This window comes from Perognathus longimembris, chromosome 13 (assembly GCF_023159225.1).
Source record: "Perognathus longimembris pacificus isolate PPM17 chromosome 13, ASM2315922v1, whole genome shotgun sequence".
Taxonomy (NCBI): domain Eukaryota; kingdom Metazoa; phylum Chordata; class Mammalia; order Rodentia; family Heteromyidae; genus Perognathus; species Perognathus longimembris.
The window spans coordinates 42,649,242-42,793,420 of NC_063173.1; the positions used below are offsets into that span (position 1 = coordinate 42,649,242).

At 36.5% G+C, this 144,179-nt stretch overlaps 1 protein-coding gene across 1 annotated transcript; it reads left to right on the forward strand.

The window, feature by feature from the left end:
- The first annotated feature begins 117,983 nt into the window (after window positions 1-117,983).
- On the forward strand, window positions 117,984-118,890 carry LOC125361993 (centromere protein K-like). Its single transcript, XM_048360641.1, is given in 2 exon segments — window positions 117,984-118,549; window positions 118,551-118,890. Coding segments are annotated over 2 exon segments (795 nt in total). The 5' UTR covers window positions 117,984-118,094.
- Window positions 118,891-144,179: the final 25,289 nt, after the last annotated feature.

The window sequence follows — 144,179 nt, forward strand, 5'->3', positions numbered from 1 at the left end:
TTTTGCTTGCACAAGCAAAGAAACTCACAATAAAGCTAAACGAAAGCAACATGGGGCCTTATTGAAACTAGAGAAATATTAAATAGAAATATGTAGAGGGCTGGGGATATAGCCTAGTGGCAAGAGCGCTTGCCTCTTATACATGAAGCCCTGGGTTCGATTCCCCAGCACCACATATACAGAAAATGGCCAGAAGTGGCGCTCTGGCTCAAGTGGCAGAGTGCTAGCCTTGAGCAAAAAGAAGCCAGGGACAGTGCTCAGGCCCTGAGTCCAAGGCCCAGGACTGGCAAAAAAAAAAAAAAAGAAAGAAAAGAAATATGTAGAAAATAACTGGTATTAGGTCTGTCAGAGCTATACCTCAATCAGAGTGACTACCTAGCTTCCTTCCCCAGCTGGACTCATATTTACAAAAGCCCTCCTTGGTCAACAAAATGCTACAAAGCATATTCTCAACAAGATCATTAGTGCAAAAGCAAGTGTTGCTGAGACGGTTGTTTCTCCCATTTATTTTTCCTATTCCTAAAAAGGGCTGGTTCTCTGAATATGGTGTTATACTAAAAACAACAGGAGAGTTCAATAAAATGATGAGAATAGCAGGATGTACCAAAACAGAGTAGTTAATATCAGTGCAACATAATCTTTGAAAAAAGAAAACCCATTAAAGTACACTCTATTTTTTGTGCTTAGTTTTTTGTTCAATTTTGTTTTCCAAATTTCCTGATGCTGAATGACATTGTTTAGATTTGTATTGACTGGTTTTAGCATTCAGAACAGGTTGAACTAACTTGCTGTCATGTTCCATGTTCATTATAGCTCATTTGAACACATGTACAGGAGGTAAAACATCAATTTGCACAGTGGAAATGAAAGGGTAAACATGAAATGCACCTTACCAATGACTGAACTGCCTGAGAAGCTTCATTTAGAGAGAAGCAGTTTCATATCACAGAATTCATGAAACCCAAAGGCATTTAACCACGGACTTTGTCAAAAATACTACTTTGGAAAAATCTGCTCATATGAGCAAGCTATTAAGATTACTTTAAAAAAATGTACATTTAACTTTTTACTTAGAGTAATTAGATGCAGTTCTTATAAAGCCCCTAAAATCCAGTGTGACATGTCCACAACTATCAGTCAGTCTAATCTAATTTGTCTTAATGTTTGTTAGAGCTCCTTTACTTTAGCTTCACCTGGGAACATTAACAAAATATGGATTACAGGTATAAATCTTAACTTCGGTCCTAGATTCCAGCTTTCCAGTGCAATCAGTACTACAGTACACTAGATTCAAATCTGGGCCCAACTCTGAAAACTTCCATCCCGTCAGCCATGTGTTTCTTCTTCCCTATTCATTCAGCTGCTCACCTTGGTTTCTGGTTTACATTATAGCCTTCCATTCACATGATTGCTTTCCAAGGTTTCCCATACTGCAACATTTCTAATTATGCCCCCTGACTGCTTTCTTTAATTTTTGAAGGTTTCTTGCTCTCTCTAACTGGAAAACAGTGTAGTCTTTCTTGAAAAGGTGATGAGCAGAGGTGTTTCAGTTACATAAGTAAGGTAATTGATTACATTTATTTTAGGCAATGTTACCCCATCCTTCATTTTCTCCCACTTACTCCTCCCTGTTCCCCTCCCCTCCCACTTGTGAGTTTTATATCCAACCTATTGTTGAGTAACATTGTTGTATTAGTTTTTCATTTCACCTGCTGTTTCTGTGATTCCATTTCCATTCCCCTGGTCAAACAATCTTATATACAAGACACAAGATTCAGAAAATTAAGAGAGACAAAAAAGAAAAAAAAAAGAAGACTAAAAGTAAAAAACAAAACAAAACTGCATACTGTACATGATAAGAAACCTTGTTTCCACATCTTAGAGTTCATGTTGTTATACTTCATTACCTATGGTCTTATGTATTAAGCAATTGGGTTGTTGCAATCCCCTGCTAAGAATATCATAGACGTGTTCTAGTTCTTACATATAAGGAAACTATGCAACCTACTTTTCTTTGGGTTTGGCTTACTTCTCTTAATATATTTTTTTCCAGGCCTTTCCATTTCCGTATGAAAGAGCATTCTTTCAGATGGAAGCATAGAACTCCATTGTGTGTGTGTATATATATGTGTGTATGTGTGCATATACATACATGTGCATATATATATATATATATATATACACATACATATGTATCACATCTTCTTGATGCATTCATCTTCTGAGGGGCACATCTGGGTTGTTTCTGTATCTTCCCTAACCTTCTTATTTGGACTGATTTTATTCAATGATGAGACACCAGCAGCTACAGTAGTTATGGTTATCATGCTCAAAAAATACATGTTCCATTCAAAGAAGCCACATAAAAAATATGACTTCAAAGACTGATCATGAGGAGTAGAAGTAGGAAAATCAGTGACCATCATGAAAGGACAATGGTCACACTTATTATTATTATTATTTATTATTATTATTAATTTCCAAATGATACCTGGTGTGTGAGGCCTGGGATATACTTTCTTGGCTTCTGTTTTGCTAATGAATGCAATACTGCAGTGGTTCCATCCAGGGTTAGAAATAGCCATACTCTACTCATAGTTCCAAGTAAATGCTACCTCATGCAATTCACACACCAGCCAAATTTAGGAGGTGTTATTTTAAATCATTATAAAGAAACTTAAAGGATGAGTATTCTTGTCCAGAAAACTGTTAAGATCTCTTTCTTCTAGAGGAATTAATGGTTACTCTCCCCCTCCTCTCTCTCTCTCTCTCTATCTCTATCTCTCACGCACACACACACAGACACAGACACACAAGACACACACACAGATATAAACACACATATATAATATCACGATTTGTAAGGAACTTATAGGTTGTGCATTTAAGAGAGTGAGGCCAAGTTCCAACACAGAAAGCTTACTTAAAGAGGCTTTTTCACAACAATTGTACAAGCTCAATAAATGATTTAGGCCCTTCCATAGGGAATGTGCAAGCTCAATAAATGAGTTAGGACAACATTTCTATGTGAATAGGACATGGCCACTAACTCTACACAACTTTCACACCCCCAAAATATTTCTGATTTTATTAAAATGGACCATGATGGGACCTATTCTGCTCCTAATACTAAATCCTGTGTTTTGTAGACTAGTTATTTTACAAAAAACATTATTATAACCATGTTTTCTTAAATAGTTTTAAAGGTAAGTGAAAGGAAAGTATTTTAGTACTTGGGTGGATGTAAAAGCCTCTTCTGACTCAGGAGCATCAAAATCACTACCTAGAGATGCGTGGGGAAACTCTCTCCTGCCAAGATCTACATGCATATTTATAACATCAATCACAGGTCATGCCAAATTATCAGTGGAACTTGTAAGTTGGAAGACGGTGGAGGAGAAGCAGAGCCCATGCTAAGCTCCCTCCGACACCCCAGTTTTACCACTCCAGGGAAATTTTTACTCCTAGAAAGACAGCCCAAGTAAGTGATAACAGTACAGGGATTCGGGCCAGTAGGAAAAATCCACTTTGCTGGCCAGAAAACACAGATTTGTTTTCCTGGCAGCTTCCTGCCACCATGCCAGTGCCGGCACCGGCACAGCATCCTGCACTCTGAGCACTTAAAGCACACAGCGGCTACCAGGAAGAAATCCTCCAGATGGCGACAGTCAGACTTGGATTGCAGGCCAAGCATGGACTGGATGAAATCACAGAGAAAGTGTGAGTACCCCACAAAAGACATTCTCACTTGCGCCCACAGAGCAGCTTCTGGAAGCTAGCCCTCCCCCACTGCCAGAGCAAAGTGCCATCTTTGACACTGGCATAGGGTCAAACCAGACTGTAACTTAAGCGGGCCTGGGGAAAGCGAGGACAAAGGGGCCATCATTGAAAATGGCAAGAGGGACCAACCAGTGAGAGCCACCTCTGCCCAGGAGAACAACCCCTGCCCAGGTGGGAGGCATGTCCCAGGCATGGCTCACACACTCAGGTGAACTCAGCTAGAGGTGCCCACCCTGCCCACCAGAATTTCTAAATTAAAATGGAAAGCAGTAAGCAGCTACCAGAGGCATGGAACAACCAGACAGTAGAATAAACATTTCCTGGGACAGATAAGTGATCCTATCACAAGGAAGCCCAATTCCCAGCCCAAAAGGGAGCTGAATCATATAGCCAGCTCTGCCCAGTAGGCTGCCCCACTCAGGAGGGAGGAACCTCCCCCATACAAGCGACTCTCAGCCCAGTAAACTAGGTCTGAGGTATCCCGCCCTGCTGAGTCCCTACAACAAATGGGAGGTGCCACAGTTCCCAAGACTGTTCATATCCCCCATCTACAGAGGATACCCAAGTCCTACCTGCAAGCTGTGCGAACCACAGAGCCCCAGAATTTCACTAACAGGAGAGGGGCATCAAAGCAGATCCACCCCCTGCAAACTGAAAGCAACTCAAACCAGCTAACAAGCAAAATAGACGGTAGACCGTCACAAGGAAACCAGAGACTGAAGAAAGCCCACCCAAACAAGGAAGACTCCATTTTTTAAAACATTTAAATTTTTTTTTTTAATTTCTGAGACATCATTGGGTTTTTGTTTTCCATTTTTATTTGTTTGTTTTATCAGTTATTTTTGTGGTTTGTTTTTCTGTTTGTTTGTTTTTTTCTTTTATAATTCTTCTCTGTTTTGTGCATTTTTCTTCCAGTGTTTTTTCTTTCTCTTTACATTCTCTTTCTTTAAAATTATTTTCCTATGAATAACACTTTCACTCTTTTCTGCTAACTCTCCATTGTCTATCATTTTAACCTTGTTTTGTCTACTGATTCTACTCTTCTCCACATTTCCATGTAACTGAAACTAAACCAAAATCATTACCCTGCCCCCCATACATTTTACTCTATTCTTTTCACTACCTCTAACTTATGCTCCTGATTTACTTCCAGGACCTCCAGATTCCACTGACCCCTGGTTATTGGATAGAGAATACCCCTGTTCAATCTGAGTGAATCAAAGGGGTTCATAGATAAAGCCAGCCAGTCCAAAAAGCACTTAATACAAAGAACAAAAATTGCTCATAGGGTTGTAACAGTAAATAAGTAACTACTGATTACAGGACTCAGAATTGGTTCTTATATTGAAATTGTATTCTTTAGGAACACCAAATCTAATTTTATATGCAGCTATACAAGGTATCTGTATATAATTGTGAACTTCTAAGATTCACACAACAGTGCTTGCTAAGGTCTGCTCTGGGTCTTAAACAGTGCTCACAGGTGCTTATAGGTTGGCATTCCAAATCCAAAAGGGCAGAAGAAACACAAGAAAGATGGAAAAAATGGAGTCTTATCTCCCACTCAAAACAAGCAGGAAGCAGAGCCGTCAATCAAAGACATAGAAGAGAACCCTCAAAATGCTCTACAACGTCTACTGACAGACATGTTGAATGAAATTTTTGAATCAATACATCAATCCTTCCAAAAATTAAAAGACAATTTCATGGCCTTGACAAAGAGAAAGATAAATGAACTTCAAGAGTCAAATGAAAAGATAGAGATAGCTACCCAGCTAAAAGATTTGAGCGACAGTACTCAAAACCAAATTAATGAAGTAAAGAAGTCCATGCAGGACCTAAGAGATAATAAGAGCAAGGACATGGAAATCATCAGGAAAGACCAATCAGAAGGAAAAAAGATTCGAAATCAAGTAGCTAGCTTACACTCCAGACTAGATGAAGTAGAGGATTGAATCTCAGGAACTGAAGATTGGTAGACTCTATGGAGAAAGATCACAATACAGACAGAGAAATGAACCCTAAATAGAAAACCAAAATATTAGATCAAGAATTGGGAAGACACAGCTTTTAACAAGATAGCTATAGTGAAAGGAACATATGATCATCTCTAAATCCTAATTCTCAACATTAATGGACTTAATTCTCCAATCAAATGACATAGGCTCATAAGTTGGATCAAAAAATCAAGATCCATCTTTCAGCTGCCTCCAGGGGACACACCTACCCAGCAAAAGCTAACATCTTCTAAAAGTGAAAGGCTGGGGGCTGGGAATATGGCCTAGTGGCAAGAGTGCTTGCCTCATATACATGAGGCCCTGGGTTTGATTCCTCAGCACAACATATAAAGAAAATGGCCAGAAGTGGCGCTGTGGCTCAAGTGGCAGAGTGCTAGCCTTGAGCAAAAAAAGAAGCCAGGGACAGTGCTCAGGCCCTGAGTTCACGACCTAGGACTGGCAAAAAAAAAAAAAAAAAAAAAGGAAAGGCTGGGATAAAGACTACCAAGCAAACAGCCCTGATAAGCAAGCGGGAGTTGCAATCCTAGTATCAGATAAAATTGACTTCAAATTAAAAATGATAAGAAGAGACAAAGAAGGTTACTACATACTAATAAAGGGATCTCTCCTACAAGAAGATATAACCATCCTAAATATCTACACACCAAATACAGGAACACCCAAATTCATCAAACAAACACTACTGACTCTAAAAACAATCATAGACCCAAACACATTGATCATTGGGGACTTTAACTCTCCACTGTTGCCTCTGGAGATATCAACATGCCAAAAACTGAACAAGGAAACCACAGAATTAAAGAACTGCTTAGACCAACTAGACTTAATCGACATCTACAGAATATTGCATCCAGCAACACCAGAATATACATTCTTTTCAGCAGCACATGGAACATTCTCCACAATAGATCACATCTTAGGACACAAAGAAAATCTGTACAAATTCAAAAGTATCAAACATATTCACTGCATTCTCTCAGACCACAATTGAATAAACTTAGAGCTCAATTCAAAAAGCCACCACAGAAAATATAATTCATGGAGACTAAACAACATACTGCTGAACCATCAGTGGGTCATTGAAGAAACTAGAACAGAAATTCAAATGTTTATGGAATTAAACCAAGATGACTACACAAAGTACCAGCTCCTTAGGGACACAGCAAAGGCAGTACTCAGAGGAAAATTTATATCTCTGAGTGCCTACACAAACAAACTGGAGAAACAGCAACTCAACAACTTAAGGAAGCACCTTAATCTCTTCGAAATAGAACCACAAGCAAAACCCCAAGTCAACAGATGGAAGAAAATAATTAAAATCAAACTAGAATTAAATGAATTAGAGACAAAAAAATTCAAAAGAATCAACAAAACAAAGAGCTGATTCTTTGAAAAAATTAACAAGATAAACAGACCCCTAGCAAACTTGACCAAAAAACGAAGGCAGCACACCCAAATAAACAAGATTAGAGATGAAACAGGTAACATCACCACAGAAACTACCAAAATTCAGAACACAATAAGGGACTACTTTGCAAACCTTTATGCCAACAAATTTGAGAACCTGGAAGGAATGGATGATTTCCTAGAAAAAATTTGATATCCCCAAACTCAACCATGAAGATTTAAACCTTCTAAACAGACTAAGATCCAGCATTGAAATAGAAACGTTACTAAGGGATCTCTCATTCAATAAAAGCCCAGGTCCAGATGAATTCACAGCAGAATTCTACATGGCCTTCAAAAAAGAACTCACACTAATATTTCTCAAACTCTTCAATGAAATTGAAAGAGAAAGTTCACTACCAGACACATTCTATGAAGCCAGTATAACCCTCATCCCAAAATCAGGCAGGGACTCAACACGGAAAGAGACCTATAGATCGATTTCCCTGATGAACTAGATGCAAAAATTTTCAACAAAATTCTTGCCAATCAACTTCCACAGGTCATTAAAAAAAATCGTACACCATGATCAAATTGAATTCATTCCAAGGATGCAAAGTTGGTTCCATATACGCAAGTCAATTAATGTAGTCAACCACATCAACCAGAGCAAGGTAAAGAACCACATGGTTATGTCACTAGATGCGGAAAACGCGTTCAATAAAATCCAGCACCCAATTATTATAAAAGCCCTGGAAAAACTGGGATTCCAGGGAACACTCCTGAATATAATAAAGGCAGTTTATGACAAACCAACAGCAAGCATAATTCTAAATGGTGAAAAGCTAAAGTCATTCCCTTTAAAATCAGGAGCAAGACCACGATGTCCGCTCTCTCCCCTTCTCTTCAACATAGTACTAGAATTCCTAGCCAGAGCAATTAGGCAAGAAGAAAATATAAAGGGGATCCAAATGGGAAAAGGTGAAGTTAAACTTTCTCTCTTCGCAGATGACATGATCCTATACCTAAAGAACCCCATAGACTCTACTCCCAAGCTACTACAGCTGATCCAAAATTTTGGCAAAGATGCAGGATATAAAATAAACCCTCAAAAATCAATATCCTTTCTTTATGCTAATGACCCAAAGTCTGAGGCTGAAATCAGGAAAGCAACTCATTTTGCAATAGACTCAGAAAACATAATATACTTAGCAATAACCTTTACCAAAGAAGTGAAAGACATCTATGATGAGAACTTTAAAAACATGTAAAACAAAATTAAGGCAGAACTAAGGAAATGGAAAAACCTCCCATGCTCCTGTATTGGGAGGATTAATATAATCAAAATGGCAATATTGCCAAAGGCTATCTACAAATTCAATGCAATACCCATTAATATCCCAACATCATTTTTTAATGAAGTAGAGGAAGCAATCCAGAAATTCATATGGAACAATAAAGGACCACGAATAGCAAAAACAATCCTAAGCAGAAAGAAGAGTGCTGGAGAAATTACAATACCCAACTTTAAGCTGTATTATAACGCTATAGTAATAAAAACAGCTTGGTATTGGCACTGGAACAGGCCTGAAGACCAATAGAACATAATTGAAGACCCAGAAATGAACCCACAGAACGATGCCTACATAATCTTTGATAAAGGAGCTAAAAAAATAAGATGGAAGAAAGATAGCCTCTTTAACAAATGGTGCTGGCAAAACTGGTTCAACACATGCAACAAACTAAAACTAGATCCTTATATATCACTCTGCACCCAAATCAATTCCAAATGGATCAAAGACCTCAAAATTAAAATAGATACCCTGAAAACACTAAAGGAAGGAGTAGGAGAAACACTTGAGCTCCTTGGCACAGGATGAAACTTACTTAAAAAAGGCCTAGAAATGCAACAAATCAAAGACAGGTTGGACAAATGGGACTGCATCAAACTGCAGAGCTTCGGCAGGGCAAAGGACATAGCTTGCAAGGTAATCAGAAAGCCCACGATTGGAAAAAGATCTTTACTGGCCATACAACCTTATATCTAAAATATATGGAGAACTAAAAATTATATTCCTCCAAAACAAAACCACAAACAACTAATAGCCCCCTCAACAAATGGCTTAAAGACTTAAAAAGGGGCTTCTCTGATGGGGAAATAATGGCCAAGAGCCATATGAAAAAGTGCTCTACATCACTGGCTATAAAATAAATGCAAATAAAAAAATATAAAACATTGAGATTCCACCTCACCCCAGTAAGAATGTCTCTTATCGAGAAAACTAACAATAATAAATGTTGGAGGGGATGTGTCCAAAAGGGAACCCTACTTCATTGTTGGTGGGAATGTAAACTGGTTCAGCCACTCCGGAAAGTGTTATGGAGATTCCTCAGAAGGCTAAATATAGAGCTCCCCTATAACCCAGCAGCCCCACTTTTAGGCATCTACCCAAAAGACCACAAACAAAATCACACTAAATCTACTAGCACAACAATGTTCATTGCAGCACAATTTTCATAGCTAAAATATGGAACCAACCAGATGCCCCTCAGCAGATGAATGGATCAGGAAAATGTGGTACATTTACACAATGGAATTTTATGCCTCTATCAGAAAGAATGACATTGCCCCATTGCTAAGGAAATGAAAGGACTTGGAAAAAATTACTAAGTGAAGTGAGCCAGACCCAAAGAAACATGGACCCTATGGTCTCCCTCATAGGGAATAATTAGCACAGATTTAGGCTAGTCATAGGAGAGGATCACAAGAGCCCAATCGCTATGCCCTTATGAATACATAAGATGATGCTAAGTGAAATGAACTCCATGTTACGGAAACAACTGTTATATCATTGTGTAATTTCTTTCAACATGTCATGTGAAACCGTAGCTTCTATTGTTGATGATCCTCTTGCAACCCCTTCCTGTCGTTGTATCTGCTCTGTCACTGTATCTTATCGGAGTACATTGTAAACTGTGTATACGGGTATTAGAATTAAGCAAGTGAAAGGGAATACCAAAATCGTGAGACACAGCATAAAAAGACAAAGGATTACAAAAGCAATACTTGCAAATCTTTTTGGTGTAAACCAACTGAACAACTCATGGGAGAAGGATAGGTAGAGGCGGGAGTGGGAATGAGGGAGGAGGTAACAAAGAGTACACGAAATGTATCCAATGCCTAATGTATGGAACTGTAACCTCTCTACACATCAGTTTGTCAATTAAAACAAAACTGCAACCCCCCCAAAAAAAACAAAAAACAAAACAAAACAAAAAAACAACAAATTATCAGGGAATCAGAGGGGCTATGAACAGCCAAAGAGAAACCTACATGTCAGTGTCCTGATGCATAAAATAAATTAATTCATGATCTTTATAGAGTCTTAGAGGAGTGAGAATGGTGAAGCCTATTTGAAAAGTACAACTAGAACCGTAGATATACTGAATGGAATCTGCATTTAAACAAGATTACCAGGTGATTTGTATTTTGTTAGAACTCAAGCTGTGCTAAACCATCCCACTCATTCTCAGACTTGATTATACACTGGATTCATGAAAAAAATCCCCCTCCCCCCACAAAAAAACAACAAAACTCAATCTGAACCCACTTCTCAGATTGAATTGGCTTGAGGTACAGGTGGGAAAGTTCTTAATGCTCTCATGATTAAATTGCACCATGCAATTTAATTTGGAAAATAGCATTATCATCACTTTATCTTAAAGCTGCAAACATTCATTATCCTGATCTGATCCTTTATTCCCTCCACAAATAGTGAAGTCCTTCGCCCCAAAGAAGAACAAGGTCTTTCATTTTAAATTTGAATATAGTTACTCATTTTCAAGTGTCATGATAAGGAATATGACGCTGCTAATATGAGACACACTAACCAGAGCATCCAGCAGTGAGTCATTCATTAGGATATACATAGGCATCTATACATTGAGGTCTATTGCAAGTTGAGATTCAAACCAAAGCAAATTATTCCTCACCAGCTTCACCATCTTATTGTCTTGTTTGGCTAGTACTCCTGGGACATTGAAAGTTATGTCTTCACTATTTGGTATTGCAAATTGATCTCTTGTCATAGACTCACTCATCACATTATATATTTTGCTTACTTTTTGTTTTACTGTTAGAATCCTAAAGTTCATGGATTGTTTTATTCATCTAGGTATCATCAGAGCATAGGGTAGCCTCTGTTCAATAAATGTTGATAAAAATGAAACCTATAGCAGGGCACTGGTGGCTTATGCCTATAAACCTAGCTACTCAGGAAACCGAGATCTGAGGATGTGGTTCAGATTTAGCTGGGGCAAGAAAGTCTATGTGATTCTTATCTCCAGTTAACCATGGAAAGACTGGAAGTGGAGCTGTGGCACATGTAGTAGAGGTCTACTATTCAACACAAAAGCACAGAAATAGTTCTCAAGCCTTAAGTTCAAGTCCAAAATCCAGCCCCCCCCACCAAAAAAAAAGAATCCATCAATTCCTCATCCATACACAAGGTGAGAATGGAGAATGATTTTTAAAGTCCAATTCTTTAAATATTTATTGAGTAGATTATTGACTTCCTACTAAGCATGAAATTGTCCATTTCTGCAGAATATCAAGGAAGATAAAATGTACTCTTATTGGCTTACAATATAGCAGAAAACAGACAGAAATTAAAGATTGATGAGGATGAAGATTGATGATATGCAAACAAATCCAACACTAGGTGACTATCATGGAAAAAGACTAATGCAAGATAGAAAAGCTTTCTAATTTTTATTCCTGAAAGCTGAGTTCATGTGCATATAATGTATTCTTTAAACTGTGTATGAAATAGCTGGCTATCAGTGGCTCATGCCACTTATCAGGAGGATAAGACCCAAAGATTGTGGTTAAAACCAGCCCAGACAGAAAAGAACAGTGAGACTGTTATTTCAAACTAACGAGCAAAAACCCAATATGGGAGGGGGCATGCTTTGAACAAAACAGTAAACGGAGAGTGTCAGATCCTTATTTACCCCCGCAACATATAAAACACTGTGATACCATTATGATCTAGCAGTAACTTGGTAAGGTTGGCTTATTTATTTTTCTGATGCAAGACTAAGCTCAAACCAGATTATCTCTGATCACTTTCCTGTGAGAATGCACCTCCAAACTCTTGAAGTTGTGAAAAAAAAGTTTTACTACCTGACTCTGCCTCCTCATCAAGACTCATTGAGATTTTGCAACACTGTAGATATAAAGGAAAAATACTTTTCGACACCAAAGTCCACTATTCATTGCTTTGAAAAATACAACAAATAGAAAGGACAAGAATTGAAAGTCTTTCTTTTCTCTCTTACCTTTTTCTAAGTGCTGAACTGAATAGGTGTCAACTTTGTGTTGTAGCCCTGGCAGTCCTTACTTTCAAAAGAACAATCAGATAGCAACCCTTTCAGAAAATTGATCTGCCAAAGTTTGAAATGCTTAAAAATAAACTGTCAGGTCTGTCTATTTCCTCCCTGTATAACCTGTCAACCTCACCTCTGGCTTATTTTCCCACACCTAACAACCATGTATTCTACTTCAAAAGCTTTCTACGAAGCACCTCTTTTGTCAAAAGTATTGTAGACCCTGACCAAATATTTCAAAAAAAATGTAGGAGGATCTGAATAGGGATAAAAGCTGACCAGTGGCCCCTGCTGACCTGACACCTCTACCCACAGAGTTCTGAACAGTGGGTTAGGAAATGATATTCCTTCTGTATTCTCTTTGATAATTTCAATTCTTACCTCTCAGGGAAAATGAAATTGCTTGAATATAGATGTTACATAACAATAACAAATGTTGGAGGGGATGTGGACAAAGGGAACCCTACTTCATTGTTGGTGGGAATGTAAACTTGTTCAACTACTCTGGAAAGTGGTATGGAGATTCCTTAGATGGATAAACACAGAGCTCCCCTGTGACCCAGCAGCCCCACTTTTGGGCATCTACCTAAAAGAGTACAAACAAGAACACACTAAAACCACCAGCACAACAATGTTCATCACAGCAAAATTTGTCATTGCCAAAATATGGAACCAGCCTAGATGCCCCTCAGTAGAAGAATGGATCAGGAAAATGTGGTATATATACACAATGGAATTTTATGGCTCTATAAGAAAGAATGACATTGCCCCATTTTAAGGAAATGGAAGGACTTGCAAAAAATTATACTAAGTGAAGTGAGCCAGACCCAAAGAAACATGGACTCTATGGTGTCCCTCATAGTGAATAATTGGCGCAGGTTTAGACTAGCCACAGCAGAAGATCTCAAGAGCCCAATAGCTATGCCCCTATGAACACATAAGATGATGCTAAGTGAAATGGACTCCATGTTTTGGAAACGGGTGTTATATCATTGTTGTAATTACTTTCAACATGCCATGTGAAAAGGTAGCTTTTTGTTGTTGTAGTATCCCTTTCCTGTGGTTGTTCCCATGCTATCACTGTAGCTCATTTGAGTACCCTGGATACTGTATATACTGGTATTAGAACTAGGGAAGGGAAAGAGAATATAAAAACCAAGACATTAAGGATAAAAGAAAAATAACTCCAGTAGCAGTACTTACAAAACCATTTGGTATAAAACAACTAAACAACTCATGGGGGGAGAGGACAAAAGGGGAGGGGGGAAGGGGGAAATGAGGGAGGAGGTAACAAATTGTACAAGAAATGTACCCACTGCCCTAGTACGATACTGTAACCCCTCTGTACATCAGTTGAGAATAAGTAATTATTAAAAAAAGAAATATACTCAATACCTGACTTATGTAACTATAACCTTTCTGTACATAACCTTTAAAATGAGAAAAAAAAAGATCGAGGTCAACAACTTCAACTTTATTACAGGTTTTAGCTAAGAAACACCACTCTCTTAAAAATAAAATATAGAGAAACTTTCAAAGTGACTGTAATTACTAGTTTTACAGAATGCCAATCATTTATAACCTAAGGTTAGCTAGTGGGTTTGATATTTCATGTTTGTTTTGAATACAGGGAACTTTTGATTTAAAAAAAAGAAGGTAGTAAAAGCTACATTTTCTATCATTTCAGACTGTGAAGGGCAAGCAATTCTCATTTAAGAAATTCGTATCTGTACCCCTGATCTCACTGTTAACTTATTTCAGTACCCTGGGTAATATGGGAGATATACATATATATGTATACATATACATATATGTACATATACACATGTATATATGTACATATATGTACATATATGTATGCATATGTACATATATACAGATATATGTATATATGTATATATCTCCTGCGAGTTGTTAAAATCAAACTTAGTGTTAAGTGTTATTGAATTTTAAAAATGATGTAATTATGAGCAAAAACTTTTACCTTCTTTTTTTTTTTTTTAAAAAAAAAGCAAACTAGTTTATTTAATATAAGTAATTGGAACTGAAGTCTAGACTTCGATTATTTTTCAATTACTTTTACAGTAAATAATATTTACAAATAAAGTAATTATTAAAACTGTATTGGAGAAATTTCCCATTCGATTTTCAGTTCCTTTGCATATAAACAATCATCACAGTACTTGAGAATCTTTTTTTTTTTCTTACTTATTGTCAATATGATGTACAGCGAGGTTACAGTTTCATATGTTAGGCTTTGGGTACATTTCTTGTACTGTTTGTTACCTCCTCCCTTATTCCTCCTCTCCCCCTTTCCCTCTCCTCCCCCCCCCCCCCCATGAGTTGTTCAGTTGGTTTACACCAAATGGTTTTGCAAGTATTGCTTTTGGAGTTGTTTGTCTTTTTGTCATTTGTTTCTCGATTTTGATATTCCTTTTCATGGACTCTATGGTCTCCCCCATAGGGAATAATTAGCACAGGTTTAGGCTAGTCACAGCAGAGGATCACAAGAGCTTAATAGCTATGCCCTTATGAACACATAAGAGGATGCTAAGTGAAATGAACTCCATGTTATGGAAATGACTGTTATATCACTGTTGTAATTACTTTCAACATGCCATGTGAAACCGTAGCTTCTGTTGTTGATTATCCTCTTGTATCCCCTTCCTTTGGTTGTACCCGCACTATCACTGTATCTTATCTGAGTACATTAGAAACTGTATATACTGGTATTAGAACTTTTACCTTCTATACCACCTCCAATCACATAGACAAAAAATAAATATAATCACTGTAATTTGGTCTGTGATTTTTGTGATTTTAGATTTAGGTAATTCTGCTAAACATTGTGTTTTGATAAACTTCAATTATGTGACAACATTCTCCAAGTTCTGGTTTCATTTCCTCATGAGGGTGAAGACATCTCTTTTACTGTGATCAATATTTTAGATTGTATCTTGCAATATAGAGTGTTCTTTTCTGTTTCCCACAGAGGTAATAATAACTGGGACTACTATTTATAAAGACTTAGTGTGAAATTTTCCCAAGAGCAGGTGTTATTTTCGCCGGAATATCTTTTCAAAAGAGTATCTCCTCTCTCTCTCTGTCTCTCTCTCTCTCTCTCTCTCTCTCTCTCTCTCTCTCTGTCTCTCTCTCTCTCTCTCTCTCTCTCTCTCCCTCTCCCTCTCCCTCTCTCTCTGCTTCTGAGAATAGTTTTGACCAGTAAGTAGGTTTGTTTTCATTCATTTCTTGGAGGTGTCAAGTTTTACATAGATATTTTAAATCTACATATAAATTGTGAGAGGCAACGGTTACTCCCTGAAAGAGACTATACTATTCTCACTTTTTCTTTCTCTTTCTCTAGTGAAATATAAGTTCCACCTTGTGTTTTCTACTCCCATACATTTTGTTCATTGCTTGTTAAGAAATTTTATACATACTTTGTAGCTTAGACATACATTTAAATTCATAATTTATTTTATGTACTTATTATTTTCCATTTTTATTTATTTTTCCTTTTAGCATACAAATATCCAATTGATGAATATCTTTCAGGAGCTTTTTATGGTTATCTTAGCCAAAAGGCTTAGAAGCTATCCAAGTAGTTTTTGAAACAGTTGCCACCTTTTTTCTTTCATTACAGGGTTTCTGGCATACCATGCTAAACATAGTGTTGTGAAAATATCATCAAAACCATCTCTGTGATTTCCAAGATTTAAAGAAAATGGAGTGTGTCTATACTTAAGCAATGTTGACCTATTCTTCTGAGTCAACCTTATCTTCTCCATTCTCTGCACAGACAGTGCCTTCTCTTTTTAGAAACCTTTTATGTACTCTTAGGCACATCTAAATTCACCTGTAGGTGACCCTCCAAGAAACCACATCCTATTCATCTTCTGGGATCCTGTCAAGCTTTGTGGTTTGTTAGGGAGCTTTTCTTATTACTTAGCCACTCATGGGCCTCACCCTGTCTTTGTGAATTCATTGTCCACTCTAAAGCACATAGTTTACTGAAGCACCTACACCTGCCTCTACTAGGTATTTTTAATTAGTTTTGTGCTACAATAACAGAATATCCCAGATGGGTTAATTTATAACAAGTAGAAAGTATACGACTCAAAGCAAAAATTTTGTAGAGTGACATTGCCAATACTACATGAGATAGCTTTACAGACCCTTCACTCAGTGTACCTAGTGCTCTTTTTTTTGTTCAGGAAAAATACATTTGTCAAAACTACACACATTTTGGTTTTTATTTTTTGCCAGTCCTGGGGCTTGAACTCAGGGCCTGAGCACTGTCCCTGGCTTCTTTTTGCTCAAGGCTAGCCCTCTGCCACTTGAGCCATGGTGCCACTTCTGGCCATTTTCTATATATGTGGTGCTGGGGAATCAAACCCAGGGCTTCATGTATGTGAGGCAAGCACTCTTTCCACTAGGCCATATTCCCAGCCCCAAGCTACCCACATTTTGGAGACCATTGTCTTAACAATACTCATGTTTGCCAACTCAACAGAGATAGCCTGTACACATAGCTTCACAATCTACTTACCAAAGTGAAATAAAAATAAATCCCACTTGTATGGAACATTCACTGAGCCCAAGTAAAAAGGGTAGCTTAGAGGTTTGATCAAAGGTGATTTGAGGCTAAACAAGTATAAAATCACAACCTTCACTTACAAAGGAAAATAATGCAGTGCTTGAGGTTAAACCCTGCTTGTCGTAGCCTAACTGATGATAGCTTTAGCCAAAGGAGAAAAGAAGAAGAGGTCAGAATTTAGGATGGCTTTGAGATTTCTTTATGGACAAAGATATGACTATTTCATCAATATCCTTTCATAAAGGATCATTCTAAAGTGCACTCTTTTTTTATTCCTAATATAAGGGGATGTGTGCACTATAGGAGGTGAGAAGATAAGACCAAGGGGGAAGGATTTCTAGCTCTACTGGCCTTGAAGTTAGGCCATTCTTGAGTAGACTTTGTCAGGTTTCTTGTTGGTAGAATAGGAGGTTTTTTATATTGCCTTCAATTTTACCCAAGACTAGACCAGATGACACAGTATTTATAGGCTTTTCTAAAGTACTTCCTGTCACGTATTCTGCTAACCAAGAGATCCTCACAGTTATTCACAAGGAAAAGGAATGGGGCTTGAGATATTTGAACTTGAAGCCATCAGTGTTTATTTTGCATACACACAGATGACAGTACATCCAGACACATTGAGTTTATGCTGACTGAGATCAAAGAATAGATGTTCAGCTTTCAGAAGTGGAACTTCACAGTGGTTGAATTATGAAGACTCCTTTTTTTTTTTTTTTTGTAAATTTTGATCTATTTTTCTTCTCTTTCCATGTTTGCAAATTACTGACCACACACAGATTCTTCACAAATTCTCATGATTGCTTCACTGATTACAAGTTCTACCCATATTGAAAACACCATATATATTAATTAAAGTTTTGTATATGCAAGGGAAGAGTCCAATGGTACAACTCCTTTGAACAAGTTACAATTTAACAAAATGAATACAAAACATTGTTGGAAAGGAGGTGAAGCCAAGGATAGAGGGAACAGATAAATGGAGAGAGAAAAGGTAAACAGGTATAGTCATTATATTAAATGCCTGTATATGAAAATGAAAACACATAAATTGGGGCGAAGTGAGGGATTATTACAGATGTGGGAGAATGACAAAAGAATGTCATTGATCAAGATTTCTTGTACATGCAAACTGACATTTTCAATAGAAACCCTTTTTTTCAACTACTTATACACTTATACCCTAAATACACTTAACGTTGTATACTTTTGGGAAACTAAATTCCTCCATCATCATATTAAGGGTACATATTCGTTTAAGGGTCTGCAGAGTCACCAAATAATATGACCAGGATTGAATCTACCATCAGTTACTGCAATCCATACTTCTTGAAAGGTAAGTATATTAAAATAGCAATATGTAATCATGTGTCTGTACATGTATCATAAGCCTATACTTAAACTCATTGGAAGGACACTCTTCATTTTCCTTTATTCAGTCTTTCTTTCCCTTTCTATGAAGGGTTAATACACGATAGAATTTACAGTCTATCAGGCATTCATCAATTTATCCTCACAAAACTCACCCATTGACCTTTTCCATCTATGCCAGCATACCTTCTTTATTCCCTCTGTGCCATTCCCTGGATGCCATTGTTCAATTGTAATTCATGCCATTAAGAATGGTTAGGAAACTTCCTTCTTTTTAACATTTTCCTCGCTTCAATTTTCCAAATACTCTGGTCAAATGTCATTTCATCTTTGAGAAAAGAAATTCATTTCCTATATTTCTACAGCCTGGCATATCAATTACAACAACGATCACACCAACTTTTAATTATGTACTTCCGCATCTGCTCTCCCTCCATCTAACTAGACCACCAGCTATTTAAACATATATTCTCGCATGTTTGGAATAGTATGCCTTCAATGAGAGGCTGTGAAGAAATGGTTCAGATGAGTAATGGAATGAATGAAATTTTTCAAAAGCAAAGAGTAACTCCAGTATTTTCAAGTACTTTTGTTTCATCCTCTACAAAGTTATCTTTTTAATTGAATAGTTCTGCACTGAAAAAATCCAATACATTTTCTATATTTGAAATCAGAAAGTGGTGGTATAAAGAATAAATGACACACAGAGATTCAGGGAAGACAAAATTAAAGGAGCACAAATTTTCCATTCCAAGCAAAACCTAAATATATTTTCTCTTATTATTTCAGGATGTCCACAGTTATATGACCTCTGTTACCCTTTTACAACAGTCAGAGTTACATGTAAAATGCAGATATGATCACACAGGGAATAAACAAGATGCCATTCACTGCACTTTAATTTCTAAAGCATTTTCATTGCCTCCTAATATAGTAAAGCATGTATTTCCTGTAAATGGCAATTTAGAATTTTCATGTAGAAAGCCTTGGTCAGCATAATTACATCAACCTATTTCGGGGATCATCCAGGTGCTGGCTGGGAACTCTGGCAATCATTAAAAATGGAGCAACTCGTCTTGTCATTACATTCATCTGTAAAGACATATTGGAAAATGGCACACCACCAACAGAAGGCAAGAATGTTAATAGGCCTGACACATTCACATTAATAGCTTCCATGAAAAAAAAAATAGCTTCCGTGAAATTGTCAACAGGTCAGAAATGTGATGGCAGATGCAAGAGAGATCAATATAGACATGATGTATTTATGCACCATGAACTGCCTGCCTGCCTTCCTTCCTCCCTCCCTCCCTTCCTTCCTCCCTCCCTCCCTCCCTCCCTCCCTCCTTTTCTTCCTTCCTTCCTCTCTCTATATGTGGTAATTGAGCATCTGTAAAGCATTTAGGTTACTAACAATAAACAGTATACTGTAACACACTTCCTGATGTCACATTGGTCAAGAAAAACATGGAGGCCAAGAGAACTAAGGTTGTCTTACTCTTGATACGTGAGTTTCACATGATGTGATTATACTTTACACAGCCCCTTCATTATAAGGTGAGAAAATGGAGAAGCCACATTTTGAGAAGTCAAATCTTGGAGTTTGTTAAAAGGCCAGTCAGTGACTGCATTGTTGACTACTGCCTCAAAGACTAGCAGCCAGCAAATACATATAACACAACTAGGAAACTAAGCCATGAAGGCTGGAAAGAAAAGAAAGAACAAAACAATACCAACAAACCAGGCCAACTCCAATGGAGAGGTGAAGTGGGACTACATGGTGACCAGAGAACAGCCAGGAATCAGGAGACAGAAAAGGAAGACAGAGATAGTGAACATTTATGGTACCCGAGCTTGTCCAGGTTTAAAAAGGGTCAGGGCAGGGGCAGGGTCACAGGAAACTCCCAGTCCCAGGCACTGGACTGACAGGTTTAGTAGCCTATCAGCCAAGTACTTGTGCCTGTCTCCAGGGAATCAGGCACACCCATCACCTGGGAGGCAGGGGTTTCACCTTTTCCCACCATGAAGAATAGGTGCTAGACCCTACCATCCACTGTGTGGCCAAAATGGAGCTGGCCAAACCCAAACTCCTCATTTCACCTTATACATATCATTCCACCTCCACAATTGTTAGACTTAATCATTTTTACTATCATGTAATTCATTTTTAATTTTTAAGATAAGTAAATTATTTGTATAGAAACTAAACAATATATTCAGTTACCTAACTTATAGAAACAAATAATTATAATGTACATGAGCTGAAATGGCAAAATGAGATAAGGTGATTGAGCTAAGAAAGGTACAGAATTACAGCCTTAGTAATCAGGTTAATAGATATAGTACCAACTATGTATGCTCCCTAAGTAATGCAAATTTAATATTTTGTATTGGGAGAATATTATTAGCTTCATTTTAAAGATGGAAAAACAGATCTGGAAAATCAATGACTTGACCAACATCGCTCAGCTAGTAAGTAGCTAAATAGTGAGATTTCCAAATCCAAGCTCTTTCCAGCACACCATGAAGCCTACATTAGAAAATGGCAATAATATGAATTCACACCTTAGCCTTAGCAGTACTTGAGTCTGCTACAGACAAGATGGCATTGAAATAATGGATTGTGCTCAGCCTTCTTTGTAAATTAGCTTCTTCCTTATGCAGTGTTCCTAAAAGGTTTTTTTTTTTCTCTTCTCCTCTCTCTTTTTTTCCCCTAAATGTTACTTTATTACAGTAATGCTATGTGTGGATTTAGTCCTTTCTGAAATGTCTGTTCCCTAGAGGTATATCAGCCAACAAACACAGCAGTTCTATTTAGCAAAGAGTACCAGATAACTGGTTTATTTTGTCACTGGCATGTTTATTAGCTTCATTTGCTAGGGGAGACTGGGGGAAAAATGAAAAACCCACTTTTCATTTCTTCCTAAAATCATGGCACTGAAAGGCTAAAGTACTGAAAGTGATCTTAAAGTGAAATTCTGGGTGGAGAAGCATAATTATTTTAACAAGCACTATTCCTAAATGAATACAGCACCATGTTTCAAGGTTTACACATCTGTAAGCTAAGAGCCTAATTCCTCCAGTGAATGCACTGGAGCTGGGAAATTCTCCGTCTCTTCTCACATGCAGTCTGGCTCCTGAAATTGTATCATTCTTGTCTTTAAACTGTCCTTTCCAATATTGAAATCCCTTTGGGAACTGGGAATCAATCTCAGTGCTGAATTGTTTTACTATCCTGTGCATGGCCCTGGTTTTATTTCATGGTAGCACATATACAGAAAGTTTCATGGTATCTTAAGAACATTTTGTGGTGATAACTTTTTTATTTTATGGCCAGTCCTGGGCCTTGGACTCAGGGGCCTGAGCCACTGTCCCTGGCTTCTTCCTGCTCAAGGCTAGCACTCTGCCACCTGAGCCACAGCGCCCCTTCTGGCTGTTTTCCATATATGTGGTGCTGGGGAATCGAGCGGAGAGCTTCATGTGTAGGAGGCAAGCACTGTTGCCACTAGGTCATATTCCCAGCCCCTGTGGTGATAACTTTTAAGAAAGGATAAAACATACAGTGATGGAAGTCTTGTGTCTGCATTCCCAACTTAGAACTTTTCACTTCAACACAGGGGGGCATAGAATATCATTCAGTAGCAGGCTGTTCAGACCTTGAGAGGGAAGAGGTTGTGAATCAAAATGGGAGTTTTCAGAGGCCAGGTACCTACTATATTTGAACAACTCCCAGGGAGATACTAAAGGATGCAGATCATAGGCAGAATTTAGCAAACATTTAATGAATATCTAATACGTGTCACAATAGCACTGACCAGATGTCAAACACTGAGCAAAACAGACAAGTGCCTGACCCCTTTGGCTTCTAATCTCAAAGAATGAGTCAGAAAATAGCAAGGTAAATAGGTGAAATAAATAGAAAAATATGGAAGTAAGTAGTATGCATTGAATTAGAGGAGGAAAGAGGGAGAGGGAACAGGTAAGTATTGGGGAATCAGGACAGAATTTTATTTTATTTTACTTTTGTTTTTGCCAGTCCTGGAACTTGAACTCTGGTCCTGGGTGCTGTCCCTGAGCTCATTTTTGCTCAAGTATAGCATTCTACCACTTGAGCCACAGTATCACTTCTTCCATTTTCTGACAAGTTTATTAGAAATAAATTTTTACCCTTTGTCTTGTAAGTTTACCTGATTTAGGGAAGGGAAGAGGAATCAAAGGAACACTGTGTTTATAATTCTGATAATTTCATGAAGAGTTTGTTAACTAATAAGTACTAGAATTAAGTGAAGTAAATGTCATGAAAGATAAAGGTGTAACTTCCTCTGGAGGAAGAAGAATGTAATTCTGTAGAATCTGAAGCTCTGGTTTTGTTACATTTACTCCAATACTGATCCTATTACAGCAAATCTTTTCAGAGAATAAACTCATTATCATTGAAATATGTATTATATGAAAATGCTAAATGACAAAATTAAACAGACTCACTGCCAGTTTGATAAGGACAAGGGACCAATCATGTTTTAAGCCTAATTATCTTCTTCCCTCCATGTCTCCCCATGACACCTAGAACTGTAATTGAATAATAATAATGACATGCCTACAAGACTAATAGGTTACAGCTATCAAGAGACCTGATGTAGAAATTGTACTGAAGGAGGTCAATAGGCTTATTCACTCTAAATTAGTTGCTAATATGCATTCTTAAACAGTATTAATCAGATAATTTAAAAATGACACTGAGACAAATTTTAGTGCTTAGCCACTAATTCCTTGCTTGCTTTTTGCCTAAAAGCTCTCTTTGCTGTTCTTTCATTTAGATGTTTGCCCATATTTCAACCCAAACATGTCCCATCAAAGAATAATTCATCTTTGCTTAAGGATGAAGAAACCAACTTTGATGTAACAGAAAATCATTTATATTTACTTATCTTTGAGTCAGTTTTGTAACGATGTTTCCTAAGAAAACCAAAAAGTCTGTAGATGGCACATATATCCCAACAAAGAACTCTTTAATGTCCTGCCAGCCTCAGACGAATTGACAGTCTTATTTGCGTAAGTGGTAAAGCAGGAAGTGCAGAGAGACAGATGGGTGAATATTAATTGATGTTCATAAACAGGAACAATGCCTTTTGCATTTCTCCATCCAGCTTCTCCAACAGTGAGCATTATGTTTATGACATTACAGTGTGGTGCTGATACACAGAATGCTATTTGAATCAAGGAACACTGGTTTGGCCCTTAATGTATTTGTTCAATAAAGAAAATTATGAGGTTATTTGTATAACACAACTTGAAAAAAATATCTAAATTTTGGGTAGAAACACAAAAGATCTAAGAGAAGTTTAACATGTCCCTAGTGGAAGTTGTGCAAAGTTTGTGTTAATGAATTTGCATAGCAGTGATCTCTCATCCTTGGGACTACAATCAGAAATTCTCAGTATATGCTTGAAACCACATACAATATTGAACCCTATAAATTATTGTCATTTTCACTATGCTCTTACTACACACTGTGGCTATAACAAACAGTTGGAGGTTAATGCAAAGAAAAACAAATGTGAATTCCTTTTTCTTTTCTTCACAATTTTGTGAATAGGAAATTCATGTTTCCCATATAAAGCTGAGCAATATTAGAATACAGTATATTCTATGTCCTTATTGACTTGAGCATTTTGTACTTCTTCACTTAAATGAAGCAATTTGTGACATATCTTTGGAATTTTCAAAAGGTGTCACAACATTTTTATTATTATTTTCTTTAAGTAGTTGCAGAAAGGAATTGCCATTTAACAAAACACTTCATGAATATAATATATTTTGATCAATTTGACCCCTTTCAACATGCTCATTTAGCCGTCCCCTACCCAGCCTTTTCCTCACTCTTTTTATTTTTATTTTATAATGAAAATGATGTACAGAGAGGTTACAGTTTCATACGTTAGGCCTTGGGTACATTTCTTGTACTTTTGTATGATATACACTAGATTCTTGTCTCCATCTTCTCCCTCTTCTCTTCGTTCAGCCCCTTATGAAGTAAACCAAGGGGTACTTGAATACAAGCCCTACATTCTTGAGATAGTCTACCTGCTAGCCAAGAGTTGGAAACTAAGTGACAAGCGGGGAGAGTAGGGTGTAAAGCAAAGATATGTTGGATGAAAGACTGATTCAGGTCCTGGGCAGGACAGAGCACAGAATCACACAAGATCTTATTATAACCGTAAGAGTGATATATAATTTTAGACTTATGAGTAATTTTTGTTTAAAATATTCCACTTTCTTTTTTCAGAACCAAATTGATCACAGGTAACTGACCTGTTTGTTTATACACAGGTATTTCTCTCATGCAGTAGACTATTCACAGATATTAATTACAGTTTACTCAAGAAAACAAATGACAGCCAGGCAAGGTAATTATTCCTACAATACCAGCTATGCAGAAGGTGGAGCAGGTTCAATCCTCAGTACTAAAATACAGGGGAAAGATAACTATTAGTGGTAAGATCTGAAGTTAGGACAATGTAGAATAAATAGTGGATTCCCAGTCACTATGAACTACATACCAAGTTTCTACATTAATAAAAGAATAAAGTGTGAAATAAACATTTACCTCAGTCTTAGCATGGTCAGTTAACTGTCATATTCAAAAACCAGAGAAATGCCAGTATTCTTTTCTGACCAGGCTTTTATTGTTTACTGTCCAATTTAGAATTTTTATTCCTACCCTGATATCTCCCCGTGGGTAATGTTGAAGCACCCATTTTAAAATGCATATTTATTCAATGTGTTACCTGGTTCTAGAAATTTCATTACAAATCTGTGCTTATGTAGCCAAAACAAAAATTCCAAAGTTCATAGGTATGTCTGTTATGAACATTTGGGAACTGGAGTGAGATATATTTCTTCCTTGTACTTCATTTGTTCATACATAAAATAAAATAGTGGAATGGGATAATTTTCAAAGGCATTTTCCTTTTCAAATTTCCATGACTCTAAGCACTATGAAGTTCATATTAAAACTTTAAGAGACTACAAAAAAAGTCTCATTTAATGACCACTGGTTGTATGCCAGGCATTGGATAGAGGAATTTTAAATGAGTTACCTCATTTGTGTTAGTCCTTGCCTGAGGCATTCTTTCCCTAGACACCAACAAAACTAACTTCCACTCCACTTTTCCAACTTTTCTCACATGTCAATCACCCCGCCCCCCCATGTTCTCTCTTCATTAAGTGCCACATCCCTGTTTATTTTATTAAGGATTTTCATACTGTAAGCTATTTATTATTTTCATCATTAATTATGGTTATATACTTAATTGAAAATAAATGTAAAAACTGTCAAGTGTAATTTGCTAACTGATAAATCCCAACTGCTAGATACAACTCAATTTAAAGAAGTAGCTTGGTTAATTGTATATGTCAACTTGATTAGACAATCATACCAAACACACTTAGTCAAAGATGGGTCTGGATTTTTGTGTTTATTTTGTTGGGTTTTTGTTGTTGTTTTGTTTTGTATTGCTTTTTTTTTTTTTTTTTTTTGTAGGTCACAGGTCAGACTCTACAGACTGGGCATTGTCCCTGAGCTCTTTTGCTCAAGGCTAGAAGCCTACCACTTTGAATCACTGTTCTACTTCCTGTTTTCTGGTAGTTAACTGGAGATAGGAGTCTCATGGACTTTCCTGCCAGGGCAGTCTTTCAACTATAATCCTCATATCTCATCCTCTTGAATAGCTAGGATTATAGATGTGAGCCACCAGCACCCAGATGGATATTATTTTTAATGTATATTGGTAAGTAAAATTAAGATGCGAATCAGTACACTTTGAGAAAAGCATGTTTTCCTCCAAAAGTATTCCTCAACAAATCATTTGATAGCCTTAAGAAAAAATAAGTAAAATAAAACTGTTATTAACTATTCTGATATAGACTTCTATCAACATGTGGCCTTCCACTTTGAGCTGAAAACTCAAATTTTCCCCTTGTCTCTAGCCTGCAGGACTGGAATGGCTGTCCTCATATACATGTAAGCCCATGTTTTCTATAGAACTTAGAACTCATAGTACAGTTTTTGATAGTCAGATGATTCCTTAATCAATGAGGATATGTATATGGGATGTAATCTCATGCAGCCAGCCAGTTGGAATTTATAACTAGCTGCTTTGAAGGATAAATCCAGGTAAAGATAAATGTATTTCAACTTTCTATGATCAAGGAAATACAAGAATGCCTATTTTGCCACTTCAGTCAATATAATACTAGAAGGCTTAGCTGGAGCAATTAGTCAAGAATAAGAAATAAGTGGCATAAAAATAAATGAAATGGTTCCTGTTTATGGATGGCAGTATTTCATACTTCATCCAAAAAAGTTGCTAAAACTGATAAATTCAATAAAGTGTTCTGAACAAAAAAAAATGAGTGTACCCAAGTAAGTAATATATATATATATATAGCAAAATTGCTAAAAAATAAAATTTAAAAGTAATTGTATTTACACTAGCCTCTAAAAGAGAGCTGTGAATAAATTTTGCCAAGCATGAATGAGTTCTACAATAAAACATTTTAAAACATCAATGAAAGAAACTAAAGAATGGATCAACAGGCATAAAATTCTGGCTAGACAGGAGAAAGACATTTTGGTGTAGCATTGCACTATAGGAACACTGGATATAACTGTCATATCCTGGGTAAAAACAGTTTCAAGAAAAATATTTTGGAAATTTTCCCAAGAAGGAAATGATAAATAGGAGAGAGCTGTATCTAAACTGATTTAAACATTACCTAATGTATACATGTATTAAAATATCATATAGTACTCTATAAACATGCAAAACTTCTGTCTTTATATGTCAGTTTGATGAGATTAAGTCTAACATAAGTTATGAGAGAGTTATTAAACACAATGTCAGGCAATCATGTTTGGAAAGCTGAAAATACTTATGAGTCATAAAAAATTCATTCAGCACAATTCTTTATTGTGGTAACTCCCTCCCCCAACCCCACACATACACACTTCTCACATTCATCAGTGTGGCATGTGTTACATGAAGCAGTCCATGAAGACAACAGTCCATTTGCACAATTACAACTAGTAACCTCCATATTAGAAAGTTGGACCTTATGGTTGATCACAGTAAAAACTACTGTTTCTGTATGATATAACGTCAGGTGTAAGTAATCTGACAGAAATCTTCAGGCACTCTCGATATCCAATTCAAAAGGTCTGAGAAAGGGCCAGAGAGAGCACCATCTTATTTCAAGGGACAGAGACAAGGATTTTTCATTTACTTCTGAGAGATAATAGTTAAAATTTCAGGAAACTTGTTTGTTTGTTGACTTATTTTGTTTATTTGTTTATTTGATGCAGTGATTGAATTGTGGCCTTACACACCCTGAGTCCATGCTTTACCACCAGTTATTGCTGATAATTCTTTTTAATTCTTTAATAAAAACTACATTACATGAAATTTCAACTCGGTGATTTGAATTAGGATGCCTTAAGTTGTCACTCACTGTATTTTATTGTGTTTTACTTTCCTCCATTCTCTCTCTGTGTCTCTCTCTGTCTCTATTTCTCTGTCTCTGTCTCTCTCTGTCTCTCTCTCTCTATATATATATATGCACACACATACACACACACACACACATATAGTGGGAGTGGCTTGAACTCAGGGTCTGGGTGCTGTTCCCAAGCCTCTTTGAGCTCAATGCTAGAGCTCTACTACCTGAGCCACAGTATAACTTCCAGTTTTTGAGTTGTTAAATGGAGATAAGAGTCTCTTGGAGACTTTTTTCTTCCCAGGCTGGCTCTGAACTCTGATCATCAGATCTTAGCCTCCTTGGTATATTAGAATTATAGACGTGAACAACTGGTACCAGGCTTTCTTAATATTGTTCATTGTGATTATACTTGGTTGGAAATGGGTGCTCTTAGCGCTTCCTTCACAACTCTCCTTTCAGTGCCATCACTATGGGACTCTGAAATTACTCACAATGGAGTGTTTCAACCACAGAAACAACAAAGTGTTACATGCATGGATTGATTTCTTGTTTTGTTGATTCTCAAAATTTGTAGTTAATTATGTCACCTGCCTCAAAGAGTAACTTTATACAACATTTTCCCTAAATAGCTTTCCAAATGATATATTTGTATTATATACATATATATATTTATATCTTATACATATATTAGATTATTGTGCTTTGTACATCAAATAAAATATTTCACCTCACATTAATGATCAGATTTTACTTTTGTGGGAAGATATATCATCTTTCTTTAGAAGGAACAGTCTCCAAACATACCAAAATAAAAAGGTAATGTTAATAATGTCAGTTAAACTAAAATATGCCATGTTATTCCATAGTTACATTATAGATAGAACATCAAATTAAAAAAAATCTCACCATTTGAACACTAGTAACCAATTCATTAAGGAAGCAATTTAAGTTGTGGAACTGATTAAAGTTTTGGCACGTTGGAATTTTGTTGTCACTGATTTTTGTCATATGTATTAATGATATGAAAAATAATCTGTATTCATAATATACTTACTATTGTTCCTCAGCTTCTAGTACAGATTGTAGTTTGGAACAAAAACATTTGTGTATGCCTGTTTGGAATTTATAACAAAGCACATTTGGCATAGTATTATTATTTTTAAATTGTGCTACTGGTCCTTTATGTCAGTATATTTATATATATAGGCATATATTTTGTGGCCTGAGAGACAGCTTTTAAACATTTACCAGGGCAGTAATCTCAGTCACTTGCACTGAACATCAAAACAAGGTAGATAGCTATATCAAATTGGAGAAAATTCATCTATACAGTCAAGGCTCAATCAAATTTTCCAAGGACTAATGGAAGAGGTGAGAATTTTAGCAGAGTACATTTTGAGGATATATGACCATATCACTATGAAATATATTTTTATAATAATATATACTACCAAAGAAATAAATATTCACCAATGTTGCAGCCAAACTTATCTTTGAATAGGAAAATGAGAAGACATTTTTAAATGTCTGTTTTAGTTTTATTTCCTGCAATTTTCTAAGATCTTTTTTATTTATACACATACACACAATCAATTTTCTGATCTTTTTCCCGATCACACACAAATTTTTACTGTGTTATTTCAACAGGATGACTATATGCCTAGAAAACTTTGTAGAAGTAGAATGTCCAGTTTTGGTCAGAGGAAGGGAAACAGTTTAGAGATTAAATAAAATGATAGAAGAAGAGGATGTATCTTGAAAAAAACAAGGGAAAGGAGTATATACATGGCAAGAATTTCTATAAGAATTTATTGCAATTCTTATTTTGGACCCAAGACAAGCAATAGGAAGATTACCCATTTATTCAGTTCATATAAACACACACTTTATGAAAATTTTTACTATCCCTCAGAGACTAATATATCCAGAAAAGAATCAGAAAACTATTTTTGTTTGTTTGTTTGTTTTTTTTTGCCAGTCCTGGGCCTTGGACTCAGGTCATGAGCAGTGTCCCTGACTTCTTTTTGCTCAAGGCTAGCACTCTGCCACTTCTGCCACAACACCACTTCTGGCCGTGCTTTATATAAATGGTGCTGGGAAATTGAACCCAGGGCTTCGGGTATATGAGGCAAACCCTTTTGCCACTAGGCCATATCCCCAGTCCCCAAATCAGAAAACTTTTAAGAGAATTCTTAGCAACTTTTAAGAAAGAAAGCTTCAGGTAATATTTCCTTGGGGGTCTACAATTAAGTGTAAATCTGCATACCAAACAATAATTGGCAATTGCTTTTTTTTTTAATCCTTGATCTTGAAATGTCATTTGTTTCAAATGTTACTTCTTTTTTATTGTTGTAGAAAAAACAGTGTAAAGTCTGCATCTTGACTTAGAATAAAGAGATCATAAATTATTCTTTCTCTTTAGTTACACCCAACTCCCTAGTTGTCATCTAGAAAGTTCAAGTACCTCATTTATTATCTACATAATAAGTCTAATAGTTCTAAGTCAAATAATAGAAGAAAGAACTACTGGTTAAATGCAAGTTCCCAGTATATATATGAGATTGCAAGAAATAATGTTCTTTTACATAAAAGTAATATATTGTGTCTTTCTGACATATATATCCTACAGGGGTTCTAATTAAAACATTTAATTTATGGAAAACATATGTCTCTAGCTTTTCACCAAGTTCTGTTTGTTATGATAAATCTGGACTTTGAGATATTTCCCTTTGTGATTCTATAAAACAAGAAAAAAGAATGTAGGGAGAAAAAGGCTACAGGAATAAACTCCAAGACACTATCAGTCACTGGCCTGAAAAGTCTGATCTATAACCTCAGGAAAATTATCAGTTGTTTGCTCCAAATGATATAAATCATCTGTGAAAGTAGGTTTTGTACATTTCTCAATACGTTTCATAGTACAAATGGTTCTTCTGTTTTAATGTCTGCTTCAGACTCTAAATCATTGGCTCCCCATGTAGTTGGGCTTTGTGGATAACTACCAGACAGTTCTGGCTCTCTCTGTGGTTGTAACATTTGCCATACCATGCGAACAGAGCCAAAGAAAAATCAGGATAGGATAATTTGCACAAAGGAGGTGAAAGTCACTTTATTTGCTTAAATCAATGGCCAATTACAAAAGGCAAGGGGTCAAAACTGTTTTTTTTTTTTAACTCTACAATATTGACACTTGAAAGAGATATTCTCAGTTTAAGAAATGCTTTCAAAGCTAACACAGTGACTAAAAATGTTCAAAGGGAAGCCAGTCAGGGCCAAAAATCTGTCCTTTATATCTCATTGGCTGTAAGTCTCACCTGGGTCATAATGCATTAGTGAATTCTCAATGACTCAGTTTTCTCATCTGCAGAAACAAGGGAAAGCCAAGCAAAATACAAAATAGCAGAGCCATATGACATTTGCAGAGATAGTTGTTATGATGATTTATATATCACCATTAGCACAATATTAAGGATGACATAAGGGAGAGGATAGTATTAATACTAACTCCATTACTGTAAAAATAGTGCATTATTCTTATGTCACTATCTACTTGAAATGTATTTCATGCATGAGTCTCATACCAAGGAAAAAGAAGAATTCAGGAAAGTAGGATGGGAATAACAATAATATTAAAGGAAAACATACTTTTCTGTTTGGCTTCTAACAGTTATTTAGTTGGGAACAGATCACTTGGTTTTTTCAAGTTCCTCATGTGATGACTTGCCATAACAATGACCACTTCGATAGATAGTCTCCCCATAGACTGTAATATAAAGTGTGCTTAGCAAATACAAACAAATAAACACAATTTTTGGCATATTATGCTATATAAAGAGCACCATTATTATAAAAGAAAAAGGCCTGGAACTATCATTTTTGGAATTAGGAAATAAATCAGTTGTTACTAATAAGAATTATACTAGTTTATAATTTTAAAGGTTATATTTCAAGTATTACCAATCAAACTATCTTAATGCAGGCACAGCGGACAATATGTTTATTCAGAAATTAAGAAAAAAATGTGAATGCTGATGGCTCACATCTGTAACGCTAGCTAATTGTGGGAGGATGATATCTGAGGACTGTGGTTCTAAGCTTTTTCTCCCACTAACCATCAGAAAAACAGAAGTGGAGGTGTCACACACATGTTACAATTCCACCTTTAACTGAAGAAGTCCAGTGAGTGCTTCAGGCCCTGTGTTCAAGCCTCATTACACACCAGAACATACCAGCACACATGCACACACACACACACACACACACACACACACACACACACACACACACACACACACGGACATAAGAAACAAAAGAAAGCCCGGCTGGTGGCTCCTGCTTATAATCCTAGCTACTCAGGAGGCTGAGATCTGAGGGTTACAGTTCAAAACCCGCCCCAGCAAGAAAGCCTGTGAGACTCATCTCCAAGTAACCATCAACAAATGGGAAGTAGCACTGTGGCTAAAGTGGTAGAGCACTAGCCTTGAGCTGAAGAACTCAGGGATGATGCCAGACCCAGAGTTCAAGCCACACCACTGACAAGAAGGAAAGGAAAGAAGAGAGGGAGGTAGGGAGGGAGGGAGGGACAAAGAAAGGAAAGAAAGAAAGAAAGAAAGGAAGGAAGAAGAAAGAAAGAAAGAAAGAAAGAAAGAAAGAAAGAAAGAAAGAAAGAAAGAAAGAAAGAAAGAGAAAAGTACATTTCTGTGAGATTTTTATACTTTGCAGATGGGCATGTGTAAATATGTATAAGTGAATATACATAAGAAAGAATGGTGTGGCATCATTTACAATGAACTTGAAAGACCTTAAAATTATGTTAAGTGAAGTCAGATCCAGAAAGAGAGAAGTTACTTGTTTCCTCTAATAGGTAGAGTATAGAATTGGTTCACAAATATATGAGTAAATACCTTAGGTGGTACGCCAGTGCACATAAATGTATTATTTAAAATTTGGAAGATTTAGGGGAGAACTCAAACTGTAATTCCTTAGGAAGGCAAAGTCATAATTCAACAAAATTATCAACATACTTGAAAAGGGTGGAATGAAGTTAAAGTACAAAGGATGTGGATGGGGGTAGATGAATGAAGAAGAAATTGGGGGGAAATGCAGTCAAGCATTTAATACAGATCTTAAAAAATTTAATGAATGTAAGGGAAGAGGTAGGTTGGGATGGATATGTTAGAATATTGAAAGGGATGACATTGATTAAGACACATTGTGTTCAAAAACTGCTTTGTTGAATGGTATCTCCTTTGTACAATATCTTGAAGATAATAAAAATTACAAAGATACTCAAATATTTAAGACCATAAAATATTTTAGAAATAAAAAGAAAAGTCTTATTAGTGGACAATTATATCTTAAAGAAAGAAGAATAATCTCCAACAATGAATGATACTATTAAAAGTGAATATTGCTAAGAAGGAAAAGGTGGTTTGAGTCCTGTGAGTCTCCCATGTTACTGTTATTCTTCTTCCTCAAATTTATGATTAAATTGCTATTGTTTGATGAGCGTTTGATCCTAAGTGGCACTATTGAAGAGATTAATGAGCCAAGAGACCTGGTGAGTTAAATTAATGTTTTTAAAGTTAAAATTTATCCAGATTAATAATAATTAAATCCACAGAATAAGCTAGGATAACACCATGAAGATTAATCTTAGCCTATTGTAAAATAATTTGCTTTGTGTAAGTGAATTACTCATGAATAGATCTGTCTTGGAACACCAGCTATCATAATTTTTCAGCACTGCAATTATTGCTCAGAAATACAAGTTTAAAGATTCAAGCAGAATTAGATGCTAAATGAAAAACATACAATTCATTAGGTGTCAGAATTAAAATGAATGCATTGAAAGAATAAAAATCATACTGAAGAAAATAACAAATTCAAGCCACTTACAGTACTATTTGAAGGCTACATCATTGGATAGATCTTATTTATCTCCTGTCTGATCTGTGCAAGGGTGAGTTTCTGTCTGCATGGTAATTCTTAAAATTGTGTTTGCTTCATTTAGGTTTTCTTTTATTAGGTGCTCTTAAAATATCAAACCCAGTACTTTCATGGTCCTGCTCTTTTTCGTGGAAGAAATATATTTCAATGTGGAGAAGAATCAACAATCTTTCTACTTGAATCTCTCATCTCGATTAATTTTGTCATCACTGATCACCCCTGTGGTGGAAGTGACTCCCATGGTGGCCATATCTTTGCGAGTATGTCTATTCCCAAACACTTTTGTTTCCTCTTGGCTTAAACAGACATATATTTTAAAAGGAGGACTAAATGTATCAAAACCATCAAAACATCTTGTGCTTATGTCTAGATTCTTTCCTCCAGAAATGATGGTGGCTTCAACAGAGAAATTGTTCCTGGGTATCTTGCTTCTTCTTACAGCAAAAGCAAAAATGGAACTAAATCTCCAATGAAGAGTATATTTTAAGGGCTTTCTTCCAAATCCTGTGGCTTGTTTTGTAGAGCTAAGTGCTGGGGATTGTTTCGATGTCATGTACTGAGAATGTACTCATCATTCAGGTGACTAATTTTACTTACTACTAGGAGACATTCTTATCCTCAAAGCAATTCTACACTAAATGGTAGTGTTGAGCAAATAGATACATGGGAAAACAATAGACTCCATCAACCTGTCAGCTCCTAAAGCAAGATTTATATGCAAAAGCAGGCATTCTTACCATTGATCCTGTTGTATTAGAAGTATTAGAGTTTCAGGGCTTTGAAATCACATATAAGCTATGTTTAATAAAGTATATGCTCCTGTACACATAATCCTCAAAGCTTGATTTACCTTATCAACTAAGTGAGGGATATAAGAATTGGTTTGAGGGTAAGATTAGATTAGATTAATTCTGAGGAATAAGCAGTCAAAAATAGGCCTGGAGTTTCTTCTTTTTGCTGTATTAGGTTGTTTTTATGGTTTGTCTTTATTAAGACCTCTTACCACATAATCTAGTGCTCACCCATTTGGGAAACAAATACAAAGATCAATGTTTCTTCTGTGTCCCCAAATAACTTGGCAGATTGCTATCCATAAAGGAAAACACCTGTGAACTGAAGGTTCTCAAGACCTGTCTTTGGGTCTAGAACTTGTTAACATCTGGCCAAGACACCTTTGGGAAGTACTTGCCTGAATGTGTGTGGAATGAGGGAAATGGACTGCTTCTTCCCTAAGCTGTGTTCTACTATGTTATCTCACAACCCTCTGTCCATCGCTTACTGGTTGTCTTCATTCTTTGTTTTGAGGATTAATGTGTTTGCTGGATTTTAGTCATAACCTCTGAGGAAGGTGATTTGAATCCAAAACAAAAGCAGCTACATAGAAAGGGTTTAACAAAGGATGGATTGAAGTCAAGTAGTAGTGGCTCAATGGCTATTATGTAGAATATTCTTCATATAATCTTCAATGAATCTGGAATTGTATTTGCAACCTGTTATTTCATAATTGAGTATGTAAAGCAATTCTTCATTGTCCTGAAAAAGAAGATGGATTTATAAAAGACGTAGCTCTTACTTGTGATATTGATATTCTACAACCAAATGAGAGGAAATACATGCAACTAGGCAGTCTAGAAGAAGTCCACACAGGATTTATGTGACTACCTCTAGCAACAGAGATAGAATGATTCCCAAACAATAAAGATTTTAAATCTGAAAATATAAAACAAACGTCAACAACTAAACATTTATGGAAACATGTACCTGGCTTCATAATGATTATTAAAACCACTAGATGAATAAAGAGAAGGGGGAAGAATGCTGTAAAGAATATCCTACAAAATTTCAGAAAAGTAAGGGAAGGAGTGGGTAGGGGAGGGCCGGATGAGAATATTGACAGGTAAAATTAACAAAGATTCATACATTGCTTTGTTAAATGACAACTCCTTTGTACAACTACTTGCAGATAATAAAATAAAAAATAAAAACACCAGTTGCTAATGTATGCAATAGTTTATTTATAATCATTTATCTGATAGTTTATTTATCAAACAGAAGCAATTAAGTGCTCCAAATAAAAAACAAAATGGCTTATAGAATTTTTCTTGGATTGCAATTTGGAGGACGTTAATTTCATTTGAACTGTGTACTGAGAATCTCCAGATAAGTCATTTATTTACTTGGTCTGAAGCTCCAGCGATTTGAGCTTGAACATAAATGTTCCACCCATCTGTCTCCATAAAGATTTACCTTACACACAGCACAGCTTTTCAGTAGCTTTTCTTACATTATCTCCCACTTTGTATGCCACTAACAAGGTTTGCAGATCAGTGGAAAGTTGTCTGGGAATGTTCTAGGCTTGATAACTAAGAGAAGAAATTGCACTCCAAAACAGTCAGTAAATAGCTAGTACGTACCAACAGCAAAATAAAACTTCTGGGATAGGATTTCAAGGTGGATTGATTGAGGCCAGACAATGTGAATGGATTTCTTGACATGAGCATGCATCTTTGTCATATGTGACTTAATATCTTGACAAAGACTTGAAAGAATGGGCAAATTCACATGTAGAGGGGTCCTTAAAAATCTGGGAAATATGTGAATACCTAATTTGCCTTACAAAACAGAAAAGGAAGGAGAGTAAAGGCTCAGGGAGGTAGAGTTGCTGGATTTCTGGAATCATCATATTAGGAAGTTTGATTCCTCGGGGAATCCTCTTCGTCTGTGGAGAGTCAGTCCCAGGAGTTATAATTCACCCAGGCCATTGTGTGAATATACTCATGAGTAGGGCCATCAAATTCCTAAGACGTTTTATGATGGCTTTCCTCTGCAGGCCAGCATTGAAGCTTCAAAAAGGCTGGTCTGGTTGATAGCCAGAAGAGTGATGGAGATTGCAGCAACTATCCAGCCTGTCAATCCCAATCATATACTATGTGCTCAGACTGGGGAAACAGCATGGGAGGATTCGGTGGCCTGTTTCCATGGAGACTACAAAGAGACTCTGTACTTCCTATTCACTTACTGTTCGATGCATCAGGATTTGAAAAAAATATTGTTATTATGGTATATAAAGAGAACAGGGACCAAAGTAAGGTCTTGTTTAATTATCAGCTTCCACCAAGGCACACAGATACTTGTATGAAGAAGAAGAGTCACCATTTTGGCAGAAGTAATTGGTTTTGGCTTACAATTGGCTTTGGTTTAGGAATGTACGCATGATGGAGTATATGTAAAAGTGAAGTGATCCACTCAGTGCCTTAAGTCATCTTTTCCCCAATTCTTTTTTTTTTTATGTGCTGCTACAGGAGCTTGAACTCAGGGTTTGGTGTTCACTGAGCATTTCCACTCATGGCTGGCTCTACCATTTCAGCCATACCTCCAGTCCTTTTTTTTTTTTTTCCTGTTCTGTTTCATTGGAGAGATAACCACTTAGATTTCCCTTCATGGTCTGGCTTTGAACTGTGATCCTCAGATTTCATTCTCCTAAGTAGCTAAGGTTATAGGCTTGAGTCATTCACACTATGCTTCCTGTTTAATTTTAAATATGAGTGGACACAGTATAACACATAAAGCCTGAGACATGTATGAATTCTAGGAGCTTACATCTTTCAAGAATGAAGGCATACCACCAAATCTTGTACTCAGTGAAGGGTTTTGGAGAGTAAAGGGCAGAGTTGGCAATAGGGTCAGCTGCCCTGAGATTACAACTATACCTGTGAGAATGACATAGTTGCCTTTTTTCAGTTCTTCATTTTCCCTTTAGGAAAAGAGGCCCATGGAAACCATGGACATGCTGCTTCCCTAATTTATCTGTTGAAATAGATCTGTGCAATACCAGAAATAAACAAACTGTGGGCATGGGCCACAGAGGTCTGTTTTTATAAAATGCTTGCAGTTTTATTTGAAGGAAATTGACATTCTCCACGGTTGCAATTTTAGGATTTCATGCCCAAGTCACACAGTCTCAAAGATGATCTCATCGAATTCCTGAACTTGAAGAAGGAAGTAGAGCTGGATCGTTCTTTCTTAACAAGGTTTCATCAATGTTCTCTAATGTGGTGAATGCTCCATAGACAGTCTGAGAGTTCTCCCAGCAGCACCGTCATTGATTCTCCTCCTCCAAAAATCTCTATCTAGTATTAATTGCAAAGATGTTATATACACTTTGCCATCTAATGAATTTCCCTACCTGTGCATGCTTCCCTTCTCCATGCCCCTTCAGAGGCTTTTCTCTCTGGTTAGTTTTCTCTTGGTGTCCATGTCTTCTGTTTCCTAAGTAGATATAGTATATAAGAGGCAAAAATAGATTTTGAAGTCTCATATGGTATATGGGTCTGGTAGCACATGTCTGTAATTTCAACATGTGAAAAGCTTTGAAAAGAGGATTATGAATTTGAAGCCAGGCTAGACTATAGAATATGATCTATTCTTATCTCAAAAAAAAAGCAACTTGTAAAGTTTGTCAAAAAATCTCTTACTTGGTAAATCATGGGAGAAAAAGGAAATACAAGCTCCCTAAATCAAGAACTGAAAAATCTAGTTATTTTAAAACACCTATTTTTAAACCTGCTCAATGAAATGTCAAATATGCTATAATTCAAGTTATAAAATCCCTTGGGGGAAATTCTGGGTTAATTATAGTTCTATTAAAATGCTGTAAAATAGTTTTAATGAGGAACAGTGACTCAAGCTAGTAGTCCTGGCTATATGGAGGCAGAGATTGAGAGACTAACAACTCAAGACCAACCCAAGTAAAAAAAAGTGAAAGACAACCCCATCTCAAAAACTAAATGGTTCAAAATATGTGTTTGTATTACCAGCTATATTAGAGGCAGAGGTAAGAGGATCATGCTCCAAGAGTAGTCTAGAATGAAACATAAGCCCTTATCTGAAAAATCAGCTAAACAGCAAGGAAATCCCAGGTTGCTGACATTTCTTAATGGCTGAGCATCTGCCTTGTAAGGTCCTGAGTTCAAATTCTAGTGATGGTCCCCCCACCTAAAAAAAAAGTGATTCGCATTTCTTTTATGGCCAGTGATGTAGAGCACTTGTTCATGTGTCTGTTGGCCATTCTCATTTCCTCTCCAGAGAAGTCTCTTTTTAGGTCTTTAGCCCACTTGTTGAGGGGGATGTTGGTACTTTGAAGTTATGTTTTGGAGGAATTTTTTTTTCTTTAGTTCGGCATATATTTTAGATATGAGGTTTTTGTCTGTTGTATGCCAGTAAAGATCGCTTCCAAATCTGTTGGCTTTCTGTTTATCTTGTGAGCTACGTCCTTTGCCCTGAAGAAGCTCTGCAGTTTGATGCAGTCATATTTGTTCAACCTTTCTTTGATTTGTTGCATTTCTGGGCATTTGTTAAAGAAGTTTCGTCCTGTGCCAAGGAGCCCAAGTGTTTCTGCTACAACATTGGGATTCCACCTCACCCCAGTAAGAATGTCCATTATCAGGAAAACTAACAATAACAAATGCTGCAGGGGATGTAGCCAAAGGGGAATCCTACTACATTGTTGGTGGGAATGTAAACTTGTTCAGCCACTCTGGAAAGCATATGGAGATTCCTCATAAGGCTAAATACAGAGCTCCCCTATGACCCAGCAGCCCCACTTTTGGGCATCTACCCAAAAGATTACAAACAAGAACACACTAAAGCCACCAGCACAACAATGTTCATTGCAGCACAATTTGTCATTGCTAAAATACGGAACCATCCCAGATGCTCCTCAGCAGAAGAATGGATCAGGAAAATGTGGTACATATGCTCAATGGAATTTTATTCCTCTATCAGAAAGAATGGCATTGCCCCATTCATAAGGAAATGGAAGAACTTGGAAAAAAATCATACAAAGTGAAGTGAGCCAGACCCAAAGAACATGGACTCTATGGTTTCCCTCACAGGGAATAATTAGTATAGGTTTAGGCTAGTCACAACAGAAGATCACAGGAGCCTAATATCTAGGTCCTTATGAACACAAGAGATGATGCTAAGTGAAATTAACTCCATGTTATGGAAGCAAGTGATTATATATATATATATATATATATATATATATATATATCCGTAATTATTTTCAACATGCCATATGAAACCTTAGCTTTTTGTTGTTGTTGTTCATCCTCTTGCATTCCCTTCCTGTGGTTGAATACACACTATCATTGTATCTCATCTGAGTACCCTGGACATTGTATATACTTGTATTAGAACTAGGGAAGGAAAAGGGAATATCAAAATTGAGAGACAAAGGATAAAAAGAAAAACTACTCCAAAAGCAATACTTATAATGCCGTTTGGTGTAAACCAACTGAACAACTCATGGGTGCAGAGGGAAATGTGAAGGGGGGAAAGGGGAGAATGAGGGAGGAGGTAACAAATAGTACAAGAAATGTACCCACTCCCTTATGTATGAAACTGTAACCCCTCTGTACATCACTTTGACAATAAATAATTATTCAGAAAAAAGTGAGATTTTTTTCAATGTTATATATGTCCTCATAAACTAAGTACCTTTTCCGTCTCAGCAAGCATTCTTTTTCCTCCCATTAATTTCACTTTTCCCTCACCAAATATATATTTTTACCACTTCCTAGGAACAAATGTGTGGAGCCAATATTAAGCACAATTGTGACACTAGATGTGCAACTGAATTGTCTCTTTTTCTAACTCTTGTAAATTTGTATTTACCAAATTTGTATTTATTCTACAGCAGAACTGAAGGGTTTTAAAGTTGTAGCCCTAAACGAAAACCTTTGATACTAGGACTTTAAAAACCCAGTTCCTGTTGTATGTATCAGACTGAGGTAAGAAGGAAATGTAACGTGCAATGACTAAGTAGATGATATCTCTTAATCTTTAATGATAGAGGGAGGAATAACCTCTACCAAATTACAGAAAATTCATTGCTAGAAATGGTTAATCCAAGATTATGAAAGCTTTCATAGTTAACTTGCCATTAAGCACTCAGATGTATAGAGCAAAGGTGTGCAATCTGCACTTTAGCAGTGTGAGCCAAGGAAAATGTCAGTTGGTTACACTTCTTAGTATGTCTTGTTTTCGCATTCATTGCTAATGTACTGAAGTAGCAATTTCAGGATTTATTTTGCATGAAGAAGGCACATACTAAAGCAAGCATTTTGTCAGTGAAAGAAGTTTTAAATGCTATCTTGAAATAGTAGAAGCTGTTAGCTGTAGTTTGTGTAACAGTCTCAGATACATAGACTACCTTACGCAAAGGAACCTAATTTCTTTAAATAAAGAAGAAACCAGAATAGAAACATAAATTGCTATGTGTCAGGCAGTGCTATATCTATAATTAGTGCAGGTATTAAATGTCTTTTTTAAGATAAAAACACACAGATTCTTAAATCATTTGTACAAACCATCTGTTTGCTTGGTGCTTATTCTGGCTCTCTGGAATAACCCACCCCTTAAGAATTAATGGTGTTAGTTTTGCTTTTTAGAGAATTTATATAACCTTTGACAAAAGGTGAAAATCACTCAATTAAGATGCATCCATTGAGTGAGTAGTATGTGCAATATGTTAGCCAAATTCAATACAGTTAAAATGGGGTAAATTTCATCCCAATTTTATGTTCTTTCTGCCTAAAGGATAAGAAAATATGTCAGAGACTTGGCATGATGTAAGAACAGCTAACTTTCCTTGCAGGCTTAAAATAATAGTTTGTAATTAAATTTTTTTGGTAATAATTTAAAAGAGAATTTCTAAATGAAGACAGGGGGAAAAATAAGTGCAAAGAAGTACAAGACATACAGAAAGTGTAAGACAAAGCAGGGCAGAAATATTGAATGTCTGTTCTACCCCAGGCAGGGAGCCACCAAATTTTTGTAAATGTTATCTTCTTTACTCCTTCCAGCAGCAGTTTGATGTAATTGTAATTGCTTACTTTTATAGCTATGGACACTTAGATTGAGCAAGGTTAAATGACTTAGGCTAAAGACTGATAAGTGACCCAAATGGGATCCAGGTGCTTTAGATATGAAACCCTTCTGTTTCAAGGAAGCAAGATAAGCTACATGAGGCTTCCTAATGCTCTTCGATCTCATGACTCTAATGAAGTTTGATATAGTTGCTGGTCTATGAAAATGATGTAACATTGTTTAACAGCAATGAAAACATTGGGTTAATGGTCTTTCTGTTGAGAGTCGGATAAGGCACAAGATTTGTCCAGTACTCTGGCCCGACCAGATTATTAAACTGCCTGTGATGAAACTGAAAGGAGTGCATGCAGGACTTTGAATCTTCTATGCCTTCATTCACCCTGGAGCCTTTTCTTCCTGCAAATTTCCCAATGAAACCCTTCATCTTCAAAACCATATTCCTGACAGTCTGGCTCAGATACTATTTCCTCAGAGAAGGGATTTGAAAGGCTCTCATCAGAACAATAATAGAATATCTAAATGGAGACAGAAAAACAAGGACTCAACACTCAAACTTTTATGATGGTACTAGAGTTTTGTCACTCATACACCTTCTCTTGTGCATCAGTTTTCTTTATCATTATTATTATTTTATTTATATTTTGTCATTATTATTTTGACTTTCTTGGGATTTGAAATCACAACTTCCTGCTTACTAACCAAGTACTCTGCTGCCTCTGGTCTCTTTGGGATTGTTTTTTTTTTTTTTTTTTTTAGGTAGAGTCAAGCTTTATTCCAAAGACTTATAGACTACAATATTCATACCTTTGCTTCCCTTCTTCGCTGGGATGGCAGGTATGTGCCACCACACTCAGCCACTCGCCGAAATGGAGTCTTTAGAGATTTGTGGCCCTAACTAGCTTTGAACCACAATTACTCAATTCCTTGATCTCTACCTCCCAACTAGGTAGGATAACAGGTTCAAGCCCCATTATCTGACATTGGTTTTTGTAGTTTTTTTTTTTTTTTAAACAGAGTCTCAGTGGGTAGTCCAGGGTGGCCTTGAACTTGTTTTCTTCCTTCCTCAGACTCCTAACTTTTGAAATTGTAGCCATGAACTACCACACTTGGCTTCAAGGCTACTTCTAAAATACAAAATTCCAATTTACTGTTTTTGCTCTTGTGTATTCCCCTACCCTGACAGGAGGCTGAACTTAGTATCTTCCTTCTAATGAAACAACTATTCCAAAATGTGATTTTAGTTCTTAGATTACAATGCAAAGGCATTTCCATTTTGCTAGCCAGTGTTGACAAATATTTTGAGAATCTTTATTTGAAGGAAGGAAATCATAGTGCCTAGGCATAATTTACATTATGAATAATCAGCTCTCCAGACCTCATCCAGGGAAGACAATAAAGAACAAAATACAGTGAAGAACAAGCATGGAGGCTAATAAAGTATTACTTACTCTCTCCTCTCTACCCAGGTAAGCCCTGATCTGACTATCATAACTACCATCTTAACAGATGCTTAGATTTCTACAAACACATAGTTCTACTTTAACAGTTGTGGCTCACACCTTTATTCCAGCTATTCAGGATGCTAAGATCTGATGATAATGTTTAGAAGGGAGCCTGGGCAGAAAAACTAATGAGACTCTTATCTTCTATTAACTAGTAAAAAGCTAGAAGTGGAAGTTTGTCTCAAATGGTAGAATACTAGCCTTGAGGGAAACAAACAACAAACAAAAAAAGCAAGTGAGAGAGAGCATGAGGTACTGAATTCAGGCCCTAGTACCTGTACAAAAGAACCCCTAGGTTAGTGAAGCCATCTAAACTCTGCCTGGATTTCTGTCTCTCAGAAATTTTGAGGTAACAAAAATACCTAGTAAGCCACCAGGGTTGTGGGTTGTTTTTTTTTAATGTGATATAACAACCTTATACTTTCTGTCAGTGCTTCCAAATTCTCATTCACTATTGTGGTCATACTCAGGGTGTAGAGGAATTGAATCATATTGGCAGAAAACTGGCTAGAGTCTTATTCCCAGAATGAAAAATCTGTAGCAGTGTTGGTTGTAGAGATTCAGTAACTTATGTGGTGACCAAATTATAGGGAATTGTTACTATGATGAGTGAAGAAGAATTTGGAGGTAATCAAATGAACTTTCTAGAGATTATATACTTTGATAAAGATGGTGTATAAAGAACATCTCTGGGGCTGGGGATATGGCCTAGTGGCAAGAGTGCCTGCCTCGGATACACGAGGCCCTAGGTTCGATTCCCCAGCACCACATATACAGAAAACGGCCAGAAGCGGCGCTGTGGCTCAAGTGGCAGAGTGCTAGCCTTGAGCGGGAAGAAGCCAGGGACAGTGCTCAGGCCCTGAGTCCAAGGCCCAGGACTGGCCAAAAAAAAAAAAAAAAAAAAAAAAAAAAAAAAAAAGAACATCTCTGTCTCAGGGATAAGTGTTAACGAGAATAAATAGTATCTTTGCAAGTTTATGTGGGAAAATACAAATTTCTTAATCTACAGCTAACTTAGTTATGAGTGTTAGTTATGAGGAATTTGATTCCCACTTCTACCAGACTTTCTTTAGCACTCTTGAGGAAGATAATACTCTTGAATAAATCAGCAATGTATGTCACATACTGCCTAGACTGTTTCAGATGGAAGCATTATATAAATGTGATTATCTGAGGCCAAGATTCTAGCCTGTGAATTAAACAATGATTAGGTTCACAGAAATTGAGTTTCCGAACAGTTCAGAAAGACTGTGATAATGTTTTTATCTTCCACAGACATATAGAACTGTGGTTACTAGAGTGTGAAATCCTATCTTGAGCTCTTTATTAATATTCCATGTTCAAACTTCTCATTCAGTAAATATATATGTTTGATATGTGTTTCTATGTAAACATGTGCAGATAGATAGATAGATAGATAGATTTTTAAGTTAGCCTGTTATTGCTACTGATTTTTATGAGCTTACATTATTCTTACATGGGAGGATGTCACTTTTACATCTTCATAAATGTTCACATAGGATTCCAATCAATCTCATCCCTGATATCATACTTTCTGCCCTTCCATACAAAAAAGCATCCACAATAAGTTTCCTTGTTTCATTTTCATAGCTGCAAGTGATCTGTTTTGATAACATTGGTGGGTGTGGACTAGTTAGAAGAGATTAGAGAAATATAAGAAGTTGAATACTACCCTTTTCTTGACCAAACAATTACCAACCTTTTTTCTTAACTATAAATTTTCTTAACTATAAAATTTCTTACCTATAAAATTGGTGTTTGAAGATTAAATAACATAAGTCATATAAATCTTCTAGCACAATGAAAATGGGCTCCCTTGCTCTATGTACACTAGTGAAATGAACCTAATCTATGTGGAACTCCCTAAGAATCAAACATTCATAATGTTTACAGAGTTATAAAAATGGAAATATTAAATTAATGATGATAAATACATCCACATAGCGAAGTGCTAAATAGCATTAAATATCACTCCAAAAAGGGATATTCTGTGATAAGAAATGTTTGTGGGTAAAATTACTAGCTAGAACAGAGTTTATATAGTGTACTATTATATAAAATATAGTCATATAAATAATAGCATGTATGTAGTATATGATCATATTGATATATATGTATAACTATACAAACGCTATATTCACATATATCTATATTTATTATTAAATACTAGAAAAATGTAACCACAAATAGTATATTATTTTTAGCATAACTATATAAATTATTGCTTTATGAATTGTAGTTTCAAATTTTGTATTGAATATTCACTAGTTTTTGTTTTTAATTATACAAATTACAATGCTTGCAAGTTAAAATTCGATGAGACAAACTCTTGAGTGGGAAAATAGCTAAAGCTCTGAATGAATAAAGGAAGGAAGGAATGAATCATGCCAACCAGAAATTGTAAGAAGCTTGAACTCTGATGAATGGTCAGCATTTGCTAGATAAATAAATACTACCTGTGGTGAGAATGATGTTGTCGCATTGTTAGATAATGTAAAATAATGCATTGTTTCCCTTCACCTTGAAGGACTTTCACTGGTGTTCCTATAAATGAAACTACTCATCATGCATATATGTTTTTTTTGTTTTGTTTTGTTTTGTTTTGTTGTTTTTTGGCCAGTCCCAGGGCTTAAACTCAGGGCCTGTGCACTGTCCCTGGCTTCCTTTTGCTCAAGGCTAGCATTCTACCACTTGAGCCACAGCACCATTTTCGGCTTTTTCTTTGTATACGGTGCTGAGAAACCAAACCCAGGGCTTCATGCATGTTAGGCAAGCACTGTACCACTAAGCCCCATTCCCAGCCCATCATGCATATCTGTTATAAGAGGAAGTTACACATTTATCCAGAATACAAAGGTGGCTTAATGACATGATCTATAACCATTTCCATTGCCCACCTGATTTCTTTAGGATCAGTTCCATTTTTTATAGCATCTACTCTCTTATCTTGTACGACTTCAAAGATGTCAATATATTTTTATATGAATTATTTATGAATAGCAAATGTACCAGAAAACAGTAGTATACAATTAGATGTCTAATTTACCAAAAACAGGAATAGGTAAGAAATAAGTAGAAGGATATCCTACTCACAAAGACAGAAAATAACTTCAAATATGATAAAATATGATTCTGTGTAACATTTTCTCTTCTTTAACACATTTTTCACTGATGTAAAACTATATGTTTTAAATTGTCGATAAATTCCCATCCACCATATATGTAAATAATGTTTCTAACATCTTTTTTTGTATCTGAAAGAAAATTTCATGAATATATAAAAAGTTACATTAGGAGGAGAAATACAGATTATTTAATTGTATGTAATTATGGCTCCTGTCAGCTGGATTATTTCTCGATTATAAAGATAAAATTGCCTTTCATGGGCATATTTATTCATTTGATGATTATTCTGCCAATGGACACTGTATGTTTGTAAGGAATTTCTGTGCAACTTCACAGAACAGAATTATCAAGATAAATTAGATGAAATAACATGCATAAAATGAAAATATTTATTTTCCCCTCCATACATAGCTAGACAAGCTGAGTTTACATAACCCAAATGATTCAAAGTCACCTTCTAGAACGATTTCAAGGGGAGATAAGACTGGAGCAGACAGGACTCCTGATTCTTCCTAATGCTGTCTCCATATATGAATCTGTCTTATCTATAATTAGAACTAGCTCAGAGGCTCTTTCTAAATAAAACAATAACAGGTCTTAACCTTTCAATTATATTGTGCTTCCATCTGTTCTTCTTGACAATAATGGATCTTTAAACATTTCCTGTGGCTTAGAACATTTTCCCAGAATGAGGTCTTAAGACTTCTTTGGCAAAGTTTTTTTTATAAACAATGTGTGCCCGATAGATTCAGAAGCTCAACTTGAACAATAATAGGGTAAGTATAGCAGGCTTTCCAAATTACTTGGCAAGTCAAATCTTTTTCCGTAGCATGTCACACTGGACTCTTTGGACAGGAAAATATTCCCTGAATACAACTGACAACCATAAAAAAAAGTGAGGTCCCCTTAATCTCTACTCCTTGTACTCTAGTTCTTTTATAAATAAATCTTGCTACACATTTTCCTTGTTCATTTTCATGAGTGTTGTATATCTGTTTGTTTTAGACCAGATCTTGCTATGCAGCCCAGGCTGGCCTTAAACTTACTATGTGTCCCAAGCTAGACTGGAGCTCCTCATACCCCTGTCCCATCCTCTTGAATGATGGGATTTCAGCTGTGTGTTACCATCCCCAGTTCCCTTGTTCATTCATTCTTAAGACTCTACCCACATTTTCCTTTTTAACATAGCAGAGTCACCCATTTGTTCTTTGTAATCCTGACTCACAGTTATTACTCATATGACTGAAATGTGTGCTGTAAGATGGGTTTCTCACTTTGGGCCTAGACACTGGGCCTGTGATTTTGCACTTTCACATCCAGTCTGTATCCCTCAATGACTTCACAAATCTTGAAAATTGCTTAGGGGCAGTAATGTATTGATCCTTGAAAGCAATATCATTTATCACATCTACATCCTCAGAGGCACACCAGGGAGATAGCAGGATACCTCAACCCTCACAAAAGAAAAGAAAAAGCCCAGCAAAGTATGACTATATTTGTCTATTAACCACAATCATACCACCACTGTCCAATTTTATAACTAGACTATTCTTTCTCTGTGTTGGGCAAGTTCTTGTATTCTTCAGAGTTTTGCTTCTGTTCTTGTCACAGAGTCCTATGATGGACATAATCTCATTGATCATTGACATAACTGTTAGGATTGTTGCCTTACTTGTTAATCTCATGCTTTGGAGGGTAACATAAATATGTATCACAGATGTCATATCTTTTTTATCTTTGTGAGTTTAGCACCTAAGTCGGTGTAATGGATAGTAGGTGTTCCCAACACATTTCTGACTGTAATGAGTGAAAAAATGTACAACTGTAACTGGGTGTGGTTATCATAATGTAAATGGGCTTAATTTTTATGTGTTTGAGGGTTGAAAAACAGGTGACTTTTAGTGCTACTTCTTTCAATAATACATTATTAGCACCTACTAATTAGATACAGCAATTAATTTTTTTTGTTTTGCTTTTGTATTTTTAACGTGCCATTAAATGCTCCTTTGATTGGCTACTATGCCAAATCCGTATTATATCTCTGGCTTTTAAATCTAGTTGGCGAAGCTTTAGGACTTAGCAATCAACTCTTTGCATAGAGAAATAATAAAACCTGGACATAGGTGCCAGTGGCTCATACCCGTAATCCTAGTTACTCAGGAGTCTGAGATGTGAAAATCCCAATTTAAAGCAATCCAAGGCAGGAAAGACTGAGAGAGTCTTATCTCCAAGTCACCAGCAAAAAAAAAAAAGCTGGAAGGGAGCTGTAGCTCAAGTTGTAGAGCACTAACCTTAAGCAAAAAACTTCAGGAACAAGAGCAGGGCCTGAGTTCAAGCCCCAGCACAGTCTCCCCCTAGAAAAAAGAATAACTACTAGAAATGTTTCCATAACCCTATTTGATCATATGTCCCTATTGAAGGCATATAATAATTCATTTTTGTTGATCTCATGCTCATTCTATTATAATGCATCCTTAACTAATAGTCATATAGAAATACTTCATTTCCAGGTGTCTGTGTTCCACATTTTATAATTTCTAAGACTGTTAACCACTCAGTGTAGTTGGAGTTTTGTTTTTGTTTTGTCTTGGGGCTTGAACTTGGGGCCTGGGTGCTCTCCCTGAGCTATTTTTCTCAATGCTAGTCCTCTACCACTTGAGCCACAAATATACTTTCCAGGTATTGGTGGCTAATTGGAGATAGGTCTCTAGTATTTATACTTGATTGGCTTTGCACCTTGAGTCTCAGTTCTTAACCTGTTGAGTAGCTGGAATTATAAGTGTGAGCCACAGGCACACGGCTCATACTTCAGTAGTTTCAAAAATTTGATGTTAAGTAAGTATTGTACTGCTAGTGTCTTTAAAATATGCAAATTCAACCTCTAAAATGTACTGCAAATTTTCTTATCTACATTCTCTCCAATTACTGTTTTTTATGCCTAACATACTTCCTATATTTGATTTCTGCTCATTTTTACTGCTAAGTGTTTCATTTTTAAAAATTTATTTTTCAAGAGTCAGTCTAATTGCTAGTTCCTTAAAAAGGTCTACACTGTTGTCATCAAAACCTGGCAAGGTATTCTTCCTATAGTTGATTGTATTTGTTTTTGTGTATTCAACCTCATTTGCATACTGACAAGCAACTGACCTTCAGCACTTGAAAGAGCAAAGCTAAGAGCAATTCAGTTAAACTCTATTTTCATAGTTGCAGAACTGTGAGCAGAACTGTGATTCCTTAGACTTTAAATCATTAACTTATATGGCTCACATGTTAGGTGTTCAGGGTTATATAAAGAGATTCCTTGTCCTGGTTGCTGTATGAAGACCATAGAAATGTCGATGCAAATTTCATATCTCCCCAATGTACAGACTGCTTGGGGCAGAAAGACTTAGAACAAGAATATCTCATAAATTGCTGGTATATTTAATTTTAAAGATAACATATAATTATTTCTAGTCAGAAGAGGAAGGTTAATATTCCATGTCTCAATCAAAGTCTGTGTCACTGTTATTATCCTAGCTGTAAGATAGCACAATCTAAACGAAATTCTATTTAATTATGAAGACGACAGAGTGAATCAAAGGAAGCACTAAGACAGAAATCATATCAAATGTAGAACTCTTTGTACAATCCACTGAGGTTGCTCATGTCATCTACTCAGTTAATTGTGTCCCTGGAGAGATAGAGTCTCCTTGGGAACAGGTTTGTTCCAAGCATGGAAACCCTATCCTGAAAACATCAGGGAGGACTTGCTCAAGGCCAACTCCTCTGAGTAGAAAAATATACTACATTTCTGCCTTGTGATTTTTCAGTAAAGAAGAATACAGGAACTTGTGTTTAATTTAATATGGTTATCAAGGTCACCTTTTTTTCATAAGGAGAAAATGAAATAATTATCTAATTGTTCATGTGGTTCATACTGTCTTTTGGATTCATGTTCAAAGACAAGAACATTTATTCAGAGCCAAGGTAGAAATTTAGCAACAGACCCTAAATTCTTTGTTCTTGCTTAAAATTCCTTAAGAAAGTCTATTTTTTTATGCAAGAAATTAATTTAATAATATCACTGTACTTCATTGTGTGTGTGCGTGTGTGTGTGTGTGTGTGTGTGTGTGTGTGTGTGTGTGCCTGTATTAGGGCTTGAACTCAGGGTCTATCCTTTATTTAGCCTTTGTGCTCAAGGCTGCACTCCACCACTTGAGCCACATTTCTACTTCCAGATTTTGGGTGTTAGTTAGCAGTAAGAGTCTTATGGACTTTGCTGCCTTGAGGGGTTTCAAACTGGAGTCCTCAGATCTCAGCCTCTTGATTAGCTAGGATTACCAATGTGAGTCTAAAGAACCTAACTATATATTATTTTTTCCAGCAGTACTGATACGTGAACTAACTTGCACTCACTCGGTTTATATACTACCACCTCCAACCATTTTTTTTTATTGTCTATCTTAGAGATGGATTCTCACACAAGTTTCTACTAGGTTGGCCTAGGCTGGCTTCAAAATATGCTCCTCTAGATAGAAGGCTCCTGACTAGCTCGGATGACAAGCATGAGCCACCAGCACCTGCCAAGTAGCACCACTCTATTTACAAGGTTAGAAACAAGATCAAGAAAAATTGACACCTTTCTAGCCCTCCTAATTTTATCAGATAGCTTCTGACATGCATGCCTTTTGTAAATTCATGCCTGAAATTTCTCCTTGCTAAAATAAGTCAGCAATCTTTTTTTCTTCATTTTGTAAGCATCTATTACAAAGAATAAGTCAATAAATATGCCAGCCTTCCTCACAGTGTAAATTAATGATGGGCTTCATCTTTACAATGGAATACAGATGTAGCTTCTCCATTAAAAGGTAAATCATCCATTTTCAAATCTTGAATAGCTCAGTATTTCAAAAAGAATTGCGCTGATGAAATATATTGCATTGATAAAAGTCTAATTCAGAAATCTTAACTGACATAAACAGGATTTTTGCTTGATGAAGAACTGGATAAATGGACCTTTAAACCTTTGCCTCTCAATATTTTGTTCTGAAGTAGTTAAACAAGTTTTTATAGCTAATTGGGACTCAGTACCACTGCTTCTCTTTGTTAAATGAGCTATTTCAGATGTATTATTACCACTTAAATCTGACCTTGTCCTCCCAGATACTGTTCCTGTGAATAATTGTGTAAGCACACAATATTGGTATTTTTCTAAACTGCTCATTTACTTCATGTGATGGCTTAGTCTTTCCCTTTGTTTTAATTCCTTTGAAATTTGTTCCCCCTTTTCCTCTCAGAGACTATTATCATTGGGGCTTGAAAAATGTGCTTTGGTATGTTAAAACTGGCTAATTGCACTTACAGAAAATTGTCCCACTGAATGTCAATGTGTTCAATTCTCAAAGCTCCAGTGAAAACTGTAACTCAGTGCAATTCTGTGGAAATTTGTGTTCTTTTTTTGTGTCATTGATGATTATAACATTATCAAGGCAGTGGAGCGTACTGTTTCATTACACATGTTTCTAACAATATTGATGATTTTCAGTAATGCAATTGTGTACCAAGACGAAACTTCAGCTGGGTTGACTATGTATCTTAATCCTCCCCACCACGGGAATAGGTTTATTTTATTTTTAAATTTGTATTTTTGATATCTTTAAATAGTTGTACAAAAGGGTTACCATTACAAATCAGTTTGTACACAGAGCATCTTGATCAATATTGCCCTTTGCATCATTCTGTTTCATCCTTTCCAACCCAATCAGGAATAGGATTATGTATCCTCTCTTTGGTCTAGACTCTGTGATTGCTTTACCAATGTTATCTACTCACCAGGATGAGTGGTTTTCAGCCAACAAAGCCCATGGAGGCAGACCTCCTCCACTTCCACAGATGTGCATCATCAGCTCTTACCTGGCTCTGTGGTCTGGCTCCATTCCCACTGCCTCATGTTTTTTTTTTTTTTTTAATTAAACTTTTTTCTTTATTGTCAAAGTGTGGTACAGAGGGGTTACAGATTCCCATGTAAGGCAGTGAGTACATTTATTGTTCAACTTGTTACCGCCTCCCTCCCTCCTCCTCCCCCCACATCCCCCTCCCCCTTTTCCTCTCCTACCAAGAGTTGTGTAGTTGGTTTACAACAAATGGTTTTGTAAGTATTGATTTTGGAATAGTTTGTCTTTTTGTCCTTTGTCTCTCTATTGTGATATTCCCTTTCCCTTCCCTAGTTGTAATACCCGTATAGACAGTTCCCAGAGTACTCAGATGAGATACAGTGGTAGCCGGGGTACAACCACAGGAAGGGAATACAAGAGAAACAAAACTAAACAAAAAAATCAAACAGTGGAGGAAAAAGAAAGGCACAGTTTCACATGGCATGTTGAAAATAATTACAAGAGTGGTATAACTCTTGTTTCCATGATGTGGAGTTCTTTTCACTAGGCATCATCTTATGCGATCATATGGATATAGCTATTGGGGTATTTTGATCTTCTACCATGACTACCCTAATCATGTACTGGCTATTCCCTATGAGGGACACCATAGTGTTTGTGTTTCTTTGGGTCTGGGTCACTTCATTTAGCTCTGAATCTTAAACCTGGCATTTTATTCTTAGGGACTCTCTGTGTTGTGTTAAGGCTTTTTTGTGTCAATATTAATTTTTACTAGTTCAGCATTGCTTTCATTTTAAAAGAAAGTATATTGCCTTATCACCCACTAAAACCACTTGTGAGAGGTGATTTAAATAAAAGAAAATAAAACTATTTATGAAAGGCTGGATTTAAAAAATGTGCACATACCCAGGATACTGAGACTATATCTCAAATTTTCAGTAATCAAGATGAAGAAAAATTATATCCCATTGAATGCCTGGCATATTTTACTGATATAAAATGAAGGTGAAGACTAAAGGGCAATGCAGGATACTTATAGATAATGTTGAGAGTTTAAAAAAAAGAGGGAATGGTATACATACTACTATTTGAACAATGTGTAAATATCATTAGTAATAGAAAATAGAGCCATATAACTTTAGTTGATGAGTGGGGTTGAAAGAGTTATTGGAGAATGATGGAAGGGGTGCCATTAATCGAGAAACATTCTTATAAAGTAACCTATTAAATTGAAACCCCTTTTAAATTGAAACCCCTTTTGACAAATACTTAAAGATAGTATGAATACTAGTTATAAGGGAATGCATTCCCTTACATTTAATATTCTTATTATCTTTAATGAATATATATATATATATATATATATATATATATATATATATATATGAGAGAGAGAGAGATTCACTATGTTCCACTCTTTTTTTTTTTTTTTTTTTTTTTTGCCAGTCCTGGGCCTTGGACTCAGGGCCTGAGCCCTGTCCCTGGCTTCTTTTTGCTCAAGGCTAGCACTCTGCCACTTGAGCCACAGTGCCACTTCTGGCAGTTTTCTGCATATGTGGTGCTGGGGAATTGAACCCAGGTTTTCATGTATTAGAGGCAAGCACTCTTGCCACTAGGCCATATCCCCAGCTCAACTATGTTCCACTCTTAAACTATGAATTTTACTTCATTCATTTACAATCTACTTCTATTTGTCCATTACATTTTTATACATGTGTTACAATAAATAGATAGCACTAGGATGGATTTTAGTGACTCACACCTGTAATCCTAGCTACACCAGAGGCAGATATCATAAAGATCTTGGTTCTAGCCCAGTCCAGGTAAAATTTTATGAGAGTTCACCTGAGCAAGGAAGCAGAGTATGCTGTTGAGCACTCACCAACCCCAGCTATGATGAAAAGCATAACTAGGTAGATCAGGGTATTAATTTATCTCAAAACAACCAGTGCAAAGAAAGTGTTGAAGGCATGGCTTGAGAGGCAGGACATATGCCTAGAAAGGGTGAAGTCCTAAGTTTTATCTTTGCTATTGCTAATGAAAGGAAAAAAAGAAGAGTTGCCATGAACTATCTTACTGGTACTGTCAAATGAAAATAAATCAACAGTGCTTCAGCCACAGATAGGCTAAACACAATTCACACCTTTCTTTTCTATATGTTGAGTTGGACAACTGACTTTGCTCTCCTCCTACTAGCCTCAACCCATTTTAATTTAATGCTTTCTCCTCTAGGCTTTCCCTATCTCCTTTATTATAAATTTCTTCAGAGATGTTTATCTAGAGCCATCTTCACTCATCAACAGATGTGAAAAAAAGACAACAATATTTAATAGTTCTTGCGTTATCTTTGAACAAGGTGACTTCACACTGAGCTTCAGAAATTGCATGGCTAATTTTTCATTTTTTTTTCATTAGACTAAGATAGCTTTCATTTTTTATTATAGTTTATTTATTTATTTTTGTTGTACAGGTGATGTACAGAGGGTTTGCAGTTACATAAGTCAGGTAATTAGCACATTTCTTTTTGAATAGTGTTACATCTTCCTTCATTTTCTCCCAGTTTTTCTTCTCCCCTGACTCCCCTCCTCCACAAGTTGTACAGGTAATTTTCAACATAGTGTCCAGTGAGTATCACTGCTGAATTAGTTTAGCCTGGTTCCCACCATTTCTGTGCTCCTGCTGCCCTCACCAAAACACATAAAATGTTCAGGAATAGCACTAAGTTCTCAGCTCTCAACAATCTCTCCAACTATCTTTGTAGGGAAGGTAAGGGTAAGTTTTCCCAAGAAGGAATAAACTTGAGTTTTCAGGGTGATGGTTCTTAAATGATTTATCAACTTCATTTGGAGCATAAGGCCTTATTCCTAGAGTTAGGGTGGGAACTACGAATTGGCTTGAACACAAATTTCATGTTGTTGAAAATATGGAAAACATGGTGGGTATAGGCACTGTCAGAAAGTGAGTCAAGGACATTCTGTACGCCTGTCATTTCAAATCAGAATGCACCCCCATGTCTATGCAACCTACATGTGAAAGTCCAGTGATTTGCCTGGGTCACTTCTAATAAATAGCAGCCTGAGACTAACATCTGAATCTCTTGACTTCAAGGTGAGCAATCTCTTAATTTCAAGATAAGTCACTTCAAGGTAACCCTCCCATATAATCACACCATTTTGCCATCTCAGAAATATAGATTTCTTTTTCCTTGGTTGTAATTCAGGGAAAGGCACTCAGAAAAAAAAGGGAGCCAGGTTTGCCTAGTGTATTTTGAATTTGGTTGAGAGAATACTGTCTATTTTAAGCAGTGCTTCAGGACATTCTTCCTCCTCTTTGAGATGGAGGACTTAATCTTGCTGAAAACACATTCCTTCTCTCAAGAGTGCTCTTGAATGAATATAGCAGAAACTCTGACTCTAGAGAGGCTTTCTGATATGCCTTTGAAGAGCATGAATTTGCTAATCAATACAAATTACAATTCTTTTTTCAACTGGCAACTTGGCTATGTAGTGTAATTTCTCCAGGTTTGTTTATTATTCAGAGCCTGAACTGTCAGGACTGGATGAACAGAAACTGCAGATAGACATGTTATGTAAATATACCAAACAAAAGAGGAAAGTATTTGGGGGGACTTGACATGGGAATATTTGCATGAGCAGGAATGGTATGAACATTCTTTTAAGTCCAGCTACATTTAAACATCTTTACAAAGACTTGTAAATTTTGTACTGTAGGGTTTTTTGTTTTGCTTTTTTTTTTTTTTTTTTGCCACTCCTGGGGCTTGAACTCAGGCCTTGAGCACAGTCCCTGGCTTCTTTTTGCTCAAGGCTAGCACGCTGCCACTTGAGCAACAATGCCACTTCCTGCTTTTTCTATATATGTGGTGCTGAGGAATCGAACCCAGGGCCTCATGTATACGAGACGAGCACTTTACCAGTAGGCCATATTCCCAGCCCAACTTTGTAGTTTAGGGTATGTGCTAATACCCTCTCTTGGTGGAGAATGCATTTATCTCTTAGTCCTTATGTACTCACTACACACACAGCAGAACACAATAAGTGTGCATAGAAATACACAAGGTTGTCACACAAGTAGGAGCAGGAGTGGGGAAGCAGGGAGGAGAGGAGAAAGAGGAAGAGAATGATAATGAAGGGAAGGATGAAGACAATGGGGAGGATGGTTAGGAGGAAGAGGAAGTAATAGAGGAGAGGCAAGAGGAAATGTAGTGGGAAAAGAAGGAAGTGGAAGTGTAAGAGGAAGAGAAGAAAAATTGGGAGGAATGAAAGGGAAGGAGAAGGTGGAAGAAGGCGTCCATTTTGATGACCAGAGATGTTGATTCTTTTGAAGGAAACTGATCTGATTTGGAATAGCAATTTATGTCTGATTCAATTCTATCTATCTATCTATCTATCTATCTATACATGAGAATTCCAGAATAAATCTACATGTATCATCATAATATGGGTAATTGAATGAAAGTTCAAAGAGGTAGCCAGATGAAACTTACTTAGGGTCTGATAAAAAAATGTAGGTTCTCTCTGACTTAGAGAGAACTATTAACTATATGCCTATTCTATCAACAGCTATTTCCTAGTACAATTGTTCAACTTTTAGAAGTAAATTCCTGCTTCCATAATGTTTAACTTATGGTAGAACATGAAACAGTATCCAATATCACAATCCCTACCTTCTGTGTAGTTTCAATGTGGCTCCTGTTCTAGATATTACTTAATGCACAAGTTTTATCTTTTGCATCTGACCAAATGTTCATGCTTGTTCACCTAATGTCTTTACTGTTCCTTGTCCACCTTCTTACATTGGCTTTTTAACATTTTTGATGCCAGAATTCTCAAATTACCACTAACCCTAACTACATATTTATGTAGTGTTAACACTACTAGCACTAACCAACCTATTTCCATCTTTATGACCATGTAGACTTGACACCTCTTTTTCTCTTTTCTAAAGGATCCTATAACCCCAGTCAGTAATCTTCTTACCTAGTTGATTATAAGACTTGGATATGACATTTATTAAAGAACAATTCCTGTGACGCTAACACTAATACTAATCTAAATTGTCTGAAATAAGGTCCATAAATCTGCATTAGTAGGAAAAAAGTAATGGCCAGGTGATACTGATGATTAAGTAGGGTTATAAATTGTTCACTTGGCACGTATAATTATTTTTCCTTAATGGCTCCATTTTCATCTTATCATCATTATCATTGCCATCATTTTGTCATTTCATATATCTTCAAAATTTCCTTGATGGGAGGATTCATATTTAATCCATCAAGATCTTCATAAACTGAAGGTATTTAAATATTTAAATGCTTAAGACATGAGTTTGTTGTAACTTACTTGACAGACTTCGATGAGAAAAGTCACACTGATGTTTTTATCATCAAAGAAAACATATCAGAATACACCATTATAATAATAAAAAAATTGATTTTACTACCCTGTGGCCAATTCTCAATTAAAATACATAGTACACATGACTCTCTCCAACATTAGGAAGTTAAGCCTTGATACTTAGTGAATTAACTCCAGGAAACTTTCAACAGAGCTTTATTCTTGTATCCTACTGGTCTTATGAAATATTTTAACATGTACAAATAATGTGGGTTACTCCTTGATAAACTCATTTGAAATCCCAGTTGGTGATGTGTATTCTGTATAGCTTTTTTTTTTTTCAAATTTTTATTATCAAACTGATGTACAGAGAGGTTACCGTTTCATACGTTAGGCATTGGATACATTTATTGTACTGTTTGTTACCTTGTCCCTCATACCCGCCTCCCTCCTCCCCCTTTCTCTTTCCCCCCTGTATAGCTTTGATCCAGGTGAGAATCCATGTGGGCAAATTGTTTTCATGAGGAAAGATACAAAGTGAAAATGAGTGTGAGTCTCCTGGAGGTTGGATATTCTTAGTCAAATAAGGAATGCATTGATTGTAACCATAGGAGTATTTTCTTAGAAAAAAAAAAGCTTTAAATCAAAACAGGATTTTTTTAAAAAAAGAGAGAAACATATAAGAGTATAAAAAAACCACAGAGAACATAAAGTTGAAAAAATGAGAAAGGACTAGAGAAAGAGTGAGTTGAGAGGGCAGGAATAAAAAGAAAGTTAAGTTAGTTGGGCACTGATGGCTAAATGCCTGTAATCCTAGCTACACAGGATGCTAGGATCTGAGGATCACAGTTTGAAGCTAGCCAAGGTAGAAAAATTTTTGAGACTCGTATCTCTGAGGGGCAAAAAGCTGAAAGCGAAGGTGTGGGTTACAGCATCAGCCTTGAGCAAATGGGTAAGGACATAGTAACCTAGAACTGAGTTCAAGTACTAGTACCAAAGCAGAGGAGAGAGAGAGAGAGAGAGAGAGAGAGAGAGAGAGAGAGAGAGAGAGAGAGAGAGAGAGAGAGAGAGAGATTGCTGGGCTGTGGTGGCTCACACCTGTAGTCCTAACTACTTCAATTCCAGAGGCTGAGATCTGAGGATCAAATTTCAAAATTAGCCTAGGGAGGAAATTCAATGAGATTCAATTCCAGTTAATCATCAAAACTAAAAACCAGAAGTGGAGCTGTGTCTCCAGTGGTAGAGCACTAAATGAGCAAAAGAAGTTCAGGTACAATGCCATGCCTTGAGTTCAAGTACCACAGTAGTCGCTAAAGAAACAAAAATCAATCATATATATATATATATATATATATAGTATAATTATATGATACAAAATTATGTATTATATAAATATGTATATAATCACTGCAATTATACACAATTATATATTTAACAAATGCAAAAAAATAAATATACGACATTGGTTTTTGAAAGACACCCTGAAATAGTGGGTCTGAAGCTCGTTTTCTTTAGTTTTACCATATGATTGTCACTGCTGTTGTTGTTTAGGACCTTGACTCCACACTTTTGAATATGCCTTTACCACACCAACCCTGCATATGATGACTTCCTAGGAAGAGATAGTCATACAAATAACCAAAGACAAAGGACCATGACAAAAGGGAATCAAAGTAACTCTTTATTAACTAAAAATCTTGTACCTGAAACATGCAAGTCTCTCTGAGTAAAGTAGATAGCACATGGGTGCAATGCAAATTTGTAGAAGGCAGACAGAATGAGTCTGAGGACAATTATTAGCAATGAAGTTGCAGACAGTTGGACATGAAATGCACCATTATAGAAACATCGAGACACTGAGGTACAATTCCTCCTTCACAAATTACACCAGGAATGACTTTCCATAATTACCAAAGGAATTATTTCTGAAAGATTGATGTGTTAGTTGAAGCTAGTTACTGAGCACCTGCCAAAGCAGGCAAGAAAAGAACTCCATTCTGCCAACACTCGCTTCCTGTGCTTCAGTCACATTTTATAACTGCTTTGGCTCCTGTCCTAATATTCAAGTGAGTTTAATTCCCAGCAACACTACATGTAAGGTGTGCAGACACAAACTTGGAATACTAATACAGAGAAATCCAATACTGAGTCTAGCAGAGTTTATGGAAAGAAGCAAATCTCACGTACAGAGCAGACGTGTCTCTAAATGTCAACATGTTCTTGTAAGCAGATGTGGGTTGTGTATAGACATTCAAGATATCCCCAAATTCTGTACAATATGGTGCAAAACTTAGAAGAAGGCAAAGAACGTTTACAACAGAAGAGAGCCTTCAAGTTCCCAGTGTCAATTTATTCAGTTTTGACGTATTTTTCAGTGAAATCATAAGCTTGGAGGAAACTACATGCTGGTTCACAAAAAAGCTATTATAAGAAGATGCAAAAATAATAGGGAACAACAACATCATTTGAATACTCCAAAGTAGCTGAAACTGAACAAGCCTTTATCTAAGGTAATTTCTATACATTTCATAAAATTCGTAGTTAAGAGATAGTCACATCCTTGGTGCACTGACCCTGGGTCATCACAAAGTAAAATTTATGTATGTTTGTCCACAACAGATTAGTCACATTACCATCCACACTCATTAAAAATAACAGTAAATGGAGAAACACATCTATCTAATCATAAATATACAAAATGAAATTAATATCACTCTAGTAAAAAGTGAATGATCCTCAATACTTACAAAAAAAGGTTATCTTAAAGATAAACATGCCTTAAACTTTGTTGTACAAGGAAGTTTTCACTATGATACCTCTTTAAAAACTGTCATGAATTACGCCTCCCACTCTTTCTTCTTCAGGATACATAGAGTCCTCACTATTCTCTCCTTAATTTGTGTCTCATAAAAAGGACTAGGACTCTGAAGTAGGAATCATTAAAGCTCACACTTTATAGACGAGGAAATTCACTGTGAATCCACTGGAAATAACAGGTGATTCAGAGTAAAATTTGGCTTGAGTTTATTACGCCAACCTGGGCTTAGGAAATTGGAGTTAAATTTGCAATAACCCATACACTACTTACTAAAAGAAACTGTGATTATGTGGTCAAATGAGTAATAAAAGTGTCATTTTTCAATTAATTAATATTCAATTTCAGAAAGTATAAGATGGGAGAAGAGATGAAGATCAGAAGAAAGAAAGATGAATGGACAGAAGCAAGAAAGTAAAGGTAAAAGGACAAAGGTAGAATGGCAGATGGAAGAAGCTAATGGACAAGGAAAAAGAAGGAAAATATAACTGCCCCACTTGCATTTTGTCCATAACCCACATTCCCTAATCTGGGATGATATTTACATTTTGGGGGAAATCTGAGGTGGATTTAAGCACAGATTGTCTCTATAGCTCCTGTTAGAACAGCTTTGCAAATAGAAGTGTGAGCACATGTACCCTTAAGAAGAAATGGGCTTAAAGTCAGATCCTTTTAATGGGCTCTGAGAAAAACAGGCAGATATTAGCAATTTCTCTCATGAGGTAATATGTTTGGATTTAATGCCACAATCTGGTTGAGAATGTGCATATACAGAAGATGAACATTGACAAGATAAGAGTAGAAATTCTGAATTACCTTGCCCCAGTGTTTCCTCCTGTAATGAAATTAATTCAACAGCAATGCATGGACCAGATACTTTGGTGAGAAATCCAGAAAACAGGAAACATGTGGGAAACCTAAAGGAACAAAAAACCAGACACAATAGACTTGACAGGAAAACCTATGGTCATTTTTCATCATGGTCTTGCCCTTCAATAGTGTGTACAACACAAAGAGAGTACCCAGCTCTTGGATTCAAGGAAATGAAAATTCATACATAATCCCATCTTCACATGAGAAGGGCTGGCGTTTTCAATTGCCTAAAAGATAATACTGCTCTAGCTTACCCTTGGCCCAATAGTCAGAGACCAGTACACCCTGGTGAGGTCTCTTTCATAAAGGAGGAGGCAGAGTAAAGTGTTTGTCCAATGTCCTGTACTTTGTGGAAAAGGGAGTGCATCTCTGAACTAGGAGCACTGATGAGGCCTAGAAGATTCTATAAGAAGCCAAGAAACACACCACAGAGTTAGTTTGTGGCATTTCCAAAGACCCATGGTTAGCAATAAGAAGGAGCAAGTGATCACCAGCTACTGAAAGAAGAAACCAGGAAATCTCTCAACCAGAGAGTTTACACACCTAAATTCAGAGAAAGACCATGTATAGAAAAAGATTTAGTGATAAGGGAGAGTTTTTCCTGGGATGTAGGAATATTCAAATCAACAAAGGTATTCACATTAAATATATGGAGGATAAACATCACATGATAATCTCAGTAGATTTGGTAACTACTTTTAAGGCACTGAACACACGCATACTACTAATAATAGAGACTTAGTCTTTCTAAATAACTATAGAGTCTTCATAGAGTCTACTATACTTCACTTAATCCATTTATAACCACTTGCTTATCATCCAGTGTGTTATTTACAGATTTGTAGGCAAACTGTAGCTACTAAAATGAGGGAATAACCTCTGCTTTTCTATGTCTGGCTTATTTCACTTCATATATATTTTTTTCTGAGACTTTCTATTTTCTTATGAATGGCACAATATCATTATTTCTAATGGATAAGTAGAATTCTATTGCAAATATATGCCACATTTTCTTGATCCATTCATCCCCATAGGGACATCTGAGTTGATTCCATATCTTGACTGTGGTAAACAATGCTGCCATGAACACGGTTATGCTAGTAACTTAAGTGTAGCTTTGTCTCTCCTCAGATGAGACAAATCTAGTTCTACAGTCTAAGGGAACTGGAAGAGTTTCTCTGTGTGACTCAGTGTCAAAAATACATCTGAAGCTTTTCACTATAAAATGTGGGAGTATGTTAGCAATAATATTTATTCTCAATTTGCAACTTTCTTTTTTGATTTTTAATTTTTTTTACCTTTTTAATACATATAAAATTGTCAGTTATATATAGAATAACAAACTACTCAACAATCTACTTCTAATATACAATCATATATATATATATATATATGAATGACAATAACATCATTTTCGTCAAGAAGAAAATCCTCAAGTATACAACAACTAGTAGCTGGATAAATGAAACATCATACAATGGAGGAAGGTGACAGTTCCTACATTTAAAAGATATTGGGTTATCTGATTACAGAGCATTTTATCACAGTCTGACATATATACATACATACACATATATACATATATATACATATATATGTATACATACATATATATGTGTATATATATACATATATATATATGGTAGAGTAGAAAGTATGGTTGGCAGGAATTAGTGAATTTTTCTAGAAAAATATCACTCCTGTAACTGGTTATATAAAATCAAGTAGATAATAAGCTCTATAAACCTTCATGACTTATATGCTGCAAAACAAGGGAGAATAATGGTAGTTCTCAAGTCACTATTTGGCTCTTTTTTTTTTTTTTTTTTTTTTTTTGGCCAGTCCTGGGCCTTGGACTCAGGGCCTGAGCACTGTCCCTGGCTTCTTCCCGCTCAAGGCTAGCACTCTGCCACTTGAGCCACAGCGCCGCTTCTGGCCATTTTCTGCATATGTGGTGCTGGGGAATCGAACCTAGGGCCTCGTGTATCCGAGGCAGGCACTCTTGCCACTAGGCTATATCCCCAGCCCTATTTGGCTCTTTTTTATGGTTAGTTCTGGTTGATTTTTTTTTCATTTTTTTCTTTTAAAAAGTCTGTATCTAGAAAAAAATGTTAGTTCCTGGAGTATGTAGGTTTCTGTTTTTCCTGTGAAGAAGTAATCAAGAATACCGAGACCATAATATCCACATCTCTCCCCCTTCAACTCCCAATTTCTTATCCTTTATAAATCAAAACACCTTTGGCTTGACTGACTTTTGTTTATCCAACTAATTATCTATCACGCCTAAAGTGAGACTGTTAGTGCACAAATCTGATCTTTTATTCTCACCTTTTAATTCCCTTTTAAGGCTGCTTTTTTTTTTTTTTTTTTGCCAGTCCTTGGGCTTAGATTCAGGGCCTGAGCACTGTCCCTGGCTTCTTTTTGCTCAAGGCTAGCACTCTGCCACTTGAGCCACAGCACTACTTCTGGCCATTTTCTGTATATGTGGTGCTGGGGAATTGAACCCAGGGCTTCATGTATACGAGGCAAGCACTCTTGCCACTAGGCCATATCCCCAGCCCAAGGCTTCCTTTTTTATATATGCTAAAACAATGCAGAGTTTTTTTTCTTCCTCCCTTCCCTTTTTAAGGATGAAACAAAGCCTATTTGTTTCTGGCTCTGTCCAGATATGCTCATATTTATGCTGCAAAGTTTATTTAATTCAAAACTTTCCCTTAAAAAATAATCTATTGACATGTCAGAGACGACGATATGTTAAGGAAGACAGTCCAGGTAATATAAAGGTACATAAGCTTTCTGTTCAATATAGAAAGTTCAAAATAGAAATGTAAACATTTCAAAATATCAATCACTCCTAAGAACTTGAGAATTCATGTTACTTTGTGTCCCAAATTCCCTTTTCACTCCCTGTGCAAGCACAACACAGTTTGAAAACTACAATGCACTGCACCCTCACAAAATTGCATACTATGAATATACAATATTTTATGGCAGTTAATCCATCAGTAACCACCTAAAATATGCATCTGCAAACAAAACACTAGATCAATGTGTCCCATATTTGAAAAACAACAACAAAATACAAACATTTTCTCTGGATCATATAACTTCCAAAATCTGCATCTGTATAATCATTGCAAGATTCTTTTTTTTTTTTTTTTACCACCACTTATTCTAATGATTTACAGGCAGTTATAAAACTTGGCCAAGAGGTTGCCTTAGGGCATATGTTTGATCCAGACAGTAATTCATGTGATATCTCATAACTATTCCAACTGAATGAAAAAAATTTTATGAAGCAAAAGAGATTTATTTTTATTGTCTCTGATGACGCATATTCAAAACAACATTACCACATTCGGTAATAAATGTCATTCCTTGAATCTTTTGCCAATAAATAACCTTAGCAACTTCAGCATTAGTTGAGGGATACAAAATCAATATAGGCATGTCAAAATGACTTTCGGAGTCTCTAGTCTGGCTTTCCAAAGGTATATCAATAATAATTGCCAAGTGTTAACTCTGTCTCAAAATATGAAAGGGGTTGCTTTTCTCAACCTAAGGGTTCTTAACCATAGACAATAGATTGATTTGTTAAAGAACCATCTACTTATGGACAGGCTTGAAAATTTGTTGAGTATTATAACTTGGAAATCAATAATGTAATACAAAAAAATGCACTGAATTGAAATCATGATGCCCTATTATCTACAAACTATAATGGGTAAATAATCACAGTTGAACTTCAGGTATAGAGTAGCTATTTTAAAACAAGTCCCTTAAAGTCATAGGTGATGACCAAAGTGCACAAATTCGCGAGGCCAGAATAAGTTCAAAGAAGTGGATAGCAAGTCTCATCATAAGAGACAGTGAATGTTTAGTTAGTACGTAATACAGTTCAAATACTCTAAAATCTGACAGAATATGTAGGCTCATAAGGACATTTTATTGAGTATTATTGTGTCCTGCTTTGCAGATGAAATATGAGAAAATGTTAAGAGATATGAGCTCACATAGATGATAATTTCCATATGTAAGATTTAGAATCAAACAAATATATCTATATAGATCATTTCCTTAATCATTATGGTATACTATGTCCAATTTTTGTTATAACAGCTACTATGAAATTTTGCTTCCATGTGGTCTATAATATTCTGTACCATGTTGTACAACTTAATTTTGCAAAAAATTTCATTGTTAATCCAAATCTGAGTATTAAAATTTCAAATGTATTACAGTAATGAGACTCATAACTATATAATCCAAATTCACTCATTCCTGCTTTCCAAAATTACCTACAGAAAGATCACTATTACTGATTCTACTTTAGCGAGTCCTGTTCGATTTATCTTTACTTCTGTGCTATTTCTAAATTGTCCTAGTTTAATTTTCTTTGAAGACTTGTCTCTTCTTGCATTCTGATCCAAAATTGCAGGAAACAATTTCATGTAAAAAATAGTAATTTGGTTTGCTGCTGATCTCTTAAAAATTCCCATTGACTTCATTTTTTCACATAGAATTAAAATTAGTAGATCATTTTCAGTAGGGTACAAGATTCTACATGATTTTCTCCTTAGTTTGCCTGTTATAACCACCATGCACCTTCTAATCTCTTCCTTAAGTACACTTGATTTGTCCACTCACATATAAGAAGTCCCATTTAATTCCCTTAAATTCTTGTTTATTCTATTGGAATATTCATTTTCTTGACATCTTGTTGGTTTATTTAATCATGTTTCTCTTTCTTTACTCAAATATCATTCTGACTGCGAAATATTTCCTGGTCATTCTACCTAAAATTACAACCATACAATTATTTTCTCTCTTTGCTTTCCTTAAACTACAGTTTTGGCATTAAAATAAAGTATTTCTTTTCTTTATCTAATTTCCTGTATCAACTCAAAGGTTATTGCCATTAAAACTTTTGTTGGCAGTCTAATTCCCAGAACCTATACATGTGCTTGATGTAGTGATTTTCCAATAAAACATCTGGCAAATGATTGGATACATCCATGAACATATAAGCATTACTCTTTGCCTAGCCCTATGCAATCTATGTTCTATTTCATACTGTGAACTTGATATCACCATTTTTTGAAACATTGTTTAAGTGCATAAAGTTCTCTCAGTTATGACTGCCAGCCAAAAACAATCCTCAAACATATCTACATACATAACTTTCAACAAAACAAAAGAAATAACTAACCATGTTCAATAGGAAATGTACTCATTACTTAGGTAACTGTAATCTCTCTGTGCATAACCTTCATAATGAAAAATACAACCTACTCAGACAGAAAATATGTTCAGTAGACATTTTCACACACTTTGAAAATGATGGTCTGAATTTCAAAGGAAATGAAACTTTCATGTGCCTCACACATGAGATAACAATTTGAAAGTTTTTGTATTTTACTAAAGGGATACAATCATGGCTAGGTTGCTTAGGAGACAAACACTTTGTGAGTAGCATTTGTTTAGAGAGGAAGTTGTACATTTATACTGAAATCTCCTATCAGATGGTACATGAAGATTAGTGTGCACCTTTAAAGTGTACTATTGATTAGAGTTGGTCTGAGATTGATGAGAAAATGCAACTTCTTCTCTGTTGCTCCATTTTAGCTCCTAGATCTTAGGAGTTCAAAATACTAAGGAAGTTTCCTCTAAATGCCAACTCCTTTCCAGAATTGTTTCTCCATAGCTTATTGCTCCTCTTTAGAGTGGCTACAATTCTATTAGAACTTGTGTAAGTTGCAATGGACATAGAGGAATACACTTTTCCACTGATATTCCAAATTGGGACATTTGCTATATTTTAATTTTTTTTACATATAAAACGCAGATTCCAATACTATATAAATTGATTTGAGAATAATGTCTGCTAAGGGACATGTGATATCACTTAAAAATGGCGACATTCTGCAGAAAATATAAGACCTGAAAATTAAAATATTCTATGAAATATTAGTTCTACTAAAACCAAATTACAGGCAATAAGTATTGTTAAAGGTCATACTATGTAGAATGCAGAGATCAGTGCTTAAGCTCTAAAACCATTAACTTTTACCATCAGACCCAGGGAAAAATCACTAATTAGGAATGCCTTTTTCTAGTATGTAAGGTTGATGCTGCCACTGACAAAGCTGTGTATTGTCAGTGCTTCTTTGTGTATGTGCTTTGTGAATTGTCATGTGGTATGGTCACAAATGTTCAGCAATAGAATACAACAATTACAAAACTGCAGGATAAAGACTGGAAAATTTCAGAAGTCTTTGCAATGCGAATGTGTTTCTACTATTATTTTTATTTTTTAATAATACAAAGACCAACTCTAAATAAAGGTTGAGTTTGAGATATTTTCACAGACCCTGGTGCAATCCAAAAATTTGAGTCTAGTTTTTACATTTGTTAGTTATTTAAGAAAATCATGTTTTTACAAAGTCGAAAGCTATGCATTTTATATACGGAAGATAAGAAATTCCATTTATAGCTTACTAGTGATTTAAATAAAATTACATTTAAAGCCCTAGGCGAACTTTCTTGGGCGTGGCCACGTGGCTACTGTATATGTTCTTGATACATTGTGTATTGTATATATGTCTACCTGACCTAGAGAAGAAATAGAAAAACAGGACGTAAGATATCACAAGAAATGTACACACTGCCCTACTATGTAACTGTACCCTTTTTGCACAACACCTTGTCAAAAAATTTGTGTTCAATTAATAAGCAAATAAATTTAAAAAAATAAAAAAATAGCCTAATGGGAGGAAAAAATAGGGTCTAATGAGAAAAACTGAACTCTCACTGTAATCATTTATATGACTCAACCCTTTCTAGGTAATACTTAATCCAACGTTACTTTGGTATTTAACATTAAGCTAATATTCATGTATTGATCTTAATAAAAAGGTGAAAAGTTGAAAACCCAAATCTATTATGACAAATATAATGTCAACATCTATTTTGGTAAATAGAGTCTCATTTCTCACAGACACTATGGTGAAGGAATTGATGGACTCCTTTGTAATCATCAAAATGCTCATAAAGAATTTTTGACACATTTGACCAAATATTACATAAATATATAGGTTGAATTTTTCACATAATATGACTTTTTCTATCCTAAGTGTTTTTCATTAGATCCTACCTGATTTTAATCTTTGTTTCCTCAAATAAAGAGTGTTTCCAGCTATTGAAGTAACTTCATCACAAGGTATATAAGGGCAATTTCTGGTGACATGAGTATGGGCACTTGACAGTTTAGATTTCACATTAACATGCAAAAAAATATTGACCTCAATAATCCTGCCTCTGTCATCTCAAATCATTCTTTGGTTGGTGGTGATTAATATATTTGTTGATTATTTTTGTGGTCTGTAGACCTATTTCATAAGAATTTATATATAAATATATAAACAAATAAATAAATATATATATAATATATTTCTACTGATGTAAAATGCATGTGATAATCTACATGAAATAGAAGTATTTAAAGCTATATGGTATATTTTGTGAGTAAATCAGATACAAATTAATTTTACTCTAAAATGCTCCCTCCGAACTAAGATCTCTAATACCCCTCATGTATCACAATGAAGCAAAGTTCTATCTCTCCCTCCCTTTGTTTGTTCATTCGTTCCTGCCTTCTCTCCCTCCCTTTCTCTCTCTCACCTGCTTGCCTTCTTTTCCTTGCTTCCTTTGTCCTTATTTTCCTCCTTCCTTCCTGTTACTGTCCATTTCTACTACTACCACTACAGCTACTAGTTGATGTCATTGTGAGTATACTATACAGCAAGGATTGAGTTAATTTATTTTGAGTGTGCTCTTGTTATGACTGCTTGGTAATTCATAACACCAAATCTCAGATAAATTCATACATTTTCTCCAATCAAACTACTACTCAAAAACATTAAGTTGTGATTCTGATGTCAAAGTTACCAATGCGCACACTTATCTCTCAATGTGATTCAATTTTCACCAAATTCTCTAATTATCACATTCACCAAAAGAGAAAAAAAATTAGTACTTTTATTTACTGCTTTTCTAAATAGGACTCTGTAAGACTCTGACTACAATGGCCAAAGTGCTCTTAATATTCCCAATTGCTTCCCACAATTCCAAGCTATTTCACTTTGTAATAGATACAGAGATTTTTATGATGTGAAAATGTACTTTATACCATTCATAGCCCACTCATGAATACACTCATTTTCCCTGGAGGCATACTCTCTGTGCATCTTGGAACAGGGATGTTTAAAAGGAATCCCATTTCTGTGAGTCATTTTTTCAGAATGAAATAATAATGCTATAAAATGCTAAATACAATTCCATCAAAAAGACAGAAAGGAACTCACTGTGCTTCCCATAGACAATAATAGGAGACTTTTCTCACTTTTCTGATCCATCATCCAAGATCTGGTGTGCAATTCCACTGTGTTTGGATGCCTCTCTGAAATGAGCTGGGATATTTCGCCCCTATCAGATGCTCTTTTCTGGACTCTTATCACAGTTAAAAGTAGAGATGAAGCTGAGAGGATTTTTAATGTTTGCCAAGAGTTGGCTGATGCCCATGAAAGTTATATCACATTAGAGTCTGGTCGAGTGTGGGGAGCAGTGGATTTTCTTAAGCTGCCAGGGAGATGAAGAACAGAAAAGGGCTGGGCCTCAACAATTGGTGCATCTGTTTTTAGGAGGAGGCAGTGGAACTTGATCAAGATGTCACACTGGCAATGTCAATATGTGACAGCTCAGTGTTGTGACAGAGCTATGGCTGCAAAAGGGAAAAGCAATTGCTTCACACTGGGAATTCTGATGCTGCAACTGTATCACTTGGTGTTTCACTAAATCATATTCATAGAGGAGGCTTCAGAAGGTGTGTGGAGCCTTTTCTCCTTTCCTCTCAGGTGTGTCCACCTTTGCCATACTGTTTATGAGTTGCACAAGTGCTTTGTAGATTGTGCACTGCAGCAAGGTTTGAGTTACAATAGTACTCTTGTAATGTTATCCAGGAGCTGCAGTAATTTAATTAGAGAAGTGTCATTTGACCACATAAGTCTTCTATTGTTGACTATTCAATACCATGTACATAAAGCATATTTGCCCTCAAATGTTATTTCCTTGAGATATAAGAGCCTTTTAAGAATGATCTTGTGGGCCAATATATTATATTATATTATATATTATAATATATTATATGTAATATGTTATATATAACATATATTATATTATTACTTTTATTACTAGTATTCATTACTAGTATTTAAATATAATGGAGTGTCTTAACATAGATAGGTTTATTTGATGTGCATAACATCCCTTAGAGGCAGTATTAACACCAGTTCATCTCAGAACTACAGAGGTTCAGGAGGGCTTTGTGCTTTGGACATACATGTAGTAAGTGACAGGGTTGCACCTGTACCTCTTAAAAACCGGTTCCAATTATAACCTTGTCAGTACTGCTTTATGCCACTCTAACATAGTTGTTAAGTGTATTTCTTTATAATAAAGATATAGCTGACTAGGTGCCACTATTTCAGTGTATAAAATCCTAGCTATTCAGGAGGCTGATAGATGAAGTGTTGTGGTTGAAATGCAACCCAGGCATAATTAGGTAGGGTGTCAGTTTAGAAAACAAGTTGAGCAACCTCGAGGCCCGGAGCTCAAATTTTAACATGAGAAAAGAAAATAACTAAATTTAAGTTAAAATACAGTTGAGTACCTAGGGAAGAATCCAGAATTCAATATTTGTTTTGAGAAGCCTGACCCAAACCAAACTTAAAAGTGATTTGTGTATGTTGTGTTTGTGTGTGTATGTGTGTGTGTGTGTGTGTGTGTGTGCATGTGAGTGTGCATTTGTGTTTGTGGTTATATGACTTTTAGGGCTACATATGTATTACAGAAACAGCAAAAAGGAACATCATAGAAGATACAGAATGATAAAAAAATTGTAACTGTGGGAATTCAACTAAAATTTGTGTATACTTGTTGGGCCAGCATGAAAATAGATGAACAAGTTTGGTCTCTCAGACTCACCAGATAGTATTACTTATCTTCCTACTGAGTCATAAATAGGCACATTCTGATGAAATACTAGTCTCCACATTATCTTTTTTTTTTAACTTTTGTGCTGGTCCTGGAGTTTGAACTTGGGGCCTGGGTACATTCTACCATTTGAGTAGTAGTTCTACTTGCAGCTTAGATTGGTAAATTGGAGATAAGAATATTACAGGCATCTTGACTAGGCTAGTTTTGAACCACAATTCTCATATCTTAGCCTCCTGAGTAGCTATCGATATAGGTGTGAGCCACCGGCACCCAGCCTCACATATCTGAGAGCTACATTTCAATACCTTTCAGCCTAGGCCTGACCACATATGCTATATATGCTGTAAGTTTTTCCTGTCCATAAAGATCTATAGTACATTTTAATTAGTAATTTGAGCATAGTAAATCAACAATGAAAGAGAATATTTTAGCAATGTATCATGACAAAACATTACTTGAATACTTTCTCCACCTAATGTCTTCTTTTCTTCACTTATAGATGTATTTTATGGCTTCTGTTTGACATATCTAAATTACAGGTGTCATGAATCTTGCATTTTGGGGCCGTTACTCAGTAAAGTAAGGGATGCTAGAATACAGCAATGCAATCTTGTGAAAGCTGATCTGAGAAGGCTGAGATGGCTATGGCACAGGAGATTTCTATGACCAGATTTAGGCACCATGATGAAAATATAGGCTATTATCTTACCTATCAGGTAATCTAGTCCCCAGAACAATATGTGGCACTATGCTGTGACTTTGGGGAGTCTGAGCAAAGACAGTACTTATCTTTGATAGTTTCTTATCTTTGATTTTTATGAAATCTCTCAAGGGCTGTTAGGTCTTCTTGGGCTTAGAGAAGCTCAGTTACAGTGATCTTTCAAGCCTTAATGACAAGAAACAAATAAACATGAGCACAATCTCATGCCAGTGTGCCTTGATGTAGATCAATCATAAAACACTGAGACTGGTGGCTTCTTGATCAGCAAATATACCTGCTTATGGTGTCCCTGTAAAGCATCATGAGCATCCTCAACGCTAACTGTTTGGCTGGGTTGTGTGAGTACAGACAAGAAATGCCCTTCCTATGGTCATCAGTATTCCTTTGGTAAGATCCAGTAAAATTAGTTCTAAGAACACTACACTATATCCCAAATCAACAATGACTACAAAGACAAATAATGGCAGTTCAGAAAAATAAAGGAAATCCAATTAAATGTTAAGGCATGAAACAGGCATCAAAGGGTTTATAAGGAGCAGGGTCAAGTTGGTAAATAATGGAGCTCTGAGGTTTACTTTCCCATATGTCCATAAAACACTGAATATTTGCAGAAGTACAGGTCACCACTTGGGACACCAGAATTACAGGTTAGACATGGTGGTAAAACATAGGTAACTGAAATGAGTCTCCTATCTAACTACACAGCAGATAGTAGGCCAGGCCAATACCCACAGGAGATGTTTACTGATTCAACGCCATCATTTATCTAATGTTTTTTATGGACCGAGTAGTGGTATATATTTATGGGTTCTCACTTGAATAATTGCTGCATGTATACATTGGACATTGATGGTGCTTTGGCTCATTAGGTTAATCATTATCTCAAACATAAACAATTTATTTGTGAACAAAGATATTTCTAGAAATTGGGGTTATATGATATATGTTCACATGTTCGTTTTTCTTGACAATGTGTCATGTTACAATTTCCATTGGCATTGACTATTATATTCTGATGGCCTTTGAAGTACTTCAGCTGACAAAATTACACTTGTGTTTCTGTTAGGAGGAAGAGTCCCTTCTTACCTATGCAATTGCTCTTATCATCTGTGAAGCCAGAACCATGTGAGTGATATATTTCGAGTTAATTACATTCTCAGTCATTCAGATTTGTTGATTTTTGTTCATAACAACTCTGTAGCTGTTTAGAAAGTGAAACTTCAGAAGCAACCTTTACATACAACCATTTTCATTTGTCTTGAATTTTTTTTTGGGGGGAAGGGGGGGTCTGTCCTAAGAAGCTCTATGTCCACAAGTACTTGTTAACCTCTTCTGTTTTGTAAGATAATTTAAAAAAAAATCACCCTTCCTGTGTATACATACTAACTTGCCCACAAACATTAAGGTTCATATACTATATGACAACTTATCCCTGTATCTCCATCTGGACACAACGACATCTCCTGCTGCTAAGAGAATGAAGAAATCTATAACTAATATTCTAGAGCGAGTATATGTAGATGAAATTTATATGTAACTTTACTGCAGAAAAGTCATTTTCTCACATTTCCTCAGTCTTAAATTTAGCATCTCTATCAGTCCCTTATCTTCCAGCCCAAATTCCTTTTTGTTTGGTTATCTTCATCTCAATAAATCCAATGCTTGCACTTACTCAGACCAAATATCTTGCAGTGATTTTTTTTTTTTTTTTGGCCAGTACTGGGCCTTGAACTCAGGGCCTGAGCACTGTCCCTGGCTTCCTTTTGCTCAAGGCTAGTACTCTGCCACTTGAGCCACAGCGCCACTTCTGGCTGTTTTCTGTATATGTGGTGCTGGGGAATTGAACCCAGGGCCTCATGTATATGAGGCAAGCTCTCTTGCCACTAGGCCATATCCCCAGCCCCTTGCAGTGATTTTTAATGTCTTCAATACAAGCTATATATTCTCAATTTTTTTTCAGAATACAGTGACTTCTTATTACTTGCACTTCCACCAACTAAGAAATTATTATTTTTTCCAACAAATTACTGAAATAGTATCTCAATTGTTCTGTCTTCTACCACATTCATCTCCTTTTAGATTATATATTCATTGCAGATAGAAAGTGATTCAGCAATCTATGCCACATTTCCCATTTTTGCAACCTGAATGAACTTTCATCTCTAGGACAAGCTCTTCCAAAGATCTTTGATTCTCCAATCCATAAAGAAAGTAGCCCTCTCTAGGGACTCTACTTGTTTCCTTGAACTGAAAACCTTTCTCATCTTCTTTCAAGCTTTCTTAACTCTACCCTCCAAGGGCTGCCTTATGTATACCCATATCTGTCAGTATTCCTTGTTCCATTGCTACTTCATATTTTTTTACTGTAGATTGTACCACTGTCTTGCATATCATCTTTATTGGATATTATTTATTCTAGTTAGCCATTTATTTACTGTCTTTGTCTACTGAAGTATGGATCTGTGAGGGCTGATATATGTATTAATCTCTCTAGACCTAAAGAGAATAACTTAGGTGAATGATGAATATATATTTCTAAAATGATTGAACTAGCCAATACAATTGAACAATGGACTTGGCTTAATAACCTATGGGATTCCAATAAAAATGTTCCTTAAAAAAATTTCATGGATGTGAATTTTTTTCATTTTAGGGTCTAGTTCATACAAAGGTCTAGAATGAATGGTTGTTTCAATTATAAACTCTCATATATGTGTATATATATATGTATAAGTGTATACATATATATGTATGTATTGCCAAATAATTATTTGCCTACAGCTTTCCTAGTCTATAGTTCTAAGCCTGAATAAATACTCTTTAATTCATGCTTAACAGCCCAAAGAAGATGGCCCTTGTTAAATAGTTTGGCCCTTGTTTTATAGCTCCAGGAAAATCCTCTAGAGCTTCATATCTTTTTATTTCCTCTCAAAATCATGAGACTGTAGGAAAGGGAGCCTTATATATTTTTTCCTACCTGAAGATAATACACCTGAAAAAAGTAACTCTCTTTTATCTTTGTTGGAGGGGGTCCTCATGTATAGATTTCAAAGCAGCTAATTAGCTAGCAGGAAATCATGTGGCATGGATTTCATTTGTCAAATCATATGAAAGCAAGTCAAAGTGTTTTTACCTCTAGGGTTAGTGGATCCAAGGTATACCAGCAAGTAAGAGAATATTGTTGAACATTAGTTCTCAACTACCACATTGGTATTTGAAAAGTTCATAAGTAGAATTTTTTTTTATCATGGGATCAGAAAAACATTATATGTTAGAGCTGATTTTCCAGGACTCCATTGGTTCTACCTTGTTATTTCCAAATATATGAAATAAACATCCACTCACATTACAATTTATTTTTGCTGAGCCTTCTCTAAGTAAAGCACTGAATTTAACAGTTGCTTTATGCAATAGAGGTACATATGCTGTTCAGTTGAATAGAATGTTTGTTACAAATTGTTTTATGTCCCTAAATGTCCTGCTCTATGTTTGAGTTTCTTCAGAAGTAAATATGTGCTGCAAAACATTTTCTCTTTACTGCAGAGATATTTCTTTGTATTTGCAACATGAAAAGGGAGTGCAAAGATGTAATAGATAAAAAATATAGCAGAGGGAATCACCTTGTTGCCAGGATATTGGTCCAAGGCGGAAAAACATTGGAAAAAAAATTGATATACTGCCAATATGGTGATCATTTCAGATAGTGACACAGACTGGATAGAAGTCTTCACAGACATAACTTTCTTCTATGAAGGGATGCTTCAGTTACACCAGGGAACTTCTGAAATGAGATTTGATAAACTGGAATATGGCACAGAGATGCAATTGTTCTGATTATGTGCTCTGAATTGCTGACAGATATAAGCTTGGTCATGTGAAGATGGCTTAGGAAAAATGAACTATGTCTTATATTCCATGGTCAGAATGACTATAATATTATATTCAGGATGATGGAGATAAAAATTGCCATGCTATTACATGTGTTTTTTTCCCAATGTATTTAATGTATCTATTTATTACATTTTGTATTTTGAGTTTAGTTTGGAAAGAAAATGAATATGGGGTCAAGGAATTCATGATGAACTTCCTATATGCTGACCAATTCATACACAATACTTTATTTTTCTCCTATTTTTTTAGTCTACTGTGGGAAAAATATTCCAAAATAAAGACAGATTATTTTCAAGCCTGAAGTGATTTCTATCCCTTTGCTGAATACCTAAAGCAAGTGGAGTGCTAAGAATAATGTGCTACATTAGTCACTAGTAGCTGGCAAAGATGAACAAGACAATGTCTTGCTCCAGGGATCTGTAAGATGATTTTCTGCCTTGTATGCTGTAGTTACAGTCGTGTTTCTATTTTATCACTGTTAATGGCACTTAATACTTTGACAGTTGCACCTAAATCTTAGATTCACACTTACTACTATCACAGTGTCTGGAATATTTAACATACAGGGAGAAACTTTTTAATTTACTCAATAGGAAGTCTTCCTTCATTTAATTATCATTGAAAATTTCTGACTACGTGAGGCAATTATGTCTTAAAGATGATTTGAATGTATTTCTACTCAAGTGACAGAGAATGGACTTACTGGAGAAATGTTCATTTCTTCTGTCTACATCGATGACTTTTTATTTTTATATATATTTTTTATTATCAATCTGAATTACAGAGAGGATACAGTTTCATATGTTAGGCATTAGATACATTTCTTGTACTGTTTGTTACCTCGCCCCTCATTCCCCCCCACCCCCTCCCCCTTTCCCTCCCCCCCCCCCATGAGTTGTTCAGTTCATTTACACCAAACAGTTTTGCAAGTACTGCCTTTGTAGTTGTTTGTCCTTTTTAATCCTGTGTCTCTCGATTTTGGTATTCCCTTCCAATTTCCTAGTTCTAATACCAGTATACCCGGTTTCCAATATACTCAGATAAGATACAGAAAAAGTGTAGGTACAACCACAGGAAGGTGATACAAGAAGATCATCAATAACAGAGGCTACAATTACATATGGCTCGTTGAAAGTAGTTACAGCAATCGTTTCCATAACATGGAGTTCATTTCACTTAGTATTAGCTTATGTGTTCGTAAGGGTATAGCTATTGGGCTCCTGTGGTCCTCTGCTGTGAATTGCCTAAACCTGTGCTAATTATTCCCAATAAGGGAGACCATAGAGTCCATGTTTCTTTGGGTCTGGCTCACTTCACTTAGTATAATTTTTCCAGGTCCTTCCATTTCTTTACAAATGTGACAATGTCATTCTTTCTGATAGAGGCATAAAATTCCATTGTGTATATGTACCACATTTTCCTGATCCATTCTTCTACTGAGGGGCATCTGGGTTGGTTCCAGATTCTAGCTATGACAAATTGTGCTGCGATGAACATTGTTGTGCTGGTGGCTTTAGTGTGATTATGTTTGTGGTCTTTTGGATAGATACCCAAAAGTAGGGCTGCTGGGTCATAGGGGAGTTCTTCTGAGGAATCTCCATACTGCTTGCCAGAGTGGCTGCACCAGTTGACATTCCCACCAACAATGGAGTAAATAAAATAAAAACAAGCCTGTCAAAATCTTCTAAAATGCTCCTAAGAGATTTTCACTTCCAGGAAAATTAAACAGGCTTTTCTTCTCCCCATGTTATTTTACCATGTTTAACAACAGCAATAAAAACAATATAGGTTATTTCTTAATGTTAGGGGAGACACTGAAAGCTGGATAAAAGGCCCAGAAATCATCAAGGAAGCTCTCGACCAAGAATGGTTTGTAACAAGTTCTTGAGATTTCTTTGGACTTATATATCTCAGTATGTGGTAAACCTTTAATAAACTGTAATATCCCAGTAAATTTTATTCAATTGAATATCCACAAATATCAACAGGTAGAGAGAAAAACAGACTCACCAAAAGACAAATAGAGAAACAGAGAGACCGATAGAAGGAAGAAAGATGAATGGATCAGGAACTGTGGTACATATACACAATGGAATTTTATGCCTCTATCAGAAAGAATGACATTGGACCATTCATAAGGAAATGGAAGGACTTAGAAAAAATCATACTAAGAGAAGTGAGCCAGACCCAAAGAAACATGGGCTTTATGGTTTCCCTCATAGGGAATAAATAGTACAGGTTTAGGCTAGTCAAAGCAGATCACAAGAGTCCAATAGTTATGCCCTTATGAACACATAAGATGATGTTAGGTGAAATGAACTCCACGTTATGGAAATGAGTGTTATATCACTATTGTAATTATTTTCAACATGCCATGTGAAACTGTAGCTTTTGTTTTTTTGATGATCCTCTTGTATCCCCTGCCTGTGGTTGTCCCCGTGCTATCACTGTATCTCATCTGAGTACCCTGTATACTATACATACTGGTCCTAGAACTAGGGAAGGTAAAGGGAATATCAAAACTGAGAGACAAAGGATAAAAAGACAAATGATTCCAAAAGCAATACTTACAAGACCATTTGGTGTAAACCAACTGAACAACTCATGGGGGGAGAGGGAAAGGTGGAGCAGGGAGATTTGAAATGAGGGAGGAGGTAACAAATTGTACAAGAAATATACCCACTGCATTATGTATGAAACTGTAACCCTCTGTACATCAATTTGAAAATAAATAAGTAATTATTCAAAAAATACAAGTCCATGGAAAAGTACAATTTCTTCAAAAATTGAATAAAAATGGAATAATAAATAATAATTAGATCACTGTTGCTCATGATAGATAAGAAGCTTCTAAGGTTTCCTCTTTTTCTTGATTTTTAATTATGCTTTCTTTCTAGCCAAAGTGTGTTGCCAGAATAATTTCCTCTTCACTCCAACCACTCAAATGAGTCCAAATGAAACGGTAACCTAACTGAAGCAAATTCTTTTCCACTGTATAGATTGACGGTATAAACATGAAGGGAAAAATAACTGCACAATCATATGATTTTTATAAAGAAATAAGCTTCACTATTCTCTTTTTTTTTTGCTTTTGTTCTCTTGAGTGCCTGAAATGTTATCTTTTTCTCACCATTGCTCCATCCTGTTGAATTAGCACTTCAAACTAAAACTTCCTCATATTCACAATTCTATGTAACTCTCCAAACAAAAGGGTCTTCTCTGGTGATTCGTTAAGGTATCTTTGAATTATTTTAATCTAGCAAATATGCTGGAATTGATGAAAGCTGTCTTCTGGGAAGACTATGACACTTATGATTAAAAGGTAGAGAGCCCATATGCATAGAATCCACAGAGAAAGACAGAGTCAGAGAGACAGAGAGAGAAACAGACAGATAAGCAGGAAAATGCATATGATACTGCTTCTATCTTGGTTCTAGGTTCATGTAAAATATTTTTCCTTATTTCCTTTACAAAAGCATGAGAGACTCAAGCAAGTATTTGCCAGTTAAAATGGCAAGTACAAGTGTCGCACCTGCCATTAACAGTGCTCCAAGTCACTTCATCTTGACACATTCATTTTACCTTAACCCAGTGAAACCTGCATATAAATGCATAATATACTCTTTGTAAGTCACAGAGCTGGACACCTTTTGCTCCTATGTTTGAATCTCTTGGACCCTGGCTAGAGCAACATTAAGATATAGAGAATGCAAACACCCATTTCCCCAGCTCACATTCTGCCATTTGTTCTTATTTTACATTCATTCCTTCTCATGGGTTCATTCCAGCAAGTACAATTTGCCTAAGAGTTCAACAGAAACAACTTCCATACTGTCACCACATCAACCTTTCCTAACTCACTAGGTCTACAAAGACAGCATAAAAAGCCAACCACCTTCCCCAAAAACTTTATTTCATATTAATGACCCAATTGCTTCCTGATTTTCAAAAAACAAAGAAAACAAACAAACAAAAAAGAAACAAACAGGAAAACCCAGAAAGGCAGAGTATCACCCTTTGTCTGCTTGTTTCAGTTGGAATCCTGGGCAGGCCAATTTGCTCCTCTGTCAAGTCCCACGGAAACATACAGAAACATCTGCTGGAGGAACAGCTTGACTTCCCACCCTTCCACATAAATCACTGCTAGTGAAAATTTTATGAAATGGGTTCTTTTTCCTCCTTTTGTAACTGGCTGAAGTGCAAATACGCAAGATAAAGTGGCCAGACATTTGACCATATGCTGGCATCCACATGTGTGTATGCGAGGGGTGAGAAGCTGTCAGCTGTACCGAAGAAACATTATAATTACCTGAAATACAAGTAGCAACTCTGTAGTCTGTGAATCTCTCAAGTAAAATATGCCTCTCACTTACCAGTAAAAAAAAAATGAATCTGTCCATGCACCAGCTTCCCCATTTGCCAAACCTAAATTCAGTTATCTTGCTCTGATTCCAAAGTGGTCTCAGGATGTTTCCATGTTGTTAAATTGCCTAAGTGATCCTTAATCTTCTGATAATTCCTAGATGAAATAAAACAAGAAGACATAATTAGTACATCAGAATACCTAATGAATGCTAGGTGATTTTTTTCTTATATGTCACCCTGCACGAAAATCAACTCCAAATAGGTCAAAGACCTTGAAATAAAAACAGATACCCTGAAAACACTACAAGGAGTAGGAGAAACAGTTGGGCTCCTTTGTACAAGCCAAAACTTCCTTAACAAAGGCTCAGAAATGCAACAAATCAAGGAAATATTGGACAAATGGGACTGCATCAAACTGCAAACCTTCTGTACCATAAAAAGGACATAGCTGTGATTTTGTTTGTGGTTTTTTGGATAGATACCCAAAAGTGGGGTTGCTGGGTCATAGGGGACTTCTATATTTAGCCTTCTGAGGAATCTCCATACTGCTTGCCAGAGTGGCTGAACCAGTTTACATTCCCACCAACAATGAAGTAGGGTTCCCTTTTGGCCATATCCCCTCCAACAATTGTTATTGTTAGTTTTCTTGATGTATGGCATTCTTACTGGGGTGAGATAGAATCTCAATGTTGTTTTGATTTGCATTTCTTTTATGGCCAGTGATGTAGAGCACTTTTTCATATGACTCTTGTCTCATTTCCACAAGCACAACAATGTTCATCGCAGAGCAATTTGGCATAGCTAGAATCTGGAACCAACCCAGATGCCCCTCAGTAGAAGAATGGATCATGAAAATGTGGTACATATACACAATGGAATATTATGCCTCTATCAGAAAGAATGACATTGCCCCATTTGTAAGGAAATGGAAGGACCTGGAAAAAATTATACTAAGTGAAGTGAGCCAGACCCAAAAAACATGGACTCTATGGTCTCCCTTATTGGGAATAATTAGCACAGGTTTAGGCAAGTCATAGCAGAGGATCACAAAAGCCCAAGAGCTATACCCTTATGATCAAATAAGATGATGCTAAGTGAAATGAAATCCATGTTATGCAAACGATTGCTATATCACAGTTGTAACTACTTTCAATGTCCCATGTGTATCTGTAGCTTCTATTATTGATGATGTTCTTGTATCACCTTCCTGTGGTTGTATCTACACTCTCTCTGTAATCTTTTCTGAGTATATTGGAAACTGTCTATACTGGTATTAGAACTAGGAAATTGAAAGGGAATACCAAAATCGAGAGACACAGGGGGAAAAAAAGACAACTACAAAAGCAATACTTGCAAAACTGTTTGGTATAAGTGAACTGAATACCTCATGGGGGGAAAGGGAAAAGGGAGAGGAGGGAAGGGGGAATGAGGGACGAGGTAACAAACAGTACAAGAAATGTATCCAATGCCTAACATATGAAATGGTAACCTCTCTGTACATCAGTTTGATAATAAAAATTTGAAAAAAAAAAAAAAAAAAGGACATAGCTTGCAAGATAAACAGATAGCCCTCAGATTGGGAGATCTTTGTCAGCCATATAACTGACAAAGGCCTCATGTCTAAAATATATGCAGAACTAAAAAACTTAAATTTCTCCAAAACAAATCCTCAAAGAACCAACAGTCCCCTCAACAAATGGACTAAAGACCTAAAAAGAGACTTCACTGAAGAGGAAATGGGAATGGCCAAGAGACATATGAAGAAGTGCTCTACATCACTGGCCATAAAAGAAATGCAAATCAAAAGAACATGGCGATTCCACCTCACACCAGTAAGAATGTCCATTATCTGGAAAACTAACAATAGCAAATGCTGGAGAGGATGTGGACAAAGGGAACCCAACTTCATTGTTGGTGGGAATGTAAACTGGTTCAACCCCTCTGGAAAGTGGTATGGAGATTCCTCATAAGGCTAAACACAGAGCTCCCCTATGACCCAGCAGCCCCACTTTTGGGCATCTACCCAAAAGTTTACAAACAAGAACACAGTAAAGCCACCAGCACAGCAATGTTCATTGCAGCACAATTTGTCGTTACTAAAATATGGAACCAACCCACATGCCACTCAGTAGATGAGTGAATCAGGAAAAAGTGGTACATATGCACAATGCAATTTCATGCCTCTATCAGAAAGAATGACATTGCCCCATTTGTAAGGAAATGGAAGACTTGGAAAAAATTATACTAAGTGAAGTGAGCCAGACCCAAAAAAACATGGACTCTAAGGTCTCCCTCATAGGGAATAATTAGTACAGGTTTAGGCTAATCACAGCAAAAGATCACAAGAGTCCAATAGCTATGCCCTTATGAACACATAAGATGATGCTAAGTGAAATGAATTCCATGTTATGGAAACGAGTGTTGTATCACTCTTGTAATTATTTTCAATATGACATGTGAAACCGCAGTTTCTTTTATCGATGATCCTCTTGAATCCCCATCTTGTGGTTGTCCCGTGGCTACCATTGTATCTTATCTGAGTACCCTGGATTCTGTATATACTTGTACTAGAATTAAGGAAGGGAAAGGGAATATCAAAATCCAGAGACAAAGAATAAAAAGATAAGTGAGTCTAAAAGCAAGTCTTACAAAATCATTTGGTGTAAACCAACTGAACAACATATGGGGGGAAGGGAAAAGGGGGAAAAGTGTGGGAGGGCGGAATGAGGGAGGGGTAACAAATTGTACAAGAAATGTACCCACTGTCTTACTATGAAACTGTCACCCCTCTGTAATTCACGCTGACAATAAACAATCGGAAAAAAATAAAAATAAAAGGAATGGGTCAAAGTTAAAAAATAAAATAATGTGCTCATTGTCAGTATAATAGAAAGCTATAGGAAGAAATATTTAGAGCATGTTATGCTGTGTGTATGTGTGTGTGCACATACACGTGTGACTCTGTGAGTGTGTGTGAGAGAGAGAGACTGCATGATCTGTATTTATGTCTACTAGATGTCTAGGTGAGTAAACAAGGATTCAATAAAATATTGATTAGAATTCAGTATGAAAAATTTGAATACAATTTGCACACTAGTGAAAATTAGTACATATTCTGGAAGAATATGTACAGAAAAGAAGTTACACTGTCCCATTGTTCTAGTTGCTTCTCTATGTGGTATTTTACTCAATCAGCACAGCAGGTTTTCTAAGTGTTTGTGATTCCAATCCTGTCTGGAAGAAGTTTTAATTAGTCACATCTTTCAAATTGTAAGGGAAGGCTTAAAAATATGGGATATCATTTAAACCAAATCTTCTGCTCACTTTCCTTATTCAGATTAGGGAGAGGATCACAGATTGTCATTCTGCTTTATTTAAATAACTACTACCAATAAATAAATAAATATCTCCTACCAAAATACTTTTATACCTAACCTGGTCAAAGAGAAAAGATAGTTACTTTTGCATTGGACTTGGTAAATCTTCTCCCCTGCCCCCCAAATTGTGTAGGTTTTATGTCATTGTGGATACTATAATTAACTTTTATTATATAAAATTAACTCAACACCTTTGATAAATAGACAAGGCCACTGTTAGACAAAACCAAAGTGAAGTAATTTGTGGTATGTGTCAAATAATTGAAGTAAAATGAGAGAAATGTGAGTCCCAGATTAAAGACTAAGGCAGCCAGAGCTGGCATGATAGGAGAAGCTGTATAGGGCTCCTGCCTTTAGGAAAGTAACCTGATATTACTTTTCTTAACCAACCTGCTTTTTGGCCTTAGGTGGTTTCCTTCTTTTTAAAAAAAATATTTATTTTTATTGTTATGAGCAAGATGATGTACAGAGTGGTTTGCCATAGGTAAGTCAGATAAAGAGCACTTAAAAAAAAAATAACGTACCACTCTTGACTCATTAGTAAATGGGTTGTGAATATTTCCCCATACCTCTGCATTATGTTTTTGCATAAGTTGTGACTTTTATTGTATTGAAAGTGGTCTTTGAACATTTTATAAACCATCTGAGGGACATATTGTGTTGAGTACATTTTATATAAAAGACTTCGTCAGCTCCCATGACTTGACTAATGTCCACAGACATGAACTGAACACCCCTTGATGATTAGACACTATGCTCAATGTTAGCACTGCATGGTTGAGCAAAGTTGTCTTTAACTTCAAGGTCAAGAGGACTAGAACAAATCTTTATTAATAGTTACCTTTGAGGAAGGAACTTCAGTAGATACCCCAGAACTAAAAATCCTTTGATAAATCCTTACTATCTTAAACTTGCTGTGATAAGAATTATTCAGGTCAAATCAACTCATATACTGTTGTACTCCTTACTACCAAAACTCATTCTTGCAAACTAAATTCAGAGACCAAATAGATCTATAGAGGAAGAGATACTTGATTACTATTCTGTAATCCTTAAAGTCACCTTGTGAGGTAGGCATTCTTTCAATTTTTATAGATAAGAAAAATGAGTCTCTGAGAAAGTAATGCTTTAAAAAAAAACATATCAAGGCAGTTTAGGATAGGAAGAGATAACAGCCTTACACAGCACCGTGTCCTCATTTTATAGATGAAAGCAGAGCTCAAGAAGGCAGGGACTCAAAAATCTCATAAACAACTAAATGCATACCTGCTTCTACATCCACTATTCTGCTTTCTGTACCTTTCACTTATGTGGAACTAAATAACAAAAGAGAATTAGCCATATGTCAGCCATAACTAATAGCAAAGGAAAGGAACAAAGTCTTAAAACCTTTCAAGATTTTCAGAAAGCCTCAATTTTCTCATTAAAATCCATTTACCTAGCTATTTGTTCATCCAGCTAATCTCAAGACTTGATCTAAATTCATTTTTCTTTGTACTTTAATATCATAATCATACACTCATCAGTCTTATATTTGAACAATGTTGCCCACTGACTTAAATATTTCAGAATGCAGTTACTATCAACAAGCATAACTAGACAAAGGTTTCCCCAAATCAAATGCCTATGTTGATAGATTTCAATTGATTCAAGAAAGGAATCCTGTTTCCTTATTTCAACCAGAAAAGAATGGATGGGTACAGGTAACTGATACTATGAATGCTGAAAATACATGTTAAAACCATGGGCTCTATTCATTAGAGAGATATCCAATGGGGAGAGAACATTAGAAGGGCTGATAGTCTACTCATAAATTCCCATGTTAAAACTCCTTTGTAAAACCAAGTAAAGATAATATTTTAAAAAAAATTCAATGATGGAGCTACATCACCAAGAGAAAATACTAAGTACTAAGTACTAAGGTCTGGGAAACAATCTCTATGTTATATTGCTTTCCATTTTTTTCTATGCTCTCTAAACAAACCTTTGCACAGGATGGCTTTACATTTGGTTCAGAAATCTACACTGTCATCACTGACAGGAGCATGTAGAGGGCTTTTATTATGCCTTTGTGCTGAGTGAAGCTGACAATTTGGAAAGTTATCGGAAACTGTGGCAGAGTAAATTACTTTTCGATCAGCCTCACAATCTATACATTTTTAGGCCCACCCATTTAAAAAATGATTTGATCATAAAAATCAAGCTGATTTAATGATTTTCTTTCTTTTTAAAATCTACTCTCACCAGTGTTCTCTGAAGTTCCCTCCTCTCTATTCAGATTTTGTCCATTTCTTCAAATTGTTTTGCTGCTTTCCTTATTTTTTTCTTCTCTGCACTCATATAAGCATTTCTATACAGAAATCATCTCAGAAATTCAATGAAGGGGCTTATCCTATACTATCTTATCATAAGCAGGGCAGTGAGGATGGTGACTTGTTGTGTGTGTTCCTTACAAGGTGCCAGGTCTGACCACACTGCGTTAAGGCCACTGCAACGATAAGCCCCATCTTTATATTCTTTTCAGCCATGCACAACATGCTGCTTCTCACATTGAGGTGATTTTGTTTCAGGCCTTCACACTCTCAAGAGATTTTCCCTTAGGAAATTTACAACCTTCTGTTCCTTTCTTGGGCATCAAAATTCTAATGAAATTGTGTACTATGAAACCTATGCTAATTTCAGTCATTATGCAAATGTTTGTGTGTATCACAGGTTTGTATCTAAAAGCTTCACTTTTTTTTCCCCTCTAGGGTCAAAGATACTTGATCAGCTGCCTATGTTGCTGTTAAAATATAGTGAGCATATATATCATGAGATCACCCAATTTGTCAGATTTCCCCCAGGAAAAGGAATTCCCTAGAGTGGTCCTTGAATTGAGCAATGTTAAATTGCAGCTTGTATTTGAATGAAATCAGAAATGCATTCTAAAGGAACATAACTTTTTAATTCATCATAATCTCCCATCTTCTAATGCATTCGGAATACTCCTTTAATATTGAAAATGCCTTGTACATGTTGAAATTTTGTTTTCCTCTCATGTGATCCATTTAGCTACTTCTAAGCCAGTAGGAAAACAGTGTATTTATGTTATGTTGTTCCATATAATCCAAGACAATGTAAAATGCTCTACCTTGAGTACATTATTTTAAAATTTGAAGAAAGTGATGCTTCATGAAGTGACAAGATACAACCACAGAAACTAACTCATTCCACAAGTGCTAAAACCCAGCTTTTTAAAAGTCTTCATGTTCTTTCACACTTATGCCAGAGACCTTGTGACCAAAAAAAAAAGTTAGTCTAATGCTTTATATAATCTGCACTCGCCTTGTGTTTAACTGTGAATGTGCACTACAGTGGAGATGAGATTTAACAGGGAGTGATCTCTCCTCTTTTAGAAATGAAGAGAGTCCCTTTCATCTTTGTGGCCAATAATATCTATGACATGAGTCTAATTGGATTAAGAACAAGGACAAGACATACCTAATGTCAAAGCCAATTCTTTTTTAAACATGGAAATGGAGTTCAGATAGTTTTTCAAGTGTAATCAGTCACTGTCTCCTTTCCACATGCCTATGTAAAGAATAAGTATTTCCTGGAAAGCTTAAGTAGATCAGTAAAATAAGGGAAACCATGTTGTAGTAGACAGTAGGTGAAGACAAATACTAATTTTTTTTTATAAATGCCTGGCAATTAATGGTAATGATGAGGTTTTAGTGTCTCACACTGACACAATGTGACTTCGTAATTTTATGTAGAATGCTTAAGCCTTGAGCATGGCACATTCTCTGGGCTTGTTAGGAGAAAATTGCAGGAAAGACAACAGCAGAACATGTAAATACTTGTGCCTTACAAATAGAAATCATCCACCAGCTTCTTAAGTGGCAGAGGTATTTCTTGGGCCCCAAGCTAACAAAGAGTACATCCTATGTCGCTACTTTTACAGTTTGCCATGTGGTGCAACTGAGTGTATTGAATATCACAGAGCAAGATTTGAGGAATATGAGCAGATGATGATGACACTTGCACAGTATTCAAGCCCTATTATTGATTAATGCTGTTATCTCACACATTTTGCCCAGAGCCTTCACAAGATGACAGTTACAGTGTCAACTTGGCATCATTATTTCCATCAGTCAGTATCATCTCTACTTGAATGAGAGCATAATAATTTATGATTAAAAAAGAAGGGATAGTAATCTGAGAAAGAGTCCTTTCAAATTATATCTAAACAAACAAATTTAATACCAAATCTGGAGATCCAAAGTGCTAACCATAAATAAGAGGGAATATATCAGCTTCAAACATTGTTTTATTGACTCTAAATGAATAAAAGGATTTTGATTGCATTTGTGTCATCAGTGTTTCCAGTCTCAATGGTACTTTTGGCATAAAAATATAATCAGGACCCAGATGATTATATTTATTATGACAGTATTCTATATTCAGTTGGCAGTAAGGTAAATAATTATAGTAAATATAACTCAATAAAATGTGTTGATATACTGATTTCATAAAGGAATGAATGTCAGTTGTCTTCTTTTTATTCCTACAGTCTATTTCCTAAGAGGGGAGAAAATGGCACGGCTTTTGAGATCTGTGCCTCACCCTTTCTAAGCAAGCAATCTAACATTATTACAGCCAGAGTCCCCCAACCCTTTTTACATTTTGATTGTTTTCCAGGTAGGTCTCATGCTTTTGCCAGGGTAATGTGGACTGTGAGCTTGTTATATATAGACTTCCCTATACATGGGATCTCAAGTGCATACTAAAACACTCAGTTTATTGATTAAAATGGCATCTCACTAAAATTTAGCCTCAGCTGGCCTTCAACTACTTTTCCCCTGATCTGTACCTCCCCAGGTAGCTGGGAGTCATCATACCTGTCTTTTCTCCTATTGTTTTGAAACAAGATAGAAATGTAAGCATACTTATGTTTTTGGATCAGATGTTCAAGATAAGATGGAATAACTACCTAGACATTGTGAGTTTGCATTTGAACAACACAAACAAACACACACAGTTTTGTATTTTTTAAACCACAAGGCCTGCTTTTAGCCCCAATGTCCAATTTCTTTACTTGTAAAATGAATTTTATGACAAAATTGCATTGGGGAACATTACTAGTGGGAAGAAATTGAATTTGATTATTTCAGTACATCTTGTAAAAGAAAGATATCACCTGGCTGAACAGTACCAAGAGCTCTGAGTTCACTTTTAGAGTGTGTGTGGTTAGGTGCGTGTGTGTGCACACGTGTGTGCACACACGCGCACACCAGTGCTCCCTTTGTATTCTAGCTACTCTACTCAGTAATCTGCTTAGTATTTGGAGATTGCTTCAAGGCCACCTGTGGAAAGCTGAAGCCAGGTATACTGCAGAACCTTTATGTCCTCTGTGTTTCTATGCATATATAATTATGACAGTTTAATTTGTAAGTAAGCAAACCAAAAAATTCATAGCAATAACTAATAGCAAAATACTAAATTAGTAAATTATGGAACTACTTGAAGTTATACATATGCTTAAATTATATAAAATACTAAAATTATAAAAATATTAAAAGTTCCATGAGTATAGTCTCTTTTTCTAAAACAAAAAGGCAACTTCATTAAAATGATGGTGATACCACAGTTGTTGTCTGATAACCAAGTTGGCTACTAATTCACTTAAGGGCAGGGGACAGGTATAAGTGGATGTACTGGACAAAGGATGAACTGAAATCTAGGTAGCATGGAGTGGGATACTGCCAAACTTCATTCTACTACTTAGAATGGTGTCCATTTTTAAAAAAACCTACGAATTGTATAGTTCCACAATATTTTATGCAGTATTGTAAGCCATGGTTGACTGTAGAAAGTCCAATGGGCAATGAGGAACTGTGTATACACACTTACACTCATATGTACATACATATACATTTGCTCATATGTGTATGTGTGCATTTGCTTATATGTGTGCAAATGCAAAGTTTAAATATGATTGTGGTGTGTATATGCGGGTGTAGTAAAGGTATTTTCCCTATGTAGGTGTATGTACATACTATAGGTTTTAGGTCTCCAGATAAAATGCATTTCTTTCATGGGTTATAGTGTACAAAATTTTTAAAATAGATTCCATACACTAGCTGTCTGATGGAAATGCAGTGAATGGATACCATTTACAGCATATCCATTGAAGTATTTGTTTTTATGATTGGGAGTAATGGTAGGCTATTAGATAGCCTTCAGTTTACAAATGCAGAAACAATGAGTGATACAGTTAAGTGGTGGAATAATATTATTGAACCACCAAAATAAATGAATTAGATTCACATATATCTGTAGGCAAAAAATTGCATGATTTTAATGTTGAACACAAAAAATCATAAAATTTATACTCCTGAAAAAGCACATGAAAATAAAATTACAATTGATACAGGCACATTGGAATGGAGTGAAATTATAAAAAATAAAATGTGTGAAGAAAGAATGTACTTCTGGGTAGCAGTTACTTCTTTGCTTGGTAAGGAGGGAAAGTCACAGATGGAGTAATCAGAAATCAGTCATATCTACCAAACCCTATTCCTTTTACACAAGGGATATTAGAAATGAACTTTTCACAAAGAGATGTGAAAAGTGAACTGAGGGAAAAAGAATGACACTCTAGAGTCACAATTTACTCAGCAGTGCAAATTTTTAGCTCTGCAGAAGGGTAGCAACATGCAGAAGTCAAATGAGCATGCAAATGCCTGGGCACTCTGTCCAGATTTTATCCCTAATTTATCACTGCCACTCATTTTAATTGATCAGAATTTAGGTTCACCCTCTTGTGGGATTGGCTAGTTTGAAATAGGGGCAAGAGTTAACTCAATCATTCACCTGACAGAAGAACATCTGGCCAAAGCAAGAACTACCTAGAAAAAGCAACCCTTAGTTCCTAAAAGGGTGTGGCTCAATTGAAATATGCTTTCCTTTCTATAATACGTCATAAGTTCGGTCGATCAAATATGTAGCTGGTTTCCAAGAACTTTGGATTGTGTAATAGTTAGAAGATGGTGGATTTCTTAAAATGGTATAACAGGAAAGATTTTAAATTTTTGTAGGGAAGTAAAATAAATATGGTAACATAGTATTATTTGACATAGCTGAGTCGTTCATACAAAAATCTCTTATGTATTCATATTTTTTTTTAAAAAACAATTTAGGGAGGAAGAAGAACTGATTATTGTTTCATTGGTGCAAGATGAGAGTATCTTGCTCTACCTATGCTCTCTAAGAATCACTGGAATCACAATGACAGACACAGAAATAAAGAATGTGTCACCAAGGAAAAATTTACTTCTGCTGAAGGGTATGCCTTCAGCCAAATAACTGGCCATCAAGCATACAAAGCAGGCAGGTTGTTCCCTTAATCCCTAATGCATCAAGCCCTGTATCTCTGCTCAGATTGGCTCAAAATTAAGTGAGCCAGCTTTATGAACAGTTGTTTAGGACAAGAGGAAAAATGTTAACTATTCCTACTTAAAAAGGAATAATTTTACTACAGAAGAATTGTTATTTTCCCCTTACGCAGTGAACATATATGCATGTTTGCCACTGTTGCACTAATAGAGACTAACCTTAAATTAAGAAAAGAAATTTGCAACTGTAGAGTGAGGAGACTTCAGTGATTTACAAACAGATGGTAATCAACTAAATTTCAGAGTTGCATATGTTATCTTAGCCAAGGATGAGTTGAAACATCCAATTTCTTCCCGAGGTGCATCCAAAAGTTTGTAAACTATACCTCTAAAAATATTAAAGTAGTCATGATAATACTAGAATTGAGAAAACTCCTTCCATTGAAATTGACACGCATGATTTTTGCAAAGATGGATTTAGCTTTCATTTAGGAAAATGTTGGCCACATAAATGAATTTGGTCACAAGTGTAGACAAAAATCTGACTTCGGAAGAAATTAGTATTTTCCAATTAATTACCATCGGATAGTGTCAGAGGCTCTTTATGAATTTATTTACAATTTTAAGTAAATATTTTACCTGCACTATTAAAAGAAAGGAAAAAGACAAAGTTTTTGCTGTTTTCACAGCTTATATAGAGCACAATAACAATGCAGAAACACATGCTTATTCTAGCAATAATTGGATCTCATTTTATTTCTATACACAAATAAATGTGTGTATGTACATATATTTTGTTCTTGTTTTCTTTGTTTTTTTTTTTTTCTTGCAGTGCTTGGAATTGAAATAAGGACCTGTGCACCATTCAGCTATACCCTAGTCTCTTTTTTCTATTTCAAAGACCATTTAGATTATTTAAAATTAAATTCTGTTTCCCATAAATTAGCTACATAAATTGCACTTATGAATTCACCTGTGGTGAATAAACATTGATGTGATTCCCATTCCTAAAAGTCAAATCATGAAGGTACTGTCTCTTAAATTTGAGTAATATGTTATTTTAAAGGAGACAGGATAGTCCTTCTGTGATTGTGTTACATTACATATGACAATCTTTACTTTTTTGTGTGGTGGCACTAGTTTTTGAACTCAGTCTTATACTGTGTTTATCACCTCAGCTGGTACTCTACAACTTAAGCTGTGCCTCCATCCCTGCTTTGCCCTGATTATTTTGAAACCAGAATCTTACAGACTTTACCATCCAGGCTGGCTTTGAACCACAATCTTCTAGACATCAACCATCTCAGTAGCTAAAATTATAGGTGTGAGTAAATCATGCCTGGTTTATATGACTCTAGTCTTTATTATTATTTTTTTTCAAAGTCTAATGGTCATATTTTTTTTGTTTTTTATTTTTTTATTTTATTTTTTTTTAATTTTTATTATCAAACTGATCTACAGAGAGGTTACAGTTTCATACGTTAGGCAATGGATATCTTTAAGCAGTTGTACAAAGAGTTTTAGTTAAATGTATTGGTGTGTGGGTACAATGCATCTTGATCAGTGTCATCCCTTTCATCATTCTTCTGTCTCTGCAATCATAATACTGAGTTTGTGTGTGTATGTGTGTGTGTGTGTGTGTATGTGTGAGTGTATACTTGTTTGTGAGAAATGGAACCAGGTAAATTGTTACGGGAAGGAGGTGGGGATTGGACTATGACTCTTTCAACATATTGTTTGGCTCTCCAGAGTGACTTTTCATATGTAAGAGAGTTTGGAAGGGATTCTGTAAGGGGTCCATGAAAGGTTCCTGGGAAAGCCTTTTGGTAGACAACTGTATTACCCTTTTGGTTCAGAAGGACCTCTGGCTGGCATTCTGTAAGAAACAAGACCTCCGTCCTGTAATTTCAGGGAGCTCCACACTCCAGAAGGCAAATAAAGTTGCTGATCCTGGCCTGTATCTTTATGTGCTCCTTGGCTTCTCCACCCATGAGACTATGAGATGGTAAATGCATTCTAGGTTATCCCACAATTTTGTGCAATTATGCATAGATACACAAAAAAGCGCCCCCCGCCCCAAATAGTGAACAGTTTGGATTATCAGCAGTTTTCTATCCCACATTACAATAACTTAAGTACTTACAAACATTATTGTGAATATATGCTTCTGGACATGATTAAACTGGCAAATCAAAATTTCAAGAGATGAGGTTAAAATACACTAAATATTTATAAATTTCCCCAAGTAACTCAGATGCCACTGATCAGATGCATAAGTTCCTTTGTAGTTACAAATGTGTGTAAATGACATTTGGCATCCAAAGTTTGCTGCATGTATTTCTTCCCATTTCTTTGTAGAAAAATAACACAAGATATTTGCTGTGGCTTTGGAGACCAATTTTTAAAGCAGAGAATGTTCTCTGCTGTTGACAATCTTCCAAACCAATGTGTTCTCAAGCACTATGTGGTCATTTGTGTTCAGAGACAGAAAGAATATAAACACATGCATTTAAAATGATCTGGTATCAAAGAGAGACAAGGGAATCATACTTTGATAATTATTTTTCCTTGTCTTTAAAGCCACATTTTTTTTTCATTGATCCTACTTCCTACTGAACACAGCCCTCATACTTTTTACAGACTGTTTTCTGTACCAACCCTGAGCTAAGCTCTGTTACTCACCATCATTAATCTATAATAAGAGAGAAAAATATAGGTAAGGAGTGGAGAAAACAAACCTTGGAGGACAGTTAGCTATAAATTAATGTTTCATCTTATTTATATTTTAAAAATAATGACCCAATGGAGTAGCAAGACAGATTTTTTCTCATTCCATTCACTTCCAATTTATATTTGTCCCAAAGCCAAGACACTGTGTAGAGAGGCTGCAGAAATGGTGCAGCTGGCTGAATCTGTTTTTGGTTTTTGTCTTCAAGGCAAAGGAATAACAGGGATAGACAGAGCATCAATGGTAACTTATGAGGGCATACACCTCAACTAGGATCCTTGTTTGATTTGCTAACCTCCTTCACCTTGTTAAAAACTCTGTGGTTGGTGTGTTTTTAAAGACAAATATAAATTGCCCTCTATTCAAATGGATAAACCCATTTTATTTTCAGATTGCACTAAGCTAGTTGACTACATTTCTGAAATTGAATAAATGAATGAACAAATGGATATATTGGCTAATGAGATCTTTGTCTTTCGATGAAATCATCATCTAATAGTAGAATTCACAAAACACATCAATCTGATATTGAAGTTGAATTAATTTCTAAGTGTTTACAAAATAGCTTGCTGGAAACTCAACTGGAATGTTCCCTTTATTAAAGTAACAAAAGACAAAACCTTGAAAAGGAAGTGGTATTTCGCATTCTTAATTTTAAACTCCAATGATTCTCAATGACTCTTTTCTTTCTACTTTTTATTTTGTTTTATTTTTAATTTTATGTCAACAGGTCTGTGTATAGTAACTTCCCTGAGATTTCAAATGAAAAGCTCGATAAGTTTTTCTCTTCTCTTCAATTTTTTTTAGCATTGTCCTTTCCTCTATAGCCACATTTTACAAATTCCATTGTCAACATGTGCTTCTTTGAAGCAAAGATTGATCTTTACTAAGCGCTCATGTGTGTTCCAATTGGTGGGACTCATGAATTGCTTCAATCAGCCATAGCTCCTGTAAGTACCACTTCTAATGACTTGAGATTAGGATCTCACACTACAAATTATGATTGTCTGTGTCTTTTAGCACTTTGAGAAAGAGGTGTCATCTGTCATTTCATGGAAACAATTTATTGGAGTGGCTTGTATATTACCTCTTGAAAAATCCTTATGTAATCAGCTGAACTTTAGGTTATATTTTTGGAAAAATAAGAACTATTGGATGCAGGGTACTTCTCATGAGCCTAGTGCTTGTGACCTATTCACTCTAATTAAGGCATACACAGTGGCTGGCCATCAAGAATAATAATCCATATCATTGGTGTCAATCAATTATAAAAAAAAATGCATTATCAGCTTATCAACATGAGAAGCAGGCATTGTTTGTATTCTTTTGGAAAAGAAAAAAAAATCCAGCCTAGTGCAGTAAGTCATCAAATCATCAGTTGAATTACTTACATAGTGGATGTTAGTAAATGAGATTTAGGAAGTAGCATTCCTGGTCTACAATCTAGAGACCTCTGTGCTTTACTTGGCACTTGACAAACATACTTCAAGACAAATGTTCTCATAGAAAAGAAAGCCTAGTCACAAGTCCAGTGTATAAAAAAAGTGAACAGTTACTAACTGTGCTAGTTATAAAGACTGTCAGCCACTCTTCTAGTCCTTTCAACTCTTTCTTCAACTCAGACAATGGAGGCAGTTCTTACATTACTGCCATCAGGCTGAGATTATCGCTGAGTTAAAGCACTTTCGTGGACTTGGAAAAAATTATACTAAGTGAAGTGAGACAGACCCAAAGAAACACGAACTCCATGGTCTCCCTCATAGGGAATAATTAGCACAGGTTTATGCTAGGCAAAGCAGAGGATCACAAGAGCCCAATAGCTATACCCTTATGAACACATAAAATGATGCTAAGTGAAATGAACCCCATGTTATGGAAACGACTGTTATATCACTGTTGTAATTACTTTCAACATGCCATGAGAAATTGTAGCATCTATTATTGAAGATCCTTTTGTATCCCCTTCCTGTGGTTGTACCTTCACTATCTCTGTATCTTATCTGAGTACATTGGAAACCGTGTATACTGGTATTAGAACTAGGAAAGTGAAAGGGAATACCAAAATCGAGAGACACAGGGTAAAAAGACAAATGACTACAAAAGCAGTCCTTGCAAAACTGTTAGTGTAAATCATCTGAACAACTCATGGAAGAAAGGGAAAAGGGGAGGGGGGAGGGGGAATAAGGGAGGAGGTAACATACAATAAATGTATCCAATTCCTAACATATGAAAATGTATCCTCTTTGTACATCAGTTTGACAATTAAAATAAAAAAAAGAAAAAAGAGGGGCTGGGGATATGGCCTAGTGGCAAGAGAGCTTGCCTCGTATACATGAGGCCCTGGGTTCGATTCCCCAGCACCACATATGCAGAAAACGGCCAGAAGTGGCGCTGTGGCTCAAGTGGCAGAGTGCTAGCCTTGAGCAAAAGGAAGCCAGGGACAGTGCTCAGGCCCTGAGTCCAAGGCCCAGGACTGGCCAAAAAAAAAAAAAAAAAAAAAAAGAAAAAAGCACTTTCCTGACAGCCTAGCAAACTCTAGGTGCTGGTTTTGATCTCTAGCACTGGAAACTGAATACCACCAATGTTGCTTATGAACTAAAGGCACTAATTATATGTTTATGAACAAGAACTTTCTTGGTAAATTAGTTTTTCACTCTGTTCTTTAGCTGAAATCTAGGGTACTATCAGCCATTGTTGCATAGTCTCTCATAATGAGGACAGCATTGTACAGATTTGATCCTTTTTCACTTCGGTTGTTTAGGTCAGGTATTTTGGTCATAGTGATGCAAAGTTAATACAGAAAATGGGTACCAAAATTGTGGGGTCATTGCTATGATTTATCCAGCCCATGTAGATCTTAAGCCTGTGAAATTGGCTTGTGGAAGATATTTGTTATGTGAGTGCTTTCCTACTGAGTCATGCCCTAGTCATGTCAGGAATTTGGAAGAGTTTGTAATATGTTAGGGCAGCCCTAGAATGCAAAGGTAGAGCTTAATGGGTTTGGGATGGGAAGTCAATAGACCAGCATGCCAAATGTAATGCAGAAACTGAAGGCCAGGCACATGAGATCTGAGATGGGATCAGGGGCTATCAAGAATTGGACTATATGCTAGGCATGAGTTATTTTTATATTTTGTCCATGGAAGAATAATATATGAGAGGATGAGTTTAAACTTAATGGATTAATTAATGTAGTAAAGATAATTTTCAAAGAGGATGATATTCAGGCTGTGGTATGGTCACTGCTTTCCTGACTGCTTTTTGCCAGACACACAGTGAGATCTGGGAGCAAAAAGAAGAGCAGAAGGACTTAAAAAAATACAGTCTTGATAGAGAGGGAACAAATTTGAAATGATGTGACTCTAGAGAGGGTGATTGATGAAGGAAATTTGTGAGAATGAGGCCTAAGCTTCAGGCAGGTGCCAGGATTGTGGAATGTCTGCTTAGGAAAGATGTAGGCAATGAGTGGAACCAGCTTAAGAAACAGCCCAGGTAGGCCACAAATGGCAAGACAATAATGACAGGACTTTTTAAGCCCTGGAATCTCTAATCATCTCATTATGTGTTTGAATTCTGAAAATAAAACTATAGGATTTAATGTTTTCCTGTTGGTCTTGGCTTGTGTTGGAATATGTTCCTTTATTTTTAATTAATTAAATTTTATTTTATCATGAAGGTGGTGTATAAAGGGATTACAGTTATAAAAGTAATGTAATGAGAACATTTCTTTTTGAACAGGGTTACCCTCTTCATCATTTTCTCCCACTCTCCCATCAACTCTTTTCCCCCCAATTCTAAAGTTAATTTCCAATGTAGTGTATAGTGAGTATCAATGTTGCATTGATTCAACTTTGTTCAATCATTTATGTGACTCCCCTTCCTTCTCCAAATCAGATATATACAAATACATATGCATGCATATATACATATATAATATTTTTTATTTCACAGAAAGTATCTGCTAACAGTTGCCTTGAATCAACAGAATTTGAACATTTGACCAATAATGGAACTATAAGATGTTGGAACTCATGGAAATGGAATAAATATATTAGGAGATATGTATACGCCTTTGGCAGCTAGTGGTGCTGAAGGAATGATTTGTGTAGGAAATATTTTCCACAGGCTCATGATTTGAATGTTCATCCTCACCTGGTAGTGCTGCTTTTGCGGGGATCTTAAAACTTTCGGTGAGACTTCGATGGAAGAATTTAGGTTACTGAGATGGATGCTTGGAATAACCTTGTCCCTGTTCCTTTATTGTCTCTCTGTGCTTGCTGTTTCCCATGAAGCAAATAACAACTTTCAACACATGCTCCTTCTGCAGTCATGTTCAGCCCAGGCATATGGAGCTCAGCCATAGACTGAGCCTTCTGAAATAGTCATCCCTAATAAATCCTTCTTCCCTTAAGTCACTTGTGTCACATATTTTGTTCATGAATAGAAAGCTCGTTAATAAAATCATGCTAGGGTGAGAAATCCAGTTGCAGTAAAATTGTGTTTGTGTAGGCATTGCTGGAAAATGTATTAAAAAGCATTCAGAATCCCTCAGATAGATTAGCACAGCTCTTGCTGGGTTGCCTGAAAATATCTACGCAGACTGGTTAAAGACATTTGAAATCTTCCAGTATTCCATGGTTGCTTACTCTGAGTACTCTGGCTTTTGCAGGCTGGTGCCCTACTGGTTTAAGCAGAGTGACAACTTTAAAAAGATTTTAGAAGGCTTGAGCCTTTAACCATCTTCCTAGTCACAAAATGCACACAGAGCAAAGGCTAACCAAGTCTCCCTGCAGCAGCCACGATAGTTTCTGAGACATGGAGGGGGAAGACACCAATGCTACCCCCATGCAAACCTGTGGCCAACAAACACAATTCTGATGCTTTTAACCTTCAAGTAAGCGCCACAGACATGTGTTTTAACTTACTGCACACTTGAAGTCTTCAATTGCAACCCTGTCATGATAGGTCTGTTATAAAGCCAACTCTAATCTTGGAAGTATACACAGTTCTGAGTCTCCGAGAACTGAGAGACTGGGGCAGGCATGCCCAAGCTACAGAAGGTAGCCAGAGGAGACCATGACACCCATTGACCCTGATAACCATTCTCATGGAAATGATGAGGACTTTTACCAACCACAATGTCAAGCAAATACTTCTTGGATGGTACCAGGCCAAATGACAAATGGGGGACTCCTGACTACTTTGCCCCTTTACAGCAGGAAGTAGTTCCAGAAGTAACAACCTCTGCCCATACTCCCATCCTGGTAACCCTCCCCACTTATTAATAAACAACAAATGGGGGAATGTTAGCATTTCCCCTGCCTCTGGTCCTGAGCTCCTTCCATTAACCACCCGTCCCACCCTTACCTAATGGGCCACTCCTATTCACTATTAAGACCTACCTACTTCCCCTTTAGCCCCAGAGAGAAGAAGCTGCCACCTGGATAAGGGGCAGACGCTATGTTGCTCCCTCTCCCATGGGAGGTATGGCCCCACTAATAAACCTCCTTATGAATCTTCTTCTCCTGTCCGTGACTATCTCCACATGGTCCCCTGGGATGGGCAGGGACATATCCTTTCAATGGTGAAGTATATTCCAGATTTAAGACAGAAAACCTGAACCAAGAAGAGCTCCTGATTGCTTTTAATTTCTAACGCGTAATTCAAAAATCGCAAGTACACCTAATGACATTTCCCAGAAGACAATCATGGAGTAATAATAATCTTTCTGAGCCATGGCCACTCAGCAAAGGAGTAGAAAACCTCTTTTTAGGAGACATAGTTTTCAGTTGCCTAGGTACAATTTTCCAGTATCACGAATTTTATCCATCTCTATAGTTTCAGCATGGTAAAATTTTTTTTTTTTTTTTTTTTTTTTTTGCCAGTCCTGGGCCTTGGACTCAGGGCCTGAGACTGTCCCTGGCTTCTTCCCGCTCAAGGCTAGCACTCCACCACTTGAGCCACAGCGCCGCTTCTGGCCGTTTTCTGTATATGTGGTGCTGGGGAATCGAACCTAGGGCCTCGTGTATCCGAGGCAGGCACTCTTGCCACTAGGCTATATCCCCAGCCCCCAGCATGGTAAAATTTTAATACATAAAGTAGAATGAAACTAAATCACTTATGAAAACGCAACTCATGGAGAAAAACTGTAGCTGTGTTCATGTTGAAGTTATTTGTAATAAAAGTAATTTATAGAAGTATGGAGAAAAAACATTCAGAAGTAAGGAACTTGACTCTTAAATTCCCACACTTACTTGTGGTTAATTGCTTTTCTTATTTGATCTTCACAAGTGATTTTGTACCTAATTTTTTATTTATAATTGTCTTTTAAAATTGTCTTTAAAAAAACCCAATAAAATTAGTAGGTTTATCTCATATGACATGTTTTGTGTGATTTTTGAATTGGTTAAATGAAATGACTTTACATATATCACATTACAAAGCATTTTGTGGTGAAAACACATAAAACCTATTATCTTAAGTAAGTTCAAAGAATGTTAAGCATTATTATCAGCTATAGCTGCTATGTTTGCTATATAATAGAACTCTTGGATTTTTTTCTGCTATCCATTTGAAGTATTGTACTCATCAACTAAGATCTGCCTATCCCCATCCCCTTCATCCCAAGTTATAATAGTCTTCACCTTCCCTATGCTTTCTGAGGTCAACAGTTTTAATTTCGTATACTTTCAGGTTAGATAGCTGTTTCTTTATGTGTTTGACTTTTCCCAATTAGTGAAATCTGGATTTATCAGAGAGTACTGGAATTGAGGTTGTCAGAAAGTGCTGAATTTACTTCTTCTATTTTTAACTTTAAAATTTTAGTATAATTTCATTTAAACAGTGACTTACTGACTTTTCTCATTTGAAATAAATATTTTCTTTTATACACTGGCTTAAATGTACACTTTGATTTTTTACCCTTTAAAGATGGTCTCCAAAAAGTTTTCTGTCCCCTGATCTTCTAGAAAACTTGTATTTGCTGTGCTCATAGCTACAGAGTTGTAATATCTACAACTAAAGACAGCTATACTGGCTATTTATGCATACTGTGTGATCTTCAATGCTAAGTTCAAAGTCTTTACTGGTTTGTATCTACTATACTTTGGCACCTATCCAAAAGACTAAACATTGCATACAATAAAGATATGTTTACACCTTTGTTCATTGTTGCACTATTCACCATAGCCAAGATATAGAAACAGCCAAGACACACTACAATAAATAAATGAATCAAGAAAAAGTGATATATAACTGTCTGTCTATCATCTATCTCTCTATCTATTTATCTATCTATCTAAGTAAGTACCTATCTATCTTTATATATCTATACATGCCCAATAGAATTTTACTCATCCATCAGGAAACTGTTTGGACTTCGAAAAATTATATTAGGTGAAGTCAGCAAGGCAAAGGGTACATGAAATTTCACATATGTAGAAATTAGATTAAAATTTAAACATATATAAATAAATATGCATGGATGGTCATATGTGTAATTACATTAACATTGTCTACATTGTCTAAAGTGTGGCTACATCAACATTTTCTAAAATATTTAAGGAAAGATAAATGTCTCACTCTCTCCTTGGTTGCCTTCTCCAGTCTGTAGTGACCAAAGACAGAGGTGAAAAATCAAAACTTTATTTCTTTGCATAAAATTCTTTGTAGTGGGATAATCTTAACAAAAAGAACCCAATATAAATCTCTTAGCTTGAAGAATAATTTTACCTGACATCATAGTATGAATTTAGATAAAGCTAAAATTCCAACAAACCCTCACAATATCAACCAATGCATTTCAAGAGTCAAAAATAAATGATCTGAAGAGAAAAATGTACCTTATAAAGACCTTTAGTTTAATGACATCTCCCCCACACTGTCAGGAATTTCAGTAGTTCAAACAGCCAAGTATAAGATGAAGATGGAATGATCTTAACTTTTTGTCTTCTCTTAAGGGAAAAGCATAAATCTTTTATGGCAACTTGTAAGATAGTTTGATACGTTTTTCTCATTGCTTTATGCCTCTCTGGGTTCCTCTGAATCAATACTTGTCCAATCCTGTCTATGGCCTCATAGAATCATAGAAACAGAAAGTAAGGTGGATAGAACCCTGTGTTCTAATTTAACCTCCCACATGGTAGTAATTCCCTCCCCTCCATAAAAGGTTTGAAAACTGGGGAAGAAATATCACTGTCAGATTTTCAAGTCTTGTAACAACTAAAATTATTGGAAAATGTGTTTGTTTGGTTGTCTTTCTCTCATGATATTTCACCAATATGTGCCTCCCTACAAATTATTTCTACTAAATACAGTTTTGTCTCACCAACAATGCAAGGTAAATTTCCCCTTGTGCCACATGACAGATTACCAGCATTATAATATGGCTCTTGTGTCTCTTTTCAGTTCCTTCTTCAGGAGATATTCTTTTCGCTTTGCACTGGTTTCCTGTGTTTTCTGTTCTGATTACCCTGACCCGTTTGACTTTGTGTACCTTATTCAATCCCTTCTAGCACGGCTAATTACATATAGAATGGAGTACAGATAAATAAGACCAGATAATTAACAAGCAGGGAATTGTGTTATCAAACTAATACCAGGTTCATTAACCTTAAGAACATATTCTTATTTCTTGATCATGTTCAAAGAGTATAGTCCTTCCAGAATGACATATATTTACAATTCTCCCCCCAAATGTGAGAGGACTCAGGAGCAAGAATAATCCAGGGTGAGAGGTTTTCTATGCTTCCTGTCATGCAGATTTGGCAAAAGTGGTCAGTCTATGACTGTGTTACATATTTAATTTTTATTTTCTGAAAATAAATAATTGTAGTTTTCTGACTTCTCAATTAGTATGCACCTTATCTTTTCATTATTTGACATCATTAGTCTATTGGTCTCGAGACCACATAAAAGCAGATGTGGACCTGCAGGAAATGACTACACTTAACTCAAATTTTCATGATCCTATGTGAATGCAACAATGCACAAAATCTCTAAGGTATGGCAAGGAGAGACATACAAAACTATTTATGAAGCAACACTACATATCATGAAATTATTACTGGTAGCTTATGCTAATTTCCATTTCCTTAGATTTCTTTTTAATTATTTTATTTTATATATGCATATATATTGTGATTAGTGAGGTAATGAACAAAGGGGTTACAGTTACATAATCCAGGTAAGCAGTCCATTTCTTTTTGAATAGTTTCTCACCCCTTATCACACACAAAAGAGAAAAAAAAACTATCTTTAGCGATCTTTTGCTTTGTCTTTAAATCCAATGAAGCCAAAAAACAAATTAACAACCAATTAACAAGAGCTTTTCAGTTGTGAGATATGTCCAGGTGACTGAATGCTGGTCAGTAACTAAGGTAAGTTTGAGAATATCATAAATAAGTTCTTTACAGTTCTCATTTTACTGCCTGTAACACAGTCGCAATAGCTAGAGTTGGCCATCTGTCATCTTAGATCACTAAGATAAGGTACATAGCTCAAGAATGGTACAACAGAAAGTTCAAATAAGTCTGTGTCCCTTGTGGCCTTATGAAGCTTCTGTAGCCAATACCTACCTTTCATAAAGAAACAGGATAGAATATTGAGAACAAAGCCAGCCTAGGAGGAGAGACCAGATCTCCTGTTCATTATTTATTTATTTATTTATTTTGCCAGTCCTGGGCTTGGACTCAGGGCCTGAGCACTGTCCCTGGCTTCTTTTTACTCAAGGCTAGTACTCTGCCACTTGAGCCACAGCACCACTTCTGGCCATTTTCTATATATGTGTTGTTGAGGAATTGAACCCAGGGCTTCATGTATAGGAGGCAAGCACTCTTGCCACTAGGCTATATTCCTAGCCCTCCTGTTCATTCTTGACACAGCACTTGTCAATTATGTTTCTCAATAATTATTTCATTTGTGGATATTTGAGTGCATTGTTGAAGTTAAAATGCTTTGTTTAAATAGCTGAATAAGCATAATGTAAAAATTTTACCCATTTAATATCTAATAATTTTTCAAAAATTACATATAACCAAGGATTATGTCAAGTAGCTGACATACAAACTGTTGAGGTGATATTTCTCTACAATTCAGAACAGAATATAGAATATTGCATTAATTATTATGTTCTAGATATTGCATACAAAGATATGAAAGGAACCTCTTCTCCTATTTCTCCAAAAGATAAAATCATAATTCATGTTTATAAATGAACTTGGGGTTGCCTGTAAATTTAAACAAGTTAATTGCATGCTTCTTTTCATTGTCACCACCTAATATTGAGACAGTTTGTTAGGTGTCTAAACTGCTTTTTCTTATATGATTAAAATAGTTTTTGTTGTATAGCACTATGTCTGAAAACAGAGGAAATAGTTAGAAGTAATATGCATTTATAATCCTTATGTTTTTTGTTTTTAAGAAATAATTTCTTGACCATGTTTCAGAGACATGGTTTCAGAACTCTCAAACAGGTTTTTATATTAATATACTTCCCTTTAAAGAACATAAAGTCTAATCTTAAAAGCAATATGGGAAAGAGATGCCAATTATAAAGCTCTGATCAAGTTAATTTCCAGTGTTACCTAAGGATATACTTTTAGGGAACTTAATTCATTATCAGGTCTTACAAAACTCAAAATTAGGAAATTAAAATACAGTTTTCTGCAAATTAAAACTAAGGCTTGCAACCACATTTAAAAATACAAATGTAATGGGAACCACATATAAAATATTGTATTTTCTTCTAAAAAGGTAAAGAGAAAATGATGAAATTTTATTAATGACACATCTAGAAGAGTGACAATTGAACATGTAATCAGAATAAAACAATTAATGAGATATTTTATATGATAATATTTCTACATTGCATACAGATTATCTGAACACATCTGAATTTGAAGGGAATCACATTTCAAGTATCAATAGCCATCTATGATTAGTGGCCATAATATCGGACCCCACACTTCCAACACAATTGAGTAATTGCTGTATGGACCATTAAAATTTTACCTATAATTTTTAATTGAATGAGGAGATATAGAATGCCTCTTCTGTCAAGGTTTTGGTTAACCACAAACCTTGTTTCCTAACGTTCAAGCCACAGACTGTGCCATTCATGCCCTTTGGGAGCCTGAGAGAAATAGCAGAATCTCAGGATCCAGTCCAGACTTCCTGAATAAGAAACAACTTTCCTTAACGGCCCAGGCAATTCATAACCAAGTTGAGTTTGAGAATCAGTGAGCTAGATTAATTCTCTTTAAATACTCTGTAATACTCTTTATTTTAGGTGCTCACTGAAATCACCTTTACAACTAGGCTTTAAAAATCAGAAGTCCGTACATTAGGGTTTTCAAAGCTCCCTTATCTGCCACAAATCAAGAGCTACTGGACTACTGAGATATGTAATTTGCCCATCGTTATACAATTAGCAAATGAAACATACTTTGTAGGGCTAATAAAATTTCAAATCCAAATATAAATATCAGTTAAAGCATTTATATTACTTTTCTTCTTTTGCCAGCCAGGGGCAAATATTTTGTTGGGTTATTTTGGAATGGGGTCTTTTGGGCTTTTCTACCAGAACTGGCTTCAATTCTTGATCCTCTAAATCTCAGCCCCCTGGGTAGCTAGGATTACAGGCTTGAATTATTAATGCCTGCAAGCATTTGTATTTCTGTAGTGAATGCGTGTCTATGTCTCTTCTTATCATTGAGCATGTATTTCCTCTGACTTAATCACATTTTAAAATTTCTTGTGTTCTCCAATATTCCAGTGTTCAGCACAATGATAAGTAAATATTGTTGCTAAAATAAATAGTCTTTGATTAAACCTGTATCTCTCTTCAAGCAATAAGATATACATTAATTGTACAGAAGAAATACCACTTTGCTATTTCAAGTTGTAACTAAAATTGCCTATTAATATATGAGAAAGATTATTAGTAAATGAGAAGTGTTAAAATGTGCCTTCCTACTGTGATTATATTCAAATTATTTCATTTATCAAGACAAAGCCTTTGTGTAGTTTTATATTAAATTTGATAAAATAATGAAGGCTAGATCTAAGTTTTTCTAACATGTAAATGGTTTGAAAATAAGCTTAATAGTGATTCATTAGCTGCTTCAGTCACTACACCCTGAGATTAAATTTTGCTATAGAATCAAACTTTATAAAAACCTGGAACATTTGACTCAATAGCTAATTCACAGGGAGATCATTATCTTATTATATATGATAAATACTTAGGGAAACAATATTTAACTAAGTAGAATCTTCTTCCTGAATATATTGTAGTCACTATTTTCCCACATTAATGCCTAGCAATGAATGGAACTTGGGTTTATGAATTGAAATTGCATTGTTTTTGTCAGTCACAGCCACAGATTGTACTGCATTACAAATGCATTGGTCCAAAATCATGTGTTGTTGTCTTTTCTTCATCTCAAAGGAGAGGAGAAAAGGAGCTCTGGCTAAGGTTATATGCTTTTTCATAGACTATCTCAAATGGCATTTAAATGAGTGTAGAAATGAATGCCCAACCAGAACATTTGCAAAAATAGCTATTTGACAGCAGCTCTTCAAGATACTGCCTTTATTAGCTTCACCTGTGAATGTAGACAAGAACACACTTAGGAATATAACCAACACCCAAAGAAGGAAGAAAGCATTTCTTTCCCTTTTTCTAATCATCTTCCTAGTAGAGTGATCCAACAGCAGCTTCTGTTTGTTTGACCATTCATGTATTCATTCCAAAGATATTCAGGAAGGAGACATTGGATATTGAAAGCTTGGGGCCTTGTTGCTTAAAAGGTCTGGAGAAATCAGATGCGATGATGACAGTCACAGTGAGGGCTGAGAGTTGCGAAAGGATGAATGTCCTGTGAACACAAATGCCCACCTCATGTAGGGGGAAAGTCAGAGGAGCAAAATGGTGTGGAAGAGGTTTACAAGACAACCTAAAAGGTTACATAGGAGGCCAATCTGTGTAGGACAGATATTTGCAAGAGATGCCTGATTGGGAGAAGGACCAATATACAGTTTCACATGTAATAAATCACATTGTCTTTCAGATGTTTCCACTAAGGAACCAAATAATAAGAAGCAATATAATCTTGCAACCCTGCTGGTGGGAGTGTCTCCTTGTGTGTAAGGTTGTGATGTGACAAAGGTTACACACCTTCTTCACAGAGAAAGAACAAAGAGTGAGAAAGCTGTTAGTCTCCAATTTTGCTTCTAGTTATTTTAAGCTACAAGTAAATGGTAGAATTTCCCTTGCAAGTGCTTTTTTAAAATCTTCTAATTTAAAATTTCAAAACAATTGTTATATCACAGTTGTAAATACTTTCAACATGCCATATGTAACTGTAGCGTCTATCATTGATGATATTCCTGTATAACCTTTCTGTGGTTGTACCAACACTATCACTGTATCTTATCTGAGTATATTGGAAACCGGGTATACTGGTATTAAAACCAGAAAATTGGAAGGGAATACCAAAATCGAGAGACACGGGGTAAAAAAAGACAAACAACAACAAAAGAAATACTTACAAACTGTTTGGTGAAAATGAACTGAACAACTGAACAACTCATGGGGGGGAGGGGGAAGGGAAAGAGGAAGGGGGAGGGGGGAATGAGGGACTAGGTAACAAACAGTACAAGAAATGTATCCAATGCCTAATGTATGAAACTGTAACATCTCTGTAATTCAGTTTGATAATAAAAATATATATAAAAAAAAACACAAACCCCCCCAAAATTTCAAAAGAGCCTGATATTTTAAAAAATTAAAAAGAAAACTGAAACAATGACCATATTAAAAAAGCAGGCTAGGAAGACACACAACGGCAGCGACGAGAAGTTCGGGTCTACACCGGGTTCGGACAGACCGCGGTTGGGGAACCCAGCGCAGCAGAAGGAGGGAACCGGGGAAGTCACCACGACACTTCGCCTCCCCCTGAAGGACCAACGGCTGCGTGGGACACACACACAATCAGGATCAGTGAGTCCCCCATTACCCCCTAACCCAACGGGAGACCAGCTATCAGAGACCCAAGCCCTACTAAGAAGCTAGATCTCCCTCCTTCCCCCTCCCCACCCAGAGGGAACAAAGAACCCCCAAACAGGAGGGAAGCTCCCATCAGGCGCTGGGAAATCAGTTTAGCAGGGGAAGGGCGGAGCAGCCCCAAGGCCACACAGGTTCCTGAACTGGCCGCAGCAGCCCCACCCCCTTCCCAACAGGGGCCAGGGGATGGCCAGCAGTGCAAGCCCCACCCGAGGCGCCTGGACCTCGAGGACTCTTACAACTAAAAGCACAGGCGCTGGTGTGCAATACCAGCACAGCAGGGACACCTGGGCCTGATCACGTCCCCCTCTCGCAGCGAAGGCGAGGTCTGAGGGTGCTAACCCACCCCCGGACAGTCGATCCCACTGGGCCCCACACATACCATCCCCCACAACGGACTCGTAGGAGGGCGTAAACACAACCCAACAACCCGGAGCTCGCTCTGGGAGGCGTACCCCGCTAAAGTGGACGGGGCCCCAGCGCCAGCACCTGTTGTAGCAGACGCACAGTACACAGGAGGGTGGGGCAGCCAGCGACAGCGCCCTCTCTGGTAGGTGTACCCCGCACTAGTGGGCGGTGCCACAGCAGCAGCACCTGCTCCGGCAGACACGCCTACACAGGAGGGAGGGCAGAGCTACAAACCAAACCTGAGAAGCTTGCCACAGATTTCCAGATGCGCAAATCACAAAGAAACATAACACAGTTCATCAAAGAGCAAGCCAACTCGCCAGCTCCATAAAGCAACATGACTGAAGAGGAGATGGAGATTAAAAAAGCAAACGAGGCCATGTTAAAAGGAATGATGGAAAGTGTCAGAAATGAAATCAGAAAACAATTCTAGGAGTTTAGAGTGGAAATGTTGAAGGACACCCAAGAAGCCAAGAAAGAAATGGAAGCAAAAATGGATACAACGCAAGGCTTCTTTAAAGAAATGGAAGCAAAAATGGATACAATGCAAGCCTCCTTTAAAGAAAATCTTAACATCCTGAGAATTGAAATGCATGAAAAAATAGATTTAAAAAACGACTCTTTGAAGGAAGAAATTTCCATGATCAGAGCTGATCTAACAACCATAAATAGCTCTCTGACATCCATAAACTCCACAATTGAAACCATAACACAAAGAGTGGACCATATGGAATCCAGAATCTCTCGCCTGGATGATGAAGCAGCCAACAACAACCAGAAAATGACCACACTCCAAGAAACAGTGAAGTTTCAGGGCAGACTAATCCAGGAACTAATGGACAAAGACAAGAGATATAATCTGCACATAATTGGAATAGAAGAAGGAGCTGAATACCAGAGCAGAGGGCTTAAACATGTTCTCAATAAAGTTACTGCAGAAAACTTCCCCAATCTCACAGGGGACCCCATACAGGTAACCGAAGCATATAGGACACCTGGCAGGCCATACCCCAGAAAAGCCACCCCAAGGCACATAATATTCAAAACTTCAGACCTCAAGATTAAAGAGCAAATTCTGAATTCAGTCAAAGCGAAGAAAGAAATTTTCCTCAATGGGAAGAGTATTCGAATAACAACTGACTTATCCATACAAACTTACCAAGCTCGAAGTGAGTGGAAGAACACCATCCAAGTACTTAAGGCTAACAATATGCAACCTCGGATCAAATATCCAGCGAAATTGGAGTTCACATTCGAAGGGAAAACCAGATCTTTCCACACCAAAGAGGAGCTAAAGGAATATATGAATAAAAAACCAGCCCTACACGAATTCTAAGAGGGGAGCCCCACCCAACAGAGATCGTACAAGACACACAGACAGAATCAGAAAGAAACTACAATAGCCAAAGTCCAACAGAAAGAACAGCTCACTAAAGACAAGAAAAAAAAAAGAGGAAAACACAGCCCAACAAATAAATGGAAGGAGAAAAAACACCCTTATCCTTGATCTCTTTAAATATAAATGGTTTAAACTCTCCGATAAAGAGGAGCAGACTGGCAGAATGGATTCGCAAACAAAAAGTTGACATCTGCTGTCTACAAGAAACCCACCTTACAACAAGGGACAAAAACGGGCTCCGAATGAAAGGATGGAGCAAGATCTACCAAGCAAATGCACTTACCAAAATGGCAGGTGTAGCCATCCTGATCTCAGACAAGCTGGACTTTACATTAAAATCAACTCAAAAAGAAAAAGAAGGACACTACATATTAATACAAGGAAAAATCCAGAATCAAGACATCACGGTGATAAATGTATACTCACCGAACAAAAGAGGCCCTACATATGTCAAGCAAATTCTCACAGAATTACAGAACAAGATAGACACAAACACAATCATAGTGGGTGACCTTAATACCCCACTCTGTCCAAGAGACAGATCCAACACCCAGAGGATTAGCAAGGGAGCTGAGGACCTAAGTAACACCATTTCCCAAATGGATCTGACAGACCTATATAGAATCTTCCACCCTACAGAGACCCAATACACCTTCTTTTCAGCAGCCTATGGATCATATTCCAAAATAGACCATGTCATCGCCCACACAAAGAACCTCAGCAAATACAAAAGCATTGACGTCATCCCATGTATTATATCTGATCACAGTGGATTAAAGGTAACCCTCAACAACAAAGGATACCACAGAGGCTATCCACACTCTTGGAGGCTAAACCCCACACTGCTATCCAACACTTCGTCCACAGACCAAATTAAAGATGAAATCAACGAATTCATAAGTCACAATGACAATGAAAACACATCAAAAAGAAACCCATGGGACACAGCTAAGGCAGTACTGAGGGGCAAGTTCATTGCTCTCAGCACTCACATTAAAGGAATGGAAGCAGAGCCGGTGAATAACCTCACGATGAAACTAAAACATCTGACAAAACAAGAAATGATAGAATCTAAAATGACTAGAAGGGGAGAAATCACAACGATTAAAGAAGAGATAAATCTGATTGAAAATAGAAATACCATTCAACAAATAAATAAGACTAAAAGCTGGTTCTTTGAGAAAATAAACAAAATTGACAGACCCCTTGCAAGACTTACAAAAAAAAGAAGAGACTCATATACGTAAAATCAAGGACTCCACTGGAAAAATTACAACAAGTACACATGATATTCAAACAAACTTGAGGAGCTATTTCCAAAACCTCTACTCAGCAAAAAACAATAATTTTACAGAAATGGATCAATTCTTAGAGAAGTACAAACTGCCCAAACTGAACTAAGAAGAAATAAATCAACTAAATAAACCAATAACTTACAGGGAGATACAGGAGGTAATCAAGAACCTCCCAACAAAGAAAAGCCCAGGCCCAGATGGATTCTCCATCGAATTCTACAAAACGTTTAGTGAGGAGCTAATACCAATACTCCTCAAACTCTTCCGTGAAATAGAAACAGAGGGAGAAATCCCAAACTCATTCTATGAAGCTAATACCATACTCATTCCCAAACCAGGCAAGGACCCCCCCCCCAAAAAAAAGAGAACTACAGACCAAGATCACTAATGAACACAGATGCAAAGCTCCTAAATAAAATATTAGCTAACAGGATCCAGAAACTGATCAAGAAAATCACACATCAGGACCAAGTAGGGTTCATCCCACAGTCACAAGGATGGTTCAACATCCGTAAATCAATCAATGTAAATCACCACATCAACAGAACTAAAATCAAGAATCACATTGTTATCTCTGTCAATGCCAAAAAGCCTTTGACAAAATACAACATCCATACTTATTAAAAGTTCAGGAGAAAACAGGAATAGATGGAACATTCCTCAAAACAATAAAAGCCATATACAACAGACCAACTGCTAACATCATATTAAATGGGGAGAAACTAAAATCATTCCCCCTAAACTCAGGAACAAGACAAGGATGCGAACTCTCCCCACTTATTTTCAATATAGTGCTGGAATCCCTAGCCATAGCAACAAGACAAGAGGAGGACATCAAAGGGATCCACATCAGCAAGGAAGAAATCAAGTTATCCCTATTCGCAGACGACATGATCTTATATTTGAAGGACCCAAAAAACTCAGTACCCAAACTCCTACACCTAATAAACCAATTTGGCAAAGTAGCAGGATACAAAATCAATCCACCAAAGTAAGCAGCTTTTCTGTACACCAGCAATAGACAAACAGAAAAGGAAATTATGGAAACAATTCCATTTACAGTAGCCAAAAAAACAATAAAGTACCTAGGGATCAACTTAATCAAGGATGAGACGGACCTATTTAATGAAAATTATAAAAATGTAATAAAGGAAATCAAAGAATTCAGAAGGAGATGGAAAGACCTCCCATGCTCATGGGTAGGCAGAATCAATATAGTGAAAATGGCCATATTGCCCAAATTGTTATACAAATTCAATGCAATCCCTATCAAAATCCCAGCCACATTCTTCACTGAAATAGAGAAACCAATCCATAAATTCATATGGAACAGCAAAATATCTAGAATAGCGAAAGCAAATCTAGGCAAAAAAAGCAGTGTAGGAGGTATCACAATACCAGACTTCAAGCTCTACTACAAGGCCATCATAACAAAAACAGCATGGTATTGGTATAAAAACAGACCAGAAGACCAATAGATTAGAATTGAAGACCCAGTAATAAAACCGCACTCTTACAGCCAACTGATATTCTATAAAGGAGCTAAAGACATACAATGGAATAAACATAGCCTCTTCAACTACTAGTGCTGGGAGAACTGGGCAGCCATATGCAGAAAACTCAAAGTAGACCCAAGCCTATCACCATGCATCAAGAACAACTCAAAATGGATCAAGGACCTCAATATCAGACCTGAATCCTTGAAACTACTGAAGGACAGAGTAGGAGAGACGCTAGAACTTATAGGCACAGGAAGGAACTTCCTGAAGATAGTCCCAGGGCACAACAAATAGGGGAAAGACTCGACAAATTGGACTACTACAAATTAAAAAGTTTCTGCACAGCTAAGGAAATAGCCACCAAAATAGAAAGACAGCCAACGATATGGGAAAGGATATTTACCAGCACAGCAACAAACAAAGGCCTGATATTGGTCATCTACAGAGAACTCAAAAAACTAAGCCCCTCCAAGCCCAATAAACCTGTTAGGAAATGGGCAAAGGCACTAAAGAGAGACTTCACAAGAGAAGATATAAAAATGGCAAAGAAACACATGAGGAAAAGCTCAACATCCCTGGTAGTAAAGGAAATGCAAATAAAAACAACCCTGAGATACCACCTCACCCCAGTTAGAATGGCCTATAGTCTGAACTCAGGCAACAACAAATGCTGGAGGGGGTGCGGGGAAAGAGGAACCCTTCTCCATTGTTGGTAGGAGTGCAAATTAGTACAAACACTTTGGAGAACAGTATGGAGTTTTCTCAAAAAGCTCAATATAGACCTACCCTATGACCCATATCACTCCTAGGCATCTATCCTAAACAGCAAACCCCACGATATCAAAAAGACATGTGTACTTCCATGTTTATCGTGGCACAATTCACAATAGCCAAAATATGGAAACAACCCAGATGCCCCTCCACAGACGAATGGATCCAAAAAATATGGTACTTATTCAAAATGGAATACTACATAGCGATTAGAAATGGTGAAATTTTGTTATTCGCAGGGAAATGGTCAGAACTCGGACAAATAATGTTGAGCGAGACAAGCCTAGAACACAGAAAACAAAGGGGCATGATCTCCCTGATATATGACTGTTAACAAAGGGAGACGGAGAGACAGTAGAGACCAAGTCTGTGAAACCAAAAACTGCTTGTCAAATAGTATTCCCCACAGGATTGGGGCAGCGACCCAACAGTATGTAACTAAAACCAAATACTCAACATATAAAGGTCAAAAATTGACCTCTCAGGGGAATACAATAGCTTAAAAGCTATGTATGTACGTTCATATAAGACTACCGTCGACATATGGTCCAATATCGACATTACATTTAAAGCTCTAGGCGAACTTTCTTGGGCATGGCCACCTGGCTACTGTATATGTTCTTGATACATTGTATATTGTATATATGTCTACCTGACCCAGAGAAGAGATAGAAAAACAGGACGTACGATATCACAAGAAATGTACACATTGCCCTACTATGTAACTGTACCCTTTTTGCACAACACCTTGTCAAAAAATTTGTGTTCAATTAATAAACAAATAAATTTAAAAAATGAAAAAAAAGCAGGCTAGGAACAGGTACTTTTGTTTAGTTTCACAATTCACAAATTTCTCTATCTGATGATATGATAGATAGGACATTTGGCATGTAATAGTTTCTGAGAAAATAGCCTTCATCAATCACATTGGTACTCTCCTAAGAAGACACTTGAGAGATATAGCTCTTCCTCTATCTCAAGTGTGACAAAATGATCATTTGCAAGTCAGAAGAAGATTGGGCATGGAACCTCACAGCAGCTGGATTTCAGACTTCTACCTTCCAGAGCTCATAGACACACATCCCTCCTCTTTTTTTTTTTTTTTTTTTTAAGGAGGTTTTATTTTTATTTTTATTTTTTTCAAATTTTTATTATCAAACTGATATACAGAGAGGTTACAGTTTCATACGTTAGGCATTGAATACATTTCTTGTACTGTTTGTTACCCTGTCCCTCATACCCCCCTCTCTCTTCCCCCTTTCCCTTTCCCCCCCTGAGGTGTTCAGTTCACTTTCACCAAACAGTTTTGCAAGTATTGCTTTTGTAGTTGTTTGTCTTTTTTTACCCTGTGTTTCTAAATTTTGGTATTCCCTTTCAATTTTCAGCTATTCAAGCTATGGGATTTTGTTACAACAGTGGTCTAAACTGGTTAGCACAAGCAGAAACCAGTTTTCACGTCACTTGTATTTTAAGTGATGGCTGCTTGGTAATGTTTGAAAATACATTTTGGTTGTCACTGAGGTAGTAGGGGTTTCTTCAGTTACCGATTTCACTTATTGAAGTAAAAATGTTTCTGAATATTTTTGATGACACAGAAAGAGCACATAAAGTAACTATCTGACTCACATGCCGTTGGTACCATTAAGCTATGAGCTTGTTGTGTTTTCTAGGAAGCCCAGGTAGAGATGCTGAGAGAGAACAAAGGACTTTCCTCTCTGCTCGGTGGCAAAACTTTTCTCTTCCTTTCTTCCTTCCTTCCTTCTTTCCTTCCTTTCCTTCTTTTTAAATATAAAAGTATCTTTGTATATGAATGACTCATTTTTTCCTACTGTAAAGACATCATAACAGTTGCTTTCAAAGAAAAAAATAAAATTTACCAGTGCTATCATAGTGACTATTCTCTCCTCCCCCCCTTCTCACATGTATACATTAGCAAAAGATCTCAAAGTGATGGATTTGCTTCAGGAATGTCTACTTCATTTAGTTTCAATCTTATAATAAACAATGAATAGTACAATGGTTTTCATTTCATAGAAGAGAATGTAAAAGGGCTGAGCTAAAGTCATCCAGCAGACAGGAGTGGAATTTGAATTCAATACTTCTTGAGCAACTTTATTATTATTATTTTGTCTGATTTATTTGGGGTTGAAAAAGTTGTATTTTTTGTGAGCCGCTCTAATTCGTGTCCTCCTTATATATATGGGATTTTAGGTCTGCCCTCTTTGTTACACAGGTATCAGGATGAATATATATATATATATATGGTCATTAATTACCTAAGATTGAATGATCATCATCACTAGTGGTGTTGCTTTCACTAATATCTACTGTTGATAACAACTGAGATTTCATTGTATGGAAGTTCTTAGTTGAGAGAGTTCTAGATTGCCTTTGTGTTGGATTGGTCATGAATGAAATGAGATGTTGGTATCTAGCAAATTTTGTACAATTCCTGGTACCTTATATTGCATGCTAGCTACAGGGGCTCTACCAACAGGCCACAGAATAAAGCAGATGAGAAGGGGGGAAACAGACGGAGGAAATTTATACAGCAGAAAAATGATAGGTTTTGACTTCTGGGCAGAGTCTACTAGTAAATCAAATTCTCTTTTTCTTCTCTGAGGCTTTCTATACAAGGCAGTTCAAGAAAGATTGAGAGCATTTCAGACTTTAGACCCAGTTTGCCTTTGTTTAAATCCCGGTTCTGCTATTTCCCGGTTCCTGCTATTTCATGGTCTCATTTGACTCATCTGTAAATGGGCTGATGAGGGTCCTTGACAATATGAACCCTGAAAGGGTTAAATAAAGTGATTTATATAATATGTTCTTTAAAGACATATAATCCTTCATTGTTATACTGCAGGGTTGTATGTGTGCTGGATTAAACTGCTTCTTTCAAACAGAAGATATTAACATGCCATGTTTCCATAAACTTGGAAAATGTTTTCATAATAGACTAGGCTATATCATTCTATTTAACGTATCTACATGATATTGTCCATGTAGAATATTTATTTTTAAAGCATTCCAAATGTTGCAAAAAAAACTTATATTTGCCTCTAGTATATATATTTTCAGAAAAGGGATAAGAAAATCAAATACAGTGCAAACATGGAAAGCCTGTGTCAGAGATCAATAATTTATTTTCTAAAGAGTTGTTACCATTAGCACTGTGTAAGATTCCACCTAACCGGACCCTTCATAGCAATAGCAGAAAGGCTAGATTTGGATTTTATAAAATATGCCCAGATTATTGGCAGAGCTAATGCACACGCCAGAGTATTTACAGCATTTATATTCTTTTAGAAATTGTCTATCATGACTTCTTGTTTTTCATGATTTCTGCTCATATATAATTTATGAAGGTTTGAATTGTCACAGTTATATTTCTTTTTTTTAGTTTTAGTTATATTTCTTGTATGTCATTTGTCATTAAGAATGCAATTGCCTTCTAGTGGCAAGAGTGCTTGCCTTGTATACATGAGGCCCTGGGTTCGATTCCTCAGCACCACATATACAGAAAATGGCCAGAAGTGGCGCTGTGGCTCAAGTGGCAGAGTGCTAGCCTTGAGCAAAAAGAAGCCAGGGACAGTGCTCAGGCCCTGAGTTCACGGCCTAGGACTGGCCAAAAAAAAAAAAGCAGTTTAGAATGCAATTGCCTGGTGCCAGTGGTTCATGCCTGTATTGCTAGCTACTCAGGAAGCCAATATTTGAGGATCATGGTTCAAAGCCAATCCAGGTAGAAAAGTCCCCATGGAGACTCTTATTTCCAATTAACCACTCAAAAACCTGGAAGCGGAACTGTGGCTCAAAGAGATATAGGGTGCTAGCTTTAAAAAAAAAAAAAAAAAAAAAAAAAAAAGAGCTCAGGGGGCTGGGGATATGGCCTAGTGTCAAGAGCGCCTGCTTCTTAAACATGAAGCCCTGGGTTCGATTCCCCAGCACCACATATACAGGAAATGGCCAGAAGTGGCACTGCGGCTCAAGTGGCAGAGTGCTAGCCTTGAGCAAAAAGAAGCCAGGGACAGTGCTCAGGCCCTGAGTCCAAAGCCCAGGACTGGCAAAAAAAAAAAAAAAAAAAAAAAAAAAAAAGAGCTCAGGGACTATGCCCATAAGCAACATATGAAGAAAAGAATATCATTAAATTTGATAAACTTTTCAAGTTAGAAGGACCACCTTAACCAGTATTTATCCAATTTTAGCTTTTATTGAGCAGATATTTTCTAGTCCTGGTCAAAAGCGGCTTCATTTTCATGGGAATCACCTGAAGAAATTTGGACTACCTCTCACTTATTGTCTTTCTCAGAGGGAAGATATGATTCTGTCATGAGTTTGCAGTCTGTAAAAGTTGACAAGTTCATGGTAGCGTGGTACCAGGGACTCAGGCCTATAATCTCAGCCACTCAGAGAGCTGATAGAGGAGGATTGAGGTTCAAAACCAGCAGGAGCAGAAAAGTTCTCTCTTTCTTTTAACCAGCCAAAAACCTGAATTATAGAAATGATTCAAATGGTAAAGCACCAGTTATAAACAGAAAAAAACCCAAGAGAGAAGTTGAGGCCCGGCGCGCGCCCGGGGCCGAAAGGCCGTTAAAGCGGAGCCGCCGAGCCCGGGCCGGCCGCAATCGTCCCGAATGTTCCGTTCCGCTCGCGGGGTGCGGGGTGCGGTTTTCCCTGTAAGGCTAAGAAAATCATCGAGAACATGTCCGTGGTCGAACAAGATCTGGATCCAGATAGTACTACAGGTACAGAACTTGTTATAGATTCTGAAGAAGAACTTATTAAAGAATGTGAAGAAATGTGGAAAGATATGGAAAATTGTCATTATAAATGGTCGTTTATTGGAACTGAGACACTAATTCAAATAAATGCTCAGCTATCTTTACTGATGATGCAAGTGAAATGTTTGACTTCTGAACTCAAGCAATGGCAAAATGAAACGCCTGAAGTAATTCCTCTGATTGATGATGTTCTAACTACATTAGGGAAGGAAGAGTTACAAAAATTGAAGCATGATCTTGAAATGATACTACCCACTCTTCAGTCAAAGAATAAAAAGTTAAAGGAAGACATTGAAAGAGAGCAGCAGTGGATGGACGAGCAGCAACAAGTATTGGAAACTCTTACTACAATCCACAGTGAACTGGAAAGCCAGGTTTGTAATTGCTAATGAGATGAAAACAAAAATTCTCAGTATAAAAGAATTTAAGGAGAAACTCTTGATTGCCCTGGGTGAGTTTCTGGAAGACCACTTTCCCCAGCCTAGTGGAAAAACTAAAAGGAAAAAGACAAACATTGAATCAACTGCAGAGCTGATAACATTGAATGAGATTATAGAGATCCTTATAAATAGAATGTTTGATGTTCCGCATTATCCCTATGTCCAAATTAGTGATTCCTTTTGGCCACCGTATGTTGAGCTGCTGCTGAGCAATGGGATTGCCTTGAGACATCCTGAAGATCCAACCCGAGTGAGACTGGAAACCTTTCATCAGTAAAGGATGAGCTCTTCTCATACCGTAAGGAATTGTGTTATCCAGAGATAAAGGAAGCACAGTACCGTTTAAATAAGCCAGGAGCAGTAAATAGCTCACCGGACATTCCTCCTGCTGGCTTGTTAGGCAGGGTCTTTCCATGGAGCCAGGCTGGGGTCCATCTCCAGCTCCCATCTCTCTAGTGCTGGTTGTGGTGTACGCCACCACCAAGCCAGGCCGTCGATCTACTTTAAAACTTAAATAACACATACTGCCAACTATTCATGTTTAAAGTGATTTTTTTTTTTTTTACTCACTCAGTACTTTGATGTTTTCAACTACAAGTGAAAAATATTGTAGGCTGTATTTATGGACTTTATTTAAAGTTCTTTGAAAAATTGTAAATCTGTGAAGTTGCTAATATTTTTCTAGAATTGTTATATTGGAAGCTATTGGCTCATGCCTACAGGCTGAGATCTGAGGATCCCAGATTGAAGCCAGCCGAGTAGACCTTTATCTCCAAGTAACTAGCAAAGCCAGAACTAGAGGCATGGCTCAAGTCGTGGGGCACCAGCCATATTGAAAAGGCTTGAGGCCTTGAGTTCAAGCCCCAGAACAGTATTGCAACGCCCCCCCACCCCCCCAAAAAAGAAAGGTCATTTAATTTGGAGATTTTTTTTTTCTAATGGTGCTAGGTAGCAAACCAGGACCTTGTCCGAGGTAAGCAAGCACTCAACTACCCATCTCAGGAGATAGTTTTAAACCTGAAAACATATCCAACTAGGAAGCATAATTTAAAAATATTGAGCAAATCTGTTTCATATATTTTTTTTCCTATGATTGTTAAAAATTGGAATATGGAAAGCTAATAGGTAAAGCTGCCATGAAATTTTTTTATTTTGTATTAAATACCAACTGATAGCATAAGTTAATACCCTCACATTTCTGCTAATTATTACCAAGAAAATTGTGTTGAAAAATTATCAAAATCAAGAGACAAATGATAAAAAGACAAACCAATGCAACAGCAATACTTAAAAACTAAAGGGTGTAAACCAACTGCACAACTCATGGGGGGAGGGATGGAGAGGGGAGGCAAAGGAAAAATGAGGGAGGAGGTAACTTGTTGGATAAGAAATGTACGCACTGCTCTATGTATGAATCTGTAACTCTCTGTACATCACAGTGACAATAAAGAAATGAATAAAATTTTAAAAAAAGAAGTTGAGGCCCTTAGACCAAGTCCCAGTACTGTGCATACATAAAAAATGTATAGAAGTTGTCATCCTTTAACTCATATTTCAATACACAAGTTCTACATGCTATTTAGTTATCATTTCTGAAGCATCCTCAGGGCCCCAGATGGCCAGAGCAGAATTTTCAAAACACATATTATCTCTCCTCACTTCCCTATATTACTTTTAATTATATCATGAACTCCTGAGTTTCTTTCTCTAACTACTTAAACATATGCATATATAAAAATATTTAGGGACCACTTTTTAGGGAATCTAAACAGAATCTAAACTTTTATTAAGGCATTTTAATGGCTTTTTATTTTTGTTCTTTTCCCATTTTATGAGAATTCAGGTAATGTAGAGGATTCTTCACAAACAAAATTTAGAAAAAAAGGATGGTACTGAAGGATGTTGTAGCTTTTTGGACATGGGACCTAGTAGAAGATCCTTAATACATTCTAGGTCCTAAAGGGAGTTACAGGACTCTGAATTTTTCTTCCTGCCTTTGGTTCCTCAAGGTAAGTAGTTGTGCACCAACACACACTCCTTCCATGATGGGCTGTCTTGCCACAGGTACAAAGAAGTACAACCAACCAAGCACAGATTGGATTCTCCAAAATTGAGAGCCTGAATAAAACTGTTCCTTTTATTATTTGATTACTTCATACAGCTTGTTACAGTGATGGAAAAATCTCTATATTTAGAGTCTTGAGCTGAATGGGATTTTTTAAACTGCTTTAAATAAGTGAATACATATTCATGCAATTTATATAGCACAAAATGTGACAATAGGAAATTGATATGATTACTTTTTGTACCAAATGCTGATGCAAAGAGAAATGAAATAGATTCTCAGTGCACTTTTTTTTTTTTTTTTTTTTTGCCAGTTCTGGGGCTTGGATTCCAGGTCTGAGCTCTGTCTCTGGCTTCTTTTTGCCCAAGGCTAGCACTCTACCACTTGAGCCACAGCACCACTTCTGGCTTTTTCTGTTTATGTGGTGCTGAGGAATTGAACGCAGGCCTTTGTGTATGCTAAGCATGCACTCTACCACTAAGCCACATTCCCAACCCCATCAGTGCACAAATATTTTAATGGAGAAGAATACAACAAACATACCATTGTAAGGAACATGTTGATTAAATAGAAAAAAATTGTTAACTGAAATCAGTTTAAGTTATGTTGGTATTTCAAAGCACAGAAGTTTTGCAGAAGCTAGAACTCTGTAAAGGTTTCCCAACCAAATCGCTCCCAAAGCCAAAAGTCAAGCATTCATGAATTAGACAAAAACGATGGAAAGAATTGTGAGCTTCAGGATATCCATTTAAAATTTCTCTTCCTCTCCCCTTTCAGCCCTGCAACACTTCAGATGCAGGGTTTCATAGGAAAATTCATTATTTTGAAGTGCTGCAAGCTAGTCAAGTTTATAAATGGAACAAATGCATCTCAAAACTATATTTAAAGAGACTTCTATGATGATTAAATGAGAATGGCCAAGAGACATGTGAAAAAATGCTCTACATCACTGGCCATAAAAGAAATGCAAATCAAAACAACATTGAGATTCCATCTCACCCCAGTAAGAATGTCATATATCAAGAAAACTAACAATAACAATTGTTGGAGAGGATGTGGCCAAAAGGGAACCCTACTTCATTGTTGGTGGGAATGTAAACTGGTTCAGCCACTCTGGCAAGCAGTATGGAGATTCCTCAGAAGGCTAAATATAGAACTCCCCTGTGACCCAGCAGCCCCACTTTTGGGTATCTATCCAAAAGACCACAAACAAAATCACAGTAATGCCACCAGCACAACAATGTTCATCGCAGCACAATTTGTCATAGCTAGAATCTGGAACCAACCCAGATGCCCCTCAGTAGACGAATGGATCAGGAAAATGTGGTACACATACACAATGGAATTTTATGCCTCTATCAGAAAGAATGACATTGTCCCATTTGTAAGGAAATGGAAGTACTTGAAAAAAATTATACTAAGTGAAGTGAGCCAGACCCAAAGAAACATGGACTCAATGGTCTCCCTTAATGGGAATAATTAGTACAGGTTTAGGCAAGTCATAGCAGAGCATCACAAGAGCCCAATAGCTATACCCTTATGAACTCATAAGATGATGCTAAGTGAAATAAACTCCATATTATGGAAACAATTGTTATATCACAGTTGTTAGTACTTTCAATGTCCCATGTGTATCTGTAGTTTCTATTATTGATGTTGTTCTTGTATCACCTTCCTGTGGTTGTACCTACACTATCTCTGTAATCTTATCTGAGTATATTGGAAACTGTGTATACTGGTATTGGAAGAAGGAAATTGAAAGGGAATTCCAAATTTGAGAGACACGGGGTAAACAAAAAAAGACAAAAACTACAAAAGCAATACTTGCAAAACTGTTTGGTGTAAGTGAACTTAACACCTCCGGGGGGGGGGGGGAGGGAAAGGGGGAGGAGAGAGGGGGGTATGAGGGACAAGGTAACAAACAGTACAAGAAATGTATTCAATGCCTAACGTATGAAACTGTAACCTCTCTGTACATCAGTTTGATAATAAAAATTTGAAGAAAAAAAAAAAGAAGGAACTTGAAAGTAACCAAAGTAAACCTACTATGAGTCTTATTTGGCCCACTGGCCGCCATTATGGCAGTGTTTAGAGGAATACATCAGAAATCTCTGAGGACTCAGAAGGAGCTGCTGAGTTAAGCTGTTTATCCCAGCTTTTCCCTCCTAGGAGGATGTCATTTTTTCTTTACCTCCAGAGTTACAACAGGACCAAGAGGTGGAATCCACATATGTTCTTTCGCATAGACCTCAGAGCAAGGCAGGGAGTTTAGGTATTATTATGCCGTCAGGCATTTGTGGAACTGGTGACAAAATGCAAAACAACTGTGCAAGAGAATACAAAAACAACAAAAACAGATAATGCTCTGGAAATAGGCAGGAAAGAAGCAATCAGTGTCTAATGAAGTTAATCACTTCTACAAGGGGATAAGCTTCAAGGAAAAGAAAGTGACAGGAATAGATCAAGTTAGTTTACCTCAGGTTACAAAGGTGAAGCAGAATAAAATATTGTTGAGAACAAGGATCAATTTGCATATATGCTAATTGGAAGCATTATCAATTCTATCACAAAATTTGAATTGCAGTTAGGTGAACACCTCCCAAAATATTTATATGCTCACTTTCTCTGTGGTCTAGAGGCTAATAAATACACTATTTATAAAACAGTGTCCCTGTGGTACATGAATGTGATTGTTTTGTTTCCCCACTGCTCTGGGGGTATAAGCCATAAATATTTGTGGTTTTTTTTTATTTCTTTATTGTTAAAGTGATGTACAGAGGGGTTACAATTTCATATGTAAAGCATTGAGTAAATTTTTAATCCAACATGTTACCTCCTCCCTCATTTTCCTCCCTGCCTCACCCCTCCCCATTTCCCTCTCTCTCCATGAGTTGTGCAATCTGTTTACACCAAATAGCTTTGTAAGTATTGCTGTTGAATTGGTTTGTCTTTTTTTATCCCTTTTCTCTCAATAAATATTCTTTTTTAGGAGATTGAAGTGTCCAGCTCTTTTCCTTTGAGAAAAAAGGAAAAATTAGTATAATAAATGAGTGTCATCTTATATCATGTATATAATTTTATTTTTTAATTTACTTTATTTTTTATTGCCAGTCATGGGGCTTGAACTCAGGGCCTGAGCAGTGTCCCTGGCTTCTTTTTGCTCAAGGCTAGCACTTTACAACTTGAGCCACAGTACCACTTCCTGTTTTTTCAGTATATGTGGTGCTGAGGAATCGAACCCTGGGTTTCATGCATACTAGGCAATCACTCTACTGCTAGGCCACATTCTGAGACCCTTATCTGAGTTTTTATGTACTTGAAGTAAATTAAGTAATTGATACCACACTGTCATATTAGTTTACAAGTTAAAATTTTTGGTAGTTCTTTTTTCTGAAAAGTGTAGGGATTAGTTCAAAGGACTTAACTGTGAAAACTGGAAAACAGAGAAATGAAAACAAGTCTAATGAAGTTCAAGAGACACTGAAAATCACACTGCAACATGAGACTAAGATCAAAAGTCTTTTGTTGCAGAAATTAATTTTAAGTAATAAATCTTGAAGAATATTTTTTCATGGTAATGTAGTGATAAGTTTTAGGAAATAAGGCACATCCTCTTCAGATAATCACACTCTGCAACAGTCTGCTAGACTAAATCATTTTTATCTTTCTTTGGAAATTGATGACATTTAGAAGGATGAGAGAAAGAAGGCTCCTAATTGGACTCTGTGTATAGGATCACATTTTTGCCATTAAACTGTGATTTCATTCAATCACAAATTCTTTGACAATAGAGACAGAAATTGACTTTGAACCCTATACATAATAAAATCACAAGAAAACTTTTGGTAACTGTGCAACTATAGAATTAATTTGGAAACCAAACTTGGAAATGTTTCATAAAATCCTATCCAATGAAACAAATGTTTGTTTTCTCTGAGTTATATTATAAAAGATTTCAATGAAACCTCATATAACACACATACACACACACACACACACACACACACGGAAAGCTACTCAGCTCTTTGGCATGTATTAAAGAAGTAGGATATAAAGATTTATATCTGGAGGTCTTACTAAACTTGTCACCTTGCTAAGGAGCTTGGAGAGGAGAAAATGCTGCACAAGTGCATGGGGTGCTGAATGATCAGCTGCTTTGCCATACAATTCTGGAAATAACAGAAGTAGAGATCCCAAGGCAGCAATTCTTCACCTAAAGATGACTGAGTGGACTTACTCCCTTTTATAGCCCTAAGTGTGTGTGTGTGTGTGTGTGTGTGTGTGTGTGTGTGTGTGTGTGTTACAGAAAATGTATCTGCAAGGAATGGTGGATCATCCACAGACTTTCTCAACATTTCTCCTTGCCTCCACCCTTAAGTAGGTGCTAAATGCATTGAGGCAGCTATCATAAAGACATAAGACAAAAGAGGCAGCTAACTATGACAAACGTTTGAGAAGAGCTATTACTGGAAAGAGCTATCTTTGAACTACAGGATGGAAGTAATAACTGAGTCACCATGTGTCCACTGGAAGGGAGGAAGATGTAATTCATCTAAAAACAAACAAGCAAACAAAAATAACAGCTTCACCAGCTCAAAAAAGATAAAGAAAAAATAGAAGTTGAGCTGACACAGTGACATCCTTCTGTTCTCCACCACAGAGGGAGCAGTTGACATTGCCAAAATGTCCCGTTGCTTCCAAACACACACCATTATTACGATTCTGCTATCACTACCAACATAGCAATTGTGAACACTTGGTGCATCATCTTGATTTACCCTGTGGGATGTAAGATGTTGATATCTAGTCATTTTGAGACTGGGAAAAACAGAACAATTGTGTTTGCTACCTGGGTAAGAGAAGGCAATGTGTGCTAGTGCCATTACTTTCTTAAGCTTTTTTCTGCTGTGTAAGGATGGAAGTAAAACTAATTGTAGTTGGAACCTCAATGTAAAATTAATCCCCTGCAAACTTTAATACTAGTAGGTCTTCATCAATGGAAATAAGAACAAGAAAGAGGTAACCAGAACAGCTTGGGAATTTGTTTTATCCATTAGGTGCAAATCTTCTGAGGAAAAGGAACAATGTTCCATTGAGGACTAGAGTAGCCTGGGGGAGGATGGTGGGGGGGGGGCTGTCAATTGAGGCTGCTTCCTTTCCTCACACATTCATACCCTCTGTGGAAATCATCTGGCATATTTTCCGTAGTGAGTTTTATAAAATAAATGATTAGAGAATGGCAATCAGTTACAGTACACAGATGAGTATAATTCAGAGGAACTGAGTTCCCGTTGGCTCTAGTTCATGGCAGGTAAATGCTGCTTGTGTGGTTATAGTCATAATGGATTGCTCTGGAAGTGGCAGGGAGTTGTGTTGTTCTTGTTTCCCTTTATTGACTGTCATGGCTATACAAGCACATTATAGAATTTGAGTTCTGACTGCCACAAGGCAACAACAATGTTTTTGGCTAATGGGGACAGTCCATTCTGAGGAGACAGCAGCCAATATAACAGATGTAATGGTGTACCTACGCATTGCAGCCCAGAAGAATTGCCTTGTGTGCATCACAGTGCACAAACTGATGTAGGATGATTTGTCTACTGAGTAAGTAGGATTCAGTTCCCTGGTATAATTCTTTTTTTCTTATGTATCAGCCCTCATCTTTCTTCTGTCATCATCTTAGCCTCTTTCTCTTCCTCCTTTCTTTTTCCAATCTTCATATCAGTCCCTGCCTTTGTTTAAAGATATATTAGTAGAGATCATTTTCACTGTTCTGTCCTTATTATTTTTCTCTCTTAAACATATTTTGGGCAGGTATTGTGTATTAGTTACACCATATTCAACCAAATTTTGCACTGCTTTTTGTCCTGGACTAACTATGGGACTGATTTTTATATAATTCCAAATGATAAGAAAGAAACTACAATAGGCTATGTGAGTTCTGTGAAGAAAATAGTCCATTTACCTCAGCATCAAGAAGATCCTATAAAGCACCTTGCAAGAGAGGGAATTTCTTTATGCTAACCCATGAGAAAATGTACTTATTTAATCATTTAATATTTATAGGCACCCTAATGTGATCACTTTCCCTAGCAGTCATTTCCTGATGTATTCATGAAGCCTTTCAGCTTGCCTTCCTCTGCCAGAATACCTTTCAGAAAGACAGATATCTCATAAATGTATTCTTCCACTGTCACCTGTGTTATCTACTGAAGCTTGCTAGAAGGAAAAGACAGGACATTGATGGGCTGCATGGAAGGGAACCACCCTCCTGTTCATTTTTCACCATATCACAAGTATATGAGTTTACAATTCTTCCCATCAGATGCCTGAAATGAGGCTCATTAAGACCAAAGTCAGAATGTGATTAGAACCACATTCCTATTTTAGAGAATCTAGGAGGAGAATTCATCTTTTTCTAGTTTCCAGAGGCTTCTCCCATACATTGGCCTGGTTCTCTTCTGTCATTAAAGACAGTAAGTCTCTATGAACTGACCATGCTAAGCAAATTCAACATTTACATAGAAGAATACAGGTTTCATGGAGTTCATCTGGGAAGTATAGAATAATTCCTTCTTCTCTATGTCCTTAATTCAATTTAATCTTCAACAATTCCTTTGCTATGTAATCTAATGATTCCATGAGTTTCAAAAAACACTATTTACTGAATATACCTGGGAGCTGACTTCAAACATTTTTACAAACTAACCAACAACTATATTTACTCAGAGGAAGAAAAATCTAGAAAGAGATTTGATGATTTTGTAACATCTCTTTGATCTTTATGACCCTTCATTTCTAAGTATTAAAAATTTTTTAGACACTAAGTTTTATATGAAACACCATTCTGTTTTAGTTTTATTTACATTAAATTGATCTGCCATGAGGGAGGAGGTAACAAGTTGGATAAGAATTGTACTCATTGACTTATGTATGAAACTGTAACCCCTATGTACATCACTTTAACAATAAGAAATGAAAAAAAATTCAGAATCACATTTTCTCATTTACAATATAGAAAAAAATCGAGCCAGCCTAGGCAGGCAAGAAAGTCTGAATTCAAGCCCCCAGTACATTTAAAATAAAGACAAAGAGTTTAGGGCTCGGGTTTCTGCTTAACTGGTAGAATACTTATAAAGCAAATGTGAAGTTCTGAGCTCAAAACTGACAGCCAGGAAAGGGCTGTATAATAATATTAGGAATATGGCATCCATCTTACACCATACATATAATGTATTTGGTGTCTTAGCCTCTTAGTTCCTTCATTTATAAAGGGACTATATGTACATAAGCTGCTCTGCTCTGGTAAAACAAAGATGAATAAATATCATATTAAAAGAAGTGACTGGAAAGTTCCTTCAAGGATCTTGTGAAAGAGTGACACTCAACCCATTCTACAGGGTTAGTTTGAAGTTCAATGCATGTTTTGCATATGTAAGCCCTGGGTTCAATCACAGCATGCATTGTGGAAATCAGAAAGAAGGAAATGAACTGTCAAGATTGCACTTTTTAGTGAGACTTGGGGAGTGGTATGGGAGATTACTGAGGAAGAAATTACCTGTCTTAATTACGTGATTGAATATACCTCTGCTAAAAGACATCAAATATCTAAATAAAAATTGACTTAACTCTGCAGAAGTAGTGGTCTTATTAATCAATACCAGCAGCCTACTGATGTATGAGCTTTTTAATTTGGATAACTTAAACAGAAAAAAAAAAACTTGTTTAGTATGTGCTGTGATGTGCTTAGTCACATTGTAAGCAGAACAGAGCTTTTAACATCCAGCCCAATTCCAGTGTCTGGCCTCTGAGCTTAGATACACAAGAATGTGATGGCATCTCTTTAAGTATACACACTATATTCCCTAGTGGGAACATCTGAACATATAATTAATTTGTTTATTAAAAAAAGCTAAATACGTTCTAGGTGCTAATTACACAATGAACACACCCACACATGTACAAACACCCATGCCGAAAAGCTGTTTGCATAAACTATCCCCTAGTTAACCTTGAGAGTACACATCTACTTAAACAACTGACAAGCTAGCAAGAATCCAAGTCATATGATAATTACAGCACATTTAATACCGTTATAAAGATATGGTACTAAGGTATTTATGAATCAAAACATACCTGTAAACATATGTACAGGGAGAGGGAGAGGACTCTCCATAACTCAGTTTTCTTTGGCACACCCCCTTACTAAAGAAAAGAATTTATTGTAATTACTTTAAAATTCTGAACACTATGTGCCCTTTTCTATTGGATGCCCCTGTGGTCTTCCTTACCAGCCATGACTACATGAAGTTAAGGGGTGGGATAATGTCTCAGTGTTTTAATTTCTGGGGAAGGATTGAATGTCCTAGATGATTGAAGTTAACACAGTTAAAAGTGACAACTTGTATCTAATGCCAAATAGTTTAATCCTCAAGAAATCACCTGAGTCATCTACTTTCCTGTCATGTCATTCTTTAAATATGAGACTGTCTTTAGGAAATTCATGGTCCCAAAACTATAAATACAAACTTTTTTTTATTATTATTCTTAGCCTTCCATTGTAACATTCAGTTACATCCTCATGCACTTCCACGCTGAGGGAGATGACTGCTAAGTGACATCTTCCCATTCTGGAACATGTTTACCAGAAATATCACAAGCAAAACATTCCACTAATATTAACAGGTTACATTTGTATATTGGTCTCAACTTTGTGATATAATTTCACATTAGGAACTCACTTAATTTTCACACTAACTTAAACATTCAGGTTTTGGTTTTACCTTCTGGAAGATGAAATATAGTCCAGGGAGATTGTTTGTACAAGATTGAAAAGCAGGCAAATTGTTAAATTAATGCTGAATTATATTGCAAATCTAATTGCAAATGGCACTTTCTTCCACAACAAGGATCTTTTCACCAGACAAAATTTAGTAAGTAGACTGAAAATTAACTTAGTAATCTTTCACTTACAAAAAGATGTGGGCATTTAAGAAAAAGACACAGAATATTAAATAAAATGAATAGTGCCAGTGTTTATGCAGCCATTCTTTAATTTGCCCACAGCAATTCCAGTCACTGACATTATTCTAACAACTAATTCACCCAGAGTTCCTTGGGAATCCCACTTTCCTTTTCTCGGGAAGTAGCCACCATATTTCTTTTATTAGCCTTTGCATTACAAGCTTTTCACTATGGGATCAAGAAAATATAAATTTCATAGCTTCACCTTCCCACAAAAGTGTCTAATTAAGATGAAACTTGTCCCTGTGGTAAATGTAAAATGATTTAATTATAATCAAAATGATCTCAGTTGAATAGATTCTGTTTCAAAGAGTCACTCTCCTAGTGCTAAGAAGCTCATTAAATTCAATTTGCAGTAATGTACTGCTGTCATGTTTCCTTTCTGAACCATCGTACTATATTAAAGTTCTTTAATTATTTCCCTGTAGGGTAGCATTAATGTGGCATACCATGTAAAAGAAAAAGCTCAAAAGAACTTAAAGATGCAAGTCCTTTTTTATTTTCTCAATAGATGTTAATGTTTAGAAGCATGAAAACTATTCCATAAACAGTTTGACAGCATGACTGATGAAGAAGGAAAAAAAGTGCAAATAACATAGATACATACATAGATACATACATACATAGACAGAGATAGATATAGATATATGAAGTCTAAATTGTCTATATCTTTTTGGTTGCTATATGTGGCATTTCCATGCAAATTAAATGATACTTTTTTATATTTTTCTTTTATTTTTTAGTTTTATTATTTATTTATTTTTTATACTCATTTGTTGTCAAAGTGATGGACAGAGAGGTTACAGTTTCATACGTTAGGTCTTGGGCACATTTTGTGTGCTGTTTTTTACTTCCTCCCTCATTTCACCCCACTCACTTCCCCTTTCCTCCTCATCCCATGAGTTGTTCAGTTGTTTTACAGCAAATGGTTTTGCAAATATTGTTTTTGGAGTCGTTTGTCTTTTTACCCTTTGTCTCTGGATTTTGATTTTCTCTTTCACTTCCATAGTTCTATTAACAGTATATACAGTATCCAGGTTACTCAGATGAGATACAGTGATAGCGCGAGTACAAACACAGGAAGGGGATACAAGAGGTTCATCTACAAAAAAAAAAAAAAAAAAAAAGCTGCAGTTTCATACGGCATGTTGAAAGTCATTACAACAGTGACATAACACTTGTTTCCATAATATGCAGTTCATATCACTTAGCATCATCTTATGCATTCATAGGGGCATAGCTATTAGAATTTCGTGATCCTCTGCTATGACTAGCCTAAACCTGTGCTAATTATTCCCTATGAGGGAAACCATAGAGTCCATGTTTCATTGGGTCTGGCTCACTTCACTTAGTATAATTTTTTCCAAGTCCTTCCATATCCTTGCGAATGGGGCAATGTGATTCTTTCTGAGAGATATAAAAGTCCAATGTGTATATGTACCACATTTTCCTGACCCATTCCTTTACTGAGGGGCATCTGGGTTGGTTACATATTTTAGCTATGACAAATTGTGCTACGAAGAACATTGTTGTGCTGGTGGCTTTAGTGTGTTCTTGTTTGTGGTCTTTTGGGTAGATGCCCAAAAGTGGGGCTGCTGGGTCATAGAGGAGCTCTATGTTTAGCCTTGTGAAGAATCTCCATACTGCTTTCCAGAGTGGGTGAACCAGTTTACATTCCTACCAACAATGAAGTTGTATTCCCTTTTGGGCACATCCCCTACAACATTTGTTATTGTTAGTTTTCTTGATAAAGGGCATTCTTACTGGGGTGAGGTGGAATCTCAATGTTATTTTGATATGCATTTCTTTTATGGTCAATGATGTAGAGCACGTTTTATTATGTCACTTGGCCATTCTCACTTCCTCATGAGAGAAGCCTCTTTTTAAGTCTTTAGTCCACTTATTGAGGGGGCTGTTGGTTATTTGAGGTTTTGTTATGGAGGAATTTAATTTGTTTTAGTTCTCCATATATTTTAGATATGAGGCCTTTGTCTGTACTATGGTCAATAAAGATCTTTTCTCAATCTGTGGGCTTTCTGTTTATCATGCGAGCTATGTCCTTTGCTCTGCAGAAGCTCTGCAGTTTGATGCAGTCCCATTTTTCAAATTTTCTTTGATTTGTAGCTTTTCTGGGTCTTTATTAAGGAAGTTTCCTCCTGTGCCAAGGAACCCAAGTGTTTCTCCTACTCCTTCTTTTAGCGTTTTCAGGGTATCTGTTTTAATTTCAAGGTCTTTGATCCATTTGGAATTGATTTTGGTGCAGGGTGATATATAAGGTTCTAGTTTTAGTTTGTTGCAGCTGTTTAACCAGTTTTTCCAGTACCATTTATTAAAGAGTCTATCTTTCTTCCATCCTATTTTTTTAGCTCCTCTATCAAAGATTAAGTAGGCATAGTTCTGCAGGTTGATTTCTGGGTCTTCAGTTCTCAGTTCTGTTTCTCTTGTCTTCAGGCCTGTCCTGTGCCAATACCAAGCTGTTTTTATTACTATAGCTTTATAATACAACTTGAAGTTTGGTGTTGTAATTCCTCCAGCACTGTTCTTTGTGCTTAGTATTGTTTTTGCTATTCATGGTCTTTTGTTGTTCCATATGAATTTCTAGATTGCTTCCTCTATTTCATTAAAGATGGTGTTGGAATATTAATGGGTATTGCATTGAATTTGTAGATAGCCTTTGGCAATATTGCCATTTTGACTATATTCATCCTCCCAATCTAAGAGCATGGGAGGTTTTTCTATTTCCTTAGTTCCGCCTTAATTTCCTTTTTCATGTTTTTAAAGTTCTCATCATAGAGGTCTTTCTCTTCTTTGGTTAAGGTTATTCCTAGATATTTTAAGTTTTTGAGGCTATTGCAAAAGGGGTAGCTTTCCAGATTTCTGGCTCTGTCTTTGGGTCATTGGCATATACAAAGGCCATTAATTTTGAGGGTTTATTTTATATCCTGATACTTTGCCAAAGTTTTGGATAAGCTCTAGTAGCTTGGAAGTATAATCTAAGGGGTTCTTTAGGTATAGGATCATGTCAGCTGCGAAGAGAGAAAGTTTAACTTCATCTTTTCCTATTTGGATCCCCTTTGTTTTTTTCATGCCTAATTGCTCTGGATAGGAATTCTAGTACTATGTTGAAGAGGAGAGGTGAGAGCAGATATTCCCACCTTGCTCCTGATTTTAAAGGGAATGGTTTTAGCTTTTCAGCATTTGGAAGTATGCTTTCTGTTGGTTTGTCATAAACTGCCCTTATTATGTTCAGGAATGTTTCCTGAAATCCCAGTTTTTCCAGGGCTTTTATCATAAGTGAGTGCTGGATATTATCAAATGCCTTTTCTGCCTCTAGAGATATAACCATGTGATTCTTTACCTTTGCTCTGGCTTCTGTGGTGGATTACAATAATTGACTTGTGTATCTTGAACCAACTTTATATCCCTGGGATGAATCCAGTTTGATCATGGTGTGTGATATTTTGGATGGCCTGTTGAAGCCGATTGGCCAGAAATTTTTTTGAGAATTTTTGCATCAATATTCATGAGGGAAATCAGTCTGCAGTTCTCTTTCGGTGATGAATCCCTGCCTGGTTTTGGGATGAGGGTTATACTGGCTTCATAGAATCTGTGAGGTAGTGAACGTTCTCTTTCAATTTCATTGAAGAGTTTGAGAAATATTGGTGTGAGTTCTCTTTTGAAGGCTTTGTAGAATTCTGCTGTGAATCCATCTGGACCTGGGCTCTTCTTGGATGGTTGATATTTTATTGCCATTTCTATTTTGATGCAGGATATGGGTTTGTTTCGAAGGTTTAAATCTTCATGGTTGTGTTTGGGGTATCAATTTTTACTAGGAAATCATCTATTTCTTCCAGGTTCCTGAATTTGTTAGTGTAAAGGTTTGCAAAATAGTCCCTTATTGTGTTATTAATTTTGGTTGTTTCTGTGGTGATGTTACCTGTTTCATCTCTAATATTGTTTATATGGGTGTCCTACCTTTGTTTTGTGGTCAGGTTTGCTAGCGTTCTGTCTATCTTGTTAAGGTTGTCAAAGAACCAACTCTTCATTTTGTTGGTTTTTTCAGGTTTTTTTACTCTAAGTCATGTAATTCTTTGATTTTAATTCCATCTATTGGGTGAGGTTTGGGCTTCTTGTTCTTGTTCGAGGAGCTTAAGGTGCTTCTTTAATTTGTTGAATTGTTGTTTCTCTAGTTTGTTTATGCAGGCACTCAGAGATATAAAATTTCCACTGAGTACTGCCTTCGCTGTGTCCCAAAGGACCTGGTACTTTGTGTGCTCATCTTGGTTTAATTCCATAAACATTTGAATTTCTGTTCTAGTTTCTTCAATGACCCACTGATGGTTCAGCAGTGTATTGTTTAATCACCATGAACTGTAGGATTTTCTGTGGTGGCTGTTTAACTTGAGCTCTAATTTTATTCCATGGTGGTCTGAGAGAACGCAGGGAATAAATTTGATACTTCTGAATTTGTACAGATTTTCTTTGTGCCCTAAGATGTGATCTAGTTTGGAGAATGTTTCATGTGTTGCTGAAAAGAATGTATATTCTGGTGTTGCTGGATGGAATATTCTGTAGATGTCAGTTAAGTCTATTTGGTCTATGCAGTTGTTTAGTTCTGTGGTTTCTTTGATGAGTTTTTGGCGTGTTCATCTGTCCAGAGGTGACAGTGGAGTGTTAAGGTCTCCAACTATCAATGTGTTTGGGTCTATGAGTGTTTTTAGAGTAAGCAGTGTTTGTTTGCCGAAGTTGTGTGCTCCTGTATTTGGGGTGTAAATATTTAGTATAGTTATATCCTCCTGTAGGAGAGATCATTTTATTAGTATGTAGTAACCTTTTTTGTCTCTTCTTACCATTTTTAATTTCAAGTTAATTTTATCTGATACTAGGATTGCACCTCCAGCCTGCTATGAGGGTTGTTTGCTTGGTAGATTTTATTCTAGCCTTTCACTGTTAGAAGATGTTTGCTTTTGCTGGATAGATGTGTCTCTTGGAGGCAGCAGAAAGATGGATCTTGATTTTTGATCCAACTTATGAGCCTATGTCGTTTAGTTTGGAGAATTAAGTCCATTAATGTTGAGAGTTAGTATTGAGAGATGATTGATTGTTCCTTTCATTATAGCTATCTTGTTAAAAGCTGTGTCTTCCCAATTCTTGATCTGATAGTCTGGTTTTCAATTTAGGGATCACTTCTCTCTGTATTGTGGTCTTGATTTTTTTCCCTGTGTAGTACATCTTTGAGGATTTTGTGTAAAGCTGGTTTGGTGGAGATATATTGTTTCAGTTTTTCCTTACTGTGGAAAACTTTTATTTAACCTTCAGCAATGAATGTGAGTTTAGCTGGGTACAGTATTCTTGGTTGATACTTTTTTTCTTTAGGGTTTGGCATACCTCATTCCAGGCTCTCCTTGCTTTTCTGGTATCTGCTGAGAAGTTTGGGGTAAGTCTGATTGCTTTTGCTTTATATGTGATTATTTTATTCTCCTTAGCAGCTTTAAGGATTCTTTCCTTGAACTCTATTGATCCTGTTTTGATCACAACATGTTGGTGGTATGTCCTATTCTGTCCGGTCATTTTGGGGTTCTAAATGCTTCTTGTATCTGGATAGACCTATCCTTCTTGATATTCAGGAAGTTCTCAGCTAAAATTCTGTTAAATAGGTTGCCTATTCCATTGACTTCTTTCTCTAAGTTTTCCTCGATACCTATTAGCCTTCAATTGGGCTTTTCGTTGTATCTGGGAGCTCCTGGAATGATCTGTTTTGCCAATTTTATTGGTTTTGTATTGTTTTTTGATCTTTCTCCATTGATTCTATGAATCTTCATTTCCTGAGATTCGAACCTCTATTTCATCTAGTCTAGAATGTAGGCTAGCTACTTGATTTTGAATCTCTCTTCCTTCTGACTGGTCCTTCTTGATGGTTTGGTCCTGCATGGACTTCTTTACTTCATTAATTTTGTTCTGAGCGCTGTCTCTCCAATCTTTTAGCTGGGTAGCTGTCTTTTCATTGGACTCTTGAAGATCATTCATCTTTCTATTTGTGGAGGCCATGAAATCCCCTATTACTTTATGGACAGATGTATTGACTCAGTATTTTCATTTAACATTTTTATCAGTAGTGTTTGTCAAGCATTTTGAGGGTTCTCTTCTAGGTCTTTGATTGACTGCTCTGCTTCCTGTTCGTTTTGAGTGGGAGATGAGATTCCATGGCTTGCCATCTTTCTTGTCCTTCTTGTGCCCATTTAGATTGGAAATGGCCATCTACAAGCACCTGTGAGCACGATTTAAGACCCAAAGCACACTTTACCAAGCACTCTTGTATAAATCTTAGAAGTTCACAATTATATACAGATACCTTACCAAGCACTTTTGTATAAATCTTAGTTTACAATTATATATAGATACCTTCCCTCTCTTTTTTGTATATAAAATCAAATTTGGTGTCCCCAAATAATACAATTTTAATATAACAACCAACCCTGAGCCCTGTAATCAGTACTTACTTATTTACTGTTATAACACTATGTGCAAATTTTTGTTCTGATATTAGGTTATGTTTGGACTGGTGGGATTTCTCTATGAACCCCTTTGATTCACTTGGATTGAATAGTGATACCCTCTATCTGAGAACCAGGGCTCACTGGAGTCTTGAGGTCCTGGAAGTAAATTTAGGAGGGTAAGTTAGGTGTAGTGAAGTGAATAGAGTAAAATGGATGTGTGGATGATGATTTTGCTTTAGTTTCAGTGAAGTGGAAAGGTGGAGAAGAGTAGAATCGGTAGAAAGTATGAGGTTGAAATGATAGACAATGGAGAGTCAGCAGAAAAGAGTAAGGTGTTAGCCAAAGGAAAGTAATTTTAAAGAAAGAAAATATGAAAAAAAAGAAACAAAAAAAATACAGGAAAACAAACACACACTAAAAAAATACCCTAAACAACAACAAAGAAACAATAAAACAAAACAAAAAACGGAAAACAAAAAACACACAACCACTCAAAAATGAAATATAAAAGATAAAAAAGTTTAAAAAATGGAGTTTTTCTTGTTTGGGTGGGCTCTCTCCAGTCTCTAGATTTCTTGCCATGGTCTGCAGTCTAATTTCCTGTTGCTTGGCTGGTTTGACTTGCATTCAATTTGCAGGGGCTGGATCTGCTCTGACCCTCTCCTAGTTAAATCTTGGGGCTCTGTGGTTTGCACAGCTTGCAGGTAGGACTTGGGTGTCCTCTGTTAGTGGGGAACACTGAACAGTCTCAGTAACCATGGTTCCTCCAGTCTGCTGTGGGTCCACTGCCTTTAATGCCTGGCTCTTAATATGCTGTGAACTCAGCAGGGCGGGGCTCCTCTGGCCTGATTTTCCTGGCTGAGAATAGCTTGCCCAGGGGTGTTTCCTCCCTCCTGGGTGGGGAGACCTTCTCCTGAATGGAGCTAGCTGTGTAATTTACCTCCGTTTCCTGCTCAGAATTGGGCTTCCTGTGTAATGGAACAGTTTATCTGTCTCCTGTCTGGTTGTTCCATGCCACGGGTACCTGTTCACTGATTTCTATTTGAGTTTAGAAATTCCACTTGCTAGGGAGTCGGCAGTGCTGAGTTGGTGGGGTGGGGAGTGGCAGGGTACCTCTGGCTGAATTTACCTGAGTCTGTGAGCCATGGCCCCCAGGTGAATCTCCCACCTGGGCTGGGGTCTTTCTCCTGGGCAGAGCTAGCTCTCACCGGTCAGCCCTTTTGCCCTTTTCATAGATGGCCCCTTTGTCCTAGCTTTCCCCTGGCTCACTTTAGTTCTAGACTGGTCTGACAGGGTCTATGCCAATGTCAAAGATGGCACTTTGCTCTGGCATTGGGGGAAGGGCTAGCTTCCAGAAGCTGCTCTGTGGGAGCCAGTAAGAATGTCTTTCATTGAGTACTCATGCTTTCTCTGCAATTTCAGCCATTCTGTGCTCAGCCTGCGATCAGTGTCTGTTTGCTGCCATCTGGAGGATTTCTTCCTGGTCGCCGTTGTGGGCTTTAGGTGCACCAAGTCCTGTTCCTGTGCCAGCACCAGCACTGGCATGGTGGAGAGATGCCACCTGGAGCTAAAATCTTTGTTTTCAGGCCAGCAATGTCGATTTTTCCTTTCTGGCCCTAATGCCTATACTGTTATAACTTACATGGTTGTCTTTCTAGGAGTAAAAGTTTCTCTGGAGTGGTAACACTGGGATGTCTGAAGGAGCTTAGCTAGGGCTCTGCTGTTCCTCTGCCATCTTCCTCTGGTCAACCTAGCCTAAATGATGCTTTTTAATAGGTTTTTCACTTATCATAGCCTTATGATGTTCACTTTCTAATTAAGATCCTATCATTCTTTGAGACAATTTCATTGGGTTGGAAATATGAAATTATTTGCAAAACAAAAAATAATGTTTCACTCTAAAATTATCCAATATTACAAAGTATGCATGACAGAAATACTATATTAAACTCGTGATTTTTGTACAAACCAAGTCCAAATTTTAAATATCAATTTTATGCAATCATCTTATTCTAATAACTCTTATTTTCAAAAAAACAAGTACTAAGTGATTTAAATTTCTAATGTAACTAAAGTGAGAAGTAGGATGTTCCTTGAAGGAAGTTAGACAAGTAACTATATAATAGATTTGGAGCAATTGATAGAAATAATAGATCTAATGCATTTCAAAATATATATTCTTTACTCTAGTTTTTATTCTGTTAGCCTGCCTCTTCTTCCTGAATGTTTGCATCAAAGGTACACATTGGGTAGAACAGAAGAGCAAAGAATTTTCTAGTCTATTTTTCTGTGATGGTAGACATTATGGCTGGGCCAACTACTATGGCTGAAGAAGCTTCTTGTCTTGCTTTATGGCTAAGATCAAATAAAAAAAATTGAAGCAAAGATTGTATATTTGTAGCAGAGTAGTAGCTTGTTCCTCCCAGTATCAAAAGAAAGAAAGAACACAAGAAAGAGAGGAAGGAAGGAAGAAATATAGAAACAAACACAGATAGAAAGGAAGAAGTGAAGAAAGAAAGACATCAAGAAAGAAAAATGAGGGAAGGAGGGAGGGAAGGAGGGAGTAGGGTAGGAAGAAAGAAAAAGAGAGAGAGAAGGAAAGAAAGAGAAAGAAAGAAAGAAAGAAAGAAAGAGAGAAAGGAAGGAAGGAAGGAAGGAAGGAAGGAAGGAAGGAAGGAAGGAAGGAAGGAAGGAAGGAAGATACTAGTATGTGTTGACACTTGTTCTCATGGTTTGATATTTTATTTCAGATACTCTACACTGTTGCATATATATGTTGCATATCATTTATATGTTGAGTATGAGTAAAAGGAAGGGGAATAGTTATAGTACTGGGGAGGGAGAAATATGATAAATGAGAAAAATAGAGTAAAAGTGGTAGGGAGGAGACTGAAGAAAGATTTCTCTTCTGGTAAAGTAATGTGGTTCTTTACGATTTTAGATGCATTGAACATGATTGAGATAATTACACCATTTAACTAATTAGTAGATAAAACATATAATTTAGGGAAATTTCAATTTTACAAGTCAATTTCACAAATTGAGGCAGGCAAAAAGGAAGTACTACCTACTTGATTTATCAGGACTTAAAATAAAATATATGTTTCATTCAAATCTGGATATGAGATGACTGTAAACTAAGCATCTGGTAAACAGGGTCACCATTCTTGATGCTGATATTTTGATTTTCCTCAAGTTCGCTAAATGTCTGTTGATATTGTGTGTTTTATTAATTTAGACTGTTAGCCTTCTAATGTGCTTCTGCCATCAACATGCATAGGAAATCTGATCTACTATTTAATCATCAGTGGCTTTCAATTTTATGTTTGAGAATTTTCTATACTTCCTTCTGCTTTCTTCTCCCCTCCCCTCTCTCTACCTTCCTGTCTTGGTGTTCAATCAAGTAAGCCTTGCTACATTTCCCCTCTTTCCCTCCCCTTCCCTGCTCTTCTCCCCTCCTCTCCTGTCCCTACTTGTCATGGAGCTCTACCAATTAAGCCTCCACTCTCCTCTGTACCTGACGCTTTCCCTATCTATACCTGACGCTTTCCCTAAGTGGCTGGCACTCAATCAACTAAGCCATTCCTCCAACCCCAAAGGGTTGGTTATTTTGTTTTATTTGTCCTCTCCATGTATTAAATAACTTAATTCTCATAAAAAGTCCAATATACTAAGCAACATACTGATCCCACATTGCTCATTATAAAGGGATTTTCTCACTGTCATACACAACTAATTTTCCGGTGATCTCAAGTTTATCTTGACATATCTACAACAATCACATTAATAAAGTTAAAAATGACTTGCTAATACCTAAAACAAGGAAGAGATTTGTGTTCTACAACTATCAAACTTCAATATAATAATTTTAAAAAACCTAAGTGGGTTATTAAAAATAGTAGTCTACATTATTAATGTAGTGTACATTAGAGAGGTATTATATTCATGATCCTCGGGGCTGGGCATATGGCCTAGTGGCAAGAGTGCTTGCCTCGTATACATGAAGCCCTGGGTTCAATTCCCCAGCATCACATATATAGAAAACGGCCAGAAGTGGCGCTGTGGCTCAAGTGGCAGAGTGCTAGCCTTGAGCAAAAGGAAGCCAGGGACAGTGCTCAGGCCCTGAGTTCAAGGCCCAGGACTGGCAAAAAAAAAAAAAAAATTAAAAAATAAATAAATAAATTCATGGTCCTCTTGCTTTAGCCTACCAAGTAGCCGGGATTGAAGGAATATGCCATCACACATGATCATCAATTATGATGAATATGTAGACTTTATATTTGTATGTATGTATCATATAATTATGTATATATGAAGTTTCTCCCTACACACACACACACACACACACACACATACATATAGTTCCTGGTATTGGGACTTTGTCCCTCACTCTTGCTCTTATGTGGCTTTTTGTTCACAACCTGTGTTCTTCCACTTGAGCCACTTCTTGCGTTTTTACAATTTAATTTTATTGTCAAGGTGAAGGACAGAGAGGTTACAATTACATGTGTAAGATAGTGAGTACATTTCTTGTCAAGCTTGTTATCTCCTCTCTCATTTTTCTCTGACTTTTGCTAGTTAATTAGAGATGAGAGATGCAAAAATTTGTCTGTACAAGGTGACTTTGAGCTGAAATTCTCAGATTTCAAACTTCTAAGTGTTTAGGATTATAAATGCGAACCATAGGCACCCAACTGTTGACTTCTTTTAGAGAACACAAAATTATATTTACTTATTTCAGTAATATGAAAGTGAAATTTTTGTATATATTTTAATTTGGGAGTGAATTTATTGATAATATAATTACAAGACCTCAATAGAAAACTAGGGAAATCTGTGGTGGATATAGAATATATAGAATTATATAGAATAGAATTATATTCTATAGAATAGAATTATATGGACTATAATGATATAGAATATAATTCTTTTCTGGTAAATTAAAAAAGAAAATGCCTTAAGTTTACATCATGGATAACAATTGAAGATATTCTCCCCTTTGAGAAAAATCATGAAGGGATGAGCAAGGCTTATTTTAAAATTTATAACTTTGAAACATCAATGCAAATCTTAATGAGAAGCCTAGGATGGAATAACAAATTAATCACATTAGTCGAACCTTACCCTTTGCATTTCCTTGCTCCTGGGAACCCAAACCTGAATTTTAATGTTGCATTAACATTTGCAATAAAAGTTAAAACCCTAAAATGGAAACCACAAACTTCCTTGTAGATTAATGTGGCAATCATATAAAATAACCACTTTCAATAACTCAGAAGGGTCAAAGGAAAGGATAAATTGTTGTCACTTGAAATTACTTGGGAGTTTTTAAGAAGTTTGATGAAGTTACTGACTTTATTGAAGCTTGCCCTCAATATCAGGGTAAATGTTAAACCTTTGTGCTCCTTTATTTGATGCCATCTTCTAAATAGACTGCTATCTCAAAGTATTCTGAGTCTCTGCTCAGTTGCTAATGTTGTTTCCTTGGGTTTAATGCATTTTTATCTGGGTTCAAACATTTTGATTTTCCTTTGATATGAATTTGCTAGGTTTTCCAAATGCCTAATAGTTAACACATTTGTGTATCTTAAACATGGGAAGTTTTAAAGACCTTAATGACAGATCTAAGTGCTGCAAAATGTTTTCAGTACATCTAAATATAGAATTCCAACTTCTGTAGACAAACTGATTTTTGATCAAAAGAATCAAAATTAAATTGAAAGAAAAGGAAGCATAACAAAACATCAGACTAGATCCATATACAAGCATTGATACATGCTTAATTATAATTAGTACAAAGTTGATAGAATATTGTGTCCTGAAGTTATTTTATTGCAAAAGATACTTTGCTATTTCTTGTAACTAGGTGGTATAAACTAATTCTTTTTGAGGTTGTTAAAAAAGAAGAAAACTCAAGTTATACAAGAAATGTACCCTCTGCCTTGCATATGAAACTGTAACCCCTCTGTACATCACTTTGACAATAAATAAATAATTAAAAATAGAGTAAATTTTAAAAAAAGGCGAAAACTCCTATCTGGATAAGAAGGGTTTCCTGTCATTTCCTTGAAATTTGTACCAGACAAGTAAGAACGCTCTCTAGAAACTTCGTCTCTAACGAATTATATATGACATCCTCTTTGAGGATCCCAATAAACTCCTCCTAAAAATTTTCACTGGGAAATGTATTACCTGGAAAGTGTATAAGGTTTGAAAACCATGGCTGGGTTTGACAGTATGCACCTATGTACCATGGTATCCTACCTACTCTAGGTGCAGCAAGGGAGATCATTATTTTAGATCAGTAGTTAGGGAAAGTAGGAGATACCATATGAAAAACAAACTAAAATCAAAAGAATTGGGAGTTTAGATTAAGTGGGACAGCATTTGCCTACTTGTGAAGCCCTGCCTGTGTTCAAATAATGGTACTACAAGTAGAAAAAAAGGAGAAGGATAGACACAGACAGTCAGACACACACACACACACACACACACACACGCATACACAAAGAAACAGAGAGAAACAGAGACAGACAGTCACACACACACAGAGGGTTGTACAGGGAGTGAGAGAAGGTGGGAACGAGAGAAGGAAGGAAGGAAGGAAGGAAGGAAGGAAGGAAGGAAGGAAGGAAGGAAGGGAGAGAAAGAAAAAGTGAGAAAGAAAGGCAGAGAAAAAAGAGAAGGAAAGACGGAAGAAAGAGAAAGAACAAAGGAGTAAGCGAGGGAGAGAAAGAAAAAGAGAGGAATGGTGACTGGAAGGAATTGAGGGAATAAAGGAAGAAATTGGGAAAAATAGAAAAGGATTTAAGACTAGTATACCAGAATGAGAAAACTATCAATGTCACTTTGTGACAATAAACTTAAAAGCTGCTGTTGCATCAAGAATTTGGATTTTAAACTTTAAAATAAGAATATTAATGTTTACTTAAAAGGAGGAGGAGGTTATATGGATTGATAGCTCTGATGATGTTAAGTGAAATGAACTCCATGTTATGGAAACAAGAGTTATAACACTGTTGTAATTATTTTCAACATGCCATGTGAAACCGTAGCTTTTTTTTGTTGATGATCCTCTCATATCCCCTTCCTTTGGTTGTCCCTGCGGTATCACTTTATCTCATCTGAGTACCCTGGATACTGTATATACTTGTATTAGAAGTAGGGAAGGGAAAGGGAATATCAAAATCCAGAGACAAAGGATAAAAAGACAATTCCAAAAGCAATCCGTGCAAAACCACTTGGTGTAAACCAACTGAACAACTCATGGGGGGAAAGGGAAAGGGGAAGAGGAACAGGGAGGGGGAAAATGAGGGAGGAGGTAACAATTTGTACAAGAAATGTACCCACTGCCTTACTATGAAACTGTAACCCACTGTACATCACTTTAGCAATAAATAAACAATTATTCAGAAAAAGTAAAAATAAAAAGGAATGGGTCACAGTTAAAAAATAAAATAATGTGCTCATTGTCAGTATAATATAATATTTAGAGCATGTCATGGTGTGTGTATGTGTGTGTGTGCGCACGCTTGTGCATCTGTCTGTGTGCCTCTGTGTGTGTGTGTGTGTGTGTGTGAGACAGAGAGAGATAGAGAGCAAGAGAGAGAGAGATAGACTGCATGGTCTGTAATTATGTGTACTAGATGTCTAGGTAAATAGACAAGGACTCAATAAAAATTGATTAGAATTTAGTATGAGAAATTTGAATACAATTTGCACACTAGTCAAAATGTACAGAAAAGAAGTTACACTAGCCCATTGTTCCAGTTGCTCCTCTATGTAGTATTTTACTCAATCAGCACAGCAGTTTTTCTAAGTGTTTGTGATTCCAATCCTATCTAGAAGATGTTTTAATTAGTCACATCTTTCAAATTGTAAGGGAAGGCTTAAAAATATGGGATATCATTTAAACCAAATCTTCTGCTCACTTTCCTTATTCAGATTAGAGAGAGGATCACAGATTGTCATTCTGTTTTA